This window comes from Canis lupus, chromosome 7 (genome assembly GCF_011100685.1).
Source record: "Canis lupus familiaris isolate Mischka breed German Shepherd chromosome 7, alternate assembly UU_Cfam_GSD_1.0, whole genome shotgun sequence".
Taxonomy (NCBI): Eukaryota; Metazoa; Chordata; class Mammalia; order Carnivora; family Canidae; genus Canis; species Canis lupus.
Window position 1 is genome coordinate 27,712,354 of NC_049228.1, and position 144,179 is coordinate 27,856,532.

The 144,179-nt window shown below is 36.4% G+C and overlaps 1 protein-coding gene and 1 pseudogene across 7 annotated transcripts; both read right to left on the reverse strand.

Annotated features, from left to right (window-relative positions):
- Positions 1-15,946: 15,946 nt before the first annotated feature.
- On the reverse strand, positions 15,947-115,276 carry MROH9 (maestro heat like repeat family member 9). Of its 7 annotated transcripts, none has more exons than XM_038542562.1 (22): positions 115,146-115,276; positions 112,480-112,556; positions 109,955-110,001; positions 98,842-98,921; positions 85,299-85,434; positions 84,634-84,720; positions 82,567-82,671; positions 61,269-61,404; positions 52,637-52,758; positions 49,276-49,425; positions 46,314-46,468; positions 44,045-44,210; positions 42,752-42,894; positions 41,585-41,722; positions 39,730-39,850; positions 32,075-32,212; positions 29,527-29,703; positions 24,789-24,941; positions 24,571-24,687; positions 23,872-23,974; positions 18,615-18,677; positions 16,282-17,065 (listed from the first exon to the last, which is right to left on the reverse strand). In XM_038542562.1, exons 2-22 carry the CDS (start codon positions 112,517-112,519, stop codon positions 16,866-16,868), a joined length of 2,577 nt encoding a protein of 858 aa, XP_038398490.1. In that variant the 5' UTR covers positions 112,520-112,556; positions 115,146-115,276; the 3' UTR covers positions 16,282-16,865. The 7 variants fall into 7 exon arrangements, with proteins under 7 accessions (XP_038398496.1, XP_038398494.1, XP_038398495.1 ...); XM_038542563.1 differs by having other exon boundaries at positions 16,286-17,065; positions 52,637-52,755; XM_038542566.1 differs by lacking the exon at positions 24,789-24,941 and having other exon boundaries at positions 15,948-17,065.
- Positions 26,809-28,121, reverse strand: LOC102156169 (annotated as a pseudogene).
- Positions 115,277-144,179: the final 28,903 nt, after the last annotated feature.

Genomic DNA, 144,179 nt, shown 5'->3' on the forward strand with positions numbered 1-144,179 from the left:
GCAGAAGCTTTTTGGGTTGATAAAGTCCCAATAGTTCATTATTGCTTTTGTTTCCCTTGCCTTTATAGATGTATCTGGCAAGAAGTTGCTGTAGCTGAGTTAAAAAAGGTTGCTGCCTGTGTTCTTCTCTAGGATTTTGATGGATTTTTGTCTCACATTTAGATCTTTCAACCATTTTTGAGTTTATCTTTGTTTATGGCGTAAAAGAGTGGTTCAGTTTCATTCTTCTGCATTCTTCTGTCCAATTTTCCCAGCACCATTTATTGAAGAGACTTTTTTCCAGTGGATATTCTTTCCTGCTTTGTCGAAGATGAATTGACCATAGAGTTGAGGGTCCATTTCTGGGCTCTCTATTCTGTTGTATTGATCTATGTGTCTGCTTTTGTACCAGTACCACACTATCTTGATGATTACATCTTTGTAATACAGCTTGAAGTCAGGTTTTGTGATGCCACCAACTTTGGTTTTCTTTTCCAGCATTCCTCTGGGTATTCAGGGTCTTTTCTGGTTCCATACAAATCTTAGGATTATGTTTTCCAACTCAGTGAAGAAAGTCCATGGTATTTTGATAGGGATTGCTTTGAATTTGTAAATTGCCCTGGGTAGCATAGACATTTTCACAATATTTATTCTTCCAATCCATGAGCATGGAATGTTTCCCATCTCTTTGTGTCTTCGCAATTTCTTTCATAAGTGCTCTATAGTTATTAGAGTACAGATATTTACCTCTTTGGTTAGGTTTATTTCTAGGTGTTTTATGATTTTTGGTCCAAACGTAAATGGGATCAATTCCTTAATTTATCTTTTTTTCAGTTTCATTGTTCTGTGCATTGATTTTGTGTCCTGCCACATTGCTGAATTGTTAACAGACATTTCTCCAAAGAAGACCTACACATGGCCAGCAAGCTCATGAAAAAATGCTCCACATCACTTGTCATCAGGGAAATGCACATCAAAACCACCATGAGATACCACTTCACACTGGTGATAATGGCTAAAATTAACAAGACAGGAAACAACAAATGTTGGCAACGATGTGGATAAAGAGGAGCCCTCTTGCACTGTTGGTGGGAATGCAAGCTGGCACAGCCACTCTGGGAAACAGTGTGGAGGTTCCTCAAGAAGTTAAAAATAGAGCTACCCTATGACCCAGCAATTGCACTACTAGGTATTTACCCCAAAGATACAGATGTAGTGAAATGACGGGACACCTGCACTCCAGTGTTCATAGTAGCAATGTCCACAATAGCCAAGCTGTGGAAGGAGCAGAGATGTCCTTTGACAGATGAATGGATAAAGAAGATCATATATAGATATAGATATAGATATAGATAGATATATATATCAGTAATATATAATATTTCTCAGCCATCAGAGAAGATGAATACCTACCATATACATTGATGTGGATGGAATTGGAGGGTATTATGCCAAGTGAAATAAGCCAATTGGAGAAAGACAATTATCATATGGTTTTGCTCATATATAGAATAAAAGAAACAGTTAAAGGGACTGTAAGTGAAGGAGTGGAAACTGAGTGGGAAAAAAATGATAGAGGAAGACAAAGCACAAGAGACTCCTAACTCTGGGAAACAAACAATCAGTTGGAGAAGGAGAAGTGGATGGGGGAATAGGGTAATTGAGTGACAGGCATTAAGAAGGGAATGTGGTGAGATGAGCATTGGGTGTTATACTATATGTTGGCAAATTGAATTTAAATAATAAAAAAAAAAAGATCACATTCCTGAAATGAGTTGAAACTGTGGTTTTTGGTTTGCTGTCCCGGGGGCAACTTACTCCATTTGGGGGCTTGTTGTTTCTTTTTTTTTACAGATGAGCCCCATGAAAGTTTACTGTGATCATTTTAGGCACAGAAGCATACTCTGGGGAGGAAGTATGGGAAACAAATGGAAACTGCAGAGCCAAGCAAGTGTCTGTTACTTTGTAATTGTGGCTTAACAAATTAAAAAATTACAAGGAACTTTTAGAAGTTGATGTTTTTATTATCAGAAAATAGTGTTTTTTAAAACTATTTTATTTAGTAAGGACTTAAGTGTTTGAAATACCTGTAATATCCTCTGAATTCAAGATTGTGCTTATTTTAAACTTTTCTGAAGTAGAAAATATTTCATTGCTGGAATTAGTTTATGTTTCTTTTTAGTAAACACATCTGTAAAGTGATGGACATTTTATAAGCAAGGAATGACCTAAAATACTTCCAGATTTCAATACATTATACAATGACTTCTGCAAATAATATTGCATGTATATTAGGCCTCATTGCCATATAGACTCTGTATCTTCTAAAAGAACATTGTGAAGCAGTCTTTCTTAGCTTATTTATTGTGATGTGCATCATGTTTGTTAACCACAGTTGGTCCAGATAACTCCTATTACTAGGGTTTTTCTTCCATTTGTTCACTCTATTTTTTGCTACTCTTGGCTACAATTATAACCCCTTAATGGAACACTTTCCTCTGTAGCTGATAGTTGGTGAAGGAATCTATTCTCGAACATATTCATATTCGTAGGTGGTGAAAGAGAGAATAAAAGGGAGGAAGGCATGAACTGAAATCAAGTTGTAAAGAAATAAGACTCCTGAATATCAGGAATTAAATTCCCTGACATTGTAGGATAGCTGAGTGCTTCTATCCTCAAAAACATATTTCTAAGAGGTAGTCCAATTCCAAACAATATATAATTATAAAATTGTGGTTCCCATGTTCTTTGACAAAGGACCTCTAGAAAGAATATTTCTTACCATTCTCCTTCCAAGCTATAGTTTTGTAGTTGTAGATTTATTTTTCTATGTCATGGTGAGGTGGAGGGAGAAGAGGGCCAGAGAGGTTTTCTTAGAAAGGAATCAGCAGAGTCTAGTGAAGCCAAAGGATTAGAAAAAAACTGCTGAATCCTACTGCAGCTCTGCAGCTGAGCATTGGGCAGCTGAAGGAAGCTAGCTGAACTTTTTGAGGGTGTACTTTGTGCATTTTACCCTAGTCTCACTGGGTTGGGAGAATAAAGAGGGATATCGCTTTTTGTAGTAAGTGTAATATTGTATTTTGAAATATTCAAAGTGCAAGGAAAATGTAAAGGTCCACTTCTCTTTCCCAGGTCAGGTTAGATAGAAGCCCACATGACCTCAACTGTGGTACGCTGTGTCAGTGAGGCTCATCTTCCTTACTATAACCACCCCCCTCCCATCTCCCGCATATTGCCACCAAACCAATGTTTTCCCTGATAGTTTGATTAAATCATGCCACTGCTCCATATCACTACTTCATCTTCAACATAACGAGCTTAAATACCTCTGCATAACATTTTTAAATTCCTAAAATATTTATCTAGTTCCTATTATGGACCAAGCATTGCACAAAGTGCTGGGGATTTGATGACAAAAGGACACAATCCCTATCAAGCTTGTAGACTAATGATAAGAGAGCAGATGATTTCTGTCTCAGTCTGTTCAGGTTGCTATAACAAAGCAGCACAAACTGGGTGGCTTAAAAGCAACAGACATTTATTTCTCACAGTTTCAGAGTTTTGAAGTCTGGTGTCAGGATTCCAGCACGGTCATGAGCTACCTCTTCCAGGTAGCAGACTTTGTATTGTGTCTTTACGTGGCTGCAGGGGCTGGGGAATTCTGTGGAGTCTTCTGTAAGGGCTCAACTCTCATGACCTCCAAAGGCTCCACCTCCTAATACCCTCACACTAGAAGTTAGGATTTAATATATGGGGGTTAGGATTTAATTTATGAATTTCACTAACATACATACCATAGTAATTTCTTTATTTCCTTTTTAGTGACACTGATTTATTTTTAAAAAATCATTGATCTGGGGCTCCTGGGTGGCTTAGTTGGTTAAGTGTCTGTCTTTGGTTCAGGTCATGATCCAATATTCCTGGGATCCAGCCCCAAGTAGAACTCCCTGCTCAGCAGGGGAGTCTGCTAGTTCCTCCCCCTCTTCCTCTCTCCTAGCTCATGCTTTCTCTCTCTCTCTTTCAAATAAGTAAATAAAATCTTAAAAAATTTCATCTGATAAAAATATTTTTGAGTGCCTGTTAACCAACAGGCACAGATTTGGAGCAACAGAGGTGGGTAAAGTTAAATGTTCACCCTCATAGTGCTCTCCTTCTGGCTTATATTACTCATAAAAATAATACATGCTCAGAACTATAGAAAGTAAAATGCAAAAATAAACTTTCCTACCATATACTCTTTATTTCTACTCCCCAGAGATCATCACCATTAGTGCCTTTTTGTATCTTTCCTAAATGTGTTATGTTTATGACAATATGTTTGATTATTTTATTTTTAAGCAAATGGTTTAAACTCTAACTCTACATAATGTGTTTAATTGGGTCATACTTAACATCATTGTGATGGGTATGTGTCTTACAATCAATATCATCTTACAGTTCTGTTTGGTAGAATATTTTCTTCTTTTGTTTTGGCACATAAAATGAGGGCTAGCCTTAGGATTGCACCAATAAATATTGATTATGACTTGATTACTAGACTAGAATACAATCCTGTACCAGTCAGGATTGCATTAGACCAGTCTAATTATAATAGATTGCAAGTAACAGAGATTAAAAACGATAGCTAAAAAAGGAATGTAAATTTTCCTTATCTAACAAGAGTTGCGAATGCAGAGTTAATGCATGGCTTTAATGATCTACCAGGGCTCAGGCTCCTTTTGTCTTTTTGCTTTTCATGGCAGTCACACTTGGTGGCTCTTTTCTTTCCAATAGAGTGACCACATTCCAGGAAGACAGAAAGGTCATCTGCCTCTAACCATTCAATATACAACAGTGAAGAGGGAACAGGTAAATGTAATAAGAAACTATCAGTCAAAAAAAAGGAAGGATGGGAAATGTGGTGGTCATTTGTACATAGCTATCATTAAATTTGGCCTGGTGGATATGATGAGGACTCCGGGCCCTAGCACAGGTAAGTTCATTGGTTAGATAATCCCTAACAAATGCAAACTCCCAATTCAATTCTGCTTTCTGGGAGAATTGCCCTTGCCCATCGTCCTCTGTGAACCTGGATCTTTCCACTCCAAGGCAAGAATTATGATGGATGCACTTCTAGGAGTTTGTCCAGCTTTGAAGTCCACTTATTTTCATGAGAGTTTGAGTGCACTGAGATCACTGTAGCACTTAAAAGCTTTTACAGGCCAGGCTTGGGCCTCCTTTAATCAATTTCTTCTATCTAAATTTTCAGGCCTACTGTCTGTTTGCTTCTAGTCATTTCCACACATAAGAAAACAATAGCCAAAGATCTTATGAAGACAATGTATCTTACATGTGAAAATTCTCATCTTTTTCCTACAAGTTTCCATTCTATCTTTTTAGATGGCTCCTACTGTGAGGAAATTTTAGAAAAGGGCAAATTCTATCTGCAACAGAAGCTTTCTGCTTGTATATAATAGTAGCACTGATTTTATCTCCTAAGCCTCTGTTTGTAATGCCTTCCATTTGAAGTACAGTAGCAGTCAGCTTTCTTAACTCTGCAAGGCTATAAACTGTGAGATGGTAGCAGATAATGTTTTCCCTGAATGATGCAACATTATTCCCAATCCTCCATGCTCTTCTTACAATCTAACAAAACGCCCCTCCTACTGAATGATAGGTTCTAAGTTCCTTCCCCAAGCATCTGGGTTGCTTATGGTTACAGCAAAAGTAGCATTTTGTGATTTCCAAGGATAAGACATAAAAGAGTGATATAGCTTCCTTCTATTATCTCAGGAGTCTCATTTCTGGAGCTGTGAAAAACCTCAGGTGACACTGAGAATCCATGGGTAGCTGTCTGGACAACAGACCCAGCTGAGGTTCTAGCAACAGCCTGCATCAACCTCCATTCATATGAATGCTTGGGAGTATTCAATCAAATGAAATAAAAATAAAAATGGTCATTTTCAGATAATACTGAAAATAGACATAGAGGTGTGGCATGTCCAGTGATAAACACTAGTCTAGAAGATGATTAAATAAAATTGTTTTAATTATGGATTGATAAACTAAACACATAAATCATTGTGATCTGCGAGAACCGCTGAAGAGCTAACGTTGCAGGACTATTATCTACTCTGAAAAACACTGAAGTGTTTTTTTGTTTGTTTTGCCCATAGAAAGAATTTTATTAAAATGACAAGTAACTGCATGCCTGGGTGGCTCAGCGCCTGGGTGGTTGGTTGAGTGTCTGCCTTCGGCTCAGGGCGTGATCCCAGGGTCTGGGATCGAGTCCTGCATCAGGCTCCTTGTGGGTAGACTGCTTCTCCCTCTGCCTATCTTTCTCTCTCTTTCTCCCTCTCTCTCTCTCTGTGTCTCTCAAGAATAAGCAAATAAAATCTTTAAAAAAATAAGTAATTTTTTAAAAGTTTGAGAATTCTCACTTTGTATACTTGTTGAAAGACAGTGATGATTTATTAAAGGGAATGTAATATTCAAAATGGTAAATGGATATTTTGAAACACATAACACTTTAAGGAAATACCAAATGTGTATACTGAGGATATAACACAAAGATAGGGAAATATGAAAATTGTACATAAAAATGTTTGTTACGAAGACCCTATGTCTCAAGTAATATATTGCTTGATTTGTAAGAAGTTATTATATGTGAACATTTGCTCATACATCTAAATTCCACAGGAGATGCTGAGTTAGTCAACATAATTAGGGTATACTTTGGGAATATACAACCTTGGAAATCCAATGGTTTATTTAAAAGTATATTTTTCACATAATGTGGGTTAGATGCCTTGTCTGGGAAGTTGTCCTCCAAATAGTGACTTAAGGATCCAAGGACCTTTCATATTGCCATTATCTTTAACAAATGACTTTTGATGTAGAAAAGGAAAAGCAAGCATATCTAATGGTTTAACCACCTAGACACAGAAGTGAGTGACATTCATCACTGTCATTAGTATTTGACTGGCACTTGATAACCTAACTACAAAGGGGACTGGGAAATCTCCCTTTTACTATGTACCAGAAAGGGTAAAGGAATTGTTACGGATCAAGTCACTGCTACAAATTCTATTATTAAACTGATTATACCAATAAAATCCAAGCTTTGGAGATCCCTAGGTGGTTCAGCGGTTTAGTGCCTGCCTTCAGTCCAGGGCTGATTCTGGAGTCCTGGGATCAAGTCCCACGTCGGGCTCCCTGCATGGAGCCTGCTTCTCCCACTCTTCTCCCTCTACCTGTCTCTACCTCTCTCTCTTTGTGTCTCTCATGAATAAATAAATAAAATCTTTTAAAAAATTAAAAAAAATTAAATCCAAGATTTTATAGAATTGTCCATTTTCAACACGATACAAAAAAACTGGATCAGATCCACTCTTGTCAGTGCAATGCAAGAATTGTGCCATTGTATATTGGACCAGACTATGGGAATCTGTGCCTAAGGAGCAGCTGTGTTACCCAGAGGTCACAGAATTGGAGCTGAGGGCAATAACTGGATGAGACTTTTGTCTTCCTCATGGAAGGGGTTTGTTCTGGGTAGAATGGAAGACATGTTCTTTATTCTCCTCCAGAAAGGAGCCCTTAAACTCATTTATTTGAAGACACAATTGATGAGTAGTATTTCCTTACAATAATCCTTAAGGTACAGCACTGACATTTTAACAGAGACGTTAAAGATTTGAAAGTATAATTTCAGGCTGTGGGAATTGGGTGTTTGGAGTGCGCCTTTGTTAATTAGAGTGAAAACTAAGTCACTGCAATAAAGAGATTTGTAAATGCAAAGACTAAAATAGATAGTTGCTAATTCTGTGTAATGTAAAAGTCCAGGATGGGAAGATCTACTCTGAATAGCCATCCAGGTACCCAGGCTGGTGGGGACCTCTGCCATACTCCAAAGAACATATAACTGTCTCCAAGGTTGAGGGTGAGTTCCACCACCGCATTCAGCCAGCAGGAAGAGATAGAGTAGATGACGAGGGGACAGGATTTCCTCTTAGGCAAGTGATGCAAAAGCTGTACAGTTTCTTTCTGTTCACCTTCCATTGGTGAGAACTTAGGCCACCTCTAGTCTCAAAGGGACCTGTCTCCGGCTGAGAAACCATGTGCCTAAGTGGGGGCATTCTCCACCATAGAGTGCTTTCCTTTGCTTTGAAATAATTTCCCAAGATCTTCCTCACATACTTCACCACCATATAACTCTATATTCAGAAGTTATACTTTGTTTCCTGTCTTTGAAAAAGAAAGAAGATATCTCAGTTACCATGATAGGTACAGCTTGAATAGGGAAACAATTCCCTGCAGTGTGTCCACAACCATAGAAAGTAGCTTGTCTGGGCTTTGAGACCTCACTTGCAGACTGACACCATTCACCAAATACATTCACTGGTTGATCTGCAGGCCTCATAAGGACACACTGAAGCCATGATTATAGCTACTTGCAGCCTAGGCTAAGTTCACCTAAGGTCGCATAGCAGGAGGGAGATTTGGGAGAGATTCCTCCTAGGCCATGCCATCACAGATAGGGTGGGAGTCATGGACATTGTAGCAGAGGCCAAAAGCGTCACTATGTCTGCAGATTATAATTCAGAGAGGGTAGTAGTCTTGGTCAGGATATCAGGTCAGTGTTTCTAGTGCTCAGGGAGGGTGGGGCTATTTTCTATCACTCTTTAAAAACAATAAACTGAGGTAAAATTCACACAACCTAAAGTTATTTAAAATTGTACAATTCAGTGGCATTTAGGACATTCATAATTTTTCATAATTTTGTGTAACCATCTGTCTAGTTCTAGAAAATGTTCATCACTCCAAAAGGAAACCCTATGTCCATTAAGCCATTACTCCCTATTTCTCCCTGCTCCCTGCCCCTGGACACCATGAATCTGCATTGTCTCTGTGGATTTATCTGTTCCAATATTTCATATAATTGGAATTGTACAATATGTGGTCTTTGTGTCTGGCTTCTTTCACTTAGTATAATATTTTTAAGATTCATCCATGTTATAACATGTATCAGTACTCCGTTTTTTTAGTGGCTGGATAATATTCCATTGTGTGGATAAACCATATTTTGTTTATTCATTTACCTGTTGATGGGCATTTGGTTTGTTTCCCCCTTTTTTCTTTTACTTTTTATAGACACACTGTTATGAATTTTTTTTTCCCTAAGAATCCCAGTGTTCAGTTACCATTGACTTGTTAACTAACATACCATACCGGCTACTTTTGCATTTTAGGCCCAGGAACAATATGTCACATCTGCTAGAGGAGAAGGCCAGAGAACCTGCCTCCATGTTCTGGGAGAAGCCAGCTCTGTGGAATCCTGCAGAGCTCTGTGTGAATCCTGCACTGGCTGGCACTATTTCTCTGACCCTAGTCAAATCTTAGATACTTTCTTCATCTGCAAGCTTGAGATAATAAAGTTTGCCTTAAATTATTATTGTAAGGATTGCAGGAGTTAAAATTTATATGAATTAACTTGTCTGTGGACCAGTACACTTTGCATTTGTCAGTTCCACTTCAAATGTGCAAGGCTTTGAATATGTTTTGTTTTTTAAAATTTTATTTAAATTCAACTAGTTACCTACAATGTATTATTGGTTTCAGAGGTAAAGGCCAGTGATTCATCAGTCTTATATAATACCCAGTGCTCATTACATCATGTGCCCTCTTTAATAACCATCAGCCTGTCCCCCCACCCCACTCCCCTCTAGCAACCCTCAGTTTGTCTCCTATGATTAAGAGTCTTAGGGTTTGTCTCCCTCTCTGATTTTGTCTTCTTTTATTTCTTCCTCTCTTGACTATATTTCAGAGAAGACTGGCTGCCAAGACAGAAGATGAGTTGGGATTAACTGACATGCCTTCTTGACTCCAGATGGCAGGTGTAGGCCCTAGGACCTAGCTCAGGGGCATCAGACCAAAGGGAATTGCTGCTGTCAAGTGAGCTAAAGCTTCCTTTTCATTTCAAGATGGCACGGGGTACTCACAAATTCCTACTACTTTGGCAGAACTCTCTCCTCAGGCCTAAGGGTTGTCTCATTGCTTTATTCTACACTCACTCTTTCATTGAGCCAGACACTATGCCATGTACACAGAAATGAATAAAAAGAGATTTCTTTTCTCAAGGGACTCTTATCTAGTGGACAAAACATTTGAATGCAGCAGTAAAAATCTGCTGTAATATTGTGCCTCTGTCTAGATGCACAAAAGGACACTTCATCTTGTCTTAGGAAGCCAAGGTAGGAAGAGGTGAAGAATTAGCTGAATCCTCAAATGAAGTGGGAATTAGTGAAATAAAACCATGATTCAGATGAAGCAGGCTGAAATCACTTGATTTTTCTGAGCCTTCATTTTTACATCTGTAAAGTCACGGTAATATGAGAGTTGTAATAATAAGTAAAATATAAAAATACTATGTTTAAAATTCCTGGGGGAAGTACTTGAAATCAGTAGGCTTGTGATAAATGGAAGCTCTTGATGCTATTATTATAGGAGGAAAGAGGAAGAAGAAGATTATAAGGGCAGGGACAATAATAAAATTAGTAATGTTTATGAATGATTAACTACTAGTGCACCGAAGTGGTCTATACTTATTATCTCAGGGTAAGTTAATGTCCTCAAACTTTAAGAGCTAGGTACAATAATTGTCCCCATTTTATAGAGGAGGAAGCTGAGACACAAAGGTGTCAACCACACAACTGACAAGGTGGTGTAGTCCAGGTTGCCTGATTCTAAAGTCTTCGCTCCTGATCATCTTGTTGGGACAACATGGAAGTGGTTGGAAGTGGTTCCTTATGACAGCAGCATACCTAACCAGAGGAAGCTGGGACCTAATAAGGTTTGAGAAGTAAGCAGGGCTGGGAGAGGGAAGGTTTGCCAAGTTTAGGAGTTAGAATTTTATGCCGAGAACAACAGGGACTCACTGAAGACTTATTAGGAAAATGAGGTGTGAGGGTTTTCCCTGGCAAATCCTATAAGCAGAACAAGATTTCTAGTGATGAACCCCAAATCAATTAGATGCCAACTGAGGGCTTACAATCTGGAGATGACTTCTGCTGTGGTAGGTCATCCAGCTGTTGATTCTCTTAGTGTTCACAGCCTGAAGAAGGGTTGGGGTGGTGGTAGGGGTGGACTGAAGAGAACATCTTTCCCAGATGAGAGACTTCCAGGAATAACCTATAAACTCAGAAATCCAAATTAGGGGTAATAGAGACATGGTCTTTACTGACCAATGATTTATATTTATATACAATATTTTATAAGGTGGTCATATATAATTAAAGCTTCATAATAATCCTGAGTTTGCTTAGAGAATATTAACCTATTTCACAGAAAAAGAATCTGAAATGAATTACTTACAGCATGGAGTTAGTAAGCAGAGAAGACAAGACTCAACCCCATGTCTTCTCAATTCAAGTGTAGGTTCTATTATTTTTCCAAGAGAAAGACATTGTAGTAGTGGTTCCCATTGATTGCTGAAAGGTTTTAGGACCACCATGATACTTCTTTGCCAAAAAATCTGTTCTTTACCAAATGTGCCTTCCTAACTACCCAATGACTATTGCAAGGTGTCACTGTCTCAAGACCTGGGTAGCTCAGTGGTTTAGCACCTGCCTTCCCCCCAAGGCATGATCCTGGAGTCCCGGGATCAAGTCCCACATCAGGCTTCCTGCATGGAACCTGCTTCTCCCTCTGCCTATGTCTCTGCCTCTCTCTGTGTCTTTCATGAATAAATAAATAAAATCTAAAAAAAAAAAGACTATGGACTTGATTCACAATTTATTAACTTTGCATCAATGTCTATTTGGATATTGCAAAGAAAGAAAAATATATTGGAAAATAAACAAATTAATGTAAGTATATTAAACTTCTAATGTTTACTTTGTCAGATGTTTAGAATCCTGACTATGATGGTCTAAACAGTAACTATTTAGAATTTAGATACTTTTTCTTTTTACAGGGAAATAGACTCTCTTCCCCTGCTACTCACCCTATTGTGGAAGGATAGGGCAATGGCAATATCTTATTAGAAGTCATGTATCTGGAAATGCTTAATTTATATCCTCATTCCCCAGTACAATGCTTGCTTGCACTAGACACTTAATGTTTATTTATAAATGATTGGTTCCTGTCTAACTAGTTTCTACTGTGCAATAAATTATAGATAAATTTTATGAGGTTTTTCTCCACATGTCAGATACAGTGCTGGATGCTGGGATACAGAAATGTCTACATCCAATCTCCAGGATGAACTGTTACGTTGGTTTATAGGACTATCTTCCCTCTAAATCCACCTGGATTCTTAAAAAACACTGGTGTCCAGGCCTCAGGCACAAGGATTCTGATGTAAATGGTCTACATTGAAGTCTTCTTGTTGTTATTTAAAAAAAAAATAAAACAAAACAAAACAGTCCAAATGATTCTAGTATATAACCAGGGTTTATAGTCAGTGGGAAAAATAGACAGAGCATGAGAGACTCCTAACTCTGGGAAACGAACAAGGGGTGGTGGAAAGGGAGGTGGGCGGGGAGTGGGGGTGACTGGGTGACGGACACTTGATGGGATGAGGGGGCACTTGATGGGATGAGCACTGGGTGTTATGCTATATGTTGGCAAATTGAACTCCAATAAAAAAAAATAGATCCATAAAAGGCAAATACAATGGTGTAATGATTAAGAACCCTGGGTATGGAGTCCCTGAGGTCAAATACACTACCTACCTCTCCCCTAAGGTGGTGATGATTTACATAACATTTCTGAGACTCAGATTCCTTATGGGTAAAATTGAAGCAGTAATAATAGCCAACCATTAAGATATTTGGAAGAATAAATTTGAATTGTGCAAGTAAAGCACTTTGTACAGTGTCTGGCATATAGCAGTCAGTCAATTTTATAATCTATTATTATTACTTTGTTTGAGGAAAGTAGGCAGAGTATGCTATGGGAACACATTGAGAGTTAGAGAAGAGATCTCCGTAGGAGGATATTTTCTTCCCTGACCAGGCACCACCATTATTTTGTTGTACAAAATAGAGGCCAGTTGCCATTTCTGGAATAGTGACCTCACTGGGGATTTCTTGCATCCTCTCCAGCTACATGGATATCAAAGCTAACAAGAGTGTATGGTAGTGCCTTGTCTGTACAATGGGGCAAAAATATCTCTTTCCCAGGGTTATTGTGAAGAAAAAATAAAATAATCATAACAAAGTGCCCATCACATAGCAGGTGTGCAAAAAATGGTAGTCCATTTCTCTATACCAGTATATGGGCTACAACAATGTGCCTGGTCAAGCTCTGACTGACTCTACTCTTTTTTTTTTTTTCTTTCAGGGCTGACTCTACTCTTAAGCATTATTACCAACATATGTTCCCACCTAGTATCAGAAAACCTGGTTATGTGTTTATTAATTAATTCAATCATTCATTCATCCATGTAATAAATATATATTAAATATTATGTGCCAAGCCCCCGTGGATATGGGCTGACCAAGTAGACATGATTCATGGCTTTACAGAGCTTACATTTTAGCAAAGGGATCAGAGTGTAGGCAGCTAATCATAAAATAAATTACCTTTTCCATTAATTTGTTCCATAATTATCCTGATTATTATCCTCGTTAATTATCCAAGTTATTGTGGTTAGTGCTACAAAAGCATAGGGGGTTCTGTGGAACTCTCAAATTGATTTTGAGCTGGTGCTTGAAAGATGGGAAAGAACTGACTGGGTAATGATGAAAGCACTGTGTTTCAGGCATAGGAAGAGCATGAGTGAAAGCCCTAATGCAGGGGTCATAAAGTATTGAGAAGGCCAGTGGTTATGGAGAGCAGGGAGTGAGGGGTGAGTGCTTTAGGAACGTGGCCAATGATGCAAAGCTACATCCTACATAGCATTAAAGGTCACGTTAACTATTCCCATGGAGAAGCCAAAAGATAGTGGGAATAACATAGACATATGACGACGAGAAACATGCTATTTATAACTACAACTTGCCCTCAAGAAAGTAGGATCTTTTTAAGATATTCCTTTATGTCTTCAGAACATATGGAAGATCAGGGTATCCAGGTTGGAGTTGGAAACTATAGAGAGTCAATTCACAAAACAAAGTGAAAAGAGCTCATAGTTCCTGGGGAATCAGGAGACTCTAGAGGGTAGAAGAGATGGGAGGGAGAAAGTGGAAAGAGAACCAGGAGGCTGCACAGTAGATTGAGATTGAGGATGGGGGTGACCTGACAGACTTTAAAGAATTTGTCTAATATATAAATATCACAGGATAGCATATCTTTTACAGAAACTTCAAACCTCAAATTTTGTATAAATTTCATTATACTCATTGCTCTGTTTGTTTTTTGGAGTGGGGAGGGTTATATTTTGTTTTGTTTTGTTTGTAGAAATCCAGGGATCTTAGTTTTCTATTTCTGCTCTGTCAGATTTAGCACAAACTTAGTGGCTTAAAACAATATCAACTTATTATCTTACAGTTTTGGGACTCACATGTTCAAAATGGGTTACATAGGGCCAAAATCAAGGTGTTGGTTGGATTGTTCTCCCTCTGGAGGCTCTAGAAGGAAATCCATTTCCCTTGCCTTTTTCAGCTTCTAGAGTTGCATTCTTTGTTTCCTGTTCCCTACTTCTATCTTCAAAGCGTGTTGAATCTCCAAAAATCTCTTTCCTCTCTGACCTCCTACCTTCCCTTATAAAGTCCTTTATATATATATATATATATATATATATATATATATATATATATATAAGCCTCCTGGGTAATCCAGTATAATCTCTCCATCTCAGGATCCTTTAATTAATCATGTTTTTATAAAGTTCCTTTTGCCATGTCAGGTAACATACTCATTGATTCTGGGGATCAGGAATTGGAAACTTTAGGAAGGTTACTAGTAAGCCTATAACACTTAGGCATTCTGATAGTTCAGAAGATGAGCAAGGAAATTTGCCCTGATTTTGAAAAATGAGATCTGGAATATCTGAGTACTTTGAGGTAATATGGATTAAAGGGTAAATTAAAATTATCCATTCTTTCATTATTTTTTAATATTAAATAACACTCATTAATATCTGAACATTTTTATTGAAGCACAAGGATATGTCCTGTTAGCATTTCATTCATTTGGCATGTATTCATTAAGCATCCATTAGGTGTCAGGCACTGAGGTTCCAGAGTACATAACCAATGCTGTGTAAAAAGCAACACTTGCCTTTAAGAACCTTCAATTTTGGGCAACCTGGGTGGCTCAGTGGTTTAGCACCGCCTTCAGCCCTGGTTGTGGTCCTGGAGACCTGGGATCGAATCCCATGTCAGGCTCCCTGCATGGAGCCTGCTTCTCCCTCTGCCTCTCTCTCTCTCTCTCTCTCTCTCTCTCTCTCTCTCATGAATAAATAAATGAAATTTTAAAAAGTACCTTCAATTTTGTGGAGCAGGAAAAGAAAAAATTAGTAATTTCACTATAGGCTGGTAAATACAATGAAAGCTACACAGAACATTAAGGCAAAAAATAGGAGCAACACTCACCTACTTGATCAAAGGGGTCTGGAAAATGCATCTCAGATACATGAGCCAAGGATCAACTAGAGAGGCAGAATCAGGGATTTGACTGCAAGCAATTGCAGCCTAAGTAGTATTTGCAAGGCTGTTGTCTTCACATTGGTGCTGGAGCTTGAAGTCTGTAGGGCATGCAGTTGGTAAAGGAAGGGGAATGCAAAGTGGGGATAGGAGAGGACAGGATAGAGCCCACAATCTTGGAACTGTGTTAATCTCCTATGGCCTTTACCATTGATGGTGTTGATGATGTGCGTTTCTCATAGGAGAAGCTGGTATCCTTTGTCAACAGAACTAAAACTACTGGCTCAGAAGTCAGAGAAGCTAAAGGAGGACCCCAGGGCAGATGCAGTGGTTGCTGCCCTACACCAGCGAGGTGGGCCCACAGAGAAGTGAAAACACACATGCAATGCAAGTTGACGCATTAAAAATACAAAACACTTGAATCATTGGGGGCTTTCATCTAACTACAAGTAATTTCCTGTGACTGGAGGAGTTGATGTTAGAGAGGGAGAGCAGGCTGAGAGGAGATTATGATGAGAGGAGTGAAAGATGAGCCTAAGCCACAGGTCAAGCAAGATCACTGAGGACTTTCTGATGGGTCAGGACAGTGTTAGACTAGATCCTGAGGGCAATGGGTCACCACTATGACAAGTTACCCAATTTTTATTTCAAAAAGTTTAAAGTGATTAGCATGGGATCATCTTCCCTTCAGGCCTCAGGACTCCCTGTTTTTGCCTTGCCTACCTGCGTCCATGACAAAGTCTCCAGTTTCCCCTCAACACTTTTCTTGCCTCAGTGACTCCACCTGGAATACATTTCCCTCCTCCTTCCATTCAAGTTCTATTTCTTCCTTTGTGAATACTACTCTAGGCAGTATTTGTCCCAGCAGGAGGGAAATAGCCACAGTGTGTATCACTAGACTGTGGCCTGATAACAGGAACCTTGTTTATATTATCCAAATGTCCCCACTGCCTAGCATAGTACCAGTGTTCAATAGATGCTTACTGATTGGATCTAAATCCAAGCGCTTCTCATCAAACACTTTGCTTATATACTTTTCAATTTTATTAGTGGGTTTGATGAAGTAAGTCCTTCTGATCACTGTCAAATATAGAAAGACAATGGATTTCTATATTTGAATAGAGAATTAAGTGACAGGAAAGGCTTTTAGCACCCTTCAGAAAAGCATGTGCATATAGACTCAAGTTATCAAGAGGGAAAGGAAAATCATTTCTCTTCTGAAATATGCTTCAAGTCAGAGAATAACTTCTCATTCTTTACCAAATAAGTCATAATTCACATCTGGAAGGAGTTCCTTGTCATTCTTGGTTTCCTTAATCTTCAGAGACTGTCTGCCAGGTTGTCAGGCCAGTTATAAAGAGGCTTCAATTTTTTTAAGTATATAAGGCTAAATAGTCTTCGGAAGATTTGTTTAAAATTTGAGGAGGTCAATTTAAGGGACATTTCCTTAAAGTCTCTGTAGGTAATTTCTGCCAACTCCCTGATCACAGGGTCTTCATCTCGAAGCACTGGGTCAATAGCTGTAAGAGCAGAAAGGTCTTTAGTTCAAGACATCTCTCTCCTGGTCTAGAAGCACTACAACCTTTCAGAGCACTACAACCTTTCAGAGTCTCTCCTTCTCTTCTCTTGACCCCCCAATTTTCATTATTTTGACTAGAAGCATCCAGGAAGTTTTATCCACTATCCCCACCAGACCTCGATAAAACAAAAACAAAAGCAAAAACAAAACAAAACAGGAATACTCACAAAATATTTAACAAATGCCTATCATGCGCTGAGTAAATATATATAATATATATATTATATCATATATATATATTCATGAAGAGGTTCAATAGTGCTTATAATAATGAAAAAAAGTTGGAATCAGTCTCAATGTTCAGCAACAGGGAACCATGTAAGAATTAGGCATATCATAAAATGAAATAGCACACATGTTAACATGAACCCATGTCTCTTGGCATGAACATATATGAAGAAGTGAAAGAGTTATACAACACTTATGATAGTTAAAAAATAAACATCTAATAGCTTTTATTCTTTAAATATATCTGAGATAATAGATATACCAAAATGCTAATATCATTCTATCCAGTTATGGGGCTTGTGGGAGTTATTTTCTTCTTAACAAAAAGAAATAGAGAGAGGAAATCAGGACAGATGTGGTAAAGAGAGAGGAAAAGGAGAAGGAAGTGAAGGAGGAGAGAAAGAAGAAAAAGATTCTGAGGAACATGGAGGCAGAATTTCCGTGCTTAGAGTTTGCAGGCAGTCAATAAGTATGTATCAAATAAACGAGTGAATGGGTTAGTTAGCAAGTGGAAAAGAAAAGAGAATAATGATGTGTCAGTGTAGGTTCATCAGTTGTAACAAACATGCCATGGTGGGGAGGTGTGTATGTGGGGGCAGAAGGCATCTGGGAAATCTGTGTACCTTCCTCTCAGTTTTGCTCTAAATCTAAACCTTCTCGAAAAAATAAAGTCTATGACACACACACAAAAAGGAAGGAAGGAAGGCTGCTACCATTTTCTACCTCTGATCCTGGGGAGGATATAGAGGCTTAGAGAGAGATGCCAAAGATTCAGACATTTTGAGAGCAAACATTTTCCTTCTTTCATTCCCTCTGGCGCAAGTGTGCATTGCTGTCCTCTAAAATTCTCTGAGGGAAGGGACTTTGCTTTATTTGCTGCTATATGCTCCACAGCTGGAATAGTGCCTGTCACATAGTAAATGCCAGAAAAATATTTGTTGGATAGGTGAATGAGTGAATAAATCTTCAACTCTGTAGTTTTTAAAGGTTCTAGGATAATAGTTAGGTCTCAAATAATGAGAGGGATAGTTAGATTTAAGTGCACACATACACAGAAAGGAAGGGAAGAAAAGGAACGGGAAAGGAACCAGGGAGGGAAAAGAAGAAAAGATGCCCTCTAACCGTAGTCCTTCCATTGATTCACCCTTACTCTCCTCTTCCCATCCCTCATACCATTACAGAACATATATGTGAACTGAATCACAAATAGTGAATTCACTTAGATTTATATATACAGATTTCACCATAACTTCAACACTTACCATCAAGCATGACTTCAATTTCTTCTCTGAGCAGTAAATGGCTGCCTAATTTTGTCAAGTACCCTGTGCACAAAGTAAAAATAAAGTTACCCCAAAATACATTATGAAAATGCATCCTCTATCTGGCTTCCTTTATAGCTTTCTCCAAAGCAAAGCATCTCTAGATTATCCTTAATACATCTTTCAGTGCTATCAAATAATTATTATTTAATGAAACTCTTTATTGGGATATATTTATGTGTATAAATGTGCACAAATCATAATTAGTCTATTCTCTTGCCTGTTTTTATATTGAGTTGTCTTTTATTTATACATCTGTAGGCATTTTTATTCAGGATACTAATCATACTAATCTTTTTAAAATGTTACATGACATAAATATCTCCTTCTACTTTGGGGCTAAACTTTTCCATTTGTATTTTTCCTAATATATTATATACATTATAGTATTATATATATATAACAGAAGCTCTAATTTTAATGCAGTCCATTCACCATCTCTTTATTTAGGGTTAGAGAATTTTGGAGTCTGGATAGGAAATCTTTGCTGTTTCAAGGTCATATTGATGTCCTACCTATATTTTCCTCTAGAAGCTTTATTGTTTTACCTTTTACTCATTGGGATTGTAGACTTAATTGTAATTATGCTGCATAAAGTAGGAGTCAATATTTTTCATATACCTGTGTAATTAACCCAGTACCATTAAAAGAAAATCTGTCCTTTCCCTACTGCTGTGCAGAGTCACTTATAAGTTGTGTTGGGGTCAGTGTTCTGGCTTCATTCTATCATCTTTGTCAATTTGATGAATGGAAACATTTCATCATTTCAATGTGCATCACTTTTTTGGATGAAGTTATGAAAATTTCACGTTTCTGAGCCAAATAATTTTATCATGTTCAGTGTCCATATTTCTAATGAGTTGTCTTTTCTTATGATTGTAAGGAAGAACCACCCTTCATTTGTGGTGTCATAAGTATTTCATCTCAGTTTGGTTTTTCACTCTGTTTATAGTGGTTTTTCCCCGTAGAAATGTTTACTTTTTTCATAGATGGTCAATCTTTTCTTCTGGTTCCTAGATTTGACTTTTTACCTTGGAAAGATCTACCCACTACATTATTTTTTTAAAAAGATTTTATTTGTTTATTCATGAGGGACACAGAGAGAGGCGGAGACATAGGCAGAGGGAGAAACAGGCTCTCTGTGAGTAGCCTGATATGGGACTCAATCCCAGGACCCTGGGATCACAACCTAAGCCAAAGGCAGATGCTCAACCACTGGGCCACCCAGGTGCCCCTCACTGCATGATTATAAAGCAAATTCTCCCACACTATTCTAATTTTGCTTGTCATTATTATGGTTTTATTTTCAACATTTGAGCCTTTGACTATCTCGAATTTATTTAAAGTAAGAAGTAAGATAGGCATAAAATAAATTTTTAAAATTCCAGATGGTTCACCAGGTGTCCCTAAGCTGTATAAGGAATATTCTATATTTTCATCGTTGAAGCCAATGATTCATTTTAAAGTATTGCATGTTTTTATGGTTATTTCTGGATGGTATTTTGTTCTATTTGTTTTTCTATTCATTCCCTGTGATTTTAAGCACCGTAGCTATATTAATAACTGATACAGCTAGTCCTCTCTGTCTCTGTCTCTTTTTTTTGTCAGAATTTACCAGATATTCTTGTGTGTTAAATTCTACATTAATTTTAGAATCAATATGTCACTTTTGAGAAAAGAAAGCCCTACTGATATTTATTTATTTATTTATTTATTTATTTATTTATTTATTTATGATTTTATTTATTTGAGAGAGAGAGAGGGAGGAAGAGGGAGAGAACACAGAGGGAGAAGGAGAAGCAGACTCCTCGCTGTGCAGGGATTTCTCCTGGCAGGGCTCAATCCCAGGACCCTGAGATCAAGACCTGAGCTGAAGGCAGATGCTTAACCAACTGAGCCACCCAGGCACCCGCTATTGATATTTTAATTGGCATTTCATTCTGTGCATAGATTCCATGTACATTTTAAATTTTGATTCTTTCTTTCCCCCAAATATTTACACCTTTCTATTTATTCAATCTTATTCATGTCTTTCAGTAGTATTTGCAAGTTTTTATTTCATAGAAATATTGTGTATATTTTAGTTTCTTTCTGAATCTCCCTTCCTTCCTTCAGTCTGTCCATATTTCTTCCTTCCTTGCTCATCTCCCTACCTACCCCTGGGACTCTTTCTTTCTTGCTTTCTTTCCTTTCACCCGTCTTCCCTTCCTTTCTTCTTCTTTCCTCTCTCCCCTTTTCTTTCTACTTAGGATTTTGTAGACACAAGTCTACTGTATTTTAGGGTTGAATACTGAAGATTTACTAATGACAGATTTACTATTTTGTGATTTATAGATGACTTTTTTGTCTTCCCAAAATGCTCAAGAATTCATTAACTGTGAAGTTCCATAACTTTATTAGGAAATGTCTTAAAGTTGTATTCTGTATAAAATGTGTCTTGAAAAATTATTTACCACTTCAGTGTATTTAATCAAGTCTTTTTTTATTTCTTAAATTATATTTGAATCCTTTTTCTGTTCTAATAATTTTTCTTCTTCCAGGATATCATTTATGCGCATTTGCATTTCTTTTTGTTTTAAAGATTTTATTTATTTATTCATGAGAGACACAGAGAGAGAGATAGAGGCAGAGACCTAGACAGAGGGAGAAGCAGGCTCCATGCAAGAATCCCAATGTGGGACTCAATCCAGGGACTCCAGGATCATGCCCCGGGCTGAAGGCAGATGCTCAGCTGCTGAGCCACCCAGGCATCCCTATGCATTTCTTTTTAATTTAAATTCAAGTTAGCATATAATGTAGTATTTCAGAAGTAGAATTTAATGATTCATCACTTATATATAAACACCCTGTGCTCATTACAAGTGCCCTCTTTAATGCCCATCACCCAGTTACCCCTTGCTCCCACCCATCTCCTCTCCAGCAACCCTCAGTTTGTTTCCTATATTTAAGAATCTCTTATGATTTGTCTTCCTCTCTGTTTTTATCTATTTTATTTTTCCTTCCCTTGCCTTATGTTCATCTGTTTTGTTTCTTAAATTCCATGAGTGGAACTTCATTTTTAATACAAAAATCATAATCATATGATATTTGCCTTTATCTGACTTACTTTGCTTAGCATAATACACTCTAGTTCCATCCACATTGTTGTAAATAGCAAGATTTCATTCTTTTTGATCACTAAGTAATATTCCATTGCATATATAAAAATATTTTATTATATATTTTACATATATATTATATATACTTTATTTTATATATTTTATACATACTTTATTTTATATATATATATATACACACACACACACACACACACACACACATATATAAAATCTTTATCCATTCATCAATTAATGGACATTTGGGCTCTTTCTGTAATTTGACTATTGTTGATAGCGCTGCTATAAACATTGGGATGCATGTGCCCTTTGAATCACCATTTTTGTATCCTTTGGATAAATACCTCATAGTGCAATTGCTGTGTCATAGGGTAGTTTGGTTTTTAACTTTTTGAGTAACCTCCATATTGTTTTTCAGAGTAGCTGCATCATTTTGCATTCCCACCAACAGTACAAAAGAGTTCCCTTTATTCCACATCCTATTGTTTCCTGAGTTGTTAGTTTTAGCCATTCTGACAGGTGTGAGGTGGTATCTCATTGTGGTTTTTATTTGTATTTCCCTCATGATGACTGATGTCTTTTATTTATCTTCCATATCTTTTACTGTCCCTTAATTTTTCAAACTGTTTTTTGCTGGTTTTCATTCCCTTTGCTAGCATTTCTCAGCCCTGTACCCCTTGTCTTTTACTAGGTTATCAACAATATATATTTTCTCTTTTGCTGGTCATAGTGTACTTTTTAACAACACTTACATATTTTTTCTTATGCTTCCCCTCATACTCGGGAAGCTTATTTTTCCTGAGCTACCATTATCTCATCATATATTTGTGTGTGTTTGTAACTATATCTTAGATCTTTATATAAAAAAAATGTTTGGATTCATGGAAATATACATTAGGATTTTTATCTGATCTGCAGAAACATTTTCTAAACTTTCCTTTTTCTTTTTTCCTCCACTTCCCCCCTGAAAATATCTCTGTAGAAAGAAAATGCCTTTTTTTTTCTTTATGACAAAGAGAGAGAGAGAGAGAGAGAGAGAGAGAGAAAGGCAGAGTCACAAGCAGAGGGAGAAGCAGGCTCCATGCAGGGAGCCTGACAAGGGACTCGATCCCAGGTCTCCAGGATCACACCCCGGGCCGAAGGTGGTGCCAAACCACTGGGCCACCAGGGTTGCCCAGATAATGCTTTTTTAAATTACTTATTTTTGGGTTTTGCAATATTATAGACAGAGGAGTGTTTGTGGAAAGTTCAGGGTAGGATCCAGGAGATCAGGAACTCTTTCTGGTTTGAAATAAAGCTCTTATGACACAGGGTTTTCTGTATGTTGTGTTCCCTTACTTCTCTAAGATCAACATAGATGAGGAGCTGTAGTGATGATCATAGTTTAGTTTGTCTTCTACCTAGACTGACAGACTCCTCTCTATAATACAACATGACTGTATTTCCTCAGTTCTTGGTGGCCCTGCCACTCCATAATGCCAAATAGGGTCAAGGAAAGGGTCATTATCAAATTGGGAATCACTTCCTGTCATTCCAAATAAAGGTTTATTAATTTTGATCTTTATGGTGAGAATCTAATGGGAAAAAACGTTCTGGTCAGGTTTGCTCAAGATCAAAAACTTTAGTTGTCTTCTGTTGGAATAATCCTGCATTTCCCTTCCCCACAACATTTAAAAAAACTGTTGGATTTGTTAGCATTTCCTCATGTGTTGTAGTTTGTGGTTACAGACGTTCATATTTTATTAAAGATGGTATTTGTATTTTTCATATTCTTATTTTTGGGGTAGTGATTTTTAAGCAGTGAAGGGAGATAATTAGTAATAGCTTGCCACTATCTTAAAATTTGAGATTCATCCTGTTGGATACACTTTGTATAATAATTTTATCACACAGCAATACTCACTGCATTATAAAATAGAACTTTGTTCTAATCATATGCATTAACTTCTATTCATAGATATCATCATGGTAGGTGCTGTCCATCATAAAGAAAATTTATATTTTTTAAGAAAGACTTTCAGCTGCTACCCCATTCTGTACCTTTTAAGGAAATTAGACAATGAGGATTGAATTTTCCTTACCTATTAAAATAACTGATGCTCTTCTCAGGTATATTCGGGAGCTTCTCAGGAATCCCAAGGTATCAGATATCAAATTTGTAATGTAGCTTTCATGAGAAATAAGCTGAGAATAAAATGAGAGAAAATACAAATAAAATGAGGGAAAATGAGGGAATTATTGGAAAACGCACATTTGCTCCCTCTGGAGAAGCTTCCAGAAAAAAGAGCTTGGTTGCTTATACCAAATCAGGACCAATTTAAAACTAGGGGATAGAAATCTCTTTACTTTTTTGTTTGTTGATGTTATTCAGTTGATTATATGATTCCCAAGCCCAACTTTGTGTTTCCAACCTTTATTAAGCATTCCTCCATTCCCACTTGTCTATCACTGCAGTTCGTACTAGTTTTCAGAAATGGTGGCAAAGTAATCCCAGTTTTGCTTTTGGTGATCTGAAATGCTGTTCCTACCTTTATAAGCATCCATACATCAAAGCAGGTGAGTTGTAGAAAGAAAATTAGAAATGATCAATGTCAGAGAAGAGGAAGTAGAAAATTTAATTTTTTTCTGGTCTTAAGCCCTAACTGTAATTACTCACATGTTATCTTCACAGTCCTTCTCTGGGATCCACTCTTGTCCCTGCCAAACCTTTCATCCCTTGGGATCTCCTTTAGAACTATTTCTGTAACTCTTATGGTAGTAAGCACTGCGGGGTTACTTACGAGATTGTTACAGATGTTGAGCACCACCAGCTCAAAATTGTGATGTTTGTCCTTGAGCAAATACGATGTTGACCAATTTAATTCTGAGGCACAGATTTTCAATGTGTATTTACATGCCTGTGAAGTAGAAAAAGATAACTGAGGATCTGTCCATCTGATGTTACATAAAACACTGCAATTTTCTGCAGAACTAAGACAAACAAGATTGCAGGACTCACTTTAGCTACTCTTATCTCTGTGTCCTCCAAAAACAGGATCAGAGGCACCAAGCCTCCAGTAACCATATCATTCAGTATCCATGGGTACTGACTCATATCCTTGAGTAATTCACCAAAGTGGTAAATGGCCATACTCCGAATGCCTCCATTACTCTAGAATATGCACACAGAAAAAGGCTTCATTGGAAGATATCATGAGAGGTTTTTTCTTTATGCAGTGGGAAATCTGTATCTCATTTTTGTGTATATGTTTAAATATATTTACATGTATATATATATATTCCATGTAGATATATGTACATACATATATATAATTATTATTATCATCTATTTTTATAAAAGATTCACCTTGGTCTAAGCAGTCAGCTCCTTATTAAAAAAATAAAGATGTGCTTACCAAAATTCAGAATGTGTTATAAAAATTCCCCGTGAACAGTGTTTCTTAAATTTAAGAAGGCAGTATTTAATAATGTCCTAAAAATATAAAATGGGATAATCCATATATCTTGGAAGTAATTTCTATAAAGGTACTTAAAGTATGGTAATATGGTGTATTCGAATACTGGAGGTCTTTGCAGACTGCCATTGAATAGCAATGGGAGCTCTTTACATACTGGCGTAGAACTAGGTTTCTAAGAGCTTGCTTATGTCAGATAGGAAAGTTATGGGATTATAAAGAGCTAGAAGAGAAAAACTGGAAGTTAGAGATTAATTTTTAAAAATATAATACCACTTTTTAGTTTTTAGGAAATGTTCATGGGTTCATTAAATTTTTTCCCTTTTTGTTCTCAGGAATATATCAGATATATTCCCAACAAAATACAAATGGCTATATATGTCCCTTCCCAGGGGACATAAGAAAGTATATCAAAGCGGATCAAAGTGAAAACCTAAAGCAGTCATCATCAAATCACGTCCTAGGCACTGGAAAGCTGATGTAAATGAGCAAAGCTGGCATTTAAACAAAGCATGGAAATGAGGGAGGCTAAGACAAAGGAAAGCTCTGACCTCTCTCAGAGAAGGCACCCAGTTCCTGCAGATTGTTGCCAAGTAGGTTTGTGGGCTCCAATATTCTCAAACCTTCTGGAATTTCATTTACAATTCAGATTTCTGTGAGAAATCTTTCAGTTTAAAAATATTGGACTTATATTATTTGAGAGTCAAACTTATGACACCTGCAAGATGCATTCATCTGTGAGCTGTTTGTATCATTGGGCTACAGTAAGATATGCTAACCATCGAAAGCCTATCTGGACTAGTGGAAAGAGCTTTAAAGTGCCCCACACCTGCTGAAATCCCAGTTTCATCCCTCAAAGATTGAGTTATGCTTGAGCAAGTTATTATTTTTCTTAATTTTTTCTCATTTGCAATTTTATTGTTTAAGATTTTATTTATTTATTTATTTATTCATGAGAGACACACACACAGAGGCAGAGACATAGCAGAGAGAGAAGCAGGCTCTATGCAGGGAGCCTGATGTGGGACTCCATCCCGGGACTCCAGGATCACAACCTGAGTCTAAGGTTAGACGCTCAACCACTGAGCCACCCAGGCATCCCCTCATTTGCAATTTTAATCAAAGTAATGATATGAATAGCAATATTCATAGTTTTTTCATTTCTTTCTTATAAGCACCACATTTTAATATCTAAGTCATCTTTTTGGTAAATATTAAGAACTTTCCTCCAGAACAAAACAATGATATTAATTCCTCCAAACAATCAAATATGAAGTCTACCAAAACAAAAACAAAAAACACTTCCCCCTTACAAAAAAAGTATTGAAAAGCACATTCTAGGGGTTCAGTGCAAATATTTAATTAAATAATAATTAAAATAAATAAACAAATAATAATTTTTAAAAAAGGAAAATTTGAAGGAATTCACAATCAATTGCCTGACTCATTTTGATATCATGTACAGCATATGAAGGTCTGGAAGGCTATTTGTAGCACACATAATTCAGGAATACTGGTCTTTAAGGTTTAGCTTTCTTCCAAACAGTGTAAAATACCCACCAGTCTAAGTTTGAAGTAACATAGGAACTCCTTAGAGAATTTCACAGGACAATACAGATGCCTGCTCTGTTCTTCATAGAGTGGCAGGGCTTCCCTCAAACTGACAGCCTCTGTAAAATATTTCCCATCTTGTTTCAGTACTTTCACTGAGAGGTCAAGTATCAGTCTGAGAAACTGTGGGATCTTCTTCTGAAGATATGGGGATTGGAACGGTTGTCAAACCATTAATCACATAATCAAACTCTCTCCCTTCTTTGGTTTATCTCTTGGATACTGGAATACAGTTTTCTATTAGAATCTAAGAGCAATCTCCTTTAAGATTGTGTAAGACATCACCACATTTTTTTTTCCATTTGTTTTTATTGAAGTTCGATTTCCCAACATATGGTATAAGCACCCAGTGCTTATCCCATCAAGTGCCCACCTCATTGCCCATCACCCAGTTACCCCAAAGCCCTGCCAACCTCTCCTTCCTCAACCCTTTGTTCCTTTCCCAGTTAGGAGTCTCCCATGGTTTGTCTCCCTCTCTAATTTTTCCCACTCATGTACTTCTTACATTGATCCTTCTGAGCAATCTCTACCATAGTGACCATCTTTGGTTTTGGTTTGACTATTTCATCTAATATGCCCCATTTCTGCCCCCCGGGAATCAGTGCCTCTTTGCCACTTTAGTCTTTTCCCACTGCACAGATGGCCTGGGTATACCCAAATCACTCTCTGCCAGAGTAACATCCCCACTAAGGATGAGGAGATTTCCAAATTGCTTCAATCGTAGGATTTTAATGTTTTCATAAGGTGATTCTCCATCATACACCACTTCATCTATGTCTTACTCAACCAGGTGACCATCAGCGGTGGGCCAGAATCTCTAGATCGCTGCTCCTGGAACCGCTTCACCCGTCCACTACTGTTTTGACTCAATTCTTTCATTCTTTCTTCTGTGTTTTCAAAAGACTTGGTGATAACTCTGAAGGTCTGACAGTATCAATCCATGTAGGTAAATTCTCAAATTAGTAAAGCTGCCATTTTTGTTTATGTAGGTCTCTAAATAACTGTGGTCTTGCCAGGTGTGTACTGACTCCGTCATCCCTCACTCCTGGAAAATGGACTGGCGGCCTTTTGGAATGGTTTCACCATCAGCTTTAGTGTAGAGCTTGAAGTCCATCGTGTATGTGGTCCTAGTGCTCTAGGGTGGCAAAGTCCTTTGTGGTGCCTGAGGGAGGCCGCCGCCAGAGACTGGAGGCTGCATGTCTATCATTTGTTTTTCTTTTCATATGAAAAAAACACAGTATTATAGTTTCATTAATATCCTAATATTTTTCAAACACTCTACCTCCAAGGAATGACTTAAGGTAAATTGATGTTTGGTAATTTTCTCTTCTCTCTGATTTTGTTTCTTTTCATTTGGTGTGGTTTGATTATTTATTGAGTTTAGTTTATGTTTTTTTTTTTCCCCTAAGTGATTTCCTTTTGAAAATAATTTTTTACATGGATATTCTAACTACTTCTTAGCTGTATGAACTTGGCCAAATATTCACTTCTCTTTGCTTCATTTTCTTTGTATGTAAACTGGATGATAGTAATAGACTTGTTTAGAGAATTATGTGAGATAGTGCATGTAAGTCCCTTAGAATAGTGACTAGTCCTTAGTAAATGCTCAATAAATCCAGCCACCATTATTATCACTATTATCATTACATCCTTTTGAAAATAATTCTTACCATTAAATTATTTCTTTCTATAGCTTAATAATATTGTGCCCTTCTTCAATGAATTCTGAATAATTAAGTACCTACAAATTTGGGGAAAATAATTTGGTATAAAATAATTCTCTGATTCACAAACAATTCACTATAGAATTCTTTAAAAATAAATATTCCTGGGCAGCCCCAGTGGCTTAGCAGTTTAGTGCCACCTTTAGCCCAGGGTGCGATCCTGGAGTCTCAGCATCAAGTCCCTCGTCAGGCTCCCTGCATGCAGCCTGCTTCTCCCTCTGCCTGTGTCTCTGCCTCTCTCTCTGTCTCTGTCTCTCATGAATAAATGAATAAAATCCTTTAAAAAATAAATATTCCATATGGCATACCAAAGTGTCTTTGCTTATTAAAATATGTTACTATCAGCCAACATTTCTGGAATACATTCACCATATAAAACATGTTTTCAAAATCCACAACTTTTTGATGAAAGACCTTTTAATTCGAGTTTTATAGGATAATAACAAACACTTTGGGGGCATTACACAAGTCATCTCTAATGCCCATAATATACCTGCTACTCTCTCTATTTTATAGGTGGGAAGACTGAAGCAGTAAGAAACTGAATCACTTGCTTTAGATTTTGCAGCTAGGAGGAGCCAGAATAGGGATTTGAACCCAGGCAGTCCAGATCTAGGGTTAGGTAAGATTTAGCCCCTAAGCTACAATTCCTCTTTCATCCAAAGACAGAGGCTACTCTTTGATTCTCCTTTCTCATGGACAAACCTTTCTAGGTTCTCATAGAATAGTTACGTGTGTGTGTGTGTGTGTGTGTGTGTGCATATGTGTATAACTATATAGACAGTACTTATTTGACTAATATTGCCTCTGGAGAAGAAATGGTAGCTCTGAACAAAATAACTATCCTCTGTTGATTTATTCTGAAATGTAGTATCATTGTCTCAGCTGGGGCTTCAGATTAACTATAAAACTTAATAATTTTACATATCTAATTGTAGTAACTCACATGATCCATCAGAGGATAGTAGCTGGAAGCAATTCTAGTAGACAAAGAGGAATAGGTAACCTTGTTCAGTTTTCCTAAAAGTTTTCGAAGGGTGAGTAAGGCCCAAATTATAACAGTCTTGTCTTTTGAAAAGAAGGCATCTAAGATGGATATTAATAAGCTGCGGACATTTTCTACCTATATATAAAAGAGGAAAATAGTTGGATTTTGGAATGAGGAAACACACACGTCTGAGTTTGGGCAGCGTGCAGTTCTGTGCTCGGCTTCTCTCTCAGAAATCAATTGTCAAGAATTTTGTAAGCTGATTGTTAGAACAGACTTATAGAGAACAAACCGATGGCTACCAGAGGGGAGGTGCGTGGGGGATGGGTGAAACAGGTGAAGGGGATTAAGAGTTCGCTGATCTTGAGGAGCCTTGAGGAATATATAGAATTGTTGAGTCACTACATGGTATGCCTGAAACTAATATAACACTGTAGGTTAACTACACTGGAGTTAAAATGAAAAAGTCACCATTAAAAATAAGTTTTAGAAGTCTAGAAAGAAATAAAACAAAGTAATAAATATTCGAAACTTGTCAGTTCCTATTTCTTTTGCTCCATTTTACTCTTATATACCCTTGTTGTTATTTACATGTATTATATCTGTATCGCAAGAATATTACATAGTAATGCACTACCATGCATCTCTCCCCAGTTCTATGTTTAATGATGTCCCTTTGATAGCTTGAAACCAGCCATGATGAGAATACACCAGAGCAATTAGTATTATTTCCAGACAGCTAGGTGTTAAGCATTCACCAGCACACCACACGCAGTATAATCTCTGAACCAGGTGTTGGTGACGTGTGAACTTGAGAGCCAGGTCATGGCAGTCAATTGCAGATCAGAGACAACAGAATATAAAGCAAGGTGAAAAGGAGACACCAAAGAAGAGAAAAAAAGGATGGAAAGAAAAGAAGTAAAAGAAATAAACAAATACTATTTGCCAAAATAATAGCCAGAGGCCTTCTGTCTGGCTGAAAATTTGTTTTTACCAATAGATAGTATGTGACCTCAACCCAGATCACTGTTGCTCTTTTATTCTCCTACGTAAACTTGACACAGAATCTTCTTTCAGTTGTTAATAACATTGGGAAGAACACTAGACAATGCAATAAATAACTCTTATTACTAAAAGAATGTACACTGACTTCTGTGATTTATTTAAAGCAAGCGGACAATGGCTCATTTCATTCTAAATGCAAAATGGGTGCCCAGTGACAGGCTTTTAGCTTTCAGAAACAATGCTTAATAGATAAACAAGGATTTATTATTAAATTTATTATTAATCCAACAATGATTTATGGAATCAGCATAACTCCATTATGTAAATTATGCTGGGACAGGTGAAATAGGTGATGGGGATTAAGGAGGGCACTAGTGATGAGCATGTGTGATGTATGAAAGTGTTGAATCACTAAATTAGTTTCACCTGAAACTAATATTACACTGTATGCTAATTAATTGGACTTTAAATAAAAGGTTTTAAAAAAAGAATTTATAAGAGAATTATAAAACATGCTTAGATCCAGTCTTCTTGGAAGTCAAGAAGTATTCACATGACTCACTAGGCAAGAGAGTAAGACAGTGGTTCTCAAGTTTGAACTATTAGAATCACCTGGAGGACTTTCAAAAACACAAGTTGGTGGGCCCCATCTCCATGATTTCTGATTCCACAGACCTGGGGTAGGGTCTGACAATTTATATTTTTAGCAAGTTTCTGGGAGATGCTAATACTGCTGGTTCAAGTATCATAGATAGAGAACTATTGTTCTAGAGTATTGTATAAGCAAATGCTCATAGTGGGTGTGGCTCTGAGAAAGATGGGATTGCCAAATCAGAATATTCAGCAGAATTTGATTTGAGCTGATAAAGGAGACAAATGTGAATATGTTTGAGCAGAGGAAGAGCATGCTGTGAGTGGAAGAAAAAGCTTGAGCAAGTGCTCTGGGATAGGAATTAATGTGTCAGATGTGTATGTTGGAGGGGAAATTAACTTATGTGTGTTGTTTAGACTCTAAGCAGAGTTTGTGTAGGGCAATGGCGGTCCGTTCCAGGGGCAATGAATGATTTTCTAGGAAGAATATAAACACACAGTGATTAATCTACTGAATCTACTTACCACACCTTTCATTCAACCAGTTTTCTTTCTTTTTTTTTTTTAAGATTTTATTTATTTATTCATGAGAATACACAGAGAGGAGAGAGAGAGAGAGAGAGCAGAGACACAGGCAGAGGAAGAAGCAGGCCCCATGCAGGGGGCCTGACATGGGACCCGATCCCAGTCTCCAGGATCACGCCCTGGGCTGAAGGCGGCACTAAACCGCTGAGCCACCTGGGCTGCCCTTCAACCAGTTTTTTTATTGATAAAACATCAGGATTTGTAATTGTTTTAGCCTTAGAGAAACTGAGAAATATCAATGTTTTAACAGTAAGGATCTTGAGCACTATCAAATCTCAGATTGCCTTTGATGGTGATGGCATTCACAAATCACACACTCACGTGCCTTATTGATAACTGGCGCCATACTGGCAATTTTCTGAAGGCTCAGCTTGCTAACTGCAGGATTGGGATCATTGACCCAGTTTCTGAAGAGAACCAAAAATTCTTCTGGGAATGGGTCTTTGAAGAAGTTATTCAGAAGCTGAAAGAAGAGAGTCAATATGTTTATAAGCAGAGTAAAGGCCAATGCACAATTTCTGCTTCAGCCATAAAAATTATATGTATCATACCCATATTTCCTGTATTCTCTGGAAGGAGAAGTAGCAGTCATAATAGGAAATACATGCATATATATCTGTATATATCTACAGTTGACCCTTGAACAACACAAGGTTTCAGCTGCATGGGTCCACTTATATGAGGATATTTTATACCACAATATTATAAATGTATTACTCTTCCTCTGATTTTTTAAAGCAACATTTTCTTTTCTCTAGCTTACTTTGTTGTAAGAATACAATATGTAATTCATATAACATACAGAATATGTGTTGTTTATGTTGTTAGTAGTTAGGCTTTGGGGGAGTTAAAAGTTATATGAGGATTTTTGATGGCATGGGAGTCAGTACCCCAACCCCTATTGTTAGCAGTTAAGTATATACTTAAAAATTGTTTTTTTCTCTCCATTGCTGGAAACTTAGTGACTCAATTTAAATTACCTCCTTCTTCCAGAGTATAGTTGGGTGGGTGAGTTCCTTGGCAGTGAATGTTTATGTACTAGAAGGCTATGCCTACTATGGGCCAGGCATTATGCTAGTAAATGGGAATATAGTAGTAAGCAAAACAGTCCCAATTCATAATCTTGTGGGGTTTATAGACTAGCAAGAAAGATTGATACTATACAATGATTCTATACTATACTATACTATACTAATGAAAAGAGAGTTGCTAATTGTGATTAGTACTAGGCAGGGCAGATGGGCCATGATGTGGAGGCCAGGTTATGGAGTTTTAGTCTTTCACAGCTAATACTCAAAATGAAGATGTGATTACTATGAGCTTTTTATGAATCTAGTAACTAGCAGCCAAAATATACATATTTTTAAAATGTCTTAGAAACACAAGTGAAAGTTTTATAAAAAAAAAAGATTTCAATAATTTAAAATATCATGAAGACAGAACAAGTACACAGAAAAATAGAGAGCAAGGAAGCAAAAGTGAGAGGGGAGGACAGATCATATATCCTTTTCAACATTCCAAACAACTTTCACAAAAATTAATCAATAAGTTCCCTAAAGTTATCTTTAGAGAAGATCATAAAAAGATTTTTGAAATCAAAAAAAGATTTTGATCAAAGATAAAAAATCAATAACTTCCCTAAAGCAAATAATTTAAAAAGCACCTTTAAAAAATCATGGTGTTGGGAAGCCCGAGTAGCTCAGCGGTTTAGCACTGCCTTCAGCCCAGGGTATGATCCTGGAGTTCTGGGATTGAGTCCCGCATTGGGCTCCCTGCATGGAGTCTGCTTCTCCCTCTGCCTCTCTCTCTCTGTGTGTCTCTCATGAATAAATAAATGAAATCTTTAAAAAAAAAAAAAAAAAACCATGGTGTATATAATAAAAGAAGAAACCAAAAAGAAAATTTAAGTGGAAAAAGGAGTCTATAAACCCTAACTTAAGAGAATTCTCCTCTATTTTGTAGATCAAAATTATAAATCACAGAGGAAATCAAACATACAAAAAAAATTACTGCAGAACAATAAAAATGAAATAGATGTTTACACTGTGGTTAGAAGTAAATGCATAACTTGACTTTATTTAAAAGTAAATGTTAAAAATGAATAAATTTTTTATTTCCTGAAATTGCAAGAAATAAAACATCATAAGAAATGAGATCATGTTAAAGAAAATTGGTATAAAAAATAATAAAAGTAGAAACAGAGGTTATGGACTTGGGAAACAGAAAAACCATGGAATTTATAAGTCTAATGCCTGTGCTTAGAAAAAGAAAAGCATGCAAATAGACCAATTTTGATCAACATAATACAAAAAAGTAGAAATAAAATGAGCAGTGAGTAAAAGGGTGTGAAAGAGGTTAAAAAGTTTACAAGAATGTTGGATACTTGTCATTTGGATCTTTTGGGGCTGCTTTTCTATATTACAGATGCCAGGACTTTGTCCCAGTCATGAGGCAAAGAAAATTAGATAATTGAAATCGATTAGGAACAATGGAAGACTGATCATCATTGCTATGTTCCTTCCAAATATTATCAAAGTTAGTTTTTTTTGAGTGATCACCATACATCAAAACGTAAAGGCATATTTTCCATTTAGAACTAGTTACTAATCTGTGTGGGTGATAATTTAGTACTATGTGAATATCCTTTTCCAACAATCTTTTACTCAATGGTTTTAAAATCTGTTGATAATATTTTTTATTTAGTTATCACACTGGGACTTGCATGGTAGTGTTCCATGTCTAGCCTTCCCTCTATGTTTACTGGCTGGCATCTGTTTCTTGGTCTCTCTCTCTTCTAGCTCTCCAAATTTGAGTCTCAGCAAGAACTCAAGCATTAAAAATTTTTTTTCCAAACTATTACAATTATTTGCAGTTATCCCTTCTTTTGATACTAAAATTTGGTCAATAGGAGCCCCTTCAACTTGGTTCTCGTGTCCTTTTGACATGACCCATCTATCTCTGAACACCTTTTTGCTTGTGGAAAAACTAGATGTCCTAGGCTTATCTTATATTTTTCTTGCCCTTGAAACGAGCCATTTCTTCGAGGGTACAAGGTTCCTTTTAGCAAGTAATGATATTTGGCAACTATTTAGAAATGAGTATGAGAATGTATTAATTTTTATTGGAATATCATGCCTTCTTGGCCTTTACTTGAACTAAGAGTTATTTTATTTTATTTTTTAGTCATGAGTTATTTTTGACAATGTTGATATATTCAATTCAAATTTAATATATCAGAGTTCATATTAACTTTTTACAGTTTTATGTTTGCCTCATCTTTCTTTTGCTTGGAAAAACTTGGTGCCAATAGTATTAATATATTTGCTTGTCTGCTTTCTGTTATATAAAGCATGCTATAGTCTTAAAATTATGTCATCAATATACAATATCCATAAAACTCCTCAGTAAAAGGGGGGGATTTTTTTGTAGATTTTTTTAATCCTTAGACTATATTTCACTAAGGATATATATAGTCAAAGCACTATGTTCATAAGCTACTTGATATCCTTCACAAATGTGTGTGTGTGTGCGTGTGTGCATGTGTGTGTGTTTATATCTGAGGGAGAGACATAGATAGGGAACCATCCAATTCACTGAAAAAAACACTAAGGTCATAAATACATGGACAAAGGAGAGGTCAGACTATTCACAAAATGGAACTTTAAAGGCCATGGCAAAAATATACAATTCAGCAAAATAATTTGACCAGAGGTAATAATATGTTATCTATTGTTTTTCATACATCAGGATCATATGCCTGGAGAACTTAAGAATTAACAAAAATATTATTATAATTATTATTAGAGCACAAAAAAGTTTGTCCCATTTAAGATAATACAGTTTAATTTTCCTGAACATCCAGCAATAATGAGCTTGAAAATGGAATGAAAAAGGCTATATTTGGGGAACAGTATGGAGATTCCTCAGAAAATTAAAGATAGAAATATCATATGATTCAATATTTTCATTACTGGGCATTTATCTGAAGGAAACAAAAACACTAATTCATTTTTAAAATTTAAATTCAATTAACATATTACTAGTTTCAGAGGTAGAGGTCAGTGATTCATCAGTCTTATATAACACCCAGTGCTCATTACATCACATGCCCTCCTTAATGTCCTGCCCCCCACCCCCTCCCCTCCAGCGACCCTCAGTTTGTTTCCTACAATTTAGTCTCTTATGAATTTATTCCTTCTCTGATTTCATCTTGGTTTATTTTGTTCTCTCTTCCACTATGATCCTCTGGTTTCTTTCTTAAATTCCACATGTGAGTGAAATCATATGATAATTGTCTTTCTCTGACTGACTTATTTTGTTTGCATAATACTCTGGTTCCATCCACACATAGTTGCAAATGTCAAGATTTCATTTTTTGATAGCTGAGTAATATTCCATGTGTACATATATCACACCTTTATCCATTCATCTGTCAATTGACTTCTGGGCTTCCCACAGTTTGGTTATAATGGTCATTGCTATTATAAATATTGGGGTGCAGGTGCCCCTTCAGATCACTGCACTTGTATCTTTGGGGTAAATACCTAGTAGTGCAATTCCTGGATCAAAGGATAGTTCTGTTTTCAGCTTTTTGAGGAACCTCCATACTCTTTTCCAAGGTGGCAGCACCAGCTTGCATTCCCACCAATACATGTACCCTTGTTTATAGCAACATTATTTACAATTGCCAAGATAAGGAAGCAACCCAAGTACTCATCTACAGTTGAAAAGGTAAAGAAATTGTGGTATGCATGTACAGTGGAATATTATTCAGCCATAAAAAGATAAGATCATGTCATTTGCAACAACATGAATGAACCTAGAGGGTATAATGCTGAGTGAAGTCAGACAGAGAAAGACAAATATCATATTTTCACTCATAACTGAAATCTAAAAACCAAAACAAATGAATAAACATAAAGCAAAATCAGATTCATAAATGCAGAGAACAAACCGATGATTGCCAGAAAGAAGAGGGGTAAAGGGATGGGCAAAGTGGGTAAAGGAGAGCGAGAGTTACAAGCTTCCAATTATGGAATGAATAAGTCATGGAAATAAAAGGTACAGCACTGGGAATATAGTCAAGGGTATTGTAATAGTGTTGTACAGTGACAGATGGTAGCTGCACTGGTGGTGAGCACAGCATAATGTATGGAGTTGTTGAATCACTATACTGTATACCTAAAACTACTGTAACATTGTGTGGGAGCTATCCCAACAAAACAAAACAAACATGAAAACCTATACCAATACTGATACGTAATAAAGATAAATTTGAGAACCCCCCCAAAAAGAATACATTTGCAATAACAGTTTAAAATAATATAAACTAATAATCCCCAAATTAATATGTAACATTTATATGAATATGACAAAATATTAAATTAAAAAAAGAAGTGAAAACATAAAAATACCAAACATTCCTGAGAAGCTTATAGCTTTAACTGCAATCATAGTTTCAGTGAAAGGTTTTTTTCTTTTAAACCTGGCAAAATTATTTTAAAATGCGACTAGGAGGATAAACATGTAGGAAAGACTAAAGGTATTTTGAAGAGAGTTGAGGGAAAGGTGCTTTGCAAGGTATTAACATTTTTTTTGCAAACTGCCATAATTCAAGTGTGATACTTCCACTGGAATGAAAAAATAAATGGAACCTAACAGTATACTCAAGGGCAGATCCTAGTGTGGGTGTGTGTTTGCATGTTTGTATATGAAACTAATAATAAAGGTAGTGTCACCAGTGGGTAGTGAATTTAAGGCTTACTAATTAAATGATGCTGGGAGAGGAAGTTAATTATTTAATGAAAACTTTAGTTTCAGTGAAAGACTACGGTGTACCTCATGATATACCATGTAAATGTCATAGGAAACAACATTACATGTAAGAATTCATTAAAAAATGTATAAATATGAATGCATTATAAATGAATATTTATCAACTCTTCGGCCATAGTTGATTTTTTAATGCTAAATTTTTATGAAAAAAGATCACATTCCATAAAAAAAATTAAAAGGCAAACAAAAGACTGGGTACTGATTCTCAACAGGTATTATAAACAAAGGTATAATGTACTTAATATCCTTCACAAATTTCTGTATATGTGTGTGAGAGAGAAAAACACTATAATAAGCAAATGGGCAAAGAAAAGATCAAATTGCTTAGATTATGGAAATCTAATTTATGAATAATTATATTTTTTAAATGTTCAACCTCTCTGAAAATGTAAAAAATTAAGGACAGATCAAATCACCCACAAGACATCACATCTACCTCTCAAACTGAAAGCTCATCAATAGTGGCAAGAGTGCAGTGGGGAGAGGGCTCTTGTGAACTGAATAGGGAGTGCTGGTTGGCTCTACCTTTCAGAAATCAGTCTGGCAATAAAAATCCTTAACCTTGAGAATATTTATGCTCTTTAGTTATTATTTCAGATTCTTGGAATCTATTAGAGCATTAGACTGTATTATCTAAGTGTGGATAGTGTGATATTTCCCTATTAGAGGGAAATAATCTAAAATACTAAAAGAAAGAAGATTTAGGCACAAAGATGTAAACTCTACTATTACTTATATCAGTAGAAAACTAGAAAAAACACATCTAAATACATGGCATAAGCATCGATAGTACTATGTTGACTATTGCTGGCTAACAAGACTAAACTAAGGTAAAATACATAGGTTGTGTGCTTAGAACATCTAAAGACCAAGTGAGGGGATCTCTGGGTGGCTCAGCGGTTTGGTGCCTGTCTTTCGCCAGGGAGTGATCCTGGAGTCCCAGGATGGAGTCCCGTGTAGGGCTCCAGGCATGGAGCCTACTTCTCCCTCTGCCTGTTTCTCTGCCTCTCTCTCTCTCTCTCTGTCTATCATGAATAAATAAGTAAAATCTTTAAAAAAATATATTAAAAAAAAAAGGCCAAGTGACCTTATGGAGAACTGAGCCATTGAGGATTGCCCAGATGCTCCATTTAGAGAAAGTAGTGGAACAAGGTGGTCATTGCTCAGTTCTTAGAAGGACAGGTATGCCACTCTTCAAGAGCAGGAAGCACTACATTCATGTTAAGAGAGGCAATTAGGGTTCATTAAACATCATCTGTCACAGTAATAATGCCTATGTAAATCTTATGTCCTTTGTAAATTCTTTTGAATGTATCATTTTATGGGAGCAATTATGTATGTCATATTAAGACCTGTTTAATGTTTGTATATAGTTAAAGGACAATATAATGAAAAAATAGTGCATAACATAATAAAAATAATGAGAGATTCAAATGGATTAGGCAGGGTTGGAAACATTAGTGATTTGCTAGTGCAGATATTGGTTAAACTAAGTTATGTATCTTTCTGAAAACTCTAGAAGTAAGTAGTGTAGTGAATGGGTCAGTCTTTTATAGTTTATTAGCTGTTTCACTGACTACGATGTTTCAAATTATGCCAAATTTTTTAGAATATTTGGCATGGCACTTTAGATTGATACTTTATGATATATTACCTCTATGGAAACATTCATATTTGACTCAGAGAATTTCAACTTATAAAACTTTCTACATTCCTTATGTAAGGAAAAGGACTTCCTCAATTTGCTTGGCTCTAGTATAGCATTCTAATATATGGTGTAATATTCATATAAACATTACTGTAGTTCTATATCTTAATTTTACTCCATTATTTGGACCATTCCTTTTTCTTCCCCTAGTCTGATATATATCATTCAGATCCCAGATGTTACCTATTATCTTTAAGTAAACTTTAGGTACACTTGGAGTATTCCTTGATTTATTTTAACAAGCATGCAGATATATATGAACTGGTATTAAATAATTAGTGTTTGTGCAAATCCACATCCAGGACATGACAAAAGTTATTTTTAATTTTCTCAACTCTTGATAATATTAAGAGAGGGAGATAAATGATTGGAGGGTGGACTTAAGTTTGGATAAGGAATGAGAACCTGGTTGTTTGCAGTCTTCCAATAAAACTCACTTCAGTGAAGAATATTACTATGATGACACTGTCTTCTGACCGTCTAGGACCTTCCACTGAGAGCTTGTAGAGATAATGCAAGGTCTCTGGAAACTGTGGGAAGTTATAGTCACTGAGAGTTCTGTAAAGGAGAATAAGGCACTGTATTAGCAAAGAAGATAAAAGATCTTCCTGCATTAGCAGCTGCTAATGGTCGTAAAGAGAGAATCATTATCCTCATATTTTGTACCACCCAGATAAATAGATATTTTCTAATATTCCCTAATTCAAGGTAAACTGTTGCCCCATTCTGATTCTATTCAGACTCCAGACTCTATTATATAGACTTGGATCACTGATTATATCTCTTTCCTTAATATCACTCCTCTCTCCTATCTTTCCTTTCCTGTGCTCCACAACAGAATGCCTTGTAATACCATAAGCTCCTGCCTGACCAAGGAGAGAAAATAAATAGTGCAAAATAAATATCTTGGCAATCCAAGATGGCTGCATAGATCACCATCATGGTTTTAGACCAAGTCTTTCCTTTGAATGATATAATGGAAAAGAGGGTTTGGGACTATCCTATGTTACTCAGGAGAATTAATGAGTTCTGATTCCTAAGCCACTCTGGGCAATGGCCAGTCTCACAGTTGTCCTGACATGCTGGCCTGGATCAGATGCCTAGTGGCAGGACTGGAAAAGCTGATGTGACAGATTTCATTTTAAGACTCTAGGTTGGTATTTTAAACCAATGCTTCTCAGATTTTAATGTGTGTACAAATTACCCAGGGATCTTGCTAAAGTACAGATTCTGATTCAGTGGGACTGGAGTGGGCCATGAGATTCTATTTGCCTTCTATTTTTACCTTCTAGATGATGTTGTTACTGCTGGTCTGAGGACCACATTTTAAGTAAGAAGATCCAAAGGTACTAAGGATATTGTGACTCTTAACTAGTGGCCATTTGTGGGGTGCAGATGTACCATACTTTTATAAAATAAGATGTTCCTGAAATCTGTGTGCGAGTTAGTTGCCACTTGAAATGCATGAGGGGCCCAGAGACCATATAGACTGTACTTCCTGCATTGGTCATAACTTCAAATGGCCTATTATGTTGTCAAGTCTGTGTATCTCGATTCTTCATCAGAAAATCTAATCCCAGGCAGCCCGGGTGGCTCAGCGGTTTAGGGCTGCCTTCAGCCCAGGGCGTGATCCTGGAGACCTGGGATCGGGTCCCATGTCAGGCTCCCTGCGTGGAGCCTGCTTCTCCCTCTGCCTGTTTCTCTCCCTCTCTCTCTCTCTCTCTCTGTGTGTGTCTCTCATGAATAAATAAATAAAATCTTAAAAAAAAAAAAAAGAAAATCTAATCCCTATAATCAGAAACTTGCCATTTGGTAAGGAGTTAACTAGAAAAACAAACAAACAAATCTTTTCTACTACAAGAAAAATAAAAGTTCTCTTTCAATATACTTTTCAAATTTATTTGTCTCATTGCAAACAGATTTTTACTGAACCTCTTTAAAGCGGGAACACATCTATAACTGTCTGATACCTACAAAGCAGGAATAAGCTAAAAGCAGAGGAAAGAAAAAGCAGATTTACCTCTAGTTCTCCATATTTGAAAGAGAAACCTGTTCTTTGGAGGGAGGAAAATTGGGCATCTGTATCAAGTAGGAGGACAAAGAAAGAGAAAACTATCCCAGTAAGTAATAAATCCCTAAAATAAGGGAAGAACTAGAAATCAAATGGCAATTCAGATCATTAGAAGAGAGAGGGAAGTTGGCGTGGATATTGACTGTGTTCACACATGGCTCAAGAAAATTGGAGAAGGTGAGACAGAGACAGTGAACCCCATGCAGAGCCCCTCTTCTTACTTGGCAACAAGATAAACCCTGTGATGGTGAGACAGCACTTGGGAAAACTGGTTCCAGCAGTTCTTTTTCTTTAGAGCCATATCCACCTTTTGCAGTCCAGAACAATTCAGCAGAACTCTCAGGGCATCCCGTGCATAGCTAAGGCCCCAAAGAAGAGCAGAGTCACACTTGACAGTGGCCTTTATGTCACTAAGTACGTGAGACCTGACTTTTCATTTCATCTTGGGCAGGATGCTGGTTTTGGGGAAGGGAATGTTTCAAAGGAAAACAACTTTCAGTGCTCTTCATCTTCCCTGGTCAACAATACATAGGATTTAGGGTTCAACTGAAATGGTACCGTGTAAAACCTAAGATTAATCATTGATCAGCTTATTAGTTTATAAGCATAAAGCTTATTAAAAGATGTTAAATGATGTGATAATTTGCTAAAAGTGCCTGCTGCTTTTCTTTTTTTGGATGCTTTAAATAAATAGATATATTCTCATCTGTGTGGGATGATTTGATGTGTGTCTACTTGAAAGACAGAGAATGGATTAAATATCTTAATGGTATGGATTGTGCTTTGGAGTTCTGCTCGGCTTAGAAGTCCACCCCTGATGTAGGCAAATAGCAGGCAGTGGGTCCAGATTTCTCCGGAGGACAGCAAAGCTAACTATACTGTTTTGGGTGAAAGGAGAGAGCTGAATCTTGCCTTATGTGGACAGATTGACTGTGTGCCATCTTAAGCCCACAGATTACATCATCAACCACAAAACAACTTTGAAGTTCCCAGAGGACATTTGTAAACATTATTTTAATCTCTCACATACAATTACCCAGAGAAATCACTGTCAGACAGTAGGTGGCAGAGCTAGCATGTGTCTGGCTTTGGATCTAATGCTCCGGCCAGCTCTCTCTCCCCGTAGTAGCCTCCCTCTGGCAAGAATAAACCATGTTCTGTGGGAGTGGTTCTTTGTACACTCTGCACACTCTCAGGGAAGGTCCTAGCTAACTTGTTGCTACTTAGGGGTTCTAAAGGCCTTTCACCCTTCAGAGGAAAGATAACTGTAATAAACGAATGCATTGCATATAATTATAAAGAGTTCCACATGAAGCCAAGGGACTAGAAATAGTTGACAGCTAGAAGCTTATTTCTTATTGAAATTAAAATAACTGATATGATCTCACAACAGCCTGTCCTTAATCATCAGTCTCAGGTCACTGCTGTAGAAGAGTTGAAGCATGAGAGCCATCAAGAGCTGGGGGAAAAACTCGGCCACCGCTCTCTTGTAAGAACTAATAGGCAGCAATGTGCACAGAGCCTGGGATGCCTATAAGAGAAGGAAAAAGAAGTCAATAAAGGAGCCACCTGTCTCTAAACCCTGTCAGCCTTAGTGAAATGGGGAAGGAGGAACTGCAACCCCTTTGCAATTCCTCCTGGAAGGAAGCCTCTAGTGTGAATGTGTATTCATTCATTCTGTAACCGCTACTAAGTCCATTTTGAACCAGGAACAGTGCCCAGTATTCTATGGCAATAAGCTCCCAAAGCACTATCAACAACTCTTGGCTGCCAAACCAGTGGGAAGCCAGCTGGTTCTAAAGGACAGTATACATCCCAATGTCCCCTTCATATGTGGCCATGAAGAATAGTCCTACCACTAACCCAGGTCCTCCCTATGCTTGAACAATTCAGGCCAGTGAGATATTTAAGAGGAGGCAGGCTAGATCACTAACAATCATTTGGTCCACTGACCACTTCAATACCCACCCACCACATCAGAGAAACACATCCGACCACCTCACATTTGTGGAACACTACCCATTTTCTTCCTATTATATCTCTGTAAGACTAGAATTTACTTCCAGAAGCAGTGATTTTAGTCCTCAGGAAATATGAAATGGTGGGCACAAATGACAATAGGCCTTCACATGCCTATGAAAGTCTGTAAGGTCCATCTGGTGGCTACTCTCTGACACCATCTCTGAACTTCCATCCTTGTTCCGTTCTCTTCTTTTGGTTTCCTTGTAGTCGCTGATGTAGCAGGCAAGTTCCCATCATTGCAGAGCTTTTGTCCTTCTCTCTGTCTGGAACTCTCTTGCCCAGATATTTGCAAGGACCACTCCTTTATTCTCTGACTGGATGTTGCCTCAGCAGAAAGGCCTTCCTTGACCAACTTTCCTAAATCCTCCCTGCCACTTCCTTTTCTCCACATCACTTTATGTCACTTCTCAGCTTTATATCATCTGACACATGACACATTTTTTGTTTGTTTGTTTATTGTGTCTTTTACCAGAATGTAAGCTTTCTGATCAGGGTATGGCATATAGTAGGCACTCAATAAGTATGAATGAATGAAAGCAATAAGAATGAATGGATGAAAGCAGAACAGTGTCAAGAAATATGACTGATTCTGTGGGTAGATAGGGGTTTTCATGATCAGAAAAACACCAGGACAGAGAAACACTCATGGTATTACTTACCGCTACAGGCATCATATTAGTAGTATCTAGGGAGAAACGTCTTCTTTCCATTAGGCTGTCCTGCATTTCTCCAGGCTTTCCTTTCAGTATCAACAAGATTGTCTTCAGCACATGAGGGGCCATCCTTGACTCAGAGCCTGCTGCCTGCCACATCAGTAGCAAAGTGCTGCAAACACAGCCCCCGCACCCCCCCCCCCCACACACACACATAGTGAGAATCAGGTTATTAATTTCCTACTTATACTGTGTTGTGAATTGGGAAAAGTCTTGATTTTACATGTTTATGTAGCACAGAAATTGCAGACAAGTCTAAACCAAACTGATATGCTCATTTCCAAATAATCCCATTAATCTCTTGTCCTTGAAAACAGAGGAAGAATTTAGATGAGATCTTACAGAAAATACAGTCTGCAAGTCTGCAAGTTCATTTCTTAGCACATTTAAATATCTGTCCAGGTCACTGTCAAGAATGGGTAAGTTTTCTCCATTCCAAGCTCTGATCTTCCCACCTTGTGACCTTGTTCATCAAGGAATAATAAAATATTTAAAAACTGGTATAGAAATACAGATTAATATATAAATACATATATCAACTTAAAAAAACCAAATAGGTAGAAATACTAAGCAAAAAATTATATAAATTTAAAAATTAGAAAATTAATTTAAATTGAACTCAGAGGAGTGGTCCCTTTTGTGAACTGTCACACATTTAATTAGTGACACTGATGTTACTAGAATCCTGGCTTCTCAACCTCCAGTCCCCTAGCTCCTTTCTGGCCACTGTTTGGGACTTTTTTTTTTTTTTTTTTTTTTTTTTTGTGCTCATCTTAAAAACTGCTAGACACCTTTGTGTGGGTAAATTCCCGATACCTTATTAATCTGTGCTGGGTTCTGAGCCCTATTTTATAGTGTCTCTGCATTTAGGTTCCTAAGGGAGGCCTGGTCCTCTGGGACACAGACATACCAGGTCTTCAGAACCCATTACCCCACTGCTCCTGCCTTTTCGGCTCAACTTTAGAACTATGCTTAGAACCACATGGACATCAAGTCTCATATACCCTGTCTCATTCCTTTACCTCTTGATCATACCTGTTAGCTGATCAGACAGTCTCTCCGTTTCTCTGATTTAGCTCAACTGCAAATCCTAGTCTTTTAGTCTACCTCAAACCTCACCTACTATTGCAGAGGATCTGCTGATGACTATTTTAATTTAACTCTAATTGTGCTTGCTTTCTATACCTCCTCATTTCATATTGTTTATATTGAATTCACTGGCAACTTTAATCCATGGGCCATTCTCTCTCAAAAAAATGCTTGAAGGCTGGTAATATTTTACATACAATGGGTGCTTAATTCCTGAATGAGAAAACACTGAGTCTTATAAAGATTTTTAATTTTGGAATTTTCTGAGTAGTAAAATGCTTTGTATTTGTGAGCCTCCCAAATTAATATAAGCTTTCAGTTGGAAAAAAAGGTCAGTCACATAATTGGTTTAACATTTTATGGGTTTTGATATGCCTTTACAGATGTTAACTTATATAATTGCTTTATAGATAAAGAATTTTTCTCATCTCACAGACAAACTGAGGACCAAGGTGTTTAGAAATTTGTGTGGCTGAGAAGGAATTCAGACCCATTTGTTTTCAAAGCCTGAATCTTTTTCTTAATGTAATTTCCTTCCTTTTATACTGTTAATAGTAGAGAAGTATTACCTTCCTTCTCAAGGTACAAATGATAGAAATGAAGTGCTGTCATTTACTACCCTCTTCTAATGTGAGTTAGGCTCATACTGTCCCTTAAGCTCACATTGGTATTCTTTTCTCCTTAATATTTTCTGTGATCCTGGATCATGAATTTCAGATAAATAGCTAAGGAACAGCTACTTCTAATGTTTCATTATTTTGTTGGTGGATAGAAATACCTTACATCTGTTTTTTATAAATGAGAAAAAAGCACTATAAATTTTATCACTTATGGCAAAAAATCCATCATTACTTTGAGGAGAGGCTTGTTCCTATGGAATATGCAGTAGAACACAATTTAAAGTATCACATAAATAATAGTGACCATGATCATTTGTCAGTGGTGTTTACTCTGTGTAGGTGTTGTATGAGAATATAAATAAAATGCATGATGTTATTTAAACTTTATGATCATCCTATGTTGTACAAAAATAGACATCCTTTTTCAGAAAAAAAGAAGTGACCCTAACTCTTTCCAGCTCTGTCATATTCTGGAGACCCTTGTGGAAGGTGTAAGGGTGTCTTACTTGTCTGCTGGGATTGGGTAATCCATAAGTTGAAAGATAACCTTCTTCGGTGAAGAACGTATCAACAAGGTGATGACCCGCAACAAAGTATGCCTCATGACATGAGAAGAATGTTCACACAATTGCTTATAAATAGCATCCACAATCTTAGACACCTGGAAAAATAATTTCAGAGTCTTTTGTTCCATGGCCACCTCTAAACCAAGGATTTCTTGGATCTAAGAATTCAGCCCTCCTCAGAATGGCCAAGGCAGCAATTAACACACAAATAAGCACTAGAGGAAAGCATATTTATATGTATGACTACACAATGTAAAATATTTGTTTTGATGAGAAGTAAGCCTATGCATTTATTGATATTGGGAAAATACCCAGTTTTTTAAAAAAAATTATTTGGGGAAGGTAGACTTCATTATATAAGACATAAAAGCTCGGTATAGAGAACATGTATAATTCAAATCCTTTAAGAAGGAAGTCAAAATTATGGAGCAGAATAACAATGGAATTTCGAAAAACCTTTCTGAAAGTTAAAGAAGACTTGAATCTACATATGGAATGGTTAAACTATGTGTTGGAAGAATGGTCCAGAATGGTAAACGCTGGGTCACATACTCTTGCAAATTCTAGTCATAGGCCCTATGTCAGTTTTATTTTTTCCCCTTTATATTCATTCTTGAACAAGGAGATTACTAGCCAGACCTGAAATTTGTCTCAAATTAGTGGCTATATATTTAACATTCATCTAACCAGATAACTTCACTATTTTGAAAATATTCCTCAGAGATCATAAGCTGAAATGTTGGTTGATATAATTTACATTCAATTGCAATTGTCTCATATACAGTTAGTTATCTAGACCAACCCCCAACTCCAAGCAAAAAAAATAAAATAAAATAACTGAAGTGTTAAGAGTGCAGGACATTCCTTGTGCTGCATATGCTCCAAGGTGAACACAAAATTGTGGACATTAAACATTGTTCTTCTCCATTGACTTTTTAACTATGGGTTTAGAGCTCTTTCTTCTTATCCTCTTTTCTTTTCCATGCAGCATGTCCCAAAACAAGCCAACTATGTTACTGTACACTCAAGTACAGCAATTATGATCTGCTTTAATTCCTAAAAGAAGACTTGCTGTGTTAGATTTATTTAGAGATTATAAGCCCATATACTATATATGCAATTTAGGTTTTGTTTTCAGGGATAATTTTAACCATGAACAATTTTCCATTATAACTGATTTTATTTTATTAAAAAATATCTTATTTATTTAGTTTTAGAGAGAGAGAGAGTGATGTGAGCAGGAGGAGGAACAGTGGGGGAAGGAAGGAGGGGCAAGAATCTCAAACAGACTCCACACTGAGTGAGAAGCTCTGTGTGGCTGGATCTCACAGATTCCAGATCACGACCTGAGCCAAAACCAAGAGTGGACCCTTAACCAATTGAGCCACTCAGACACCCCCCTTTTATACCTGATTTTAGAATCCAATCCAGTTTAAGACAAGAATCCACTGTATTCAGTACTTCAGTTGTTTGTGGGAGCTGAGGTGGAGTAAAAGTTGCTGAATTTCCATCTTCATTCAGTTGCTTTCTCTGTATTCAATAATTTTACTGTGCAGAGGCTAGTTTTACACATCTAGCTTTCTGTCAGGCTTCTCTTCCTCTCTACAGCCTTCATCCAGCCTCTCTTTCTCAATAGATGAGAGAACTTGAATTGGTCAAGAAATAGACTGTTGCCTTCCAGCTTCTCCCTGGGTCGTGCTTGCCTTTGGGAATCCTCCCATCTGTAGCCTCATTGGGAGGTCTATAGAAAGCTTTACTTCCTCTTTCCTGCTCTGTGAATTTGAGTATAAGCTCTTATTTTATTTTCAATTACATAACACTGTGTGTCAGGACTGGGATCTGGGAGTTCAGCCCAACCCCATCAGGGCTGGTTTCATGAGTATGTGATCTCTACATTTGCACAGGGTTCTGCACTCAGAAGGTTCAAAGCTTTGCTGTCGCCATCTTCAAATTTTTATCTTTGAGCTTGTGTTTGGTAAGTGAAGCCCAATGGGACAATGGAGCATGTATATGAGCAGGCATCAGCTGTAATTCCTGTGTGTAGCCCCATTCACATGCAGCACTCATTAAGTGCACATGGAAGTGCACAGAATTCCAGTGGACCCATGAGCATAGGAGTCAGAGGGACTTCAAAGTGAGTATAAGATAAGCATTTATTGAACCCTCAACCATCTAAGTGGAAAATGATGACTCATCGATAAACTGAGGATAGAAGGTGTTAATAGAATGTGTGAATGACAAGAAGTAAAATAAAAACAATTTAGTTTTGTGTAGTGTTTCTGTTCTTTTGGTAAGAAGAAAAACATATTCCTGTGTGAGCTATGAAATGTAAGTTGCATTATTTTGTTGAATTAAATGCTCATATTTATATGTATAACTTAGAAAGACATTAAATAGAAAATAAAAATGCTGTGACAAATTGAAAGAGACTGTAGAGGAAAAGGAAATATCTTTCATATGTTTGTATATTTAATGGCACTTTTTCCCTATGTTTTGAACAGGAAGCCCTATATTCATTTGCACTTGGCCCCACAAATTATGTAGCCAGCACTACAGCAAGCTGAGGGTCCTTGAAAACTTCCCTTAGTCATTACACAAAAGATTTCAATTATAACTATACTAGTTTACTGTCACTAATGTATTCTTTAAAAAAAAAAAACAGTTGCAAATGTATCAAGGTACTATGATTTGGTATGATTGGTAGGTCGTAGTTCATGACATAATTTTCTAAACTTTTCTGCATGCTTGAAATATTTCACAAAAAAGCGCCTCATTTGATTAAAGTAACATAATGAACAATAGCAAGAAATAAAAAAGAAAAGAAATAGGCCTATAACAAAAGCAACAGGAACACTTTAGAGAATAAAATCTGTGTTCCCTTGCTCATTGTCAAGTATCTTACCATGGTGACCTTATGGGCATGATATTCCAGAGTCATTTTCAGCATGGTTGACGCCTCGAATGCAGTTACACAATTGGATGAAGAGAGTCTCATCAGGAGACTCCACACAAAGTCAGTCAGCAAGGATGGCTTTAGGGTTTGTCCTACATACTGAAACCAAAAGGGGAGAACCATGACTTCAGGCCTTACCTACAACAACATGAGAAAGACAACTAAATTCAACCATCCTGGAGGAAGCTCCAGGGCCAGGTAGGACCACAAGATTTTTATGGGCCTTAGGCATCTTTGCTGTTATGGCCCACTTCCTCCATTCAAAAATGTTAAATATCACATTTTACAACTGTATTGTTACTGAGATGGCTATAATTCAAGTAGAATTACATCTACTTTTTTCTTCTGATTTTTAAGGCAGTTAGAACATTTTTATCTGAATAAGTCAGCTTTGGGGCCAGGCTAGGAAACAAATGAAGAATCATGGTATTACAATTAAAAGAACCTTGTTAAAAAAATATAAATAAATAAAATAAATAAATAAATAAACATAAATAAATAAATAAATAAATAAAAGGAACCTTGTAATATTGATTTTACACCAATTCAGCTGTTTGAATAAAATAAAAAAATAAAAGAGGAATACCCATAGACCATAAAATATGAACAAAATTGCATGATTATGGATCTCTCAGTTAATAGAGATGAATGAGTAACATTCTTTCCTTTAATATACATGAATATATATGTATACATTACATTTATATTATAAACACATACAGACTCAGACACATAAGTCATTTCCCCAAGTATAGAAGGTACTCAATCTTGCCAATGAAAGCTTATCTACATCTTTATTAAAAGGATAGAGCATAGCTCCTTTTGGTCAATAGTGCAGGTCTGAGTGAGAATGGGTGGCCACCAGGCTCCTTCCTATTGGGCAGGGGGGTAAAAGGTGGTATTCTTGGAATGCTATGGAAGAAAGCTAAAGGAAAGTCACTAGGGGCTTGGTGAGGTGGATTGAGTATCACAAATAGCTTGCCTTTCTTTAAGGAAGACGGATTTAATTATATGATATGTTGAATTTAAAAAAACACTGAAATGGGGGAATATTCTATTTAACTATTTGTTTATTTAATAAAATTACTTTAATGTCTATTTAAAAGTTGTAGAAGAAGCAATTTCTAGTGAAAATTAGAACTACCGTTAGAAGTTTCTGTCATGTGAAGGTACAGGTATGACAGTAGACTACATCAAATGACAGGGATTGCCTATAAAATGTGATCTATGGGTAACTCTTTGGAAATATACCAATCCCATGGGACCAGCTAGCTTCTTTAGCAAGCACCCATACTTCCTTTTGTTTCTTGCTATTTTTTTCATTATTACATATTCTTGATGCTACTCATTGTAGTGGCTGCATGATATAGTATTAACTTGATATTCCACAATTAATCATCTATTTTTCTGTTTTACACACAGTTTTTTAAAAAAATAAATCATACATCTGGGAAGAGTCTCTTCTCATAAAAATATATATTATTTTGAGTTTTTTCCTTTCTATAAATTTCCATGAGTGAGATTAGTAGTTTATTTGGTATAAACACTTTTTTTTGGTTTAGTCTGTGATACTTTTTTTTTCAGTTTTGTTTATTTATTCATGAGAGACACACAGAAACAGAGACATAGGCAGAGGGAGAAGCAGACTTGCTGCAGGGAGTCTGATGTGGGACTGGATCTCAGGATCTGGGGATCACAACCTGAGACAAAGGTGGATGTTCAACCACCGAGCCACCCAGGCATCCCTAGGACATTGAGACAATGTCCTTTCTTATAACTGGTCACTATATAAAAGAACAGTCTCTTAATCTGTAAATTGCTTTTTAAAAAAAAATTCCATCTTTTCATTTCATGGTGTTTTGTTTCTAGCCCTCTTGGCTAAAAACCTTGATGCTTATCCTCCTATTTGTATCCTTTGGACTTTGTCTTTGGCTATGGTCTTCTTGGTTCTTACAAGATTCTTACTACAATCTTGTATCCTCAACCCACCTGTTCCAATTTACCTCTGAAAATCCCAATTTCAGGGTTTTCCAGCTATTGGTCTTGCAAACAGGGCCAAGACTGGCCTGCTTTGGTCTCACAAGTGGCAACTAAATAGCAGGTCATGAATGCAAGGACCCAGGGCCCCCTCCTCAAGTCCCAGGATTTCCAAATCCAAAGGACATTAAACTCAGAAAAGGCAGAACACCAACTTGAAATTGGTGGTAGCTAGCCTCATGAACCATTTGGAAGGCGCTCTAAGGAGGCATCCAGTCCTCCACTCACTAGCTCAATCATGGCGCTCAGGATTCCAATTCCAGGCACTGGAGTGGAGGATGGAAGGATGGAAGGATGTAGAACAATTTTCTAGTATACCTAGATGGATGCTTGTTTTTTCTATGTAAATGGACAATTTCATAGTCAACCAGGCTCGTTATTTTTGAGGGGAGATGGGTAAGAAAAAATGCTTGATTTTGGAAAAATGCACTATCATGTAGACGTGTATTTAAGACACCTGCAGTATTTTTGACCATATAATGTCAGATGTATCACTTCTACATCTTCTCAGCCTTCCATAATTCTATCTCAGCCATGGGAGAAGACACTGCTTTATGTTTGTAATTTTAGGAGGAACCATAAGACTCTCCCACGCTAGCCTGAAGGGCTTCCCAGCAGCTCTGGTGAGCTATTGGCTCAATACGTGTGGCTAGAAGGCCATTTGTTGGGACAGCCCAACCTAGGCTGCAGAGCTGGGTGATCTTTCAAGCATATGGATACTTTGAAGAAAGTGAGAGAGTATACAGAACCTCATGGTATTCCCCAGGGTTGGATCAATGTAAAAACTATTTACTTGCTACTGAGATTTATCATTTTAACTTAAATTCTTTTTAATTTAATGGGTTTTTAAAAACAAAATCTAAAGCAGATTATTTTGATGTTTGCTGAGTAAATTATAATACTATTGAAAAGCCTGTTAATTGGTGACTTTATTAAGTTTGCTACATAACCAGAAGTTTCCCTTCTTTAGTGGATATTTATTAATCAAACAAAAAGAAGTATAAAACTAGAAAACACTTCTATCATTTGCATTCTGTAAGGATTCCATAAAATAATATAAATTGCAATATTCAGGAATAACAGGCATTATTCTTATTCATAGAGATGAAAATCAAGAAGCCAAATACTCTACATATTACTTACTCTGTGCTTCACTGAACTTTACAAACATGGAAAAAATTTATTAAAAATATAGACTGATGAAATAAGTTGCCACTAAAAGTAATAATACACATGAAATAAAAGCCATAGGATAAAGTAGGGGGCAAGTTACCTGGGTAATTTTAGTTTTGTCTTGTTGCAAGTCCATTAGTAGGAATTCTGTATCAGAGGGAACAGGTAGGAGGCCATGATTTCCAGAATTACACATTGTAGATTTAATTTCTTCAATATCTGCTTATTAAGAAAAAGAGTTTAAGGTTCTTATTTGATCATTAGTTCCTTCTATGACATTGCTATTTCCAATTTCTCCTTCCTACCCAATTCTGGAGATCTAAAGTGTTCTGAACATTTAACTCTCTGTTAATAGTTTAATCACATCGAATAAAGTGTTTAAATGAGGCCTCTGTGGAATACAAATGAAAGACATAGATAATTTTAACATGTTGAGCATGTATTGAATACATTTAGTCCATCAAATGCATCACTGAGTGACTGGGAAGGCTGTCATTACATTGGAGTGTTTATTGGTAGAAGAATAGACTTGGAGGTATTTTGCAAAGAGTTGAAGTTATATATCAGGAAAGCCAGAAGCTCTCAATGAAAACTTCAGGGGCATATGTCTTTAATTCCGGAGAAGGTGAATTTCAATAATTTCATTTGTTTGTTAACAGCTCTGTAGAGATTTGACAGTTTATTTAAAATGTACAATTTGGTAAGTTTTTATATATGTATATACCAATGAAAACATTACTGCAATAAAAAATAAATAAATAAAAAATAAGAAAGCCCAATCATATTCATTCCCTTCTTCACACCTGCTCCCTTGTACCCACCCCTGATCTAAAGGCAACCACAGATCTGCTTTCTGTTATCAGCTTTGTCAAGTTTGTATTTCCTATTTTATTTTTTTTAATTTCCTATTTTCTAATTTTATATAAGTGGATTCATATAGCATGTACTCCTCTGTTGTTTGGCATTTTTCCCTCAGCAGAATTATTTTGTGATTCACCCAAGTTGTATGTATCAACAGTTCATTCCTGTTTTACTGATGAATACTATTCCATTGCATGTATATACCATCATCTGCTAATCCATCTGCCTACTGATAGACATTTGGGTTGTTTCCAGTTTTTGGCTTTTCCAAATAAAAGTGCTGTCAACATGTGTGTACAAGTCTTGGTGCGAATATCTGCTTTCATTTCTCTTAGGTAAATCCTAAGTTATGGAATGACTGGATCATTTGATAGATGTGTGTTTATCTTTTTAGGATACTGCCAAATTATTCTCCAAAGCTGTGTCATTTCACATTCCCTTTAGCAATGTGTGAGAGTTCTGGTTGCTTCACATCTTTAATAATATATGGTATGGTTGGCGTTCCAATTTTAGACATTTTAATGGGTATATAGTGGGGTTTCATTGCAGTTTTTAAGTTAAATGCCTTTTATGACCAAATATTGAACATCTTTTGGTGTGCATCCTTGCCATCTGTGCTTCTTTGGTGAAATGATTCAAATAGTTCAAATTTAATATATTTTTAAATTTGTTGTCTTTTTTCTTACTTAGTATTCACTTTTAAATTCTGGATACAGGCCTTTTATCAGATAAGTAACTTGCAAAAATCTTCTACCAGTGTGTGGCTTATCTATTCTCTTAACAGTGTCTTTCAAAGAGCAGAAATACTTAATTTTTCATTTTTAAAATTTATAGGGCAGGCTTTTGGTGGTGTGTTTAAGAAATCTTTGGGGCACTTGAGTGGCTCAGTCAGTTAAGCATCTCACTCTTGATTTGGGCTCAGGTCATGACCTCAAGCCCTGAGATAGGCTCCATACTCAGTATGGATTCTCTCCCTCTCCTTCTGCCTCTCTCCCTTGCTGCCCTCTCCCCTGGGGGAAAAAAAAGCATGAACAAAAGAAAGAAAGGAAGAAAAGAAGAAAGGAAGAAATAAAGGAAAAAGAAAAAAAAACTTTGGCTAACTCAAGGTACAAGGACTTCTAGTTACATAGTTTTAGATTTTATGTTTAGTCTTATGGGTCCATTTTGAATTAGCTTTTGCATTATGTATCAGATACAGGTCAAATTCTTTTCTTCTGCATATATATATAACCAATTTTTCCAGGACCATTTACTGATATTTACTCTTTCTTCACTGAACTTCCTTTGAACTTTTATCGAAAACCATTTGACCATATATATGTGGATCTATTTATAAATTTTTGTACCTGTGTTCTTGAGGAACATTGGCCTGTAGTTTTTTTGTTTTTTGTGTTTCTTATAATGTCTTTATGTGCTTTTGGTATCAGAATGTTGCTAGCCTCACTGAATGGGCAAGTATTCCCTCATTCTTTAATTTCTGGAAGAATTTGTATAGGGTTGGTATAGTTTCTTTAAGTGTTTGCTAGATCATTTCAGTCTGGAGTTTTCTTTATGGGTATTATATTTTCATTTTTGCTCAAAATGCTTTCAATTTCCATTTTTATGTCTTTTTTTTTTTTTTTGATTCATGGGCTTTTTAGAAGTGGATTACCTAGTTTCCAAATATTTTGAATTTTCCAGATATCTTTCTGGGTTTTATTTCTAATTTAATTCCATTTTGGGCAGAGAATATATTTTGTATGATTGAAGGAATTTGCTTTCTTAAGACTTGATTTATGGCTTAAATATGCTCTATGTTGGTAAATTTTGTTTTCTCTTGAGAATGTTCATTTTTCCATTATTAGTGGAGTATTCTATAAATGTTAGATCAAGTTGGTTCAAGTCTATATCTTTAATAATTTTCTGTGTTATAAATTATTGAGAGAGGGTTACTGAATTCTCTGACTGTAATTCCAGATCTTCTTCAGCTCTATCCATTTTTGTTTAATGTATTTTGATTTTTAATTTGTACACATTTCTGTTTTTATGGACATATGTGTTTAGAATTGTTATGTCTTATTAATTAACTGATCCTTTTATCATTATGAAATGACCCTCTTTTTCATTTATATTATGTTATTTTTTGCCTTAAACAGGTGATTATCATTTTAAAAGATTTAAATAATGATAAAAGAATTATAGTTTATACCTACATAGTTGTACTCCATTACTCTTCATTCTTTTATGTAGATCTAGATTTTCACCTGGGAATTTTTTTCTTGAAGTATTTATTTTATTTTATTTTATTTATTTATTTATTTATTTATTTATTTATTTATTTATTTAATAATAAATTTATTTTTTATTGATGTTCACTTTGCCGAAGTACAGAATAACACCCAGTGCTCATCCCATCAAGTGCCCACCTCACTGCCCAGTCACCACCACCCCCGCCCTCCTCCCCTTCCACCACCCCTAGTTCATTTCCCAGAGTTAGGAGTCTTTACCTTCTGTCTCCCTTTCTGATATTTCCCACACATTTCTTCTCCCTTCCCTTCTATTCCCTTTCACTATTATTTATATTCCCCAAATGAATGAGAACATATAATGTTGTCCTTCTCCGACTGACTTACTTCACTCAGCATAATACCCTCCAGTTCCATCCACGTTGAAGCAAATGGTGGGTATTTGTCATTTCTAATAGCTGAGTAATATTCCATTGTATACATAAACCACATCTTCTTTATCCACTCATCTTTCGATGGACACTGAGGCTCCTTCCACAGCTTGGCTATTGTGGCCATTGCTGCTAGAAACATCGGAGTGCAGGTGTCCCAGCGTTTCACTGCATCTGTATCTTTGGGGTAAATCCCCACAGTGCAATTGCTGGGTCGTAGGGCATGTCTATTTTTAACTGTTTGAGGAACCTCCACACAGTTTTCCAGAGTGGCTGCACCAGTTCACATTCCCACCAACAGTGTAAGAGGGTTCCCCTTTCTCCACATCCTCTCCAACATTTGTGGTTTCCTGCCTTGTTAATTTTCCCCATTTTCACTGGTGTGAGGTGGTATCTCATTGTGGTTTTGATTTGTATTTCCCTGATGGCAAATGATGCAGAGCATTTTCTCAAGTGCATGTTGGCTCTATGTCTTCCTCTGTGAGATTTCTCTTCATGTCTTTTGCCCATTTCATGATTGGATTGTTTGTTTCTTTGGTGTTGAGTTTAATAAGTTCTTTATAGATCTTGGAAACTATCCCTTTATCTGATATGTCATTTGCAAATATCTTCTCCCATTCTGTAGGTTGTCTTTTAGTTTTGTTGACTGTATCCTTTGCTGTGCAAAAGCTTCTTATCTTGATGAAGTCCCAATAGTTCATTTTGCTAGATTGAAGTCACCAAGTATAAGTGTATTATTATCTAAGTATTTCTTCACTTTGGTTAATAATTGATTTATATATTTGGCAGCTCCCACATTCGGGGCATATATATTAAGGATTGTTAAGTCCTCTTGTTGGATAGATCCTTTATGTATGATATAGTGTCCCTCTTCATCTCTCACTACAGTCTTCAGGGTAAATTTTAGTTTATCTGATATAAGGATGGCTACCCCTGCTTTCTTTTGAGGACCATTTGAATGGTAAATGGTTCTCCAACCTTTTATTTTCAGGCTATAGGTGTCCTTCTGTCTCAAATGAGTCTCTTGTAGACAGCAAATAGATGGGTCCTGCTTTTTTATCCAGTCTGACACCATGCGCCTTTTGATGGGTCATTAAGCGCATTCACATTCAGAGTTACTATTGAAAGATATGAGTTTAGTGTCATCATGATATCTATTCAGTCCTTGTTTTTGTGGATTGTTCCACCGAACTTCTTCTTAAAGGGGAATTTTAAGAGTCCCCCTTAAAATTTCTTGCAGAGCTGGTTTGGAGGTCACATATTCTTTCAGTTGCTGCCTGTCTTGGAAGCTCTTTATCTCTCCTTCCATTTTGAATGAGAGCCTTGCTGGATAAAGTATTCTTGGTTGCATGTTCTTCTCATTTAGGACCCTGAATATATCCTGCCAGCCCTTTCTGGCCTGCCAGGTCTCTGTGGAGAGGTCTGCTGTTACCCTAATACTCCTCCCCATAAAAGTCAGGGATTTCTTGTCTCTTGCTGCTTTAAGGATCTTCTCATTATCTTTGGAATTTGCAAGCTTCACTATTAAATGTCGAGGTGTTGAACAGTTTTTATTGATTTTAGGGGGGATCTCTCTATTTCCTGGATCTGAATGTCTGTTTCCCTTCCGAGATTAGGAAAGTTTTCAGCTAGGATTTGTTCAAATACATATTCTGGCCCTCTGGCCCTTTTGGCGCCCTCGGGAACCCCAATTAAACATAGGTTTTTCTTCCTCAGGCTGTCGTTTATTTCACTTAATCTATCTTCATGGTCTTTTGTTTGTCTCTTTTTTCCTCAGTTTCTCTCTTTGCCATCAATTTGTCTTCTATGTCACTCACTCGTTCTTCCACCTCGTTAACCCTCATCGTTAGGACTTTTAGTTTGGATTGCATCTCATTCAATTGATTTTTAATTTCTGCCTGATTAGCTCTAAATTCTGCAGTCATGAAGTCTCTTGAGTCCTTTATGCTTTTTTCTAGAGCCACCAGTAGAAACCACCTCTTTTTTCTAGAGCCACTGTATAATAGTGCCTCTGAATTGGCTTTCTGACATTGAATTGTAATCCAGATTTTGTAACTCTGTGGGAGAGAGGACTGTTTCTGATTCTTTCTTTTGAGGTGAGGTTTTCCTTCTAGTCATTTTGCTCAGTGCAGAGTGGCCAAAAGCAAGTTGTATTGGGAAAAGGAGAAAAAGAGAGGAGAGAAAGAAGGAAAGAAAAGAGAAAGAGAAAAAAGAAAAAAGGAAGAAAAAAAAAAAAGAAGAAAAAGAGAAAGAAAAAGAAAGAAAGGAAAAAAAAGGTTGGGGGAAGGAAACAATCAAAAAGCAAAACAAACCGAAACAAAACAAAACAAAACAACAACAAAAAAAAACCACAAGGGAGTATCTTCTGATTCTGTGTACTTTAAGTCCCTTGGCTTCCCCTGGAACTGGTCCGTCTAGCTGGTCTTCTGGGGGAGGGGCCTGTTGTGCTATTTTTCAGGTGTGAGCAGTTGGGGGAGCTGCTCTGCCCCTGCCTGGTGCAGGGCTCAGTGGGGGTTGTTTACCCCATGAGGCCTCAGGAGGAACAACTGCAGTGGCTGCGGCAGCTCTGGAGCCCTGGAGTCAGCCCCCGCAGTAACTCCAGAGCTCTCCGTCTGCAGGGCCTGGAGGCGCCGGGCAGGGCCGCTGATCTGCTCAGCTCGGGGCAGGAGCATCCTCGCTGTCCTGGGCCCTCCCAGCCTCTGCCTGTCCCGGGGGGAGGCCGGATCCTGGGCTGTGTCCTGGCGCCCTGTGCTCCGGGGCCTGCGCTGTTGGATTCGTGCTCCCGGCCCGCAGCCCCCTCCGCAGAGCCGCCCCCGAGCCCCTCCGAGCTGCTCCGGGTCCCGCCGTGCGCGCTGCAGCCCTTAGGGAGCTCGGCGCACTCTCCTGGGCGCGCAGTTGCTGTTACTGTCCCGGGGAGCCCGAGGGCATCCCCTCCCTTCTGGGTCCTGCTCCAACTCCCTGCGAGCCCCTTTCCACCCGGGAAGGTCGGTGCAGCTCCTGCGTCTCCGGGACGGGGCTCTCCTGTCCTGGGGACACTCGCCCCGGCCTCAGCCCGGCTCCTGGCGGGGCCCCTCCCCCTTGGAGGCCTTTTGTTTCTTTATTTCTTTTTCCCCGACTTCCTACCTTGATAGAAGCGCCAACTCTTCTCACTGTAGCGTTCCAGCTGGTCTCTCTTTAAATCTCAGGCCGAATTCATAGATTTTCAGGATAATTTGAAGGTTTTCTAGGTAATTTGGTGGGGACAGGTGATTTGGAGACCCTACTCTTCCCCCATCTTGCCCCTCCCCCCCAAAGTATTTATTTTAATATTTCTCATAGTGCAGATCTGCTGGTGAATTCTAGCAGCTCTTGTATATCTAAACATGTCTTTATTTCACTTTTGTTTTTAAAAGAATTTTTGCTGGCTAAAGAATTCCAGACAGATTTTTTTTTCTTTCAGTACATTGGGAGGCTGCTCCATTGCCTATGGCTTTTATTGTTTCTGATGAGAAATTTACTTTGTTCCTCTGGATGAAATGTGTCTTTTTTTTTTTCTTCTGGCTCTCTTAAAATTATACAGTTGATGTCTGCTGGAGTGCTCTTCATTTCAGATATTGTAGTTTTCATCTCCAGAGGTTCAATTGAAGTCTTTTAGAAAATTTTCCTTTTTTTTAAAGATTTTATGTATTTATTCATGAGAGACACAGAGAGAGAGAGAGAGGCAGAGACACAGGCAGAGGGAGAAGCAGGCTCCATGCAGGGAGCCTGACGTGAGACTTCATCCTGGGTCTCCAGGATCACGTCCTGGGCTGAAGGCGGTGCTAAACCACTGAGCCACCCAGGGATCCCACAGAAATTTTTTTATATCTTTACTTAACATGCTCATCTTTTTCTCTGAATCCTTAAGTAATTGGAATATATTACAATAATTGTTTTTATTGTCTCTGTCTACTAATTCTATCATCTGGATTATTTCTGTGTCAGTTTTGATTCATGTTTCTCCTCATTATGGCTTGTAATCTGCTTCTTTTGCATACCTAGTAATTTTTACTGGAAGTCTGACACTGTGAATTTTAACTTATTGAGTGCAGGAATTTTTGTATTCCTGGGAGTAGTCAGTAGTGAGCTTTAGTCTGATGAGCATTTAAAGTATTTGGAGATCACTTGATCTTTTTAGATCTTGTTTTTAAGCTTCATTAAGTGGTACTAAGACAATTTCATCTAGAGATAATTTTTTCCTTCCAATGAAACAAAACCCTTTGAGTACTCTACCTCATTACTTATCAATTATGAAGTTTTAAATTCTGACTAATAGTCATAGGTACTATTCCCAACCTTTATGAGTTTGTTGGGTTTTTCTCTCTAATCAGTCCCCCCAGCCTCAGATAGTTTCCTCACAAGCATGCTCTGATCACTTCACACCTGAATGGTTAAGAGGAACCCTCTGCAGATCTCTGCAGTTCTCTGTGCACTCATCTCTGGTATTCAGACCTGTAAACCCTAGCTATCTTGACCTCTCTGAATTCCTAATTCTGTATATTTAACTTGGTGAGACCACTAGGTAAGAGCCTAAAAACTTTAGGTGGTAAGCTCAGGCAATTGTAATCCCCATCTCATTTATTCATTTGTTCCCATCTCTCAGGAATCATTGTCCTTTGTTATCTGATGTTCAATGCCTTGAGAACAAATATATGTATTTATATTTATATATTTAATAGTTAGGTATTATGAGAGGATAGATATTTTCTCTGTTTAACTTATTTGGAAATAGTTTGGTACCTTCAGGACTTGCTTTTATGCCTCGTTAGACTGGCCAGAGCAGTATTTATTTTAGTGTTGGGCTAATTTTTCCCAACCATGGAAGCAAGAATCTGAGTATTCTATTTGATGTCCATTAGAGGGGAAAAACATGCCTCTTTTTAGAAAGTCCTTTCTTCTTAGTAGCCTTTCTTCTTTTTTTCTTCCCTTCTTCCCCACAGCATTCTTGTCCCTACCATTAACATCCAACACTAATCTAAGTCAAGTGCCTTATAGATCTTTAAGAACCACTTCTACCACTACTGGCATATTTTGATAATTCTAAAAAGATTACAAAATACATTTTAAAAAGTGGAACTATAGATCTTGGGGAAGGATTTAGAAATCTACAGACATAGAGCCTTCTTGAGACCCACAAATAGAATAATTAGGGACAGATTCTTAGTATCTATTAGAGGAGATGGTAAATCATTCTTACCATTCTGACACTTTGCAATCCAGAGTAGGTAACACATTCCCAAGGATGCTTGATGTGTGATTAAGGGATCATTATGAAAACACAGAAGAGACAATTCTGCTGCCAGGACACCCAAACATGGAGCATCAATACTTGCCTAGTGGGAAAACAAAGGAGAAAAATGCATTTGTTATGCATGGTCAACATTAAATGTCTGCATCCGATCCTCTAGTATATATCAGGTTAGGATTAGAGGATGAGTTTCAGAATTTACAAAATCTATATTCAAATTTGTTACTGAGCCTCAGTTTCCTCATCTATGAAATGTGGATAACAAATGCTACTTTATAATAGTTATTGTGGAGACTATTTATGACAAAAAAAAGTTCTTAGCAAAGTGCTTCGAAATAATAGCAAATCAAGAAATGCTAGTTTCTACTCCATTAATCAAGTAGTAATTTTCAGGTAGCAAATTCCAAGGATATTGAGGCAGGGGATGGATACCCAAAAACTTCCATGCTTTTTTCTTTATATATGATACACTTCAGATGACTTTGTAAACCACTGGAGAAATGTTAACTTTTCCTCCTGGAATTGTTCTGATTCTTCCCAGAGAAATTCATTTTTTAAAACTCAGAGCATTTACTTCTGATGTCAAAGCTACTATTACAACATTTGTGTATTTCCTCCTACAATTTCCTTGACACACAGGCTGCTCAGATATTTAGATTTTCATCTTGATTCAGTTGTCAGGAAGAAAAGAGAGATGGAAGAGACATTCTGCTTTTGTGAAGGTTTGAGTACCATTACCATTTTTTTTAAACAAAAAGAACTCTGTTTAAATGTATTTGGTAAACTAGTAGGCCTTCTTGTTTCTAAGACAGGTGATTACTTTTCCTAAATAGATGCTTTGAGGATTAGAGCAAATGTTGGTGGTAAAAGAGTTCAAGTCAGCCCACTGGGAGGATTGATTCTAAGACCTCCTTCTCCTTCTCTTTTCCTGTCTCATATGTCTTTTTGTTTCTATTTCTCACGTTGCTTGACCAACCTCTCTCTCAATCTTACACACATACACACATACATACACACATGTGCCCACAAAGTTATTCCTAAAGAAGAATGTGAAATGACCTGGGTCATGGGTCAAGGGCATAAGTGAACAGGATACTGAGAATGATGGTCTCAGTAGAAGGGCAGATAAACTTTTTCTTCTGTGGATATTCTCTGATTCTTTCTGCTTATTTATTTATTTATTTATTTATTTATTTATTTATTTATAAGGCTGGCCATGGTGTCTCTTTATTCTAGGAGTCTATGACTTAGGAGAATCTAGAAGCAGTATAGGTTGCCTCTACTCTAGGCTCTAGGGAAACATGTTTCCTTTCCTTGGGTATTCTTCACTTTGGAGTTGCATTCCAACCTTCTTTTTCCATTGAATGGCAAGATTTTAAGAATCACCATTGCACTGTAGGTCTAAGGAAAAAGAGCAAAAGGTTGTGTTTCTGTATTGGCTATGATGGAGGAATACTTCTGTTAGCTCAGTTCATAGACGTTGGGCACAATTTATAGGAGATTGCCCCTAAAGTCTTATTGTATTATAATTTTCCCTCAAATTGCCTTTCTGATTATCCATTCTCAAGAACTTGTGTTTGTGCAATTCTTACCAGGTGTTTTTGTAAAATGAAGCTATCAGTGGTCTGTCTACTGTTTGCTAGATCACGTCTGCATAGGTGTGGTCTCTATTGTAGGTGTGGCCATGTCTAGATTGTATGGCATGTTTGAGGAGGATGGGGAACATGACCTTGGGTAGGACAAGATAGGAAGAAGGCTATATGAACTGTGGAGCAGACTGATAATGCACTACACAGCCCTCTCAGAAGTATGCCACTCATAGCTACACCCTCTCCAACATAAGACTTTGGAAACTTCCAATACAATATGACTCTGTTTTCATAGAAAATATATCCAAGGGCTGAAAGAAAAAAAAAAAAGAGTCAATTCTGGAGAAAAGTAGCTTCTCAGTATTCATTCCAAGCCTAAATATTTCTGCTTGGTTTTCTGACCCTTTCTTACTGGATTCCTTCCTTGTAGATCTGGTCCCTCCAGTTCCTCATCTTAACAATAATAATAGCTTTAGGTGCTAAATTCCAGCGGCAATCACTCCTAAGTTTTTTAACTGATTCTTTGGGAAGTCACCTCTTTACCTCTCATAACAGACTTCCATTTCTATTCTAATATCAGTTTAGGATATTGCTTATCTCTTCCTTGCTATGATAAATTAGGGTTTAGTTTAATTACATCCTTCCACTTTGCCACAGTCCTCTCAATATTGCATATTACCAGTTATTTGTATTATATTTTTAGTCATTTCTTTTTTTGTTTGTTTTTCTAATATAGTAATACTTTTATGTCTTCATAACTTGCAGATCTTGTTGATCCTCCACTTTATAAAGTAGGTGTTTTGAAGCACTCTTATTTCCCTTCAACTTTCTTCTGTCACTTTTTCTACTTCCCTACTTCTTTTGCTTGTACTTTATTTTGCATTTTTTGTGGCAAAAAAATAGACACAACTTAAAATTTACCATTTTAAAATTTCAAAGTACATAACTCGGTGACATTAGGTTCATTCACAATGTTGAGCAACCATCACCTTTCTCTAGCTCTAAATCTTTTTCTTTTTTTTCTGAGAGAGAGAGAGAGAGCATGAGCAGGGGGAGGAGACACAGAGGGAGAGGGAAAGAAAGAATCTTAAGCAGGCTTAGTGCTGAGCTCAGAGCCCAGTGTGGGGCTCAATTTCATGACCAAGGGTCTGATGCTTAACTGACTGAGCCAACCAAGCACCCCTCTAGCTTTAAATCTTTTCATCATGTCAATGAAAACCATATACTATTAACCAGTCATTCCTTATCCTCTGTCCTCCTAGTTCCTGGCAACCTCAGAGCTGCTTTCATTGTCTGTGGATTTGCTTATTCTGCTCTTTCATGAAATGAAATCATACAACATGTAGCTTTTTGTGGCTAGTTTTTTTTTTTCTTTAAAGATTTTTTTTAAAGATTTATTTATTCACAAGAGACATATATATATATATATAGAGAGAGAGAGAGAGACGCAGAGACACAAGCATAGGGAGAAGCAGGCTCCATGCAGAGAGTTTGTTGTGGGACTCCATCCCGGGACTCTAGGATCACACCCTGAACCAAAGGCAGACACTCAACTGTTGAGACACCCAGGCATCCCTTGTGTCTAGTTTCTTTCACTAAGTGTAATGTTTTCAAGTTTTATTAATCTTGCAGTATAGATCTGAATTCATGTATCTTTCTGGCTGAGTGATATTCCATTGTATGAATATACTACATTTTATTTGTCCATTCACTTTGCTGATGGACATTTAGGCTGTTTGCACTTCTTGAATATTGTGAATTGTGCTACGATGAATATTTGTATATAAGCTTTTGTTTGAACAACTGTTTTAAATTCTGTTGGCTATTTACCTAGGATTGCTGGGTCATATGTAATTCTATATTTAACTTGTTGAAGAACCACAAAACTATTCACTGCATTTTTGTTTTTGTTTTGTTAAGTTTATAGCATTTGCATTGTATTTAGTAACTTATTTGAGTTTTTTTTGTGATTGATCTATAGATTGACTCTAAAAGTTGAAAATCAATAATGTGGTCTTGTTATTGTGACTAAGTAAAATTGTCCAATGCCTAGGCCATGATCACTCTAGTTATATTTTCTTTTGCTATATCAATATGTCTTCTCTACTCTTTTTGAGACTAAAGTCTCACCTGTGCCCTGAATTACCTCTTTATTTTTGATAATCATGTTTTTATCTTTATTTATCTTGGGCTGACTCTTATATTGGGAAGGTTTAATCAAATGTCTGGCAAATCTTGGTTATCTAGTCATACTTAAAAATGTAATCCTTCTTGGTAGGGTTATGTATGTGAGGAAGACTTGTCAACAAGTGGGCTTTACATTAGAGTGGTTATGTGGGGAAGCTTGGAGTCATGCTGAAATACATCTAAACAATATAATCAAGGATTTTGTTGGGGATTTTCTAAACATTTTGAGAAAAACTCAAATTTTGCCTGCTAATGGACCATGTCCCTGTAGAATATAGTGTGTATGTTAAGGTGGATGGAAGGCAATAGAGATTCTTCTATATAAGCTTTCAATGAATCTTTTCAGTTAATGCGTATATTTTTAGCCTTCCATTGTCTCTCACCCTTCATCATTACTGGGCTTCCATAGCTCCAACTTCTCCAGGGCTGCACAAGGCAAACTGCTTCCTGAAAAGCTATACCCCATCCTAATGTTCAAGCGCATCTGCCTTTTAGCTTCCTATGCTAGGCTTTGTCAGTTACCATTTTCTGTATTTTCTATCTTCCAGAAGTTTATTGACATCACTAGTCCATTGAAGATGTTCATTAATCTCACAAATGTAACTACTACCATTTTGTGAGAACTTTAGAGGCAGAGGAGAAAAAGGCATGTGGACAATCTGTTAGCTTTGAGTAGAAACACTCCACCCATCTTTTTATTTACTTTTAAAATTTCAATTCCAGTTAGTAAACATACAGTATTATATTAGTTTCAGGAGTACAATACAGTGATTCAACAATTCCATACACCATCCAGTGCTCATCAGGACAACTGCACTCCTTAGTCCCCATTAGTATTTAACCCATATCCCCACATGCCTCCCATCTGGTAACCATCAGTTTATTCTCTATAGTTAAGAGTCTGTTTCTTGGTTTGTGTCTCCCTCTCTCTCTTTCCCCCTTTGTTCATTTGTTTTGTTTCTTAAATTCCACATATGAGTGAAATCATATGGCATTTGTCCTTCTTTGACTGACTTATTCTGCTTAGTGTTATACTTTCTAACTCCATCCTTGTAGTTGCAAATGGCAAGATTCATTCTTTTATATGGCTGAGTAATATTCCATTGGATATATTATATCACATCTTCTTTATCTGTTTATCAGTTGATGGACATTTGGGCTGTTTCCATATCTTGGCTACTGTAAATAATACTGCTTGATAAACATAAGGCTGCATGCATCCCTTTGAATTAGTATTTTTGTATTCTTTGGGTAAGTATCCAGTAGTCCAGTTCCTAGATCATTGGATATTTCTATATTTAACTTCTTAAGGAAGCTTCATACTGTTTTTCAGAGTGGCTGCACCAGTATGCACTCCCACCAACAGTGCCAGAGGATCCTTTTTCTCCACATCCTTGCCAAAACCTATTGTTTCTTGTGGTTTTGATTTTAGCTATTCTGACAGATAGCTCTTTGTAGTTTTGATTTACATTTCCTTGATAAGGGATGAGGAGCATCTTTTCATGTGTCTGTTGGCCATATGAGTGTTTTCTTCAGAGAAATGTCTATTCATATTTTCTTCCCATATTTTAATTGGATTATATGCCTTTTGAGTGTTGAGTTTTACAAGTTCTTTGTATGTTTTGGATACTAACACCTTATCAGATATGTCATTTGCAAATATCTTCTCCCATTCAGTAGATTGTCTTTTAGTTTTGATTGTTTCCTTCGCTGTGCAAAGATTTTTATTTTGATGTAGACCCAGTAGTTTATTTTTGCTTTTGTTTCCCTTGCTTCAAAGGAATCTATCCAGAAAAAAGTTGCTATGGCCAATGTCAAAGAAGTTACTGTCTGTGTAGAAAACATTCTAGAAGAGATTCTAGGATTTTCGTGGTTTTGGATCTCACATTGAGATCCTTAATCCATTTTGAGTTTATTATTGTGTATGGTATAATCAAGTGGTCAGTTTCATTCTTTTGCATGTTGCTGTCCAGTTTTCCCAACACCATTGTTGAAGACATTGTCTTTACCCATTGCATATTTTTGCCTCTTTTGTAAAGATTAATTGACCATATAATTGTAGGTTTATTTCTGGGTTTTCTATTATGTTCTATTGATCATGTGTGTGCTTTTGTGCCAGTACCACACTGTTTTGATTACTAACAGCTTTGTAATATAAGTTAAGTCCAGAATTGCAATGTCTCCAGCTTTGTTTTTCTTTTTCAAGATTGCTTTGGCTTTTGGAGTTTTTTTGTGCTTCCATACAGATTATAGGATTATTTGTTCTAGTTCTATGAAAAATGGTGGTGGTATTTTCATAGAGATTGCATGAAATCTGTGGATTGCTTTGGGTAGTACAGACCTTTTAACAATATTTGTCTTCTAATCCATGAACATGCTTTGGGTAGTATAGACCTTTCAACAATATTTGTTCTTTGGGTAGATAGACCTTCTAACAATATTTGTTTTTCCAATCCATCTTTCCATTTCTTTGTGTCATCTTCAACTTCTTTCACAATGTTTTATAATTTTCAGAGTACAGGTCTTTAACCTCTTTGGTAAGTTTATTTCTAGGTATCTTACTTTTGGTGAAATTATAAATGGGATTGTTTTCTTAATTTCTTTTTTTTGCTGCTTAATTATTGGCATATAGAAATGCAACAGATATTCTGTGAGTTTACTGAATTTGTTTATCAGTTCTAGCAGTTTTTTGGTGGTTTTTTTTTGGGGGGGGCGGTGTTCTATACATAGTATCATGTCATCTGCAAATAGTGAAAGTCTCACTTTTTCCTCACCAATTTGGATGCCTTTTATTTCTTTTTGTTTTCTGATTGCTGTGGTTAGGACTTCAGGTACTATGTTGAATAAAAGTGGTGAGAATGGACATCCTTGTCTTATTACTGATCTTAAAAGAAAAGCTCTCTGTTTTTCCTCAGTAAGGATGATTTTAGCTGTGGGCTTTTCATAGATGGCTTTTATTATGTTGAGGTATGTTCCTTCTAGACCTACTTTGTTGAGAGTTTTTTTTTTTTTAATCATGAATAGATATTGTACTTTGTCAAATGCTTTTCCTGCATCTATTGAAATGATCATTTGGTTCTTATCCTTTCTTTTATTGATGTGATGTATCACATTGATTTGTGAATATTGAATCACCCTTGCAACCTGGGAATAAATTCCACTTGATTGTGGTGAACGATTTTTTAGAATGTATTGGTGGATTCCTTTTGGTAATATTTTGTTGAGGATTTTGGATCTATAATCATCAGAGATGATCTGTAGTTCTCTTATTTTGTGGTGTCTTTATCTGGTTTCCATTTCACGGTAACACTGGCCTCATAGGATGAATTTGGAAGTTTTCTTTCCTCTTTTGCTTTTTTGAAATAGTTTGAGAAGACTAGGCTTTAACTCTTCTTTAAATGTTTTGTAGAATTACCTATCTTGTCCTGGACTTTTGTTTGTTGTGAGTATTTTTATTACCAATTCAATTTCATTGCTGATAATCAGCCTGTTCAAATTTTCTATTTATTACTGTTTCAGTTTTGGTAGTTGATATGTTTATAGGAATTTATTCACTTCTTCTATGTTGTCCAATTTGTTGGCATATCATTTTTAATAATAGTCTTTATTTTTCTGTGGTTATGGTTCTCTCATTTGTGATTTTATGTATTTGAGTCTTTTCTCTTTTTCTTTTCCCACAGAGTCTGGCTAGAGGTTGATCAATTTTATTGATTTCTTCAGAGAACCAGCTCCTGGTTTTATTGATGTTTTTTGGGGGGGGTTCTTTTCTTTAAATTCTATATTACTTATTCCTGCTCTAACATTTATTATTTCCTTTCTTCTGCTAGTTTTAGGTTTTGTTTGTTGTTCTTTTTCTAGCTCCTTAGGTAAAAGGTTAGGTTGTTTATTTGAGATTTCTCTTACTTCTTGAGGTAGGCCTATATTGTTATAAACTCCCCTCTTAGAACTGCATTTGCTGCATCCCAAAGGTTTTGAACCATGTGCTTTCATTTTCATTTGTTTCCATGTAATTTTAAATTTTCTTCTTTTAGTTCCTGCTTAATCCATTCTTTGTTTAGTTGAATGTTATTTGACTTCCATTTATTTGTGGTCTTTCCAGATTTTTTTCTTGTGGTCAATTTCTAGTTTCATAAAGTTGTGGTCAGAAAAGATACATGGTATAACTTTGGTCTTTTTTAACTTATTGAGGCTTTTTTCATGCTCTAGTATGTGATCTATTTGAGAGAATGTTCTGTTCACTAAAAGTAAGTATATTCTGCTGTTTTAGAATGAGTGCTCTGAGTATCTTTTATATTCTTCTGATCTTGTGTGTCAGTCAAAACCACTGTTTCCATGTTGATTTTCTGTTTGGATGATCTGTTCATTAATGTAAATGGGGTGGTGAAATCCCTTACTATTATTATATTATTATCAGTTAATTCTTTTATGCTTGCCATTAATTGTTTTATGTATTTGAGTGCTCCCATGTTGGGTGCATAAATATTTACAATTGTTGTATCTTGTTGGATTGTCTGTTGTATTATTATATAGTGCCCTTCTTTGTCTCTTCTTACAGTCTGTTTTAAAGTCTAGTTTGTCCAATATACGTTTTGCTACTCTTTCTTTTTTTTAATAAATTTATTTTTTATTGGTGTTCAATTTACCAACATACAGAATAACACCCGGTGCTCATCCCGTCAAGTGCCCCCTTCAGTGCCCGTCACCCATTCACCCCCACCCCCCATGCTCCTCCCCTTCCACCACCCCTAGTTCGTTTCCCAGAGTTAGGAGTCTTTATGTTCTGTCTCCCTTTCTGATATTTGTCACACATTTCTTCTCCCTTCCCTTATATTCCCTTTCACTATTATTTATATTCCCCAAATGAATGAGAACATATAATGTTTGTCTTTCTCCGATTGACTTACTTCACTCAGCATAATACCCTCCAGTTCCATCCATGTCGAAGAAAATGGTGGGTATTTGTCGTTTCTAATGGCTGAGTAATATTCCATTGTATACATAGACCACATCTTCTTTATCCATTCATCTTTTGATGGACACTGAGGCTCCTTCCACAGTTTAGCTATTGTGGACATTGCTGCTATAAACATCGGGGTGCAGGTGTCCCGGCATTTTATTGCATCTGTTTCTTTGGGGTAAATCCCCAACAGTGCAATTGCTGGGTCGTAGGGCAGGTCTATTTTTAACTCTTTGAGGAACCTCCACACAGTTTTCGAGAGTGGCTGCACCAGTTCACATTCCCACCAACAGTGTAAGAGGGTTCCCTTTTCTCTGCATCTTCTCCAACGTTTGTTGTTTCCTGCCTTGTTAATTTGCCCCATTCTCACTGGTGTGAGGTGGTATCTCATTGTGGTTTTGATTTGTATTTCCCTGATGGCAAGTGATGCAGAGCATTTTCTCATGTGCATGTTGGCCATGTCTATGTCTTCCTCTGTGAGATTTCTCTTCATGTCTTTTGCCCATTTCATGATTGGATTGTTTGTAGAGTTTAATAAGTTCTTTATAGATCTTGGAAACTATCCCTTTATCTGATATGTCATTTGCAAATATCTTCTCCCATTCTGTAGGTTGTCTTTTAGTTTTGTTGACTGTATCCTTTGCTGTGCAAAAGTTTCTTATCTTGAAGAAGTCCCAATAGTTCATTTTTGCTTTTGTTTCTTTTGCCTTCATGGATGTATCTTGCAAGAAGTTACTGTGGCCGAGTTCAAAAAGGGTGTTGCCTGTGTTCTCCTCTACGATTTTGATGGAATCTTGTCTCACATTTAGATCTTTCATCCATTTTGAGTTCATCTTTGTGTATGGTGAAAGAGAGTGGTCTAGTTTCATTCTTCTGCATGTGGATGTCCAATTTTCCCATCACCATTTATTGAAGAGACTGTCTTTCTTCCAATGGATAGTCTTTCCTCCTTTATCGAATATTAGTTGACCATAAAGTTGAGGGTCCACTTCTGGGTTCTCTATTCTGTTCCATTGATCTATGTGTCTGTTTTTGTGCCAGTACCACACTGTCTTGATGACCACAGCTTTGTAGTACAACCTGAAATCTGGCTTTGTGATGCCCCCAAATATGGTATTCTTTTTTAAAATTCCCCTGGCTATTCGGGGTCTTTTCTGATTCCACACAAATCTTAAAATAATTTGTTCTAACTCTCTGAAGAAAGTCCATGGTATTTTGATAGGGATTGCATTAAACGTGTAAATTGCCCTGGGTAACATTGACATTTTCACAATATTAATTCTGCCAATCCATGAGCATGGAATATTTTTCCATCTCTTTGTGTCTTCCTCAATTTCTTTCAGAAGTGTTCTATAGTTTTGAGGGTATAGATCCTTTACCTCTTTGGTTAGGTTTATTCCTAGGTATCTTATGCTTTTGGGTGCAATTTTAAATGGGATTGACTCCTTAATTTCTCTTTCTTCAGTCTCATTGTTAGTGTATAGAAATGCCACTGACTTCTGGGCATTGATTTTGTATCCTGCCATGGTACCAAATTGCTGTATGAGTTCTAGCAATCTTGGGGTGGAGGCTTTTGGGTTTTCTATGTAGAGCATCATGTCATCGGCGAAGAGGGAGAGTTTGACTTCTTCTTTGCCAATTTAAATGCCTTTAATGTCTTTTTGTTGTCTGATTGCTGAGGCTAGGACTTCCAGTACTATGTTGAATAGCAGTGATGAGAGTGGACATCCCTGTCTTGTTCCTGATCTTACGGGAAAGGCTCCCAGTGCTTCCCCATTGAGAATGATATGTGCTGTGGGCTTTTCGTAGATGGCTTTTAAGATGTTGAGGAATGTTCCCTCTATCCCTACACTCTGAAGAGTTTTGATCAGGAATGGATGCTGTATTTTGTCAAATGCTTTCTCTGAATCTAATGAGAGGATCATATGGTTCTTGGTTTTTCTCTTGCTGATATGATGAATCACACTGATTGTTTTACGAGTGTTGAACCAGCCTTGTATCCCGGGGATAAATCCTACTTGGTCATGGTGAATAATTTTCTTAATGTATTGTTGGATCCTATTGGCTAGTATCTTGTTGAGAATTTTTGCATCATGTTCATCAGGGATATTGGTCTGTAATTCTCCTTTTTGGTAGGGTCTTTGTCTGGTTTTGGAATTAAGGTGATGCTGGCCTCATAGAACGAATTTGGAAGTACTCCATCTCTTTCTATCTTTCCAAACAGCTTTAGTAGAATAGGTATGATTTCTTCTTTAAACGTTTGATAGAATTCCCCTGGGAAGCCATCTGGCCCTGGACTCTTATGTCTTGGGAGGTTTTTGAAAACCTGTTCAGGTTTTCTATTTCTTCCTGTTCCAGTTTTGGTAGTTTGTGGCTTTCCAGGAATGCATCCATTTCTTCTAGATTGCCTAATTTATTGGCTTATAGCTGTTCATCATGTGTTTTTAAAATCGTTTGTATTTCCTTGGTGTGGGTAGTGATCTCTTCTTTCTCATTCATGATTTTATTAATTTGAGTCTTCTCTCTCTTCTTTTTAATAAGGCTGGCTAATGGTTTATCTATCTTATTAATTCTTTCAAAGACCCAACTCCTGGTTCTGTTGATGTGTTCCATAGCTCTTCTGGTCTCAATTTCATTGAGTTCTGCTCGAATCTTTATTAACTCCCTTCTTCTCCTGGGTGTAGGATCTATTTGCTGTTTTTTCTCTAGCTCCTTTATGTGTAAGGTTAGCTTTTGTATTTGAGTTCTTTCCAGTTTTTGAATGGATGCTTGTATTGCGATGTATTTCCCCCTCAGGACTGCTTTTGCTGCATCCCAAAGATTTTGAACGGTTGTATCTTCATTCTCATTAGTTTCCATGAATCTTTTTAATTCTTCCTTAATTTCCTGGTTGACCCTTTCATCTTTTAGCAGGATGGTCCTTAACCTCCACGTGTTTGAGGTCCTTCAAAACTTCTTGTTGTGATTTAGTTCTAATTTCAAGGCATTATGGTCTGAGAATATGCAGGGGACGATCCCAATCTTTTGGTACCGGTTCAGACCCGATTTGTGACCCAGTATGTGGTCTATTCTGAAGAAAGTTCATGTGCACTTGAGAAGAATGTGTATTCAGTTGAGTTTGGATGTAAAGCTCTGTAGATATCTGTGAAATCCATCTGGTCCAGTGTATCATTTAAAGCTCTCGTTTCTTTGGAGATGTTGTGCTTAGAAGACCTATCGAGTATAGAAAGAGCTAGATTGAAGTCACCAAGTATAAGTGTATTATTATCTAAGTATTTATTCACTTTGGTTATTAATTGATTTATATATTTGGCAGCTCCCACATTCGGGACATATATATTGAGGATTGTTAAGTCCTCTTGTTGGATAGATCCTTTAAGTATGATATAGTGTCCCTCTTCATCTCTCACTACAGTCTTCAGGGTAAATTTTAGTTTATCTGATATAAGGATGGCTACCCCTGCTTTCTTTTGAGGACCATTCGAATGGTAAATGGTTCTCCAACCTTTTATTTTCAGGCTGTAGGTGTCCTTCTGTCTCAAATGAGTCTCTTGTAGACAGCAAATAGATGGGTCCTGCTTTTTTATCCAGTCTGACTCCCTGCGCCTTTTGATGGGTCATTAAGCCCGTTCACATTCAGAGTTATTATTGAAAGATATGAGTTTAGTGTCATCATGATATCTATTCAGTCCTTGTTTTTGTGGATTGTTCCACCGAACTTCTTCTTAAAGGGGAATTTTAAGAGTCCCCCTTAAAATTTCTTGCAGAGCTGGTTTGGAGGTCACATATTCTTTCAGTTCCTGCCTGTCTTGGAAGCTCTTTATCTCTCCTTCCATTTTGAATGAGAGCCTTGCTGGATAAAGTATTCTTGGTTGCATGTTCTTCTCATTTAGGACCCTGAATATATCCTGCCAGCCCTTTCTGGCCTGCCAGGTCTCTGTGGAGAGGTCTGCTGTTACCCTAATACTCCTCCCCATAAAAGTCAGGGATTTCTTGTTTCTTTCTGCTTTAAGGATCTTTATCTTTGGAATTTGCAAGCTTAACTATTAAATGTCGAGGTGTTGAACGGTTTTTATTGATTTTTTTGGGGGGGGGTCTCTCTATTTCCTGGATCTGAATGTCTGTTTCCCTTCCGAGATTAGGAAAGTTTTCAGCTAGGATTTGTTCAAATACATATTCTGGCCTTCTGGCCCTTTCGGCGCCCTCGGGAACCCCAACTAAACGTAGGTTTTTCTTCCTCAGGCTGTCGTTTATTTCCCTTAATCTATCTTCATGGTCTTTTGTTTGTCTCTTTTTTCCTCAGTTTCCCTCTTTGCCATCAACTTGTCTTCTATGTCACTCACTCGTTCTTCCACCTCGTTAAACCTCGTCGTTAGGACTTCTAGTTTGGATTGCATCTCATTCAATTGACTTTTAATTTTTGCCTGATTGGATTTAAATTCTGCAGTCATGAAGTCTCTTGAGTCCTTTATGCTTTTTTCTAGAGCCACCAGTAGCTGTATAATAGTGCCTTTGAATTGGCTTTCTGACATTGAATTGTAATCCCGATTTTGTAACTCTGTGGGAGAGAGGACTGTTTCTGATTCTTTCTTTTGAGGTGAGGTTTTCCTTCTAGTCAGTTTGCTCAGTGCAGAGTGGCCAAAAAGCAAGTTGTATTGGGAAAGGAGAAAAAGAGAGGAGAGAAAGAAGGAAAGAAAAGAGAAAAAGAAAAAAGAAAAAAAGGAAGAAAAAAAAGAAAAAAGAGAAGAAAAAGAGAAAAAAAGAAAGAAATTTTATTATTTTTTTAATTTATTTTTTATTGGTGTTCAATTTACTAACATACAGAATAAACCCCAGTGCCCGTCACCCATTCACTCCCACCCCCCACCCTTCTCCCCTTCTACCACCCCTAGTTCGTTTCCCAGAGTTAGCAGTCTTTACGTTCTGTCTCCCTTTCTGATATTTCCCACACATTTTTTCTCCCTTCCCTTATATTCCCTTTCACTATTATTTATATTCCCCAAATGAATGAGAACATATAATGTTTGTCCTTCTCCGACTGACTTACTTCACTCAGCATAATACCCTCCAGTTCCATCCACATTGAAGCAAATGGTGGGTATTTGTCATTTCTAATAGCTGAGTAATATTCCATTGTATACATAAACCACATCTTCTTTATCCATTCATCTTTCGTTGGACACCGAGGCTCCTTCCCCAGTTTGGCTATCGTGGCCATTGCTGCTATAAACATCGGGGTGCAGGTGTCCCGGCGTTTCATTGCATCTGTATCTTTGGGGTAAATCCCCAACAGTGCAATTGCTGGGTCGTAAGGCAGGTATATTTTTAACTGTTTGAGGAACCTCCACACAGTTTTCCAGAGTGGCTGCACCAGTTCACATTCCCACCAACAGTGTAAGAGGGTTCCCCTTTCTCCACATCCTCTCCAACATTTGTGGTTTCCTGCCTTGTTAATGTTCCCCATTCTCACTGGTGTGAGGTGTATCTCATTGTGGTTTTGATTTGTATTTCCCTGATGGCAAGTGATGCAGAGCATTTTCTCATATGCATGTTGGCCATGTCTATGTCTTCCTCTGTGAGATTTCTGTTCATGTCTTTTGCCCATTTCATGATTGGATTGTTTGTTTCTCTGCTGTTGAGTTTAATAAGTTCTTTATAGATCTTGGAAACTATCCCTTTATCTGATATGTCATTTGCAAATATCTTCTCCCATTCTGTAGGTTGTCTTTGAGTTTTGTTGACTGTATCCTTTGCTGTGCAAAAGCTTCTTATCTTGATGAAGTCCCAATAGTTCATTTTTACTTTTGTTTCTTTTGCCTTCGTGGATGTATCTTGCAAGAAGTTACTGTGGCCGAGTTCAAAAAGGGTGTTGCCTGTGTTCTCCTCTACGATTTTGATGGAATCTTGTCTCACATTTAGATCATTCATCCATTTTGAGTTTATCTTTGTGTATGGTGAAAGAGAGTGGTCTAGTTTCATTCTTCTGCATGTGGATGTCCAATGGTCCCATCACCATTTATTGAAGAGACTGTCTTTCTTCCAATGGATAGTCTTTCCTCCTTTATCGAATATTAGTTGACCAAGAAAGAAATTTTAAAAAGGGGTGGGGGAAGCAAACAAATCAAAAAGCAAAACAAAACAAAACAAAAAACAGAAACCAAAATCAAACAAACAAAAAAACACACGGGGGAGTATCTTCTGATTCTGTATATTTTAAGTCCCTTGGCTTCCCCTGGAACTGGTCTGTCTGGCTGGTCTTCTGGGGGAGGGGCCTGTTGTGCTGATTTTCAGGTGTTAGCACTTGGGGGAGCTGCTCTGCCCCTGCCTGGTGCAGGGCTCAGTGGGGGTTGTTTACCCCGTGAGGCCCCAGGAGGAACAACCGCAGTGGCTGGGCCAGCTCTGGAGCCCTGCATTCAGCCCCCGCAGGAACTCCGGAGCTCTCTGTCTGCAGGGCCTGGAGGCTCCGGGCGGGGCCGCTGATCTGCTCAGCTGGGGCAGGAGCGTCCTCGCTGTCCTGGGCCCTCCCGGCCTCTGCCTGTCCCTGGGGAGGCCGGATCCTGGGGTGTCCCGGTGCCCTGTGCTCCGGAGCCTGCGCTGGTGGATTCGCGCTCCCGCCCCGCAGCCCCCTCCGCGGAGCCGCCCCCAAGCCCCCCCGAGCTGCTCCCGCCCCGCAGCCCCCTCCGCGGAGCCGCCCCCGAGCCCCTCCGAGCTGCTCCGGGTCCCACGGTGCGCGCTGCAGCCCTTAGGGAGCTCGGCGCACTCTCCCGGGGCGCAGGTGTCTGTTACTGTCCCAGGGAGCCCGAGGGCATCCCCGCCCTCCTGGGTCCTGCTCCAACTCCCCGCGAGCCCCTTTCCGCCCGGGAAGGTCGGTGCAGCTCCTGCGTCTCCGGGACGGGGCTCTCCTGTCCTGGGGACACTCGCCCCGGCCTCAGCCCGGCTCCTCGCGGGGCCCCTCCCCCTTGGAGGCCTTTTGTTTCTTTATTTCTTTTTCCCCGACTTCCTACCTTGATAGAAGCGCGAACTCTTCTCACTGTAGCGTTCCAGCTGGTCTCTCTTTAAATCTCAGGCCGAATTTGTAGATTTTCGGTAGAAATTCGTAGATTTTTCCTCTTACTCCTTCTTTTGATGTCCATTAGCTTGATAAATGTTTTTCTATTCCCTTGCTTTCAATATGCCGGTGTTTTCAGGTCTGAAATTAGTATCTTGTAGGAAGCATATAAATGGAGCTTTTTTTGTTTTGTTTTATCTATTCTGCTAGTCTATGTCTTTTGATTGGAGCATTTTATCTATTTACATTCAAAGTAATTATGATATATATGTATTTATTACAATTTTGTTATCTGTATTGTGGTTGATTATGAAAATTTTCTCTGATCCTTTCTTGTCTTCTATTATAGTTTGCTGGTTTTCTTTAGTGATATATTTGGATTTTTTTCTTTATTTTTGCACGTTTATTCGTAGTTTTTGACATATGGTTACCCTTAGGTTTGTATTATAAGCTCTTCCATATATAGAAGTCTACATTAGGTTGATGGTTGCTTAAATTTGAACCCATTGTTTTCTCCTCTTCTCCCCACTTTTTAGGTATATGTTATCAGATTTTACATTTTTGGCTGATATTTTTTACAGAAATGTTAATTTTTATTGCTTTTGTGTTTCCCGTCTTTTTATTGGCCTTTGCTTTTTACTCACAGATTACCCTTTAGTATTTCTTCCAGGGCTGATTTAGTGGTCATGAACTCCTTTAGTTTTTATTTTTCAGGAAACTCTCTATCTCTCCTTCTATTTTGAATGACAGCCCTGCTGGATAGAATATTCTTGGCTGCAGATATTTCCCATTCATCACTTTGAATATATGATGCCACTGTCTTCTGGCCTGTCACGTTTATGTTGAAAAATCTCCTGCCAGCCTCATGGGCTTTCCCTTGTAACTGCCTAATGTCTTTTGTCCTGCTGCTTCAATTTTTTTTTCTTAATCACTGTATTTTGCCATTTTAATTACAACATATCTTGGTGTGAATCTGCTTTTGTTGATTTTGTTGGGGGATCTGGATATCTGTTTCCTTCCTGAGGACTTTTCAGATTTTATTTTTTCAAATAAAATTTCTTATCGCTTTTTTCTTCTTTTCTTCTTCTGGGACTCCTACAATATGAATGTTATGTTTGATGGATTCTTATTTTGCACAATTCTTTTCTCTCTCTTTTTTTCAGCTTGATTATTTTCCATTACTCTGTCTCCTAGATCATTGATTTGTTCCTCTGCTTCTTCCAGCTTGCTGTTCATCAGTCATATTTCTGATTTCATCTACTGAGCCCTTTATCTATGTAATATAATTCTTTATCTCTGTGTTAAGAGTCTCATTGGTGTTTTCCACTCTCTTCTCTAGTAAGTGTCTTTATGATCATTACTTTAAATTCTCTATCAGGTATGTCATTTATATGTTTTTTACTTACATCTGGCTGTGGGCTGGTCCTGTTCTTTTATTTGGGATTAATTCCTCAATCTTTTCATTTTGTCTAAGTCTCTGTATCTGTTTCTGTGCATTAGAACAGTCAGCTATGCCTCCTGTTCTTGAGGGTAATGGCCTTATGAAGAACAGGTCCTATGGTGCTCTGCAGTGTAGTGTCCCCTCTTTCCCAGGGCTTTTTGATTCAGGGAGTATCTCCAATGTATGTGTGTGCACTTTGCTGTTGTGTTCTGGCCACTTTATCCTTCAGACCAGGTGTTTGCAGAGGCCCTCTTTGCCTATTGTGGGGAATGTTTGGTTCCTGGCATGAATATGACAAGTTTTAACTAGGTGTGCTCTGGTCTGCTTGTAAGATGAGACTTGTTGCCATGACTACCAGAACCAAGGCACTGCAAAACTCCTGTGTCAAGAGACTCAGTGTGGCCAGGGGTTTGGGCCATTTTTCTGGGAAAGGAGACCTGCTGGGCTGGGACTGAGGCAAGTGTGATTGGGAAGGGTGGCTCTACTGAAACATGGAGAGAGGGAGGGGGTCAGGGCTTGGTATAAGCAAGGTAGCTTATAGATAGTTTAGGTAGCTAGTATTGGTGCTGTGCTGGTTTCTGCATATGGTTCTGTGTTAATGCTGAGAGGAGGGAGAGTTTCTTTGTTCTTGGAGGAATGAATGCTGCCTCTCTGGAACATATTCAGAGAAGAGCAAATAACCTCCCCACTGTGTCTCAAGTGCTCTTAATATCACTGTTTTCACACTCTATGTCCACAGGTTGTTTTTCCTGCCTTCTCTCTAACAGCAGTACTATCTCAACTAAGCTCTCTAAGCCTGCTGACTTTTACAACTCCTTTAAGCCCCAGTGGTTGCAAAAACTTAGGAAATTTGGCCCCTCTTGCTTTCCAAGCCAATTGCTCTGGGGAATCAACTCTGTGTGCTTCCCTTTGTGCTAGTCTATCTCTTGCCCTTCTCCCAACCACAGCATTAATGATTTCTCTCTCAAGCCATGTGTCCACATTTCCTACCATCTTTGATTTGGATTCTTCTCTACCTTTAGTTGTGGAGTTTGTTCTGCCAGTCTTCAGGTTTATTTATGGGATATTTAGGATGATTTGATAATTACCTACTTGTATTCATGCAACAAGGCAAGCCTAGGGTCCTCCAACTCCACTGTCATCTTCCTCCTTAACTCTCACCCATATTTTAAATGCTGATGTGTCAAAGGAACAAACCCAGGGAAAATCTTTCAGTTAATAAAATGACATGGTTAGCTCACATTTCTTTGCCTGTCTGAAAATTTATAGTTTAAATATATATAAAGAAACAAATATTCTTTGAGCATAGAAGTTTTTTTTTTTCACTTTGATAGCACATAGGTCATATAAGGGGAATTACTACACTAAAAAGTATTTTTGATAGAATACAATTGGTAGTCAAGATTGTTCAATAGGACAAGGGTCCCTGAGACTCTAGAAAACATAGGCTAGCGTAATTTGTAAAAATAAATAAATAAATAAATAAATAAATAAATTAAAAAAGTGTTTCTGGTGAATGGACAGCACCTGAAAACAGAATAGGTAGTTACATATAATTAGAGAAGAGCAAAACAAATCTTCACTGATTATCTACACTATGTCAGATGTAGAGGTACACAGACGAAGCTTGTGGGAAGCTTAGGTGTTTTCTTTTTAGTATATATATTTTTTCTTTATTTATTTATGATAGTCACACAGAGAGAGAGAGAGAGAGAGAGGCAGAGACACAGGCAGAGGGAGAAGCAGGCTCCATGCACCGGGAGCCCGACGCGGGACTCGATCCCGGATCTCCAGGATCGCGCCCTGGGCCAAAGGCAGGCACCAAACCACTGCGCCACCCAGGGATCCCCCTTTTTTTCTTTTTTTTAAAGATTTTGTTTATTTATTCACGAGACCCACAGAGAGAGAGGCAGAGACATGGGCAGAGGGAGGAGAAGCAGGCTCCATGCAGGGACCCCGATGCAAAACTCGATTCCAGGACCCCAGGACCATGCCCCGAGCTGAAGGTAGATGCTCAACCACTGAGCCATTCAGGCGTCCTAATGGAAGCTTAGTTTTTAATTTAATCATACACTCAACTGTTTTATTTCATTTATTTGACCTCTCTCCTCCATTAATTTCATGGACTTAACCATCTTTCAAGGACATTATCATAAAGAGACAGTTAACTTAAGTTTTATGCTTTCTTGACTTTGATGAACTGGTGGAAGCTTAGCTTCCATGTTCTGGAAAATGTTGGTTGTGCTTCCACCTGGTGGCACTAAATGAACATTGCGGAACAAAGTAATAGGTTATCCTACTTGGCTTCCTTAAACAAATGTGTTGTAGGCAGGAACCTTCAATTTATGAGAGCCTTCTGTCGCAGATGTGGATTTATACATTTATTTTTTGTATAAGTAGTAGAAAATGAATATATGAAGATGTTATGAATGTATGTTTCTGATCCCCTTTATTCTGAACTCCTGAAATGATTCAAACTATCAAATAAGCAATTAGAAGTGTATGTTTAAAAGTCACAGTTAAGGCTGAACTACAAATGGGCAGCCCTGATGGCACAGTGGTTTTAGCGCCGCCTGTAGCCCAGGCGTGATCCTGGAGATCCCAGATCGAGTCCCCTGTCAGACTCTCTGTATGATGCCTGTTTCTCCCTCTGCCTGTGTCTCTGTCTCTATAAATAAATAAAATGTGTTTTTTTTTTTTATAAAGGGGTGAGTTGCAAAATAGGCTGGGTACACAGTATCCATGTAAGAGAGAAATGTTCACAGATAGTAAGATTTTTTAGAAGGGAGGCAATGATGTTATTAAAACTATAGAAAACTTCAGCTAATATTGGCAATTATGAGATGCCTATTTGTTCTCCGTCTGAAGGTAACAATTAGAAAGTTCAATAACTTTGCAGTGTTGGTAAGGTGAAGGGAAATGATCACTCTAATATCCACAGGAATATAAACTGGAGATAATTTTGTAGTGCTAAAACTATCACGTATTCATAGTCTTTGATCTATTATCTTTCTAAGGATTTCTAAGTACATATGTACTTGAACAAAGATGATCTTTTGTACATTGTTTGAAGTAGAAAAATCCGAAATATATTTGAATGTCCATCAAAGGAGGTTACAATACATTAAAACTATGAGTTTATGCTTTGGCTAAAAGAATGAGATAAATCTAGATATATTGCTATGAAAGTATCTGAGGAACATACTGTTCAGTGAAAAAAATCAAATTGCAGAAACAGGTGTAAATATAAGGTGATTTTTAATAAAGAAACACTAAGTAAAAAGCTGTTTATCTCAGTATATGCATGTATGTGGATGTGTACATAGATGGCTGTCTGGCAGGACCCATATCACAGTAGCATGCTAGGGAGGAGATTAGGGTAGAAAGTAGGGTAGAAGAAAACTTCTTCTTTATCTCTAGCAAGTTTTACAATGAGAGGACCCAGGAATTACTTGCATACATTTCAAATAAATATATAATGGTTCAAAAATATTTTAGAAAAAGGATAAATAAGAAGGAAGGTGGGATGGGACACCTGGGTGGCTCAGCAGTTGAGCATCTGCCTTTGGCTCAGGGCATGATCCTGGGTTCCAGGATCGAGTTCCACATTGGGGTCCCTATGAGGACCATTCTTCTCCCTCTGTCTATGTCTCTGCTTCTCTCTGTGACTCTCAAGAATAAATAAATAAAATCTTTAAAAAAAAAAGAAAGAAAGTAGGGATAGAAGGATTTATAAGATTGTGAATAACATTGATCGTGATCCACAGAGAATCTAGAAGGCCAGCAAAAATTTTGACACATTCTGTTTGTGGAAAGTAAAAAGAGGCTTAATCAATTGTTTGAGAGACTCTGCTCTGATTGACATAAAATCATGTAGTATATTGGCCCTTCTCTTAATATCCCAACCTTCCAGCATGCTCATACCAAGCAGGCACTTAGAGTTCTCAAGACCCAACACTTGGAAAGTAGCACTATAGAAATGCAGCCTTCAGAAGCAGGTGGCATGACTGCACTATGTGACTTACATATCTCTTGACTTTCTTGGATGCAAAGCTTAGCACACTGCTGATGATCATCATAACTCTTTCCTGCAGGTACGAAGTATCTTCATTCATCCATATAATCATGTCCTGTGGAAAACATAAGAATCATCCTAGAGCATGGTATTTCCATCTCTACAAGTCCTTTCCGTTTAGTCCCCAACTCCACCAACTGAAAGGTCCTTGTGGGCTCCTGATTGTTTCACATCTAACCTACATTTATCTCAAAAAGATGACAGCAAGCAAGTTGTATACTACAAGCTATCTAGTATATTACTTCACCTACTGTAGTAACTGTATCTGTGTTGTATGTCATTTAATTCTATACAACAAATATTTACTAATGATATGCATTATAAGTCACTCTGTCAGTCAACATGGACAGTTTAATAGGAGGCTATGATGAGATTGTAAACTGCTTCTCCTTTTTTTTTTCCTTGAAAGTACATATCTTCTATCTCTAATTACAGGATTTTATTTTCAGTTTTAAAAAAGAATTGAAATGTCATCTGATCTTGAAATGTTATCTTACTCCAGAATTTCCTCTGCAGATTCAACACTCAGATATTTTCTGGCTCATGGTTGCAGAGAATATTCCTGGAGGCAGCTCAGTTAGAAAGTTCTTGCTAATTTTGATTCAACTCCATCTTGCTGTAACTTCTATTTGTTCTAAACCTTCAGATGCAGGGACATATTTACAAGCTTGGGAAGGGAAAAAGACTGCATATGCCTCATATGCCAACAACCACTAACAAATTTCTTAAGGCACTCTGTTGGAGTCCATGGTATTTATGCTACATATTCTCTCTTCTACTTGCTCCCATTGTATAAAACTGCTCTGAAGTCCATTTTCTGGGGCAGAAGAGTCTCTAAATCCCAGGGAGTTCAGCCTGTACCTTTTCTGGGACTGGTTTTTTAGCTCTTTTCAAGAATTGGGTGAATTTCTAGTCATGGAAAGTATAAGAACAACATAGTTAAGTAACAGGTTACTAAGTTAGAGTAGCTCTCCCATTCACTAGCCTTGTATGTATTATTGTTCCTCTTTCCAGTTCTATTTTCTTACAGTAAAATGGGGGAAAATAATAGAAACTTCCTCAAAAGGTTATTTTAAGGATTAAATGAGACAACCAATATATGAAGTATTCAGTTTAGTGTCTGATGTAGAGTAAGTGCTCAAAACCAATGGTTTATTGGTTGAAAGACCATGCATGGGGAGATGGTTGCAATAATGAGATAATAACTACTTTAAAGTGTTGTGAGGTTAAGTTTTTTAAATGCACAGAAAATACTTGACTCAAATTAGGCACAAATTAACTTGGTATATTTTATTTTCCCTCACATTCCTTCTTGTCTTCATAGATACCAATTCTGCTTCTTTACTTGAATGTATTTTATGATTTGCACAAACTCATAATGCTCCTGGTAGAGTAAATCAATCTGTTTTCCCAGTATTTCCAGACAAGTGCCCTTGATGCCATCATGTTAGAAACAGTTGAAGATCATAAGAAATCCTGAGCAGTCTCCTGTCTCTGCCTGGGATGTTGAAAACACAGTGAGATCTGGATATAAATGGGGGTTTGGACAGTTGTTAGGCTTTCCTCTGATACCATGGTATCCATGAAGATAGGATGCTCATGGGATTATTTAGGTCCAGAGTTTTTGGGGAAGAAGCAAGCATATAGACACTATCAAAGTATAGTTTTTTTTTTTTTTTACACAGATCTGTAGGTAGTTCAAGCCAGTCACCCTCTCTTCTCTCCTAACCCATATTGTAGTCACTCTTACATTGCCACATAATATTTTGGGTTTTTAATTATTCTGTTGATGCCATCTTCCCAAAATTGAATTCTTTAAAGTATGTCTCTGTAATTCAAATAAAGGGAAGTGATTTCATTTTGGGAATAATTATACAACTTGGGAGGAAAAGAAAAAAAATTCAGCCACTAGATACTTGAAGAAGATATAAGTTTGGGAAAGGGGAAATAATAAGTGAAATATAGTGAGCTCTTTAGATTTAAGACAAGAAAACAAAACTGCTTATTTTCCCTTTACCTTTAAGATTTGCAGTTTGTAGAAGTCTTTAGACACTAAGATCAGAAGAGTTTCCTCAAACATGTTTAAAATACTTTGATATAAATTCTGAAAAAACAAAAAAATTATATGACCAGCAGCCAGATAAAATTAGATATAATTTTACTCAAAGTCTATAGTTTTGTGTCCTGGAGTCCTGTGTTTGCCTGCAAACTGAAGGTAAGAAAGGAGAGAGGTAGCTATAGATATGGGACTTCTCTCAGTACCATGTGCTGTGAATTGCAATTCCAACTTATGGAACAGATACATTGTGTAGCTGTGCTCTGGAAATAGAGACCAGAGATGTTGTTGACCTTACTGTAGGGCTATTCCTCTCTCCGTCTTTCTCTACTCCCATTTCCTTTTTTGCAGCATTTGCCCATACACTGTTATCCTTGCTAAAACAACCAAAAATCTCTTCACTCATTTGTTCCTATATCTCCTTTATAATCCGTTAAATCCCATGAGTTGTAAAATTCACAAGGAGTCTAGGGTATAGATTAATGCTGGAATATATTATTAATTTATTTCATCTAAAAGGGGTGAAGGAGATAACAACAAAAATTATGACCTGTGGTGGGGCATTCTTCCAGATTGCTGTGGTGCACAACAATGTCTCATAATAATTTAGGGAAGCAAAGACTCACTTCCAAGTCCTCTTTGTCATCTTCACTGGTTCCCATTTCTCTCACTTTCTCAAGACTTGGTATAGCAAATACCATTTTAAAGGATGACTCTATTATATTCAGTTGGGATTCAAATTGCAGTAAGGGATCTACAAAGCTGGTAAGAAAAAGGTATAATTATTAAATAGAGGAGAGAGCAAATATAACCTGAGTTTAGTGGCTTTTTCTTGTGTAAGAGAGAATGTACTAGAAAATGAGGCCTATTGCTAAACTTCATATAACATGTGAGTTTTAAATATTCTCATAAAAATGACAATTGTGCTTTAAATATAAAGGAATGAATTTCCTCTTAAAAATCATCTGTAATCAGTTATTTAGAAACCAGAATATACTTCTCCAAAGACATAATAGTAAAAAGTGGTTACATTTCCAAGCAAGCCCACAAAGCCATGCTGAACTTTAGTTGAAATATATTACTGCCACATTTTCTCTAAACCGTGATACTGTGTTTCTCACATTTTAATATTTCTGATATTATTGGGATGCATCCTCCAGTTCTTGGCAAAAGAAATCTGCCCATCAGCAGTTGGAAAGATAAGTTATGACATAGTTGTTATTTCTTAGAGATGTGTGATCTGGATAACAGTCCTTCCCAATTTTTTTTTTTTTTGAGGTGAAAATATTTTTTTTTTTTTTTAAAGACAGTGATATAAATGGTAAGGTAGAAAATTTTGTGCTGGACTCAGAATATCTTTTCTCTACTGGACAGAAAAATCAAAGAGTCTAATATCCACTGTTTGAAATGGAATGTCTTAGAATATATTAGATAATTTTCATATCTTGGGAAGATTAATTTGACATATTCATGGCTTTAATGAATTATCAGATTCTGAACAACTATATGTCAGGGCTTCCAGTAGAATTTTCAGGGGAAGATATTTATTTAACTTTTAGAGATAAATAGTTTGGTTTAGGAAAATGCAAAATTAAGATTTTTGAAGAAATAGAAAAATATTGTCTCTCAAATTACTCTGAAATCATACTGATAGTCCTAAAAAATGCTAAAACCTGGAGGTCATGAATAAAGATTAAGAAAGTAGCATGGTTCTCTAACTGCTGATGGGCAGCAGATCTTCAAATTTTAAATGTGAGGAAGGTTGAGTGTCAGACACTGGTGATATTAAAGAAAGATACATGCAAATCTATGGGTCAACAATTGCCAGCAAGGATACATTATTTTTTTTGGATCCACATATAATTTTTTAAAAAGAGTAGTTATTAAATTACTAATCTGTTTTATAATAAGTGACATCTTAGAATTAAGAATTTCAGTGTAAATTTTTTTTTATATATATTCTAGGATGCACAACCAGTGATAAAAAAAGATCTTGAGAAGAAAGAATAAGCACTCCTCACTAAATTACTATACCATCATCTGCAAAGAGCAATACATGTTTTTACAAGTATAATTTGAAGATTCACAATTGAACAGAACAAAGTAGATGTCTCCTAATAAAAGTATGGGGAAATTATATTAAACATGATCACAAATAAATCAAGAGGGACATTTTAATATGACAAAATGTTTAATTCAAATGAAAGAATGTTAAGAGATATATACAATGATTTAAAATAATAAAAGAAATAGTTAACTGTTTAAAAAGTTTAATTATTTAAAAATAATTATTAAAAGTTACAGTCTGTCAAATTATTAAAAATACAAGGAGAAATAGAAATTATTAAAGAAAATAACTAAAGATAAGAGAGAAACAAACACAGTTATAGGAGATGAAGCATTCAATTATCAGCATTTGTCAGGTAAAAATTAAAAATTCTGCAAAAGAAGAGGTCTTTACTAAAATTGATAAAGAGGTATAAATAAATTATATTAAATGAGAGAATTTAATTATCTTTTTCAATAACCATGGAGTACTAACAAATACTTATCATATTTGTAAAAGGTTTTTTACAAGCTGTAAAAAAAATTCAAAATATAAAAGGATATATGTTTTATTCTCGATCACAAGAGAAATCTATTTTAAAAATGAGAAAATTCGAGATAGTTGAAAATACTTAAATACTATCAGAATTTTTCTCATTTAAAATAAGGGGCAACTGAGTGGCTCAGTTAAGCATCCAACTCTTGGTTTTGGCTCAGGTCATGATTGCAGTTGATGCAAGTCCCTCAACTTGTTTGTCTAGGTGCTCAGTGCAGAGTCTGCTTCAGATTCTCTTTCCTCTCTCTCACTCACTCTCCCTTTCTCTCAAATAAATAAAATCTTAAAAAATAAATAAAATGATAGGAAAATGACAAACTGATCATGTAACAAGATTTCAAAGCTACTAAAAAAGTAATCAAAGAAATAAAGGGTATAAGCAAGATGAATAATTATAAAATGAGGAAAGGGAAAATAAGTATAATGATCCTTGCTGGCAAATTTAAATAAAGATTTTTAAAAAGATAAAAAAAGAGGAAGAAGAAAATAAATATGAAGAAAGACTGCAGTAGTCGAAAAAAGAAGTCAGCTATTATATGGATTTAATAAAAACAAATAAAACTGATTTATATTATTATATTACACAGATATATATGAGGATATAACTTGTGTGAAGCTGTATATACCACATAATATTTGGCCAAAGTACAAAAAGCAAAATCTATAATATTTTTTTAATTAAAGGAAAACTATTATCTGGGTTTTTTTTTAAAATACATTTAGGTAGATTCAAAAGAAAGCTAAAAATATGAAACAGGCGATTCTAATCCAGGGTCTGCCTTTTCATGAACCCTATAAAATAATATGCCAAATTTTGTTTCTGTGTCTGTGTGTATTTTGGAAGAAAGGGTAGTCCAAAAGTTTCATCAGATTCCTAAAGGAGAATTAAAACAGGTTTAAGAAGCACTGATACTGAGGACTTTAGCACCAGGCACTACATATTTTATTTGCTCTGCATGCATTATTTCAATACATCTTCATGGTGATACTAAGAGGTAAATACTTTCATTATCCTCAATTTGCAGACAAGGAATCTGAGGCATTGAGAAGTTAAGTAACTTCAAAGTCACAAAATCTGGAATGTTAGAGCTGATCAGCAGAAGCTTGGTCTGTTTGACATAGTAGTTTTCCTTTAATTTCATACAATTTCTTACAGATTTTTTCATACTTCAGTATTATCTGGTAAATAAAGTATTATTTTATTACATAAAGTCTTCATGAGTACCTACTATCTGTCTTTGCATAATACTATTTTGTAAATTCTAGTTAATTCAACTAGGCAAGATACACACACACATACACATACCTCAAAACAAAATAATAAATGAGCTTATATATTCAGAAGAACCAATGAATGGTAATCAGGGATCTGGTTATACCTGGTTATTCAAACTGAGTTATAATAAAAGACAATTTCAAAAATATTGACTAATTCCAGAGAGGCTGGGAAGATGATAGAATAGGAGGACCCTAAGATCACATTGTTCCACAGATACAAATAGATAATATCTACATCAGCATAAATAACCCAGAAAAAGACTGGCTGAACAAACTCAACACTAGAGGTAAAGGGGCCACATATAAGAGGATAGGAAAGGTGGAGATGTGACAGGGAGCTAAATAGACCACAGGCCATCTGGTGGAAGGACAGAACTTGTAGATATAGAGGAGAGAAACAGACCCTAACACTGGGGAGTCCCCACAGGGAATATATTTGGCTTTGAAAACTTGAGGTATGGAATTTCATGAGTTCTTACAACCAGTGGGGCTTAAAGCCTGGAATTTTGAAAATCAGCAGTTTTGGTTCTGGGAGAGCCCGGAGGGTAATGGGAAGCAGAGTCACTGCCCTTAAAGGGATAGCAGATGAATAGCCCATGGAGTTGCAGTATAAAAGCAGCAGTTTGAAAAATGCCTGGGGCAGATGGGAGGGAGTGTTATTTACTAATCTCAGAACATGTCCTGGAGGACATAAATCACTGGGGGACTTTTCAGGGACAAAGGAACTGGCAGGATCCCTAAGGGACTTCTTCAGAAACAAAGGAGCTAGCAGGTCCAATTTCCCTCCTCTGGAAGGATAAACCCTGCAGCATAAACACACAGACACTTGAAGGAACCAGCACTGTGCAGGCATCACTACCTAATTTGCTTACACTAAGAAACTCCCCCCACCCCCCCAGCTTCAGTGGATCTTCCTTTTCCAGTCATGCTTTTCTCAGTCTTGGTGCTGTTTGTCCCCTCCCCTAGAAGACAGGCACAAACCTTGCCAACACTGCATCTTCTGACCCATGCACTTTGTGAGGCCTCAGTCCCCCTGGTGGCAGCAGCCCCATGAAAGACTAATGCACCCCTTTCTAAAACTGTGAGCCCCACCCCAGTCATTCCATCCCACTAATGGTGGCACATCCACTTCAAAATGCTCTTGGCCTATTCAAACAGGGGCCAACAAGCCTGGAAGTACAAACAGTGCCAGAAATGGCCAGCATCACTCCAAAGTGACTCCTGTCCTGGGGTGAGGGGAAGATAACCACATGTACCAGTCATAGGGCAACCCCAGCAGGAGGTGAGGGCAGACCATTGGTCTGATTACAGACCCTACCCATCAGAAAAAATTGCTCAGGGTGCAACACAGGGAAAGTGTCCTGCAGTTTGGTGCTACTGCATCTCTGACAAATGCCTGGTTTGATTCAGTTAAGAGCCAAGGTGACCCCAGAGTGGTCTACTAACACCACAGGAACAAGCCATTGTCCAAAACAGGGAAAGAGCCACTAGAAATGACCAAACTGAAGGGAGAAGGGGCCAAGACACAACAGCAGAACACATGCAACACACCCAGGAGACACAGGTTCTGGTGAACCAGAGACACTGCACTGCAGGGCACCATAGGCCCTCTTCTTCATAAGGCCATTACTTACAAGAACAGGAGACATAGCTGACTTTCCTACCACAGAGAAACAGTGAGAGTTAGACAAAATGAGGAGACAGAGGAATATGTCCTGAATAAAATAACAGGACAAAACCACAACAAGAGACACAAGGAAAATAGATATAAGTAGTATGTTGGTGAGAGGATGTAAAGTAATGACCATAAAGATACTCACTGAACCTGAGAAAAGAGTGGAGAACATGAATGAACTCTTAACATAGAACCTATCAAAGATAAAGAACACAATGATTGAAATTAAAAATATACTAGATGGAATAAATAGCAGGTTAGAGAAAGCAGGGGAATGAATTAACGACTTGGAGGATAGAGTAATGGTAAGTAATCAAGTTGAGCAGGTGAGAGAAAAAAATATGCAGAATGAGAATAGACTTAGGGAACTCAGCAATTCCATCGAGCATAATAACATTCTCATAGGGATCCCCCAGAAGAGGAGAGAGAAAAGGGAACACAAAATTTATTTGAAGAAATAGTAGCTGAAAAGTTCTCTAATCCAGAGAAGAAAACATGTAGATCCAAGGAGGCACAGAGATTCCCCAACAAAATCAACCCAAGGAGGTCCATGCCAAGACACATAATAATTAAAATGGCAAGAACTAGTGATAAAGAGAAAATTTTAAAGGCAATAGAAAAGAAGACAGTTATATAAGTGAAACTCCATAAGGCTATCAACAGATTTTCCAGCAGAAACCTTGAAGGCCAGAAAGGAGTAACATGATCTATTCAAAGTGGTGAAAGGAAAAAATCTGCACCCAAGAATATTTTATCCAGCAAGGCTATAATTCAGAAGAGGAGGAGAGATAAAATGTTTCCCAGACAAACAAAAACTAAAGGAGTTCATGACCACTAAACCAGGCTTACAGGAAATTTAAAGAAGACTGTATGAGTGTAAAGGAAAGACCATGAGTAGGAGTAAGAAAAGTAGGAAGGACAGAAGCAGTAAAAATAAGTATACCCATAAAAATCAGCCAAGGGACTCACAAAATAAAAGGATGTAAATTATATACCATATACGAAATGGGTGCTAGGGAAAAGAGTAAAGGGTGGGCTCAAACTTAAGTGACCATCAACTTAATATAGACTGGTATATGCAGAAAATATTATATACAAATCAAAAACCAATAATATATCTGCAAAAAATAAAGAACCAAGGAATCTAAGTATATCACTAAAGAAAGCCACAAACTGAGAGAGGAGAGCAAGAGAAGAAAGGGTCAAAGAAGAGTTACAAAAACAACCACAAAACAAGTAACAATGGCAATAAATATGTATTATTACTTGGAATATAAATGGACTAAATGCACTAAATAAAAGATATAGGTTGATGGAATGAATTTAAAAACAAGATCCATCTATATGCTGTCTACAAAAGACTCATTTTACACCTAAAGCCACCTGCAGGTTGAAAGCAAAGGGATGCAGAAACATTTATCATGCAGATGGATGTCACAAGAAAGCCAGGGTAGCCATAGTTAAGGCTTTTCTCTTTGGAAAAAATAGAATTAATGACAAAAGTATAATGAAAGACAAAGAAAGGCACTATATAATAATAAAATGGACAAACAAGAATATCTAACATTTGTAAATACTTGTGCATCCAACATGAGAGCACCCAAATATATAAAACAGTTAATAACAAGCATAAAGGAACTAATAGATAGTAATACAACAATAGTAGAGGACTTTAACACCCCCCCACTTAAATCAATGCACAGATCATCCAAACAGAAAATCAACAAGGAAACAGCGGTTTTGAATAGCACACTGGACCAGATAAAATTAACAGATATATTCAGAACACTGCATCCTAAAATAGCAGAATACACATTATTTTTAAATTTTTTTAGAGAAAGAGAGAGGAGAGAGACAGAGTATGTACAAGTAGGGGTAGCTAGGGGCAGAAAGAGAGGGAGAGACATAATCCCAAGCAGGCTCCCTGCTCAGCACAGAGTCTGACATGGGGCTCAATCCCACTTCCCTGTAATCATGACCTGAGCTGACATCATGGGTTGGATACTTAACCAACTGAGCCACCCAGGCGCCCCAGAATACACATTCTTTTTAAGTGCACATGGAACATTCTTCATAATGGATCAAATATTAGGCCATGAAACAAGTCTTAACAAATTCAAAAAGATTGAAGTCATACCATGCATTTTTTTTCTCACCATCATGCATGAAACTAGAAATCAACCACATGAAAATATCTGGAAAGAGCATCAAAACATGGGTGTTAAATAACATGTTACTAAATAAGCAATGAATGGGTCAACCAGGAAATCAAAGATATAAAAAATTACATGGAGAGAAATGAAAATGAAAACACAATGGTCCAAATCACTGGATGCAGCAAATCATTGGATGCAGAAAAGGCAAGTACATAGCAGTACAGATCTACCTCAAGATGCAAGAAAAATCTCAAACAGTCTAACCTACACCTAAAGGAACTAAGGAAAAAAAACAACTAACAAAATATAAAACAAGTAGAAGGAAAGAATAGAGCAGAAATAAGTGAAATAGAAACTAAAACCATGATAGAACAGATTAATAAAAAAAAAAGAACAGATTAATGAAATCAGGTTCTTGGAAAAAATCGATAAAATTGATAAACCTCTAGCTAGACTTATCAAAAAGAAAAGAGAATAGACTCAAATAGTAGAATCAAAAATCAGAGAGGTGAAATAACAACCAACACCAAAAAATATAAATAAATATAAGAGAATATTATAAAAAATTATATTCCAACAAATTGGACTTGAAAGAAATGTATAAATTCCTAGAAACATATAAACTACCAAAACTGAAACAGAAAGAAATAGAACACTTGATCAGTTGATAGCAAGCAATGAAGTTGAGTCAGCAGTAAAAAAAAACTCCCAACAAACAAATGTCCAGGACCAGATAGCTTCACAGGTGAATTCTACTGGACATTTAAAAAAGTTAATGCCTCTTCTCAGACTTTTCCAAAAAACAGAAGAGGAAGGAAAACTTCCAAATTCATTCTATGAGGCTAGCATTAACCTGATACAAAACCAGATAAAGATACCACAAAAAAGAGAACTACAGGCCAATAAGTCTGATGAGCATGGATGAAAAAATCCTAAATAAAATACTAGCAAATGGAATCCAATATTAGAAATATCACTCACCACAATCAAGAGGGATCCATTCACAGGACGCAAGGGTAGTTCAATATCACATGTATCAATGTGATACATCAATAAGACAAAGGATAAGAGACACATAATCATTTCAATAGATGCCCCAAAATAATTTGACAAAGTACAATATCTGCTCATGATACAAGCCCTCAACAAAGTAAGTCTAGAGGGAACATACCTCAACATGTTAAAGGCCATCTATGAAAAACCCATAGCAGCATAATCCTTACCGGGGAGAAACAGAGCTTTTCCCCTAAGATTAGGAAGAAGACAAGGATGCTCATTTTCACCACTTTTATTCAACATAGTACTGGAAGTCCTAGCCACAGCAATCAGACAGCAAAAAAAAAAAAAAAAAAAAAAAAAAAGACATCCAAATTGATGAGGAAGTGAAACTTTCACTATTTGCAGATAACATGATACTATATAGAAAAATCCAAAAAAAAAAAAAAAAAAGGAAAAATCCAAAAAACCCTACCAAAAGACTGCTAGAACTAATAAACAAATCAGTAAAGTCACAGGGCACAAAACTGATTTACAGAAATCTGTTGCATTTCTAAATGCCAATAATTAAGCAGCAGAAAAAGAAATTAAGAAAATCACCCCATTTACAACTGCACAAAAAATATGATACCTAGAAATAAACCTAATCAAAAAAGTGAAAGACTTATGCTCTGAAAACTATAAAACATTGTTAAAAGAAACTTAAAAAGAAAAACAAAACTGGAGACATCACAATTCTGGACTTACTTTATATTTCAAAGCTGTAGTAATCAAAACAATATGGTACTGGCACAAAAACACACATAGATCAATGGAACAGAATAGGAAACCCAGAAATAAACCACAATTATATAGCCAATTAACCTTTAACAAAGGGGGGCAAAAATACGCAATGGGAAAAAGACAATTTCTTCATCAAACATGTTGAGAAAACTGGATAGCTGCATACAAAGTAATAAAACTGACCACTTTCTTATACCATACATAACAATAAACTCCAAATGGATTAAGGATCTAAATGTGAGACCTGAAACCACAAACATCCTAGAAGGGAACACAGGCAGTAATTTCTGGCTTTGGCCATCCAACATCTTTCTAGATATGCTTCCTGAGGCAAGGAAGACAAAAGCAAAAATAAACTACTGGGACTTCATTAAAATAAAAAAAGCTTCTGCACAACAAAGGAGAAAACCAACAAAATGAAATGACAACCTATGGAATGGGAGAAGATATTTGCAAATGACATGTCTGATAAAGGGTTAGCGTCCAAAATATATAAAGAATTTATGAAAGTCAACACCCAAAAAACAAAGATATGGGCTGACGACACAGACATTTCTTCAAAGAAGACTTCCAGATGGTCAGCAAATGAAATGATGCTCAACATCACTCATCATCAGGGACGTGCAAATCAAAACCACAATGAGATATCGCCTCCCACCTGTCAGAATGGCTAAAATCAACAAGAAACAACAGGCTTTGGCAAGGATATGCAGAAAAAGGAACACTTTTGCACTGTTGGTGGTAATGCAAACTGGTATAGCCACAGTGGAAGGTGGTATAGAGGTCCTTCAGAAACTTAGTAATAGAACTACCCTACCCTACAATCCGGTAATCATGCTACTGAGTCTTTACCCAAAGAATATGAAAACACTAATTCAAAGGGGTATATGTACCCCTATGTTTATAGTAACAGTATTTACAATAGACCAATTGTGGAAGCCGCCCAAGTGTCCATTTTGGAATGGATAAAGAAGAAATGGTGTATATATACAATGTAATATTATTCAGCCATAAAAAGAATGAAATCTTCTCATTTGCAACAACACAAATTGATCTAAGGAGTATAATGTTAAGCAAAATAAGCCAGTCAGAAAAAGACAAGTGTCATATGATTTCATTTATATGTGGAACTTAAGAAACAAAACAAATGTACAAAGGGGGGAAAAAGACAAACCAAAAAAACATACTCTTAACTACACAGAGTCTGGTTAAAGATAGTTATTAGAGAGGAGGTGGGTGAGGAGATGAGTGAAATAGATGACAGGGATTAAGAGTACGCTTATCTTGATGAACTTCAAGTAATATATGAAACTGCTGAATCACTCACTAGATTGTACACCTGAAACTAACATAACATTGTATGTTACCTATGTTACTATGTTACTGGAATTGCAATAATAAAAATTAATTTCATTTATGAGTATAAAGTTTAAATTTTCATAATATTTTTTAAAACCACCAATTATGATTTATCATCAGAATGTAAGGATGGCCCAATATCCTAAAAACTATTAATTAGCACATACCTATAATAGATTAAATTAAAACTCATGTCTTAACCTATCTTGAAAAAGTATGTAATAAATATCAACATCATTTTTTAAGGAAAAATGAATAGTTTGAATAGTTTTTTGAAAGGTTTTATTTAAACCAACATTTCGCTAATTGAGAAGTAGTGTAAGAGTTTTTATTAAAAACAGGAACAACATAAGGGTTCAATTTCCTATTTTGAAATATTGTGTTAGAGTTTGTTGTTTTTCAAATAAGACATGGTCTAATAAAAATAGTTCAGTGAGCTCAAACACTGGATAAATATACCCCCCAAAAGATCCCATATGATTCCTAGTATATCAGAAATTGCTGTCCAAACAATAACATGAGGATGGAGGAACCAAAATACAATATAACTAAGAAATTAGTCTAGTAATATGCAGAATCTATACCAAAAAATCCTCATACTTTTAGAGAATAGAAAACAGAACTTGAGTAATTAGAAAGATAGGTTTATAAATGGAAAGATTACTTATAAATGTCAATTATTCTCAAATTATTCTACAAACTCTGACAATGAAATTAAAATTTCAGGATATTTTCATCAGCAGTTGATAAAATACATTTACCTTCCACTTAGAAAAATAAATTGGAGGGATTATCCCAGGTTACTGTGCTGAAAATTATCAAGAAAATAAGGAAGATCCAGTTCAATCAGATAATAAAATCTATTACAAAACAGCACTAAATCAAAACAGTTTAGTGGTGGCACCACAACAAAATTCTAAACAATGGAAGAGAATATAAATTCTAGAGAATACCTAATATGGGAATAGAAAATACCTGGATAAATGCTCTACCTCCCCTACCTGGCCAAATGTGGCACTAATTTATTATGACACTATTTCATGATGGGTCAGAATACAAACATTCTTAGAGCTCTCTTTTTAATTAAAATTTTATTGAGCTATTTGTAAATTTACATGCTGTTGTAAGAAATAATACAAAGAAACATCCAATATGCTTTCCCAGTTTTCCCCAGTGGTAACATTCTACAAAGACCACCAGGATATTGATATTATTGATTCAATACACCCATCTTGTTTAGGTTTCCTGTTTTATTTGTGCTTATGTGTGTGTGTGTGTGTGTGTGTGTGTGTGTGTGTATTTAGTGGATCCACCACTGCCATCAAGATATTCAAGAACAGCTTGGAACCCTTAAATTCATAACTATTCCATTATACAGACAAATATTTTTAAAAAAACATTCAGAGTTTAAGCAAGTCTTTGGAAATGAAGCATTTTAAATAATCATTATCTGTATTGGGATTAGCAAACATTTTCTGTGATGGTCTAGATAATAAGTATACTAGGCTTTGCTAACCAAATGGTCTCTGTCTGCTCAGGTCTGCCATCATAATGCAAAAGCAGTCATAGACAATGCATGAATAAATACATAAATATGTCTGTTTCAACAAAAATTTGTTTACTGACCCTGGAATTTGAATTTCATATAGCATTTGCATGTTGTGAAATATCTTTCTTCTTTTAATCTCCCTCAACTATTTAAAAATGTAAAAAACAAGGGTGCCTGGGTGGGGTGGCTCAGTCAGCTAAGCATCCTACTCTTGATTTCAGTTCAGGTCATGATTTTAGGGTTGTGAGATAGATACCCCTGTGGGGCTCTGTTCTCAGCATGAAGCCCGCTTAGGATTCTCTCTCTCTCTCTCTGCCTCATCCCTCCCCACTCACACTCCCTTTCTCTCAAAAAAAAAAAAAAAAAAAAAAAAGGAAAAAACATTCTGATTTCTCAGAATGTACAAACCAGGATGCTGCAAAAATAGCAGGACGTAGCTATGGCTAAATGGGCCAAGTTTGTAGACTTCTGGTTTGTATAATGGAATTGTGAAGATAATTTAAATTAGTTTGTAACATAAAAAAAAAATCTGTTATAGCCTAAACAGTAACAAAAATCGAGTAATAAAACCAGGAGAAAGTCATAATAGTAAAGTGTGAGTAGAATTAATTTTATATCAGATGTCATACAAAAAGGTGAAAGAAAAAATATACAGCAATGACACTAAAGCCAATTCTGACAACATAAAAAAAGAATTAAAATTTTAAAACCATAAAAATGCCATGAGAAGCTTACTAAGTATATGTCACCACTAAAATTCTAATGAAGTAGCAAAGACCACAAGAAAATTCCCACATGAGAAAATTAATATATAAATATACAGAAAATATTGAATTTTGCTTTTTTTTGAAAGAAATACAAGTTAAAAATACAATGAGGTACAATTCTGAACCTATTAAATCAGTGAAATAGAAAATATATGTATATATCTATATTTTCTGGTGACTAGGCTTTGAAGAAGTATTTATTGTTAGTGAGGTTTTTCTGGACAACAAACTGACTCCTTATTAAAAGCTCTAAGAATATTTTCATTCCATCTACATTAGTTTGAGTGCATGGGTAACAGATGCCAAGACAGGATTAGAGGTGCATAAGATTTCTAAGAGAAGGAAAGAAGGAAGGAAGGAGCCTTAGGGAAGAAAGTATCTTAGACTACAGCAAGTTCCAAGAAGGGTTTAGCCAGGTTGACGGGTTTCCTAGATTCAAAGTCACTCGCTGAAACTGACTGTCCCACTATGCTGCCTGGGTGGTCGTGCTGGTGGATCTACACAGGCAGTGGCTGGGACTGTTGACCAGTTAGCATTTCCAGCAGCAGGGCATTTTTGTAGTTGCCTATTATCTAAATCAGTAACCTCACCCACAGAATGCTATTTCAAAAACGTATTTCAGAGAAGATATGACCATTTATGTGTAAAGATGATTATCATAATATTGGTAAAATAAAATATAATTTAGAACATTTCAAAATTGGGTAATATTATATTGCCATTCAAATGAAAATATGAGTATGTAGAAAGATAAAAACTTAAGACACAATGCCAAAAGGAAAAATATTACAGTAAATCTGCTTATTATTGTACAATAATTAGATTATCTGTTTATCTGTAAAATATTTAAGAATTGAAGAATATGAGAAAGAAAAATAGTAGCTGCTAAATTAGGATAGTGGAATTTGGAGTAATTTTCTGTTTTTCACAATTGTTGATTTTTCTCTGTTGCATTTTAGAGATATTTAGTCAGTGAAATGGGAGAGTGTTCGAGCTTATTGTACCTGGAGTTCAGGGAGAGGACCATGGCTTGGTCACTTAACAGTCTTGAGATTGCATCCCATAGGCTCGGAGCGCTGTTCACCTGGAAGGATCAGAAAAAGAAAAGAAAAAAAAAAAAGAAAAAAAAAAAAAAGAATCAATGTTGTCACTCCTGTGAGACTAAAGAGACCAAACTGGACTGGAATATAAGTCCAAAATTTTGTAATGTTGAGAAAAACCCTAACTGAAATCCACAATAGCATCTTGGCTTAATGGCAGCCTTTTACAGCCAACTGCTGTGCTTCTATAATTAGCATTTCCAGACAAAATTTTGTTAGCTATATTCTTCAGTGGAGTCTCTTGATAAAAAATACCAACAAGATGATTTAAGTCAGGCCTTAATGAAGAATGTCTCATGCTATAAAATGAGAACCATGTACAGGTCACGGTACAGCTATTTAAACTTATCAGTGATAGTCAATGAGATTCCATTAAGACTTTAGAATTCTTTATTGAAGACACTAGGGGAAGCCTAGTGGAAGAGCATCTCTTTTCTTGTGTGCATCCTAGCTTTGTTTATGCAAGCATCTGTTGCAATGTCACCTTTTTGCAACAGACCCAATAGTGCTGTTTGTGGAAATTCTTAGTCTGTACTTCTGAAATAAGTCAAAGTTCTCTTTTATACTGCTGTAGAATAATGCTATTTCTAAGGGCATTTATTCCCTCTAATGAATATGCAAATACCTGCCACTGATCCACTTATCACCCTAACACAAGCCCTTTCCCATCTGTTCAGTGCTGCTCCTCTGACTCCAGCATTGATTGCCCTGTGGGATCTATGTCTTACCTTTGTGGGATGCAAAAGCTATTCCAAAGGATAGGACTACCTGCTTATTAAGCACACATTTTGGAGTGCATGTTGTATCCCCTCCTAGCCATATGTTGAAACCCTAATCCCCAATGTGTTGGTATTTGGAGATGGACCTTTGGGAGATAATAAGGTTTAGATGAGGTCATGAGAGTAAAACCCCAAGATGGGGCTCATGCCCTTATGAGATGAAAGAGAGCTTGCTTTCTCTCTTTCTGCCACGTGAGGATGCAAGGAGAAGGTGGCCATCTGAAAACCAAGAGTTGGACTGTCAACTATCTGAGCCACCCGGGGAAACTCTTTCTCTAAAATATTTATATTCATATCTAAAATTGTGATAATTCTTTGCTATGTTGCTTATTACTATATTGCATGTTATCATTACTTAGAGAATATAAAACTTGTATGGTGGACAACTCTCACTGTGACATGGAACAATAAATGGTGATTTGTCTAGTTTGAAATTTGACATTTTTGTCCTTGTCACTATTTTCTTTCAATTTGGCCAGAAATACACTAGTACTCATTTCTCTGGGCAGTGACAAACTGAACATCCTGTCTCTATCTAAGCAATGATTTTTTGGGACTATTGCCTCAATGGGAACTTTTCCCCACAAAGTTGTAACTGGGCTTTAGTCCTTGGAAATCAATTTGGGATATATCAAATCTAATCACTGGGTCCCAACCCTGGCTGTATGCAGAGGGGCTAAAAAACATTGATTTTGATTCCTTAGCAACATCTCCAGAGAATTAATAGGTCTGGATTCAAGACCAGACATTAAAAAAAAAAACAAAAAAAACAAAACCAAGGCCTCCAGGTGATTGTGATGAACAGTCAGGATTGAGAAGCACTTTTTAAGTGAACTATTTTCTCTCAATCCTGGAGCTTGCTTCACAGTAATAAATTGTCAGTTACTAGATCTATAGTAACACGGACCTCTGCTTCCCATGTGTTAGCTAGCTTCTATTTTTTTTTCATGGAGCCAAAAATGTTATCACAACTCCTTCATCAGGTTATTGTTCTGCTCGTATTACTTTGGCATCCCATTTTTTGTTGACTAACTAATTTACAGCACATCCCTTCTTTGTTTTGGACATGGTTTGCCTGTACCATCGTACCACTAATGTTAATGTAATGCCAAAAACCAGTGCGTACATCAGCAAGTGATAAGGATTGTCTAACATCTATAAACTGGTTTTGTAGTGGTGTAAGTCTAGAAAGTTATAGGAATTGGCCAGGAATTTCACCTGCTTTCCCCAAATAGGTTTTTTGTTATTGTTCAGGGTACATAACATGCTCATCAGGGTTCTCAGAAATTTTTCAGTATCTCCTCTGGGGAATAATGATTATTACGCTGGCTTTAACTTCTATTATATGGATAGGTTCTCCTCCATCTCATTTTCAATTACTCTTTAATCACAATGGCTCTTCATTGGAAACCCATAGTAAATGATAAAATAGTCAAAACCTGGAAATATGTACTTTGTAATATGTTTCATAATACTAGGTTCTAGGACCAGCCTGGTGGGCCTTAAGCTTCCATATATATTATTTTGGCTTTCTTCTTTAAGCTGACCATCTGCTTTTTATATATATCTTATATCATTGACATTTTTGTTCAATATCTGTTGTCATTCTTGGCCAGAAAAATTGGAGTCATGCCTATTTGACTAGGTTCCTTAAACCTCAGATGTTTCAAATCACATATATTATGTGTTTCTGATGCCACCTTAGCCTGGGGGGAAATGGTATTATCATAATAATCATTATTCTGAGGGAATTTGAACTCCCTTCTAGTAATTCCCACAATCCTGTGAATGCTCAAACGGAACCATGGACAGGGTCCTATAGACTATTATGTTAGTCTGCAACTTTTCCTTCATTTCTAGCTCACTAGAATCCTCCTCTCTTTGACAATAGTGAAACACCAAAGTGCAGAGAGATGAGGAATCTGAATTGAGGGTATGAATATTCAATGCCTTTACCCCTTCAGCCTCCTGTTTGTGTTGGTGTTTTACTGAAGGTAGTGACATTTTTGCTGGTGTTCTCACATTCCCCCAATCATGCCAAGGCCAAATATTAAGAGAGCTGAAGGCTACACCCAGAGCTAATTCATCCCTGACTCCCAAAGCCAGTTGAATTATTTTCCACTACTGCAGAAGCCATCAGAACTAGTGTAACCACACTGTGCTTTCTCAGGATTCTGGTTCTTTTAGTTTTTACTTGTTTATGATTTACACTCCTAGGAAGATTAGTGAGAGAAATCCTTGAAAAAGTTTAATGGGCTCTATATAGAATTGCTCCAATCTTTCTTCATGGATCATTCTCTTTAAGCTAGTTTTGTGCCTCAACTTTCTTTCCTTAGAAAGCTTCCAGGAAGATGTGGGGCCCTCATTTTCAGACACTCCTGAAAGGCCTACAACACCAATTCTCCAGATGTATTAGGATCTTATGATAAACACGGTCTAGGCTCAAGATGTTACCCCAAATATACACTTTCTCATCAAAAAGTCCTTGCCATCCTTATAAATCTTCCTTCTCAGCCAAGAATCTTATTATGGAAAGATTGGGGACTAAATAGTTATTTAATATCTAACCAAGGCTGATTTCCCAGGACACAGACATTTTCAATTAACCATCAGATTTTTTTGTTTTTAATTTTTTTTTTAGTTTTTATTACATGTTAGTCAGTGGAGCTAGAACAGGGAAAAAACAGATAATTTTTGCCTTTAATCTTATGGGAAAGCAAACTTAAAACAAATAACAGAAATTGTGATGTCTAAAAGGCAAATCATAGGGATTATTAAGGGAAGCTAACTAGCAAAGGATATCCAGGAAATTTCACTTTAAAAACAACTTTTAATTTCAACCTAGAGATTATGGGGGTGGGGAGAGTGGAGGAAGAGTTTTTCAAACAGGGGGACAGTATGTGCTAAGAACTTGAGTTGAGAAAAGGTGCATTAGAGAAGTGGTTCTCAACCCTGGCTGAGCCTTAAAATTAGGATATCTTCGAAAATCTAAAAATACAGATGCCAGAACTCATCCCACACCAGGGAATCAAAATCTCTAGAGGTATGGCCCTAAGAGTAGTTTTTGTTTTGTTTTGTATTTAAAGCTCCACATGTAATTCTAATATGAAGCCAGAATTGAGAACTGCATTAGGAAGACATGAAAGAAGGCTAGAGCAAAGAGAGTAAGGACAGTGGTTAAGTTGTGGAGCCAGAGAGGCCAATCAGGACAAGTCCTTTTGTGAGCCCTAAAGATTTACCACTCATCTCATTTAACCAAAGGAGGGACAAGATCACAGGGCAGATTTGTAGACTTGATTGAACAAGATAAAGTGGTTGTGACAAGAACAATTAAGGCTAATGTTACCCAGTAGAAAAGAGACTGCAACAGAATAGGATTGGTTAACCTATTGGAAGGGGAAATAGAGATTTAAGAGACACATAGTGACTGGTAACAGTGTCAAATGCTGCTTAAAGGTCCTGCAAGAAGACGACAGAAAAATATCTTTTGGACTTGGAGCCATGAAAGCCATTGATGACTTAGGTGGGAAAAGTTCAGTACAAGGTTGCTGCCCAGATAGGCAGGTTCACTATGCTGATGCATGGAGTTTGGGTCTCACATTTGGATCTGGGGTCCTCAGATATCTTCAGGCACCAATGAATCTATACACAAATGGACAAAGAAAAAGGTATTCATAGCCAAGGTTTACTTTTCCTTTCTACAAGACCAAAGTCAACACATGAGACTCTGAAAAAAGCAAGGTTGCATTGTGGCAAAACACTTAATTTTCATTCACAACGATGTGTACTTGGTGCAGTACCTGACTTTTGGCTGATTCTGGTGTAAAATATTAATACTCACTGAAAAGACCTTGACGTTCTATGCCTAGAGACCTCATAGCTTTCTTTTAAACATTCTTCTCAGGTGGACTTCTGTTCCCTGTGCTTTCTTTGATTCCTCTACCCTAAACAGATCAGTGAGCATTTCTGGTGAATTGCCTTGTTGATGGAGACTATACTCTCTTGAGATAACTCAAAAGTTACAGCATGACTGTAAAAGTAGAGGACCTCTACAAACACAGAGACTCAAATTTCCCTGACTTCCTAAATGGAGAGGAATTCCACTTTCTTTGATTGGGGTCAGCAAAGTTTTATTTTTAAGCTCAAGTATACATGGACATCATAACCAGTTAGTGTGTCCAATAGCACAATAGTAATATCTATTTGGTACTGGTTAGTAAAAATACTGTTTCAAGTCCAAGTCTCAATGTTGCCTCATTCATGCATTCCAAAACTTGCTGGTGACAGCCTATTGTGAAGCCCTATGTTCACACATATCTGTCTCAATATCTGATAGAATTCTGCTGATACAATTTACTGTTTTCTCTCCCTCTCATCTCTTTAACATAATCTTTAAGCCCTCAGAACTTGTAATAGGTAGTATTCTTAGTAATATAAAAAAAGAAACTGAGTGAAACATATCATGAAAACCATCATGTTCACATCAACTCCAACAGTTCAAGAGGATGAATATCACTGATTATTCTCATTTTTTGAAGGCTCCTTATGACTCCTTTCTGTAACATATCCCTAGTTTAAACTTGGTTTAGACTCTTGGGTTGGTCATTAATGATTATCATAATAATATAAAAATTATTCACAAGTTTCCTGTGATATCCATTGGAACAGAATACTTTAACTCCAAGTAATTGATAAAATTTAGTCATCTGGTAATTGCAGACACTTTGTTTATGCCCACATTTTAGAAAGGGCTATGGAACGGGCACTTATTTTGGAACAATTTCAAGTTGACTTTCCCTAGTCCATCTATGACTTTAATTTGCCATCTCTTATGCCTTATGTTTTCCACTTTGATTATACTAATGGTATCTATGAACACTAATACTTCTAGATAGATCATATTACCAAACCGCTTTTCTATTCAATATGGAAAGTTTCCTCTTTAATCTAATAAATCTTCAATGATCAGAAAAAGTGTTATTATACTCATCACTCAATGTTATCTGGTCAAGTTAGAAGTGGTAATAGCAAATCTAACCCCTGAAGAACCACAAATATTCCAACAAGTAGTCCAGTGACACCTGAAAAACTAGTGTGTGTTGGTTCAGTGATTAAATTAATATGCAAACATTTTAAAAACTTCCAGATTTCTTTTTACTCTTACTAGGGACAATTGAAGATAGCAGTTAGAATGAACCACAGAACTACATTTGAATTATATGACTACCCAAGGCATTAATCTCTTCTCAAACAGTCCTAGAGCATTATTGAAATTGTCTTGTCAGTTAGCATTCTGATGTGCCAGTTCACTAATACACACACCTCAATCCTTTCATATGGAGAAACACTTTGGTTCTGTCCTAAATTGATTCTTCGGTATGTTTTCATGTGTAACTGATAGTGGAGAGTCCAAAAATTTAAAGCCATGAGATCTTGGGATGTCTTAAAATGTTACAATTAGTATGTTACTAATAGAAGTTCCAGAAAGAAAGAATGCAGGACACATAAGAAAGAATATTGCTCAATCAGTAATGCAAAATAACTTCTTGGAGTCTTTAGATTGAAACATAACTATCTAGTATATTTGAATACAAAATACAAGTTGTTATGAAATTTCAATTTACCCAAGATAAAGATAACCTTCAAGGCTTCCAGTGACAGATGACAAAAACTAGAGAATCAGATCATGATCAGGTTTTTCATTGGTAATACTGGATAACAGAAAAAAAACCCTGTAAATTATACCTTCAAAATATTTTTTAGAGAAAATTATTTGTATTCTACAGAAATGGCTGGAGTCATAATTGGTGATGGCTATTTTGAAGATGGTAATTTTTTTACCCATCTATTTTGCATGTATTTTAAAAATGAGAGTATTCTACTTTCAGAAAACCATAAGAAATTCTAAAACTTATCATATATCCACTTCACAAAGGAAACTTAAGATCTCAGAGATAGAAATTGTGCAGGTCACATTGTTTTGCAACAATGCTATGAGACTATATGTTAAAAATAAGAGTGGGACAATGGATATTCATATTTAAAAACACAAATCTATATTATCTCATGCCTACACAACAATAAATCAAGATGGATGATAGACCTAAATGTAAGTGCCAAAACTATAAAAACTTCAGAAGAAAAGATAGGATAAAATTGTTGTCATTTTTAGTTTAGGCAGTTTTCTTAGATATGGCTGCAGAGCACAGTCAACAGAAGAAAAAAAATTATACATTAGACTTGATTAATACTAAAACCTTTTGCTCTTCAAAAGATACAGTTAAGGAAAAGATAAGTGTGCTGAGAGAAAATTTATAAATCATATGTATATTCTACACTCAGTAACCATAAAGTCTATAAAATACCCCTATATAAATGATCAAGAAATGTATAAGGTCTACATGAAGATTCCAGTAAGTGGAAAGAAAAAAAAATACATGTGCCAGATGATGTGACAATAATTTAAAGAAGTAAATTCTCTATAAACTAATCTGTAAATTTAGTGCAATCCTAATTAAAATGCCAAAGAAATTCTGGGAGAAATTCCACAAGGATACTCCAAAGTTGATCTGGGAATATAATATAGTAAAATTCGCTGATAAATTTTTGAAAAAGAAACAGTTGGATAGGTTTATCTAATTAGATATAGAAAGATTTCTTTTCTATATTTGAGCTGTCTAAGTAGTTTAAAAGTGCGATAACTCCCTTTTGCTGCTGTGCTGTGATGACATTGCCCATCCCTGTGGAAGCCACAAGATTGTGCTGAGGTGGTTGCTGCCATCTGTCAAAGGCATTGGTGCTGCTGTTAGTAAGTGCTGATAGCGTCCCATGGCTGCTGATAGCCATTATCAAGAGAGATCCACAAAAGGTGCTCTGGCTTTACAGCAAGAGCCACAGGCAACCTTATTTACTCTTACTCTTTCCAGCTGCTTGTTGCCTTTCTCTCTCACAGCATCCCCATCATCCTAGGACTCAGCAACTGCCTCAGTGAGAGCCTCTCCTCCCCTCTTCCACCAGCCCCTGTTCTTGAGCCACTACTTTGAAAATCTTCATTTAAGATGTGCTCTTTTCTTGCAGGCATCTTCATTCTGTTCTGCCTCAATGGGAGTAGTAGTCCAGACATGCTTGAATCCTAGTGGGAACTCAACTTAGGCTCACACCCCGACATCTACATCAAGCAAGTTTGTTTTGTATCCCAAGAGCCATCTAACCTTTATTTCTCTTTTCTTTCTTTCTTTGCGGGAGGGAGGGAGGGAGGGAGGTAGGGAGGGAGGGAGGGCAGGGACTTCCTTCCTTCCTTCCTTCCTTCTTCCTTCTTTTCTTCTTTCTTTCTTTCTTTCTTTCTTTCTTTCTTTCTTTCTTTCTTTCTTTTCTTTCTTTCTTCTTTCTTCTTTCTTTTTGTCTTTTTCTTCTTTTTTTTTCTTTCTTTCTTTCTTCTTCTTTTTTTTTCTTTCTTTTTTTCTTCTTTCTTTCTTTCTTTCTTTCTTTTTCTTTCTTTCTTTCTTCTCTTTTTCTTCTTTTTTCTATATTTGACTATTTCCAACCCAAGTCTGTCATTCTCTTGAATAATTTGGTTTCTGAACTTTGATCTTTTCCAGAGCTAAGAGAAATATAGACCCTGCTTCTGAAAAACAAGTTAAAACCCAAAATTGTAGTGTGATTTTAACCTTCATAGAATCATGTTCTTATTCTGCAGGTTCTGCAGCTGCTTTGTTAAAATTCCTACAATGACTCCAGAGACAAATTGGTGGATCTAATAAACTAATTGAAATACCACAAGTTAACTCTTTAGACTTTTCAAATTTTCTATATACTTCGTATATTCAATAAAACTCCTCATCATCCTGTTGGCAATCATCCTCTTTGGACTATTTTATTTCTCCAATAGTGTATATATCTCAGTACATCAAAATTTGTCATGGTCATCTCTAACTGATAGAAGATCTTCACTTTGTAATCTCTACTAGCAAAAGAAAAAAAAAGCTTCAAATTTACATAGGAAAATATCTTGCTCTCCAGTAATTTATTTATTTATTCTTTTAATATTTTATTTATTTATTCAAGAGAGACACACAGAGAGAGAGAGGTAGAGACACAGGCAGAGGGAGAAGCAGGATCCATGCAGGGAGCCTGTCTCAATCCGGGGACTCCAGGATCACGCCCTGGGCCAAAGGCAGGCACTAAACTGTTGAGCCACTCAGGGATCCCCTCCACTAATTTATTAATTAAGATTCCAGCTCTGCACAAGGAAATAAAGGGGCTTAGATATAAAGAAAGAATATCCAATGATATAAAAATAAATAAAAGCTAAGAGAAAACGAAGGTAAAAATTAAGATAAAATTGGGAGTTTGGGAGTGAGGAGCATTTACAGACATGTATAGTAAAGAACCCCTGTATAAGAGCAAGAGATGGATTTCACATTTAGGGACAAATACATTATTTGACCCACTGACGAAACTTAGATTATCTATGCAAGTATCTCTTTGAATAAAATTTTAAAGCATGATATCTTATTTATTTAAAGATTTTAAAAAGTAATATATGCACATATATAGTACAAAAGGGTAAACAGTGGGAAGAGTCTACAAGTTTTGCCTCACCTTCCATATCGTAGTTCCCAGCCCCTGAGTCTACAATTAATTGTTGGTTTCCTGGACATCATTCCAGTGATGGAATATGCAGACACTTTATCTCTGTGATATTTCCCTCCAAACCCATATTTCCAGGGTAATCATGTGAAAAATACCAAATAAATTCAAATCAATGGACTTCTTATAAAATTCCTGACCAGTACCCTTCAAAACTGTCAGATCATGAACAAGGAAAGATGGTAAAACAGTTACAGATCAGGGGAAACTAGGAGACCTAATAGCCAAATGCAGTGTGGGATCCCGGATTGGATCCTGGAACAGGTAAAACAGGCACAATCCAAATGAAATCATCTATGGTTTAGTTAATACAATTGTACCATTAATTTCTTAGTTTTGATAAATGTGCCATGGTTCTATTTTTCCTGTAACTGCTGCCACTGTGCTCTATCCCTCTCTTCTCTGCCAATCCTTTACCCTAGATTCCCTCCTAGAAAGTGGTCTCACTTATTGGCATCTAAGTCTGATTCCCTGAGTTTTCTATCTCTTTTGGTTATTTGAACAACTTTACCAAATTATTAATACTGAATATATTTATTTAAAATCTTGATAATTTTATTCAAAGGTTCTCCTTGATCCCCAGGGCAGGAAAAATTCTTGGTTGCAGGGGTGATACAGTATAGTTTGATACTTAGGCTGGCCACCCTAGAACCCAATTCCATGAGTCTGTATCCTGGCTTTGCCATTTGGTAGCTATACGACTATGGGCGGATCATTTCCTGCCCTTAGTTTCTTCAATTGCCAAGTGGGGTAACAGTAGTACTTACCATGGAGGTTAGTGATTGAATGAGTTATTTATTTAAAGCACTTAGAAAAAAAAAGGAAAAAAAGAAAAAATAAATAAAGCACTTAGAGCATGCCTAACATGTTATAAATGCTATGTATGTGTTAGTCTCTATAATTGGAGTGGGGAAGGGGTTCCTTCTCTCACAGCTCCCTTCATCGTCTCATCTTTATTTCTCTAGGATGTGGATGTGAATTGGGAATAACATTTTTCTTTTTCTGTTTCCTCATGGCATTACTTCTGATCTAGTTTGGAGGGAATGGTTTCCACAGTGATGATGGAAGGAAGGATATGAGTCTATTGTAGCAGATCAGTTAAAAGATGGGAAGGTGGAGAGAAGCAGTGGGATGGTTGGTCAAAACCTTCATCCTTTTGAATTCATGTTGAACTCATTTCCAGGAACACATTAGGGTGAGCAAGAATAAGATTTTGCAGGGAAGAAAAAATCAAAAGCAGTTTTTAATAAAACTGCCTTTTTTCCTTGTCCCAAACAAATGCATTTTATTTTTATTTATTTTTTAAAAAGATTTTATTTATTTATTCATGAGAGAGAAAGAGAGGCAGAGACACAGGCAGAGGGAGGAGCAGGCTCCATGAAGGGAACCTGACGCGGAACTCTATCTTGGGTCTCCAGAATCACGCCTGAGGCTGAAGGTGGCTCTAAACCACTGAGCCACCGGGGCTGCCCAAACATACATTTTAAACACTAATTATGATATCCCCATAGTAGGGACAATGAACAAATTATTATTTTTTTAACCCAAGAGATTTCAGTTGCAATCATGTCTTACAGAATATCACTTACTATGTGATGCCATTTCACACTGGACTGCAGAGTCTGGAGACCAGTTTCTAGTCAGAGAGAAGAAGACTAGTTAAAAGGGAATCAGCTTAATCTTCCATCACCTTATTGTGACAAATCCCTAAATTTAAAGTTAGTATGACTTTGATGGCAAAGCCTAAGAAGGATAGTATGTGTACACACAAGTACACTAAAACTTTAGATAAATTCCTAATGAATGCTATAGAACAACATAACAAAAAGATTAGCAAACAGAATACAGAACCACATAAAAAGAATAACAAACTGGTCCCCTGGGTGGCTCAGTGGTTTAAGTGTCTGTCTTTGGCTCAGGTCATGATTCTGTGGTCCTGGGATGGAGTCCCATGCCATGCTCCCTTCTTAGTGGGGAGCTTCCTTCTCCCACTTCCCACTCCCACTGCTCCCCCTTCCTGTGCTCTCTCTCTTTCTCTAACAAATAAAATCTTTTAAAAAAATAATGAACTATAACCAAGTGGTATTTATTCCAAAAATATAGGGGTGGTTCAATAAAAGGGAACATATAATACAATTAATGTTAATTGCTTTAAAAAGAAGAAAATTTACATGATTATTTTTGTGGAGGCAAAAAATATCTGATAAAATTTTAAGTCTATTCTTTTCTTTTCTTTTCTTTTTTTTAAAGAAGGAGAGAATCTTAAGCAGGCTCCATGCTCAGCACAGAGCCCGAAGCCAGGCTCAGTCTCTCAACCTTGAGATCATGATCTGAGCTGAAATCAGAAGTCGGATGCTTAAATGATTGAGCCACTGAGGCACCCCAAGTTATACTTGATAACAATTCTTAGTAATGTAACTATGTGGTTAATTTCTTGATGTGATATGTAAATACAAATGCTAGAACCAAATGTAATAAGGAAATAACTAGAAGTATTCTCATTGAAGTCAAGAATGAGACAGATTTCTACCATTATTTGCCATTACTGGATATACCACCCAGTATTTTTAGAAAATAGAAATATCTATACTAAAATTATAAAGGAAAAAATTATCTTATTTTTAAATTATTTACTTCATGGGAAAGAATGTGAGTGCTTTTTAAAATCTCTCTATGTTATTAGAGTGATTAGTTAGATTAGAGTTATCGGGGATGCCAATTGGGCATCTGCCTTCAGCTGAGGTCATTATCTCAGGGTTCTGGGATCGAGCCCTCTGTTGGACTCTCCGGTCAGTGGGGAGTCTGCTCTGCTTCTCCCCTCTACCACACCCCCTCCATCCTGCTCATGCTCTGTCTTTCTCTCTCAAATGAATGAATGAATGAATGAATGAAAGAATAAATAAAATCTTAAAAATACAAAGATTGGAGTTATCAGTTACTGAAATGTTTGGTAAAAGTCTTTTATAGAAACTTTAGGACCTAGAAAGCTTTTGTTTGTTTGTCTGAGGAGTTAGCCCTTTGATGATCACTTGTATTTCTTTCATTTTAATTGCTCTGCCTAGATTTGCTAGGTCTTTTGAAGTTCTTTAAAATATTTTCGGGGAATAATTTTAGATTTAAAGAAAATGTGCAAAACTAGCACAGAGATCCCATATACCCTTCACACAGCTTCCTCTAATGTTAACATCTTACATAACCATGGGGCTTTTGCAAAATTAAGAAACAAATACTAGTACTCTGGCATTCACTGGACTATACATTTTATTTGGATTTCTCCGGTTTTTCTGTTTCAGTATACAAGCCAGGATCCCACACTGCATTCGGCCCTTGGGCCTCCTAGTTTCCACTGATCTGTAAGTGTTTCACCATCTTCCCTTGTTCATGACCTTGACAGTTTTGAAGGGTACTTAGGTATTTTGCAGACTATCCCTTGATTTATGTTTATCTGGTGTTTTCCTCATGATGAGACTGGGAATATAGGTTTTTGGAAAGCATGTCATAGAAGTGAATGTCTTTGTCATCATGAGAAAGTATCAAAATTTGAACTTATTAGTCTCATTATTTCCTTATTAAATCAGAAATTCAGCTTTGTCTTTATGTATGTCTTCTTTCTTACTGCCTTCCTTGGATTCATTTTTTTGTTGTTGTTTATTTTTTTCTAACTTCCTGTTTTGGATATTTGATTCAAATATTTTCATTCTTTCTGGTAGTCTAAATATTTAACCTTATGGATCTTTTTCTGTGCACTGTTTTGGCTGCATGGTCTAGGTCCTGTGATGCTGTATTATCAATACTGTAATTTCTGTATCAATTTCCTCTTTGACCCAATAATTGTTTAAAATAGAATAGTTTAGATGAAAAATGGTAGGGTTTTTTGGGGGGTTGTTTCATAAGTTCATTATTACTTTCTAATGTTTTGCTTTGTAACTAGAGCATATTTTTGCTATTTCTACATTTTGGAACTTATACAGAAATTTCTAGCCTAATGCGGTTATCTTTTGTGAATAGTCCTTTATGTGGGCTTTAGAGATAAAAGATATATTCTCTATTTTTATGGCTACAGATTGATAAATGGATCTTTCTCCACAACATGCAAACACATACACACACTTACCTTTGTCTTTACTATGTCTTAAATTCTTTCTTGTTTTCATGCTGACAAAAGTGAATTATAGTCTTCTACTACTAATACTGCAAAAGAGTATTTTGTATTAGTACATAAACTAGTAACTTTCTTATAGTTTAGTTTTGCCTTATGGTTTTGATGCTACACTGTTCCACACTAACTCAAAGTCAGCTACTAGTAGCCTTCATTACATCTGTAAAATTCCTTTTGCCATATTATGGAACATGGGCATATCCTCCTAGCTAGAGATACAGCCCACATCCTCCCTTACCTTTACAGCTTCAAAGGGAGGGATTTATTGAAGACACGGATACTGAAATACAGGAATATTGGGAGGACATCTTAAAATTCTTCTTATGTAGATGTTTATAATTATTTATCTTCATTATGAGTTATAAATATTTTTGTTATGTGTTGCTTTAAAAATTTTGTCCTATATTTTATGTTATGCTATCATTTCTATATTTTCAAAATTTATAATATTTACATTCAATTTTTAAATAATAATCTTCACTTTCCTTTATGCCTTAGCCCTGCATGAGCTAGATTCACTGTATACTGCCCTGCCTTGTCCATTCAGCTCATCATCAGTTGGGTTAAAATCTGTTGAAGAAGGGAACCACATTCCTTGAGTTCTCTCACATTAAAAAATGTTTTTACATTCATTTATTTGAATTAAAATCTGGCTGGGCATAAATTCTCAGGCCAAAATGTCTTCCTCAATGATTTTAGAGGCATGGCTCCACTGTCACCTGGAAGTGCTATGGAAAGACCAAAGTGAGTTGAATTGTTTTCATTTATTTATTTATTTATTTATTTATTTATTTATTTATTATAGTCACAGAGAGAGAGAGACACACACACAGGCAGAGACACAGGCAGAGGGAGAAGCAGGCTCCATGCACCGGGAGCCCGATGTGGGATTCGATCCGGGGTCTCCAGGATCGCGCCCTGGGCCAAAGGCAGGCGCCAAACCACCGCGCCACCCAGGGATCCCTGTTTCTTCTCTTTAATAGGTGAATTGAATCTGATTGAAAAAGAGGCCTACATTTTTCTTTTTCCCAGATTTCCAATTCTTTATTTATCTTTGAAAATTGGTAATTTTACTAGGATATAACTCACTGTTGATTGTGAGTTAATTTCTCTAGGGTCATAGCCTTCTTTTCAATCATGGAAAGTTTTATTAAAATTTTTATTTAAATAGTTTCTTCTATTATTTTGGTTCTCTTCTTTAGTGATACCAATTATACTTAGTTTTGATTTCTTTTTAAAAATCTTTCTACTAGACCTCAATCTTGTCCTTCATGCTCCTTATTGTGTTTTAAGCAATGTTTTTTTGTACTATTTCCGGCATGCCCTTTGTTTTTGTAGAATATTTTTTTCTCATCCACTTCTTTTCTGAGTTGGACTATTGTTCCCTAAATTATTATATTCCTATTTTGAGATCATATTTATAGATAAAATTATTTCATTAAATTATAAAGGCTTTTTCATATGTTCTGTGAAAATGTTTTTCTAAAATTACTTGACATTTATTTTTATATTATTTTCCTGCTGTTATCTTGTAAAATATTTGTTTACATCTTCTATTGATTCTTTTTTAATTATTACTCATTATTGAATAAAATGAACTATCCTCAGATGAAGTGTTTGCTGGCCTTTCATGTGGAGGAATCTTCTTCCTGACCCAAAATTGTGTGTGTAAATTTGCTCTTTTAGCCTTATTCTTCCCCAGCTGTTTATTTGACCCTGGTGACTTCACAGCTACTGCAGAATTTATCTCATCCATCCTAACCCATCTGCAGCAATGGCTTATCTTTGTGACTCTCTTTTAGTTCAGCCTTTCCATCTTATCCTTGGTTCAGAACAAGAATGAAAGATTATTCATTCCCAGGGAGGTGTCTCTGGATCCAAACATGTGAACAAAAGCCTCATTCCAGAGATGATGTATGTACTCACTACTTAGCTCTTTTTTTGTTAATGGAGTATTTTCATTGTTATCTTCAAATATTTTGTATTTTCCTAGGTGAATACTCCTGGTCTACCCTACCAAAGACTTAGCTTTAACGAAAATTTGCTCCTTAAAATTCTCACAGGATTAGACACACAACATAAGTAAATTTTAGGACAGATCTAGAATTTTCTCCTTGTTATAAATTTTGTCTGTGTTTCTATGTGTGTATGGTTTATTTTAATAAATAAACAATGATTAGCATTTTTTTATTGATGCTTTTTGACACATGATGGATTTGTTTCCTGAATCCTTGATTCAGCTTAACTGAAGAATATGAAATGTTTTATGGAGGAGAGTTCAGTCTTAGGCTTTGAGGTCTTGGGGTGAGACCAAACTTTGGTGAGTGTCAACTGATAGATGACCATTAGGTAACATAGGTGCTCAAATGCCTGCAAAAGAAAATAGATATAGGCAGATGGTGGAAAGGATGATAGACATTAAGTCAGGAGGTCAATTAACAAAGATGAACTCTTCCAATCAGCAAATTTGGTAAGAACTTTAGAAGAGGGCATATGGTGAGGTAAAGCCTAATGCATGCAGAATTCTTTCTTTTAACAATAAAAACAAAGAAAAGTAGTCACTTTAGAAAGAAGACAGACTTTTGATTGCTTGGAGGATTAATAGGAGAAATAGTACTTACTTATGTATAGCTTCTCTGTAATTGTCGATGAGGCACAGTAGTGAAAAGAAACTCAAGTACTTTATCTCTTAGTCAAAGGTAAAACACTCTATCAACTAAAGGAATCTTATGAGATGTTGTCATTTGTCATGGTAACCATATATTTCAGAGATTCCACTCTGGAATGGATGTGTCTAGAAAGTACTGACATGCCCAAGTGGCCACTCATGCTCACCTGTCACTGCTGAAGAGGAAAGCTTCTGGTTCATACGTTACCAACAGTGAAAGGTAGTTTTACAAACCAGTAGGCCAATAGAAGATGGGCAAAGAACATGAATAAAAATTCACAGAAGGGGGCAGCCCGGGTGGCTCAGCGGTTTAGCACTGCCTCCAGCCCAGGGTGTGATCCTGGGGACCTGGGATCAAGTCCCGTGTCAGGCTTCCTGCATGGAGCCTGTTTCTCCCTCTGCCTGTGTCTCTGCCTCTGTGTGTGTGTCTCATGAAAAAATAAATAAAATGTTTTAAAAAATTCACAGAAGGGGAAAACTTACCAATTAACATTAAGAGATGCTTAAGCTGCCTTAAAGTCATCAAAATGCAAACCAGTATCATTTCACAACAAATAATAAAAATAAAGTTTAAGATAAAATTCATATTCCATAAAATTCATTTTCAAAAAGTTTGCAATTCATTAGTTTTAAATATATTTACAGAATCAAGCAACCCTCCAGACTATCTAATTTTAGAATATTTTTATCAATCCCAAGAGAATAGCAGTTACTATCTTCTTCCCCCAGTACCTGCTTGTCACTAATCTATTTTTTGTCTTCATGGATTTGCCTATTCTGGACATTTCATGTAAATGGAATCACACAACACATAGCCTTTTGTGACTGGCTTCATTCACTTAGCATAATGTTTTCAAAATGTATCCGTGTTAGAAGGGCAAACATTGTATGTTCTCATTCATTTGGGGAATATAAATAATAGTGAAAGGGAATATAAGGGAAGGGAGAAGAAATGTGTGGGAAATATCAGAAAGGGAGACAGAATATAAAGACTCCTAACTCTGGGAAATGAACTAGGGGTGGTGGAAGGGGAGGAGGGCGGGGGTGGGGGTGAATGGGTGACGGGCACTGAGGGGGGCACTTGACGGGATGAGCACTGGGTGTTATTCTGTATGTTGGTAAATTGAACACCAATAAAAAATAAATTTATTATAAAACAAAACAAAACAAAACAAAACAAAAAACAAAATGTATCCGTGTTGTAGCATGTTTCACTACTTCATTCCTTTGTATGGCTGACTAATATTCCATCATATGGATATGCCACATTTTGTTTATCCATTTACCAATTAATGTAGATTTGAGTTCTTTTGTACTTTTTGGTTTTTATGAATAATGCTGTTATGAACATTTATGTAGAAGGTTTTGTGTGAACATATGCTTTTATTTCTATTGGGTAGATACCTGAGAAGGAGAGTTCCTAGTTCATATGGTAACTTTATTTTTAATGTTTTGAACTACCAAATTGTTTTCCAAGGTGGCTTCACCATTTCAGAGTCTCATCAGCAATGTCTGAGGGTTCCAATTTCCCCAAGAGCTTGACAACACTTGGAGTTTTGCATTAACTGATTTTTAGATGGCAAATCAACATTGCATTTTTAAAATAAACTCCACTTGATCATGATATATAATCTTTTTTATGTGTTGCTAGTTTCAGTTTGCTACCATTTTGTGGAGGGTTTTTTATATCTGTGTGCATAAGAGATCGATCTGTAGCTTTCTTTTCCTGAGATGTCTTTGGTTTTGGTATCAAAGTAATGTTGGGCTCATAGAATGAGTTAAACAATGTTCAATCTTCTTCTTCTTCTTTTTTTTTTTTTTGGAAGAGTTTATAAAGAATTGATGTTGATTTATCTTTAAATGCTTGGTGGAGGGACGCCAGGGTGGCTCAGCGGTTGAGCGTCTGCCTTTGGCTCAGGGTGTGATCCCATGGTCCACGGATCGAGTCTTGCATCGGGCTCCCTGCATTGACCCTGCTTCTCCCTTTGCCTGTGTCTCTGCCTGCCTCTCTCTCTCTTTCTCTCATGAATAAATAAATAAAATATATTAAAAAAATAAATGCTTGGTGGAGTTTGCCATCTGGTTCTGAGATTTTCTTTGTGGGAAGTTTTTTGATTATTAATTTAACCTCTTGTTATAGTTCTATTCAATTTTTTTCTTCTCCTTGAGAAATTTTTTAAAAGATTTTATTCATTTATTCGAGGGAGAGCATGAGTAGGGGGAGAGGCAGATGAAGAGGGGAATGCAGACTCCACGCTGAGCAGGAGGATGATGTGGAGCTCTATCCCAGGATCCTGGGATTATAACCTGAGCTGATGGCAGATGCTTAACCAACTGAGCCGCTCAAATGCCCCATATTTCTTGAGTAGTTTTGATAGTTTGTGTCTCTGTAGAAATCTGTCCATTTTATCTGTTTTTTAATTTGTTGTCATACAACTATTTAGAATATTCCCTTATAGTCATTTCAATTTCTAGAAGGTTGATAGCCACAGCCTTTCACCACTTACTTATCTGACTTTCTTCTTTGGGCGATATACCTAAAGGTTTGTCAGTTTGCTGTCTTTCCAAATGACAAAGCTTTGGTTTCAATAATTACTTTCTTCCTCTAACGTCTATTTCATTTATGTTCACCTTAATCTTTATTGTTTCTTTCTTTCTGCTAGTTTTGGATAAGTTTGCTTGTTTTTAGTCTAGTTTTAAAAGTAGAAAGTTAAGTTATTGATTTGAGATCCTTTTGCTTTTTTGCTGCTATAAATATAGCTGCTTGTACTGAAGGAGCTTGAGTCGGGTAAGAGACGAGCCCTGTGAAATATACAGTACTTTTCAGGGGGATTGCAAACAAGTCAAACAGTGATGGTTCCTTGGAGGATTTGGGGAAAGCTAAAAACCTATTCTGTCCTTTCAAGCAGTGTCTAGGTTTCTGATTTTCACAGCTACTGTGATTTTGAGGTTGTTCATTTTCAATCTTTTTTTTTTTTTAAATAAACACTCCTTAGATAATTTCAAGCCTTTGGTTCCTCAAATTCAAAAAAAGTTGATTTTGACAATTTTGCCAGTATTCTTGTTGCTTTTATGGAGGAACAGCATTTTAGAAGTCCATACTCCACTATTACAAAAGTGCTTGAACAGCACTATTTTCAATAGGAAAAAAGTTGGAAACAACTTTCTTACAGTAAAGAGAATGGACAAATAAATTGTGATCTCTTCATACAATGGAATTCAGCAATTAAAACAATGGACTAAGATTATATATTCATACGTGGATAGCTATAAAAAACAAAATGAAGAATGATATCTACAGTACAATAACATTTATATAATTAAAACAAGCCTGAATAACATTTTTGATGGGTGCATACACAGAGAACAAATTGTTTCTACAAAACATTGGTTGGGAGGATAAATACCATATGCATGACAGCGATGGGAAATGGGATTGGAATGAAGGAAAAAAATTAGACCAACTTTCCCCATAATATTTTCTTTATTTTATTTTAAAAAATGGGGACACATGAGTGTATGTTATAGTATTTTGTGCTTTTTTTTCCTATGTAAAAGTTAGGAAGAAAGAAGTCATAATAGAATGAATTCTGTTCTCTGGGCATTCATTTAACTCTGTCCAACTTCTTTGTAATCTATGGGTTGAGAGAAAACAAAAGACAAGAGTAAGATAACTGTCGAACCACAATTGGGTCTGTTATAAAGTGATTTTGAAATGGCTTTCAAATCTGGAATGACAAATTCTGCTTTCATTTTGCTCTTAACTAATTACAAGTTCAAACCAGACAGAAAAATGAATCATTGGATTTCTTCCTCTAAAAATCTCCAGAGCATGTTTCTTCTCCAACCAGGGAAAGGAAACATTTGGTGTTGCTTCTCTTTCCCCCCATAGTGTTAATTTGTAACACTTTCATAGCTTCCAAAGGTAGGAAAGTGAGCTGCTTTACAATTACAGCCACTTGAAAGAACATAGTACCTCTCTTCAGATATTTTTGACATTCTATCCGTGATGTGGGAGCAGGAATATCATTCTATTTTACAAGTAGGAAGTGGGAGAATCTGAATTTCCATGATACAAAGACATTTTTTCTCACATTGACGCTGAAGAGGTTAAAGGTGAAAAATCAACCCCAAGCCTAGCCTCTCTTGGCTTATGAATTCAGCCTGAGAAAGGATCAAAGCCAGAGTGTTCTCATTACAAAGTGGAACCACTAGGTGTCACTAAAGATAAAATTTGAAGGCACTAGCGATTATAACTGGGACAGCAGAATAGGCAAGTGAAATTCACCATGTTAATGGAGAAAACTGAAATTATGGTTTTAGGTGAGAAAATAGAAAAAGGCCTCTCTCCAGCTGGATACCCCTAGGGAATGCTTTCAGACCCTCACTTTCATATCTGTGTGTGGACCCACTTGGGTTGGTGTTACCTTTTAACAGAAAAATAACTACATGATCTCACAACTCAAGTAATATGTTATATGATGACTGTTCATAAAATGAGGTTAAAACTCCAAGCTTCAAGTGCTGGAGTCCCTCCTGGGGCTTGTGTCTAAAATTTCAACAGCTGCCCCAAGGTGGTATGAGGCAGATACATCAAGAATTCTCTTTAGACAAGAGATGTGAGCTAAAGATTTTTCTTTTTCAAATCCACTTCTCCTGTTTGCTTTAAATTTTTTCCCCTCCTGTGTCTTCATTCTGAAAACCATAACTGGCAAGTAGTATGAATTCAGTGCATATTTGTGGAAGGAATAGCAGGAATCAAGGGAGGGAAATCAACATTTATTTAGTGACTCTCTAAGCCTTGTTCTCTGCAACTTTCTTATATTCCTTTTTTACATAATCTTCGTGAAAAATTCTGCGAGGTAGTTATTGTAACCACCGCTTTGTACAAGCAATACTCATGGGATACAATAACAAACGATCTTTGCTTTTATTTCTCATCATTCTTTTAAGCTTTTTTCAGAAGAAAAGCTCTTTCTCTGCTCCTGGAAAAAGTCCCCGGGCACATCTATGATATTTTTGATCTTGCATAATCACTTTACTTTCACAGCTTAGCAATTAAAACTGTCCGTTTTCATGTAATAACTTATTTCAATCAAAATCACGACTTTCTCCTCCTCCAAACTAGGGCTGGTATTGGTCTGGCTGACTCCAAGTGGGGGTAAAATATGCTGCTTCTCTTTCTCTTTGAGCTTCTCCATGACCCCCTAACGTGGATTGGGCAGGGCAGGGAAACAAGGAGAGATGAGGAGGACAGTCAAGTTTCTTTGAATAGGGCTTTGAAGCTATTCAGAGACTCCTACTACAAGCAATTGATTGCACTTCCCAAAAGCTAAGCATTTTTTTCTGGCAGGCCATTCTCCCTCAGTTTTTCTTATACTTTATTTTCTTTAACATATTTAAAAAATTTCATTTATATACTTTCTTTCCTTTAATGTATTAAATGCTATGGCATTTTCTCCTACAATAATAGAATTCCCAAATTTTAGATAAGCATATTGCTGCTTGGAATAAAGAGTTTACATTTCCCAGCCTCCTTATCATGGTCCATGTAAAAACTCTTGGAGCCATTTGTAAATTAAGAGGCTTTCTTTGTTTGTCTTTTTTTCCCCCTCTTTTCTACTGTGTGCATGATAATTGCAGACTGGACAATGAGGTGGAAGCCCTGTGCTGAGGGCTTTGATCATAGAGCTTACTTGGCAGCCTTGCACAGTGTACCTCTGGACTGTACTCATAAACAAATATATTCTAATCTTCTGTTCTAAGGTTTTGTCACATGCAGACAAAATCATAACAGAGAAATACACAACTAAGTGAGATATAATTTTAGGAAAGGTTTTGCTAATAAATACAGCCACCAATCGAACAACAAAAGTGTTTTTCCTAATTTGCCGATAAAAGGTGGAGAAAATTTCCCTCGTTTTAAAATTATTCTTTCATAAATCTCACTGAAATCTTTAGTGTCATTGTTGGTTATCTGTTTGACAAAATAAATGAATAAATAACAAGCATTATTACTGGAAGAAGTTTTAAACAACCAATCAGACTTACAGCTTATTTTTCCAAAGTAACACTTTCATGGTTGTAATTTTATATTACACATTTATGATAACATGGATTTGTCAGAAAATTGTTCATAGAATAAAACACCTTTTGACACTATTTCATGGTGAGCCTTAAGAGCACAGCTTAGGAACTAGAGAACCACTACTTTTTAGGTTGAATGGTGGACATTTGAAGGAGCAGGAAGGAGGGAGGAGAGGCATTTTTTTTTAAATTAATGAAAGCTATAAAAAGTCCACCTTTCTCACATTTATACACTATCTCAAAGAAACTTCTTTGTTTTCTCCCTTCTAGTTCTCCCTTTTTTCTCTTTATTTTCCATTTTATTTTATTTTATATTTTATTATTTTGGTCATGTTTCAAAATAGAAGGGACATGGTTAAGATGAACAGGAACTAGTCTGATTTTTTTATTCCCTAGCATTTAATTATAGGAATGATAAATATATGAAGCTAAAAATAATGCTTGGAGGAAAACTATACCTAATGGAAAAACCAACTAGTAAGCAGCATGTTGGCACTATCTATGGCGTGTACATTATAGTTTAGTTCCATTGTATTTGTTATTTCATTTAGTTATTTTAGACTTTGCTTTAATTAATGAAAAAATTTCCTTAAGACTTTAACAGAGAGTTATGAAAGTTTTGGTAAATCAAATCAAAACAAAACAAACAAGCAAACAGAAACTTCCTACCTTCACACTGAAGAGAATTCCCCAAACAATAGGCTTTAATTTGGAAGGAGGGTGAGGGGGCTATTTATATAGCATTTTTATTTAGACATGGTACTCCTTAGGACAGATTATGGAATTTAGAATGAAATTCTTATATTGGGAAATGGGGGAAAAAAAGAGGAACGTCCTAAACAATTGTAACACACAATTTTGCCCATTATATAGTAAAATTTGAGAAGTATTGTGAAGGGGCTCAGGATTCTCCAATGAAAGTTTTTAAATCTGTGATATTCTTGGGACCAAATGTTTATTTTTAAAAAGCTCTTTGTAAAATATAAGGCACAGGACACTGCATAATAATTTTTTCCTGGTCTTTTATACTACCAAATTTCAAAAGTAAATAGAAAACATAGAAACTCTTCTAAATTCAGTAAAAACAAACAAAAAATGACTCTCAAAAATATGATATGCTTAGACACCTAGAATTGTTGTTGTTGTTTATCCTGACCATTAATAGAATGAATACATTCAAGAACACTTTGATAAGATTATAAGCATAAATACATAGAGACTGAAGATTCATCAGGAATCCATTGGGAGCTTTGGATAGAGTAAGGACATGATTCGACATAATCATTCTGATGCTACTTGGAGAAGAGTCTGAAGTTAGCTTAACACAGAAACACATAGGTGTTCTTAATAATTTAAGGAAGAGGTGATAGTGCTGGACCAGAGTGGAAGCATTGTGGATAGGAGCAGCAGTTGGATTCTGACTGTTTTCAGCACAGGGCTATTGTATTAGCTGATGGATTAGATGTGGAGGTGTGAGAGAAAGAGAAGTTATGAGCAAATAGAAGGATGTATGTGCCGTTCTGTAAAACAGGGAAGCCTGGAATGGAGGGGAGAAAGGATGGTGTAGAAGAATACGAGATCAGTTTTTCTACATTAATTATGCAGATGTCCTAGTAGAGATGCTGAGTAGACAACAGGATGTGATAAATCAATTTTATGATATAGAATGCATCACAAGCCTCTAGAGATGGTATAGATTAGACCACAAAGAGTACAGGCAAAACTGATTATTCAGGGGAGAATCAAATTAGAACTTAAACTCACACAGGACAGTGAAAGAAATTTAAGTTGGATTAAAGAGATAAATGTCTAAAAAAATAAAAGCAGAAAATATGAGCAAATTTCTGACCTCTGAATAGAAAAAGATCTGAGTGTAAAAATAAAGGGGAAAAAATCAAAAGGTATAATATCAATAGATTTTGCACCTACACATTTGAAATATCAAAAACAAAATGTGAATAACAAACTAGAAAGAAATGTATCATAGATACGACAAGCATGGATCTATAGTCTTATCTAAAGAGGTTTGACAAATCAGTGCTTTAAGGAGTAAAATCCAGTATGAAAAAGTCAAAGGTCACAAAGATACAATTTATTGAAAAAAAAAAAAAAGCCAACAAAGATATTCTATGTTCTCAAACTGATCAATAATCAAAATGATGAAAATTACTACAAAGCCTTCCTCCTCCTTCTTTTTTGCTTGTCAAAACATTTATTTCCGGCAGCACTGCAGAAGAGCAGGGGATGGGGCTGCACTCAGATGATCTCACTCAGTACTGTGGTAACACGTTTGGGCGTTCTTGTCGCTAAATCAGGAGACATAAATCCAGACCCTTGGAAGAGTTCCTACTTTGTGACACAACAATCACACTTCAAAAGATCTAAAAGAGATAGAGACTTATTCAAAATCTCATTTACATAGGCCTTCACCACAATATGATTTATACAGTAAAACATAGGATTAATGTAAGTATCAATAGAAGAAAGATGGCTACCTTGATTGTGAGGCATACCTAAAATTAAAGAATACTATGCAGCTATTAAAATCTTGTTTTGGAGAATTTTTGAAGATAGGGAAACTCTAAAAATGTGATTTTTTTAGTAAATAAAATCATAATGCCAAACAATGTACATCATGACTCTAATTATATAAACACTTTTTAAAGAAAAATAAAGAAGACAAAAATAGTTCTCCATATTAAAAAATTAATGGGTACTTAATATACATAATTTGGCAATATAAAAATGTAAGATCAGACAATAGAAATTTTCCACAATCCAGAAATGTAAGTGAGGCCATCCTAGACCCTCAAGCCCCAGCCAAGACAACTCAGACCTGGAGAACCTCACAGGCAGCCCATAGGATTGACAAATAATCAGTATTGAGAAATCTCAAATCTTGCTCTTTTAAGCTGCTACATTTGGTGTGATTTGTTACATCACAAAAACTAATTGATACACTTAATTACTGAAGCTCAGAATTCTATTATTACAGTATCTGGGAAAGGAAGGCTCTCATGCTTAGTAAGAATGGTGCAAGTAAGCCAGTAGATCAAGGGCACATCTTGTGCCCTATTACCTCAAGAAAAGCAAGCTTTATCAGTGATGGAAACTTCTTCTTAACTTTGGGTGGTAACAGGATTTCGTACTGCCCTTTGAGAAGCTGGTGAGCAAAGGCTCATCAGAATTTCAGTACTTCCCAAGAGCCGCCTGCCTTCCATTGCTTTATCAGCTGGTCTTATAAGACTTGAGGTGCCCCCTTAGTTTATGTAATGGGAAGAAGGACTGGATCCTGGTTAGTTGAATTAATAAAGTCATACTTCAGGGTAGAATAAAGCAACTGACAACAAAACATTTTTTGTCAGGTACCTGAAAAGGAAAGGCAGAGAATTCAAATGGCATTTGTGTTGGAAAAACAGGTTGCTATTTCTTGGCAACACATTCCAATGCTTTCTTAAGGACCTGGGTGGAAATTTTTCCCTCCTTCATTTTTCAGCCCATTTATATTTCCAGGGAAATCTTATCTTTATATTACTGATTCATTTACACTTAACTCATCACAGTGTTTTCCAAGACTATTTCCAGTGGGCCTTTAAAACATGATTCCATTTACCAAGAGAAGAAGTTCCTAGACCTGCCTATCTCAGATAGCACACTCATAAAGAGGACATGATATTTCCTACGAAAATTACTGGAATGTAGCTTCATGGGGTAAATAGATCTCAGCTAGATAATTTGCTTTGTTGGTCCCCATACTTAATAGGACTCAACAGGAAATCAGAATGTCCTGGTAGCTCTAAGCAACTAGGAATTAGTTTGGTGAAGACAGACTACCAGAACCATGCTGGAGATGATGACGAGCTCCAGGCCTAGGAGGATGCACAAATCACCTCATCTGACTGAGTAGATTGTCAGTAACAACTAAAATGGTCGTGAGGGCACAGGGAGTGCAAGAGTACTTGGCTCCTGGGGTCCCAAACAGACCAGGTTTGGCTGCTCACCACTAACAAAATCCAAAGGCAAAGAGATGAGTGGTGGTGAAATGAGGTAGGAATTTATTTCAGGGAGGTCAACAGTGCGAAGACAGCAGACTAGTGCCTCAAAGACTCTCCAACATGCTGAAAATACTTCCAGGTTGATATAAGGAAAATGTGAGGCAAAGGTGAGTACATGCAGACAATCAAAGTCAAATCTCTCACTGTCTTAGAGTCAATCAAGGGCAGGATCTTGCTGGTTCAGGGGTAGTTTTGGTTCCCATCCCATCTGGGGATGCTTTGCCCTCAGGGCCTTCCACCTGAGCCAAGACACAATCTGGAAAGAAGAAAGAAACAAGGTCACAATAGAGGCAGCTGAAGTCCTCTTTCACAATAATTTACTGGTAGTAGCCCTTGTAATCAGGAATTGAATTATGGTCTCCTGGACTGAATTAAGTAATCTATTGAATGACAGTGAATAAACTTGATCTGATGAACACTTATAGAGAAAGGCACTCGACTATCTCAGAGAAGTGTTGTCCTACCTCCTTTCCTAAATCAATTCAACTACCTGGACCCTATCCCAATGTCCATTTTAGAGAAGTTGAATCATCGAGCATCTTCTCTCTTTTGTATTCTTTCTCAATGATTGCCTTCCAGGCAGGGTATAAACATGCACAACTCTCCATTCAAAGACCCTTCCTTAACCTCTGTCTCTCTACTTATTTTACCTTCTCCCCTGCAACTAAGCTTCTAGGAAAATTAACTCATACTATCCATACTTTGATTCTCAAATGCTTCTCAACCTGTGTTTTACCTCACTCACTTATAATTTTTCTTGATAAGCTTGGCCAAAGATCTTCATAATTGGCATATCTAAAGGAATGAACATGTTGTGTAGCTGAATCAACATGAGTTTGCTCCCTGGTGGGTCAGAAACCACACCAGGTTGGGTTGTCACGCAAAGAAAACTTGTATTTGCAGCAAATAAGGAGATCACAGGGAACAGCTTCCAAAGCTGTGACTCCCTGAGAGAGGATAAATGGGTTCCCTCTGTTTAGGGTTAGGATGAGTATTTATGTAGGAAAGCCTTGTCATCCTACGTAGAAGTGGGCATAAGGTCACCATGTGCCTTAAGAAGACATGCCTATAAATGCATTGCATGTTATGTAAAAGAGGCTGAGGCCCCTCCTTGGGTGGGGATTTAGCATTATCATGAGGTAAAGGTAATTGTAGGTCATGCCAGAGGTCAGTCCATGGTCCATCTGCACAGGCACAGTCACAAGTCATATTTAGCTCAATTGGTCTTAGTGGTCTGTGTCTGCAGGAGGTCTTATCAGTGCAGTTGCACTGCACCTGGGAGGGGGGGTTCAGATTTTATTTCACTGAGTTAAGAAAAAAGCCAGAAAGAAGAGCTTAGGGGACAATATAAGACAAGGGTTAGTGAGGACAAGCAGGTGGGCAGTAAAGGCCAGATCTTTGGGGTCTAGCTGGTGACAATTGCACCACACATCACTCTTGATGTCTCTGTTGCACTGAACACTACAGAAGAATCTCCCTACATCGATGTGTATCAACAAGGAAACTCAACTGAGCTTCTATGCTCAGAGTTTTATTGGGGTTTCATTACATAGACTAACTGAATCATTGAGCATGTTACTGAACTACATCTCTAACCACTCTTCCCTTCCTTCCACCCTCTAGTAACATAGTTGGTTTTCCTGGCAAGGCCAGAAACTATCTAGGGGCCCACCATGAGTGGTGGAGTCATGTTGTTAGCATAAACTCAGAGTAGTTCCCAGGGATTCATCATGAATAACAGACACTCCTATCACTAAGAAAATTCCAAATGTTTGGAGGATCACTCCCGGGGACCAGGGACAAACACCAGCCAAATTCTTTTTTACACAACACTCAACTAAAATCTTTGCAGCCATAGTAGAATTCTATGGGGAAGAGGTGGTTTACAAAAAAGGTGCTATGGGGTTTCAACACAGAGTAAGTACACATGTTTTAAAAAAGAATCTGATGTATGGAAGTCAGATTAATAAGAACAAATTGAATACAACAATAATGGAAAGGTATAGAACAATCATATGACAGTTTAATATGTAGGCATTAAAATTATGCTCAAAGAATTTTTAAAGAAATAAGAAAAATACTTAGATAATATTAACCTTTCATATGGAGAAAAAGCAAGCAAGGACAAAAATACAGGGAAAGAACATTAACAATGACTGCAGTTGGGAAGGAGTGGCAAAGGATGAAGAGGGTGTGACCATCCAGTAGACTCGAGGCCCAATGCTGGACCCTGGGGGCAGGAGTCTCTGAAGTCTCTGAAGTCCACACCAGCAGTGAGATTAAAATGCAAAGCTTTGTGTCCTTTCCTATATATCAGCATGAGATAGGACATAAAGCTGGAACTAGCCAGCAATGATGAGGAAAGAATATAAAAACTATTTATGCTTGTATTTCTACTGAATTCAGACTAACTGGTTTAACAAGAGGGAGGGAAAAAGAAAGGGAAGTTTATAGTGGTTACCACTTTTGTAATGATTCTTATTTCCATATGCCAACTTTTATTAGTAAATTTCACATGATTCTTTTTACAGTGAATGTGTATTTTTCTCTAAAAAAAGCCCCGTAAGTTACAAAATGGACATGACATTAAGGATGATTTATTTATGTGTTTCCCCCCTTTTTCTTTCCTTTTATTTTTTTGTCCTAAAAAAATGTAAAACACTTTCTACATGTTCTATGAGGAAAAAGCTTTAGTTTTACACTTAGAAAAGACAACCAGTAAATAGTTTCAAAAAAATAGGAAGTAATTACCTGCCCAACAAAGTTTTATCTGAGAACTCTTCAAAACCAAGTTTTCTTGATGAATATTTACTGCATCAATGTGCAAAAATGTACTTTCCAGGTGACCTACATACCTATGGTATCAAACTAGTTGCATTTGCACCTAAGTTGACTTCAACCATTATATCACTTTCGGAAAATTTCAGTTATGAGCTTAGTAATAAAGATGCTATCCAAGTTGCTATCCAAAATCTAAGAGGCACAGATTTTACATTTCTTTGAAATGTTAAAGTGCAACTCTAAAAAGAGAGAGAGAGAAATAATCATTCTTGTATAAGGTAAGAGAACTTAGAGTCTTTCCTAAATTTGTCTAGTGAAATATTGTCCAATCAAAATTAGTCCTATGGTAGAAAGGAAGTAATAATAGGGATATTCCAAATTTATTTTTCACATTTCAGATGTAAAATGCTTTTATTGTATTTAATGTAATTTCTTATTTTGTATTAGGTTTTTATTCATTTCATTTCTTCATTTACCACTGAACTATAGGATCAGGTTTGAATTCTGCCCTTATGATACTCTCCTCTATCTTCCATTAAAGATTACTTTTGACCCAACCCAAATAGGAATTAAGCTCTTTTTTCAGAGCCTTTTCCTTCTTGCCTCTTCTGTAGTCTTCCTTTATTACATTTTTATTTCAGATTATAGTCTGTCAGAATTAATATCCATAGGGCAGCAGTTTTCAAGATGTCATCAATAGGTGATTTGTAAGCCTCTGGGACCCTATCAGGGGCTTACAAAAGATCAAAGCTATTTTCATAATAATGCACTTAATGTGCAAAAGCATAATCAATACAGTGACACTACACTGTTCCAGCAATCACTGTATTCACCACTGTATACACCACCACTGTACACATTCACAGTAAACAACAAACAAGTACAGCCAGTACATGTCCTGTCAATATTCTGTTTAATGAAATGTAAAGCATACAAAAGCACTTCTGCTAGATAATGAAATAAGATGAATTCTTATTTTTAAGGAAAAGTACACATGTGATTGAGTTGTAAGCTGAACTCTCCACTTTATTCATGAAACTTTTTGTTGTTGCTTTACTTGAAGGAGGTAATCACACACTATTGTTAAAAAAAATTCAGCTGAATAAATTTAAAGATCAAATTGGCTTTATTTAAGAATTCATGAATTAGGCAGCATCCTATCTAGAAAATGGAAAGGAGCTCGAAAGAGCTACAGGAAAAAAAAATTAAGGGGGTGGGGAGGTGGGATAAGGAAATAATAAATGAAAAAAATGGGGGAAAAAAAAGGATTATTTTGGGTCAGGTCACCTTTTCTGGGAAGACAAAAGGGACTATTAGATGGATTATTTTACTGGTGCTGATCAGGGAATTCCAGACTGACTAGTTAAAATTATATTCCTGGGGGTGAGGTGGGAGGCTGAAATTGCAATTAAATTAGGCATTTAGTCTTGGTTTGGTGACATTGGCTTAGCACAAGTGACTCCATTTTGTGTCTGTTTCTTTTTTAACACTGGTTATTCAGACTTGAGTATTTGGCAAACATTTTCTCAAGAAGAAATGAAGTAAGTTTGTCACTTCAGGGAAAACAAGTATCTGTTGCCAATGATAAAATTAAAGGTATAAAAAGAAAATTAGAATCTTGGAAAATTTTGTCTACCACCATGACTTTGACAGCTTCCCAATACATAAAGGCTTTTCTGATGAAATTGGTGGTGATATTAATAAATGTGATTTTGTGTCAACATTTGGAAGATCCGAATAACTCAGTAAATCAGTATGTTTCAAATTACCAACATATGATGTTACAAAATCAGGCATGAGTGAAAGATCTCCTCACAGTTCAAGAAGACAAATGGATTTTAATGTAATAGGGCATGAAAAGTTTGTTGGTATGATTTCAGATCCCACATTGCAAGTAACCTTTAAGAAATTACAGCTTATTAAATTTTTGTATAGTAACAAAGAATAGCTACAAATATGTGAAAAGTCACATGGAAAGGCATGATGTCAGGGGGATTATAGGTAAGTTAAATAATTATTATAATAGTGGTACTTTTGCAAGGATATTAGCTACAGAGAAATGTTTTGAAGACACTAAACTACTTTGTTGAAAATATGCTTAGTTTATGAAGTGTTTCCTTGTGTGTAGATGGTATCTAAAAGCAGTAACTGGTTCATAGTTTTCTTTCCCATCAACGATTTACATGGTGAGGAGACATAAAAAGGGTTGATTCACCTTTCTAAAGGCCCATTTTGATCAACAGTACATTTTAAAGACAATATTTTGAATAATGACCTCAATTTTTAAGTTCCTTGTGAACATTTCTTTAATTCAGCCACTGGAATTTCCCAAGAAGAACTGACCTATTAACAGATAAGTTTAAAATGTCTTTGAAATACACTTTAGCTCTCAAGTGCCTCACAGATTAAAGCTTTGTTCTTGGCAATGCAAGAAATATACACCCTTTTTGAAAACTGCTTTTGGGAAAGAATATGCTTACTTTGGATGTTCCCTGTGAACAGTTAGGACACTCTCAAATAAAACAAATGTTTCTTTTATTTCAAGGCAATTGAATGATATTTTCAGATGCCTCCAAACAGACCTCAAAAATAATCCATGCCACTGTCATTATTGAGTTCTTGGAGTGACCCTTCTGAGGGGGTCTCATTGGCCATGAAGGGAACTAGAGATCTTTTTTTTTTAAGGGATATATATATATTTTAAAGATCTTATTTATTTATTCATGACACACACACACACACACACACACACACACACACACACGCAGAGGCAGAGACACAGGCAGATGGAGACACTGGGCAGGGAGCCCAATGCAGGACTCGATCCCAGAACCCCGGGATCATGCCTTGAGCCAAAGGCAGACACTCAACCACTGAGCCACCCAGGCGCCCTGGAAACTAGAGATGTAGATTTTAGGTACTAGTGTGTAGGGTTTGAATTATTAAATCATTTGGAAACTTGGCCTTGCAAAACAAAGAGATGAATGGTAGGGAATGATTCCATTTCTTACTAACCAGGGAATGATACTCTGGTGTCTGCTTTAGCCCTCCTCAGCCCCACCACACTGCTTTCTCTGTTTTTCAATATTTATGGAAACCCCAGAATTAAATAGCTTGTAGCTCTAGTCATAACTGGATTCATGGTTGAATGGACTTTTCCTACAGATACAATGCTGGAATATAAGAAACACATAACTTGACTTACTAGGATCTTGAGATCTGAGTTCTATGGGCAGTTTAAATGCCAGCTATGTGATTTTTAACACATTACTTGACCTCTCTGGCCCTCATTTTCTCCTCAACGAGATGAAAAAAGTAGATCCCAGTTACACAGCTCTGTAACTTTATGAAAATTGTCCTATCTTTGGTTTGGGGTCAACAGAAAAGAATTGGCAAGAATCTCCATTATACACTTTCCCCACCTTTGCAGATCTAAGCCCAATTTTCTTTTGCTGTGCTTACATTTGGTCTCAAAATCACACTCATTTCAAGACTTTACAAAGCTACTACCAAATAATTAGTGTTTTCCAGCTGAGTTTCCAAATTAATTCCTGTTAGGATGACTTCTCTTTAAATATTTAACATGTATTAGATACTGTGTATCTGTCACAGTTCTAAGTACTTTACATGTATTAATACGTTGAATCTTGGCAATTTTGTTAGGCAAGTTCTATTATTGCCTGCATTGAATGGAGGAGGAAACTGAGGAACAAGTGGTTTTTTTTTAAATATTCATTGTGTTCACTCAGCTGATAAGTAGCAGAGAGCTGCACTCTCAACCACAACCCTGTGTTGTATTCAAAATACATTTTTGCTTGTTTTTTCCCTCTCATTTTGCACTGTTTATTATGTAAATATTAAAACATATATAAAAGTAGCAAGAACATTATAAATCTCTCTACATGTGTCCTCAACTTCGATAAGTATCAGAAACGACAAGACATATTTTATTTGTACATCCTTTACCTTCTCCAGCCAGATTATTTTGAAACAAATCCCATGTATCATATCTTTCCTCCATAAATACTTCAGTGGATATCTGTAAAAGATTCCCACCAATACCATTTCATACTTAAATTAATTAACGCATAAGTCCTTAATATGATCTAATATTTATCAGTGTTCAAACTTTTTTGATTGCCTGATAACTGTTTAAAATTTGTTGTTTTACAGTTTGTTCAGATCAGAACCCAAAAGCATTTACATTTGCATTCAATTGATATATCTTTTAAATTTCCTTCAAACCATAGATTTCTCCTTCCTCTGTTCTCCCCCTTGTCATATCCTTGTGGAGGAAACTGGTCTGTTTATTCTGTAGAATTTCCTATGGTCTGGATATGTTCATTGCATTCTGTGTTGTCACTAACATGTTCCTCTGAAGCCTACAGTTCCCGTAAACTAGAAATTTGATCTAGAGGTTTGATAAGATGCAAATTTTATTTTCAGTAAGAATACTTCGCAGATGTATTCTGAATGTTTTATGTATCACACAAGTAGCCATAACATTCCTGGCCATTTTTCTTTTTGTTATATTCAAATGGGTGGGTTCTGGTGTTGTCAGCCGGAGTCATTCTGTTAAATGGTTCCCTTTAGTTTTTTGTCTAATGATTTTAATATCCACTGATAACCATTGATTACATCCACTATTTCATTAAGGTTTGCAAGATGGTGATTTCTAATTATGTCATTCATTCTACATTTGCTAGCTGGAATTCTGATACAAAAAAGAATCTCCCTTTATGAACTATTAGTTCAAGGTAGAGTCTACACATCTTTCTGCCTATCTTTATGTGGTTGACAAATGCGTCTCACCTTTGGTTTCTCAAGCAATGTACAACTTAAATTAGTTACTGTAAGATGCATATGTTGGAATTTTGGAAAAGGCAAACAGTAAAATAAAAAAGAATGTTGAAATGTTAACATTGGTATGCCAGTCTTTTGACAACTCATTAACTATTATAAGACATGAAAGATGTTTAGCTTAGTTTTCATATTAAATTTTTATCTTACCTTTTTATTACAATTTGGACTGGCTTACTCATTTATATGTTCAAGAAATATGACTTGAGATCTCACTATATATGCAAGATCTCAGTACTCTGCCAGTCACTGGCTATACAACACCAAACAAAATAGTCTCCATTCCCTTTGGGGTCCTAGTATAGTGGGAAAGAAAAAAATTAAATAATTATACAAATGTGATATGCTGTATGCATGTTTTATAGGGCTGTGAGAGCACACAACAGAGAAGTCTCACAGGTGGAATGGCGAATCAAGGAGTCTGTCATAAGTCTTTGTTTCTTTAGAGTCTCCATTTCTAAATCCTGAATCATTGAGACAGCCAGCACTAATGCTTTAGGTGTTTATGGAAATCACAAAATGAACAATTAGATAAACTACAATAACTTCACTGAAACTTACTAGAGAATGCTGTTTCTCTGTATCTTTATGATTATTGTATTTCCCCCAGAGTGGCTAATAGTTAGCAAAATGTTACATGATCTTAATGAAAGTACTGATGGAAGTCCTGAAGTGTGGATAGAGACATGATTCAACCACAGTGACTGGCATGTGTCTTTTCAGCATTCTGTGCAGGGCACTGAGAAGTACCTACCACAGCACTGGTCCTACACACTGAAGTTCCTTGGCTTCCAAGTTAAAGTTCTCAACTTAGAAGTTCTGAGATGAGGAATGATATTAAAACTTTCTTCTTGAGGTTGGAAATTCTATTATGCCAATTTTAGAATTGCCAAATACTTGCTCAGGTGATGTATTTCTGCAACATACTCAGCATATATGTGGCCAGAACCTGTTAGTGTGGGGCCATATAATGCATTATCAGCATTTTCATTGTTGAGGATGAGATTTTAGGATTTTTAAAAGAAGACTAAGCTGACCCTATGGTCAGTTACAAACCTCTTGATTATTCCACATTTGGGGATTTCCTTATTCTTTGGAGAAAGAAACCAATGATTTGTTAAGAACTAAGAAAAACATGACAAACGAAGTAACACATGCAAGAGAGAACTAAGACATGCTTTCCACAGCTATATGGAAACAAAAAAATCATATTAGGAAACTATTTGCCTTAATCTCAGAAGTTGAAGCATTTTTTTCTTCCCTACTTCAAATGAAGCTGTCTGACTTGGCAATGTCACACAGCACTGATTTCAGTGAGAAATCTTTTCAGTGTCCTTGGGTTCAAGGTTGAATATGAATATCCAGAACTATCTGAGAATGTCAATAAATGCTTATTCCTAATAATCTGTGAGTTGATTCTTTTTTCTAATTTAGTAGACTAAGAGAGGAAGAAAAGGAGCATGTGATAAAATGATGCTTCATGCTAATGGACCCTGGGCTTTTCTTGATACTACATGCATTATCTCACTTAATCTTCATATTTCTTTTATGAGATTGATTCTATATTTTATAGATTAAAAAATGAAGCACTTCTCTAAGTTATTTATGGTCAGTCAGTAAGTAGTTTTGAAACCAAACATTCTAATCATGGGAACCCTATTTTTATCTACTGGGCTACATTACATTCAGGAGAAATCAACTGACCTATGAATCAGGCTATCTTTATTGATCAATGGTTGAACACATGGGCTGACAAGATTTGTAAATAATACCCCTGAAATAAAATAGTAATTATAACAAATGATTATTAATATTAGGAGTTTTGGTTATTTAAAATTCTAATGACTGAATTTCAAGTTAATAAAAAGCTAATGGTTTTATGAACTGAATGTTTAGTAAAAAGCTGACAGAAATGTTACTCTAGATTATACTACTGCAAAGAAAAACTAAATCCATGAAGACAAGCCCGAAGGTGTGGATACCAAGAAAAAGAAAGGAGTGGGAATAAAGTAGTAGAAAGGGAAGAATACAGGTTTTTCCTTGAGATTAAGAGTAGTATTGCTAGATCTGGTTTTGCATGGGGCTCTCTGGGCAGAAGTCTTCAGAGGTAGGAAGTAAATTCCCTGAAGGTGGGGCTATACCCATTTTGATCCCTGCATCTTAGGCACACACAGAAATCACTGAAGGAACAAATGAGTGTTACAAGAATGTTTGACTCCTTATCGATGAAGCCCAGTGGCTTCATAGGGAATGAGGACAGAAAAGCCACGAGCTTCCCTGAGACTGAGATCCAGAGGTTAAAAAGGTATACTATCCAAAAAAAAAAGGTCAAGTATATTCGCATGGAGAAAGAAAAAAAAAGTGTACCGATTCACTTTCTAGAGTCAAGGCAACCTTTTACAGAGAACTTAATGCCTTTGGGGTCTATTGGGTGTTGTAGGTATATCAAACAATACACTTCTATCTTTGAGGGTAACTTGACTAATATGGTAGCCATTAGCCAAATTTGACTATTTAAATTTATTTTTTTATTTTTTTTAAATTTAAATTAATAAAACTAAATACAATAAAAAAACCAGTTCCTCAGTAAGCCACATTTGTCAAGTGCCCAATAGCCATGTATTGCTAGTGGCTACCAAATTGGACAGCTCAGCTCTAGAATATTTTCATTATTACAGTTTTTTGAATAGTACTGCTGTGAAGAATGAACAGAAACATAATTGCTATGTTGAAGGAGTAGATCTCAATACAGTACAAAATAAATAAGTCAACTGCCATTGTCATCAATGCAGACACCAGCACAACAGAATCTTTATTTTTTACCCATACTACTAGATACAATTGTTTTTCTGGGGTTTGCTGTTCCCCACTTCTTGAGTGAAATCCAGTGCAGTTCCCATGACTTTTTTAGTTACTCTCAAATGGGATCCTTTATTCATGAAACTTATTTTAGTAATTACTTTGTCTAATTTTATTTAATAATCAAAATTCTAATCTTCACTACCAAGAGTTCCCTTAATGAATTCCCTTAAGAGTTCCTCTGGTTGGCATGTACCTCTCTCCTCTTCCCCTGGCTTTCAGCCCCTGTTAGATTGCCTTCTTTGGAAATAAGAAGGCTCTAGGCTGATTCTTGGGAAAAAATTCATTGCTGTATTTCTAGGACATATAACAATGCCTGGCACTGGTACTCAATATATCCTTGTAGTTAAGTAAATATAGCCACTAGTCTTGTCAATAAATGTTTAATTTCGTACTCAAGTACTCATCAGGAGTGGAAAAATAAGAGGTAGGCATTTAGGAAGAAATGGCATCAATGAACAAAATTATAGTATGAATTTTTTTTTCATTGTAAATCTTTTTTTTTTAATGAAAGTATAGGGGCACCTGGGTGGCTCAGTGAACGTCTGCCTTCAGCTCAGGGCATGATTCTGGGATCTTGGGGTTGAGTCTTACATCAGGCTTCCCACAGGCAGCCTGCTTCTCCCTCTGTCTGTCTCTGCCTCTTTCTATGTCTCTCATGAATAAATAAATAAAATCTTTTTTTAAAAAAATGAAATTATAATTCGTAACAAGTAAAATGCACAGATTTTAAGGGCTGGAGTTTGCTCGAATGCATACACCCATGTAGCCTATATATATATATATTTTTTAAAGATTTTATTTATGAGAGAGAGAGAGAGAGAGAGAGAGAGAGAGAGAGAGAGAGAGACAGGCAGAGGGAGAAGCAGGCTCCATGTAAGAAGCCCGATGTGGGACTCTATCTCGGGTGTCTAGGATCAGGCCCCGGGCTGCAGGCGGCGCTAAACCGCTGCGCCACGGGGGCTGCCCTGTTCATTCATCTGTTAATGGACTTCAGAGTGTTTTCAATTTTTAGCTATTATGAATAAAGTTGCTTTGAAGATTCATTTTCTAAAATATGTTTCCATTTCTGCTGGGGAAGTACCAAAAAAGTGGGACTGATGGATCATAGATAAGTATATACTTAACTTTTTCAAAGACTGCCAGAATGTTTCCTAAGTGGTTTTATCATATAATATTCCCACCAGCAGTGTATTAGAGGTTTGATTATTCCATATCTTCATCGATACTTGGTGTTATCACTCTTTAATTTTAGACACTCTATTGAGTATCAATTGGTATCCCATTGTGATTTTAATTTGCTTTTGCCTCCATGACTGATCTAGAGTAATTTGTACTTTTTCATATGCAAGTTGGCCATTTGTATATTTCCCTATAAAATATTTGTTCAAGCATTATATCCTTTTAAAAGTGTATATACATATAAATTAATATTTATATTAAAATTAATATATTAAAAAGGGATATATATAATATATTTTCTCCCAGTCTGTAACTTATATTCAGATTGCCTTAACAATCTTTCAAAATGTTTAATTTTGCTGAAGTTGATTTAACATTTTTTTCTTTTATAATTAGTGTTTACTAGGTCATATCTAGGAAATTATTGCTACATCAACACTGTGAAGGTATTTTGCCTTTTTTTCTAGAAACTATGTGCTTGACATATACACATATTTTTTAATTTTTTAAAAAGATTTTATTTATTTATGAAAGGGAGGGAGAGAAAGCACAAGCATGGGGAGGGGCAGAGGGAGAGGAAGAAGCAGACTCCCTGCTGAGCATGGAGCCCTGTGGGACATGCAGCTCAATCCTAGGATCCTGAGATCATGACCTGAGCCAAAGTCAGATGTTTAACTGACTGAGTCACCCAGGCACCTCTTGATTTTTATATTTAAAAAGTCTAAGATCCATCTCAAAATAATTGTTTATGTAACATGTGAGGTGTAAGCTGAGGCTCATTTATTTTCATACAGGTAGCCAATTGGTCCAATACCATGTGTTGAAAAGACTTTCTTTCCCCCATTGAATTGCTTTGGATTCTTAGTTTTAAAAAGTCAATAAAAAAGTAAAAATATGGGCTTCTTTCTTTTCTCTCTTTCTTTCTTTTTAAGATTTATTTATTTTTAGAAAGAAAGAGCATGAGCAGGGGAAGCAGGGAGGACTGAGAGAAAGAAGCAGACTCCCTGCTGAGCATACAGCCCCCTGATGCTGCTAGGAGGGTGGGGGATGGGGTGGGATGGGGCCTTGATCTCACAACCCTGAGATCATGACCTGAGTCGAAATCAAGAGCTGGTCACTCAACTGACTAAGCCACCCAGGTGTCCCATGGATTTCTTTCTGAATTCTTTATTTTGTTTCATTATCTTATTTACCTATCTTTATGCTACTATCACACTCTTTATGCTACTATAACATATTATTGTAGCTTTATATTGTCTTGAAATCATCAGTGTGTGTCCTTCAAGTTTATTCTTTTTCAAGATTACTTTAACTACTCTTGGTCCTTTGCATTTTCCTATAGATTTTATAAAGATTTTGCCAATTTCATTAAAAAAAAAAAAAAAAAAAAAAAAGAGCAGGGCAGCCCCCGTGGCCCAGCGGTTTGGCGCCACCTTCAGCCTGGAGTGTGATCCTGGAGACCCGGGATCAAGTCCCACATCGGGCTCCCTGCATGGAGTCTGCTTCTCCCTCTGCCTGTGTCTCTGCCTCTCTATCTCTGTGTCTGTCATGAATAAATAAATAAAATCTTAAAAAAAAAAAGAGCCTGTTGATTTTGGCTGCTAAAACTTAGAATTGATAGGTTAATTTCAAGAGGATGGGTATCATAACAATATCAAGTCTTTTAATCTAGAACATGGTATATCTCAACATTTATTTAGCTCTTTAACTTCAGCAGTATTTATAGTTTTGCATATATAGATTTTGAATATATATCACTAAATTTGGCTCTAAGTATAGTATATTGTTGGAAGCTATTGTAAATGTTGTTTTCTTAATTTTACTTTTCAAATTTCATTGTTAGTATATAGAATGAAAATTAAATTTTTGTATATTGGCTTTATATCCAGTGACTTTGCTAAATTTATATATTAGTTATAACAGATTGTTTGAGGATTTCTTTTTTTCTTCTTTTTTTAAAAAGATTTTATTCATTTATTTATGAGAGACACACAGAGAGAGGCAGAGACATAGGCACAGGAAGAACCAGGCTTCCCACAGCGAGCCTGATGAGGCACTTGAACAGAGGACCCTGGGATCATGCCCTGAATTAAAGGCATGGTTCAGATGCTCAACAACTGAGCCTCCCAGGTGCCCCTGTTTGAGGATTTCTTAGGACTTTCCATGTCACTTGTGACTAAAGACTATTTTATCACTTCATTTCCAATATGTATGTCATTTATTTATTTTTCTTGTCTTAGTCATTTGGATGGGATCTTCAGTAAGATGGTGAATAGAAGTGGTAATGTGGATCTGTTTCTTTGTCAACTCCAGAAATCTATGCTGAAACTTTGGCCAAATTGTAAACTTGCACATTCTCAGGGCAAAAGTTTACAAGGCTGGACAAAGTATAATTACTGGAAAAGAATGACTAGTAGAGCTCATACAGGATAAAATATTCAGGGTTGGACAGGAAGAGTGGAAAGACCTTATAGAACAGTCAATAAAGATCCAATAATTGCTAAACCTACTTAATGACCTGTTCTCTCTACCATAATTAAGAGTAGGAACTGTCCTAATTCACTTATCCACCAAGCTGCCTTTAATGTTTTATTTTCCTTTCAAGGTACCATCTAGTGATGACCTTAAACAGATATATCACATCTTGGGTTTTGGGAAGTCCTCACTCAGATTCTGTAACACCCTGCCCCCCTATACATACCTATTCCCACTCTCAGTACATTAACTAAAGGAAATGGTTAAAAGCCTTTCTTAATGTGAAAGTCATAACCTGTGTTAGGATTATGGCATAATATACACAAGTGTAGTTCAGAGAAGTATGGATAAAAATCTTGAAAATTAAGAAAGGAAAACCAGAATCAGAAAGAAATATTTAATAATAAGAATCATTAGATTGGGAGACATGTCCCAGGAGAGTAGTGAGAGCATTACCATAATTTAAGGTTAATCAAGTTTATTGAAGTCTTAGAATACACATCATAAGGAACAACTCTTTGGCCAGAGCAATAGAGAAGATAACTTAATGCTTTTTCTCAGTTTTGGAAAACACTGCATTGGCACAGTTAAAAAATAATAATAAAGTAGGGAAAAAACACCGCAGACAAAATTGGAGTTTTTTGCCTTGCCAAGAATAACAGGAAGACACTTATGCCGTCACTCAAAGCATAAAAATACAGTGAACTGTGGTTTAAATCCATCATCTGCCTTTGACGCCAAACTTTTACCAGCCATATAGTCTGTCTGCCTTCTTATTCTCTTTGAAGTATTTGGAAAGTAATTTATTTTGAGCCATTTTGGACTGATGCTGGTCCTCAGTTATGTGTCTGCTTCTCCCAATGAGCTGTTTAAGAATCAGCACACATAAAAGGAGTTCCAGGTTGGGCTAGACTTTCTGACTTTACCCAGTAAGGGAAGCTATGGGTGTAACAATGAGGGACAAAGAAGTACAGTGGTGAACAGGTTGAGGCATCATTGCCTTTTTAGTCTACAGTATAAGTTGTCTTTCTCTACCATTGTATGTCTCATTGCAACATAGTGCATTATACACTGGTAGGAAGGTCAAGGTACAGATTCATAGTCTAGGGAATTTTTTAGAACTAGTCTTTAGCTGAAATGTCTCTTATTTTGAGTTGCAAGTGGTAAAATTTGAATGGATCATAAGAAGAGATTAGTGAAATAGGCTAAAATTGGTAGGACACAGAAACTGGTTGAAATTGGTTATCAAAACAAAGAGGGATCTAAAGCAAGTAATAGGAGCTGGGCCACAAAACCAAAGATCAAAGGTCCATGGGATGTGAGATAGAAAAACCTGGTCTAGTGAGTAAGTCGGGATGTGAGGGTGCTTTGAGCAAACACTGGCTGCATTATCTAGGGCTGGAGTTTTACTTTCTTATGCTAGTATAAAAGTGGACCAAGATTAGAACAAGTAGTTGTATTCAGTTAAACTGAGCTTCTTTGGCTTGGACTGAATTAATATAAACTGATAATGGAGGAAATTAATAGAAATTATATTGCATTACTCAATTTCCTTTTAGAAATGACAATTTTATATATATTATAAAATACGATAGAAAAATTCTTGATGTCTGTTCCAAACCTACCGTGCTTAAGAATAATTTAGACAAAGCATTGTGTTATCTGGATTTAATAGTTGTGTACATAAAATCCTATATATAAAATATATATCATAATATGTGTTATACATTTATATTTATGCTATATAATATATATTTATATATGTTATCTGTGCCCCTGCTCCTCTGTGCCATTTTCACCTAGTATAATGCTGTGTATGCTTCAAAACAGGAAATAGTTTTGTAAAAATATGAGCCCAAAGATAGGATGAGGTAAAAGAATGAGATAAAAAAATAAGTTGTAGAATGATTTAAACAGATTATGGACTAATAACAACATTACCGAATTCATAAATGAATTAGAAAGGACAAGGAAATGAACAGGCATGTGAAAAACTGGATTTAATGGCATGGAGGCATATGTTGAAATAATCACAGACAAAAAATTTGAGCTATTAGGGGTAGATGATAGTCATGAAAAACAACATAATCTAGCATTGGAGGGCAGTTGGCATCCCTGAGATAAAGCTTTCCACTCAAGATATACCATAATAACAATTTTTTTTCTGAAATAAAGAATGAATAGAATTTACAGCTTGAAGGCAGCCCCGGTGGCTCAGCGGTTTAGCGCCACCTTTGGCCTGGGGTGTGATCCTCGAGACCCAGGATCCAGTCTGGTGTCAGGCTTCCTGCCGGAAGCCTGCTTCTCCCTCTGCCTGTGTCTCTGCCTCTCTCTCTCTCTTTGTGTCTCTCATGAATAAATAAATAATTCAAAAAAAAAAAAAAAGAATTAGCTTGAGAGGGCACTTTGCATACTAAGAAATAAAGATAGAAAATTAGTGCTGTCTAGAATCTTGGTTAAGTTACTTTCAAATTACTGAACTAAAAAACAAAACAACAAAACAAAAAGCCCCACACAACACCCCCCCATTTTTTTTTTTTTTTTTTAAGGAATTGCTTTAGATAGTTAGGCAGAAAAAGTGAGTCACCAAAGGAGGAAAAAATTCCAGAATATAATGACGCATGTCTACAAGTTTTTGTAGGAACAAATGTCAGACCCTAGAATATTTAACCCAACCTACTGCCACTCAGGAAATAGGAGAAAAGGCAGACATCTCACATATGAAAAAAGTAAAGGACTATAGAGCTCAGTGAACGATTCTTGACTAAAATTTTCAATAATAAAACCCAGACAATTAAATAATTTTCAAAGAAATTAAAACCATCAGATTGGAAAATTGGTCAAATTAAGGAAAAACAAATACTGGTGGCTATTGAATCCATTTAAAAACAGGGGGAAAAACCCCAATTGTAGGAATTATGGTTGCAAAACAATAGAAGTGTTATAACCCTTAAATAAAATTAAGTAACAAAACTAGTAAGGTGGGGGTACTAGAGGGAATGTGGCAATAATAATTGCTTCATTAGTAAGCAATTACTAATTGTAATTAGAGAGGAAAACCAGTCTGATATTGGGAATGTAGCTTTTAGAAAGTGATGTCAATTTAATTTTCTTCATATATTCCTACTAAAATTAGAGGGATTTGTAAAATCAATAAGTGATACAGAAGAAATATTTATCTCGTGTTTAGGAATTTATTTGTGTTCTTTTGGTAAAATTAAATGTTGGGTATTTTATTCAGAATGCTGCAAAGACTATGATCCCATTCTTATAAAATTAATTCCATCTATCTATCCTCCTATCTGATATTCCCTATTGTTCTATTTAAGTTTTACTAATTTCTATTCTTTTTATAGAGTTAACTTTTCTGTTACTTACTTTCATGTGAGCATCACATTAGCTATTTTCTAACAAATGACAAAACTCAGTATTTTCATCATTATTTACTTGTGAATATATTTCTATTTTCTTTATAAATTCTCTTTTAAAACCATGAGGTTTTTTTAAGTTATAAAAAATTTCATAGAGAAAGGATACTTTAGTTATTTTTTTCTTATTAATTTTTCATTTAATTCTATGCTGTGTGGCTAATTGTACTTTTTATGTTCCTGGAAACAATGTATATTTTCTAACTAAAGGGAGAAAAATAATTTCTCTGGATATAGAATAGAAATATGGATATTAGATCAAGCTTGGTAATGTTTGATTCAAATCTTCTGTATCATGCTTATTTTTTGGTTTACTCTGATGGAGGACATGCTTTCTTCTTGGTTGACTTCTCCTTATATTGTTATGTTGTATTACACTTGATTTATATTAACTATCTTTCCTTAAATTCTATGTTATCTGGTATTCACATTAGAAAGTAAGCCTTTTTGGAGGGGTGTTAGAGTTTAAATGGAATATCGTTTTTTCAAAATTGCATTTTTTAGCCTTCATGGTTTTATTTCCATTGTATGTCTTATAAGTAGCGGATAGCTGGATTTTATTCTTTATTTTATCCAAACCGTTCATTCCTTTTTTAATAGGTGCTCTCATTGCAGTTATATTTATCTTAATTATTAAAATTTGGACTTATTCTTTCTGTCTTGTTTCGTGTTTTCCTGTTTACCACTATTTCTTTGCTCCATTTTTTCCTTTTAGTGTAGGCTTAATAAGCTTCATGTGTTTCCCTTTTATTTTATTTTCTCAGTTCCAAAACTAAATATTTTTATTCCTTTAGTGCTTACCCTAAACTTTCTATTGTCTTACTGTGTATAACTAGCTTTAAATGTTTTAATGGCATATAAGTTATTCATTATTGGTGTAGAATATCATTTACTTAATAATTGGTAGGCTTTATTTACAACTGTTAAATATTTAGGCATAGGATCTGTGGGCCTTCATTTGTACTTTTGCTCAAGGCCCTGCAAATATTAAGGGAAGCCTAGGAGAAAGAGAACTTAGAGGAAGGAGTAGAATATAAGAAACAACAGTAGGTATGAAGATTAATAAAACCATGTCAATAGATTAATTAATCAGCAACTGTAAAAAACCTAATGATTTTTGTAGATTCAATGCGTGCTATATCCTATTATTCTAAATTTCTTCTTAACAATTATACCTTCATAACAACCTCAAAGTCTAGGTTCAAATTCAGATTTCTCATATTTCTTGGACTTTCAAGCCAGAAAATCATGGCTTGGGGG

Coding starts and splice junctions, on each gene's coding strand:
- MROH9 (XM_038542562.1), bottom strand. CDS start 112,519: ATGAAAACAAGAAAGAATTTAAGACATAGTAAAGACAAAG. Junction 42,895..44,044: donor CTAATATGATGCCTGTAGCG/GTAAGTAATACC, acceptor CTTCTCTTATAG/GCATCCCAGGCTCTGTGCAC. Junction 17,066..18,614: donor AATTGAAGTCATGCTTGATG/GTAAGTGTTGAA, acceptor CTGCTCTTACAG/CTATTGACCCAGTGCTTCGA.